This window comes from Pelmatolapia mariae, linkage group LG10_11 (assembly GCF_036321145.2).
Source record: "Pelmatolapia mariae isolate MD_Pm_ZW linkage group LG10_11, Pm_UMD_F_2, whole genome shotgun sequence".
NCBI lineage: Eukaryota > Metazoa > Chordata > Actinopteri > Cichliformes > Cichlidae > Pelmatolapia > Pelmatolapia mariae.
Window position 1 is genome coordinate 20256215 of NC_086236.1, and position 131286 is coordinate 20387500.

Consider the following 131286-nt stretch of genomic DNA (forward strand, 5'->3'; position numbering starts at 1 on the left):
CCCATACACACCCATTATAAACTCTGAAACGGCTGAAAAAACATCATGAAACTTAAACTGGAACTGAAGAAAAAGTATAATAGATATTGAAAAGATAAATACAAGTTGAATAGTTGAATGTCTTGGCTTCGTTTTAATGTTTGAATGGTGGCTCTATGTCAATGTATGTGGAAGTAGAGTTGAAAAATGAGGAAATTTAATGAAAATTTGAAGAGTCTCCCATTGAAATACATGGGAAATTTTTGATGAAAAAAGTTGAATAATTTAAAAAATATAAATGTTAAAAATGAAAAAAATAGAAGCACACCATTCCAAAAGAAGAGGAATCTAACGGTGTTTGAATGGTTTTTCTAAGTTGAACGGTTTTGAAGGAGATAGACGGCGAAAAACGTACGGAAAAGAAAATAATAATAAAGATTTGAAGAACAATACTGTGAATGCTTTTACAAGCATTCACACTAATTACATGAAAGCCTTGAGAGTTCAGGCTGTGTTGAAGAATAAAGGTGGTCATACCAAATATTGACATGTTAGAATTGCCTTATACTCTATATTTCTATTTATGTTTGCATATGTTTCAATAAATAACACTTATGTCTGTGTAGAGCCTCAGTTATTCTAGGCCGTGATAGCCTTAAGGTAAGACTAGCAAACTAGCACCTAACAAAGTATAAAGCAATGAGGTGTAACTCCAGACTTTAACAGTACTGTGTACTTGATTTTCATGGATAACAGCAAAGCAACAGTGTGAATTTATCAAAATACTCAGCGCACAACTTTGGTCTTTTAATAATTTATTCAAGACTTTGGACTGTTTAAACATAATCAGAACACATCAGTCTTTAATAGCAGAAACACAAATGACAATGTAGACATACTCTAACACACACTTACTAAGAAGAGGAGTCAGGACTTCACCTCAACTCTTAACACAAGGACAGAAAAACCAAAAAACAAAACAGCAGAATACATGAAAAACATCAACAAAACAAGTAAATATATACACAGGTTTGCCTCTCTACAGTCCATAGTAGAGAGCATTTGTGTGTAGATCTGCTCACTAGATGGGGACCAAAATCTTTTGAGTGCTGATTATGTCACCGAGCTTGTGTTTGATCTTCACAAAGAGACGCTTGAACTCCAAACCATCACCCTGGAAACACACACACAACACACACGACCGTCTTGATTTGATGAAAGTGCACTCATACACTGAGGACATTGTACTCTTAGACCTGTTCATTAGGTGACTCAGACCAGTGGGTTTCTCTGCTACAGTTTGTCTTTCAGTAAGCACGTTTTAAACAAACATGAGTGAAACCAACTGACCAAGAAGGATGACTGCATATTTTACATGAATATAGGCTACAATCTAAGCCCTATATGCCAACATCTGTTTACCTATGGGTATCATTAAAAACAGTATTGTTTTACAGACACACAATCCAGAAAATGAATAAAATGGATGAATATTAGAGGTAATATACACTAACAAGTTCCACTCAGTCCAACAATATAAGCAGCGTATCTAAGTGCTCTGATAATAATGATAATAATAATAATGATAATAATAAATACATTTTATTTAAAAGCACCTTTCAAAACACCCAAGGACACTGTACCGAGGCAAATAAGACAGGCATAAAAACAGGAAATAAACACAATAATAAAAGAAAGTTTAAGAGCATGGAGAAGTTATATAGAGTAGGCTATCTTGAACAGGTGGGTTTTGAGGGTGGACTTAAAAAGAGGGAATGAAGTGATGTTTCCGAGGTCAGAGGGTAGGGAATTCCAAAGTCGAGGGGCAGAGCGACTAAAAGCCCTGCTCCCTATTGTGATAAGATGAAAGGAAGGAACAGAAAGAAAAAGAGAAGAGGAGGATCTGAGGCACTGGGATGGGCTGGAGATCTGTACCAAATCAGAACGGTATGGTGGGGAGAGAGAATGAATAGCCTTAAATGTATAAAGGAGTATTTTAAAATTAATGCGAAGTTTAACCGGGAGTCAGTGAAGCTGCTTCAGGATAGGGGTGATGTGGTGGGTAGAGGGAGTCCTAGTAATAATACAGGCAGCAGAGTTCTGGACACGTTGAAGCTTATTGATGGATTTTTGCGTAAGGCCGAATAAGAGTGATTTGCCCTGCTTATCCATGTAGAAGTTTTCAAGTGAGTCTATTGGTTCAGCCAGTTTGAAAAATCCTCATTTATGATACAGACAGCTGAAACCAACTTTCCACCAGTCTGGGGAAAAGACTGAAAATGATCTTTATGTCTTCCATTGTCCAAGTTCAAAAGCACAAGTCACAATGTTTGTTGTAAAGTCATATGGAATAGAAAGCTTTCAAAAGGACTCCATGCAGTCCTGCAAAGCACAAACTACATCCTTACTGCAAGTGCCAAAGCCCCAAGAGCTACATCTCAGACACCACAGGACTCAGTTTGCATGCTAAACGTTAAACAATCATTTAGAAAAAGTTCTAGTTGAAAAAGACTGAACAAGTAGGGCTTGTTTGGAACGGCTGCCTTTTTTTTTTCTAAAAAAAGAACAGCTTAGGTTTACAAAGTTGCATCTAAATACACCACAAGACTTCTGGAAGAAATCTTTGGACAGATGAGACGAAGGTAAATATGTTTAACCATAATACACAGGACCACGTGTCAAGCATTGTGATGGCGGTGTCAAGATTCAGGCTTGTTTTGCAGCCACAGGACCTGGGCACCTTGCGGTCACTGAGTTTTCTGTGTATACCAAAGTATTCTAGAGACAGATCTGAGGCCAACTGGCCAACAGCTTAAGCTTGGCCAAAACTGGGTCATGCAACAGGACAACGATCCCAAGCACAGCAGCACATTTACAACAGAGGTTTTGCAATGCTCCACTCAAAGTCCAGACCTCAACGTGACCGAATTGCTGTGGTGGGACCTTAAGAGAACTGTGCATAAACAAACCTCAAAGTGAAGCAGTACTCTAAAGAAGAGTGGGCCAAAATTCCTCCACAATGATGTGAGACACTGATAAAGTCATGTAGCTACTGAATCTGAATTTCATTTTTCACAAGACTGCATGGACTGCAAGCTTTAGTGGTTAAGATTTCAGAACGTGCAGAAGGCAGGGGGTAAGTCGTGTTAGAAATAATATACAATTCATTTTTAAAATGGTAAAACCTACCTTAGACAGTCTGAAGTCCAGCAGCACTCTCTGATTCATATCCAACAAATGAATTTTAAAGATGAGCTTATTATTGCGTTTGTCAAGCGTGCTCACGGTCACCTAAAATGTGTGTTATAAAAAATAAAAGTGTGTTATGATGAGATGCAGCAGAGAAGGCTGTGTTATCAGAAAATGTAAAAATCTTGTATATTTGAGTGTAGATATACCTGTTTGGTGCTAGTGAGTTTGAAGCCAAGTGCCAGGCCTTCACAGATGTCTTTCAGGGCAGTTAAGGACTCATCAGCACTGACAGTAGTGAAGAAACGCGTCATTCTCCGCACTAACCTCTGCCACGGCGACTGTGCACAGAAAGAAGAAATGAGGACATATTAAATAACTCACAGCAATAATGCATCAGAGTTTTGTTGATATTCAGATGCCTTTAAATCAAAAGAAACTTTGGTAAAAGGTAAAAAAAAAGAAAAAGAAAAAAAGAATCATCTCTGTCTTCGTGTGCTTCATTGAAAATAAATACACATATGAACATTTATGTAGTGAAACTAATCCAGCACTGAGTATGTGAATTACCTGACTGGCTCCTGGTGTACCTAGTAACTGACTACCCAGTAACATGTGCTCAGGTTTGGTCGGCTGGGAGAAGCTGACTTGACCGTCATTTTGACTAATTAACAACATGGCTTCCCAGCCACCGGCTGCAAAGTCAGGCTGAGAGCTGGAAAACTGCATCCTGTCATCACTACAGAAAGAGAAAGACATTCTTGAGATTATCAGACACAAAAAGAAACTGAGCTAAAATGAGAAAAGCGCAAAGTTCTGACCTGTTGGCCCGAGATATGAGTGACCCATCAGATCGAAGACTGTTGTTCCCTCCTGAGTGCAGAGAACTTGTTGGCTGCTTCACTCCTACAGAGACAGACAGACAGACAAGTATGAGTACAGTGAACACTGAGGCTAAACTAAACCTGTTGCTGGGACTTACCTTCAGTAAACCAGCGGTCTTTCTGGATGTCTGTGATGGCGATGCGTGCATCTGGATTGGCCAGCAGCAATTTGGATAACAAACCTGAATTTAAAGAAAGTTACACATGAACCAAAGAACAACATGTAAAACATGCAGTAACCAAACTAACAATAGCTTGCGACTCACTAAGAGGCAGTGGCTGTATTTTTTTCCAAGGAGGTAAATATGTTTTCTTCTGAAGCCAGTCTGCGTACTCCTGACAACTCTCAGTTGGCTGGTCCCACGGCAACTCTAACAAGGAAGCAACAAAAAGGTTTCCTCACATTAACTGCATGGACTTCAATAATGCACAACCTCAGGGAAGTAGCGTTTGCATTTTTTCTAATGATGTAAGACATGCTGTCTGATCTTTCAGAACTATATACAATAAATAAACTGAATTTTTAAACAGACCTCAATCTAAAATAAGCTTGTAGTGTTGTTTTGTTTTACCATTACAGTGATGTGACTGTATTTCAAGATAACTAAATCACCTTGTGTCTATAATTTGGTTAAGTTTACAACCAATTCTTAAGCGTATAAACACAGATATCCATATCTATATGTGATATAGATATATCTATAAAACTGTAACTTGCCAGCGTCCATCGACCTGACTGATTTCCGCAGCGATGGGGCAAAAAATAAGCAGTGGATAACAGACATGTGATGACAAAGTTTCAAGACAACGTACACAGCTTTCACCTTAGAAATACTTATGTTAAATTTAGTCATTTTCCCCTTCACGTCCCTCCTGCTGGGTGTCACTGCTAAAGTAATGTGCCCTCTCACAGTGCAAAACTCAAGCATCTCAGTCTCTTCCATTGGTTCTAAAAGGCAACTTGAATTTTTTGGCTCAATGTTTGTCATGTTCAACAAAAAAAAAAAACCAAAAAACAAAACATGTTTTTAATACACTGTGTGTCCGCTCCATAGCAGCACTCTGGACTAAAAGTTTCACCCTACTGGGGTAAACAACTTTCCTAGTGAACAACTCCTTGTCAGAGAATGAGGGGGGGCTCTCCTGGCCATCGCACTTCTGACCTGGTGTGCTGCCTTCAGACTTTGACACAGAAAACTATTACAGTGGAAGCATCTAGTTAATCACTGGATTGTAGCCAACCTCAGTAGCAGTGCTGATTTGCAATGTGGAGGTTGGGGCAGTTAAACATAGAAGTTAATCTTTACACAAGTTTGACATTCATGGGGAAATCAGAGACGGGTCAGAGCTTTGATGGAACTTAAAAAAAAAAAAAGAAAGTCAAAAACTGTTGAACAGGCCAAACTTAAATCCAGTAAGCTTTTAGATTTTTATGGGCAGAGTGAAAGAACTTAAATGGCACCGTGTACAACAGTGAGAACCATGTGGACCTGTACGTACTCTCAACATCACCAGAAGGGCACAGTCAGGAAATCTGTCAAACGAAACGGATCAATGCTTTAATGTTTGTTTGTTTGTTTTTTTAAAATATATACACTAACTGTTTATACTTCTATTATAAAAATTCCAACCGCTATAACCAAAGAATTTCCCATATAAGAGATAAATAAAGTATTTCTTCTTTTATTTCTATTACCATGTGATCTCCTAGCTTGTTTGTACTTCACTGTTGACTTAAAGCAAGTTGATATTCAGGTAAACATGTCAGGCTCTAAAGATTGAAAACTGAATCTGATCGAAGACTGAGGATGGGCCTGTCCGACATCAGGCAGAAATATGACAGCAAGTTACAAGACAGTAAAAATGATGAAAAATCAGCTATGTAATTGAGTAAAATCAGTAATTCAATCAAATGCAAATTCACACAGCACAACAACCACCTGCAGCTTTGACACTGGCCCATGCTGACCTAACAGCTTTGTGATATCATCAACTTCTCGTTGCCAATGCTGTCATATGGTATTGGACTACAGATGTGTGTATGATCTTCTAATTTTGGATCTTACCACCAGCCAGCATGGCAGTGAGGACTATGCCACAAGCCCAGATATCTGCAGGCTGAGCTCTGTACTCTGTTTGGCTCAGAAGCTCCGGAGCCACGTAGGGAAGAGTCCCACACAATCGATTCAGAAGGCGCTCTCGGCCTTTAAAGCGAAACATGGTTGCCAGGCCAAAATCTGTCAGCTTCAGGTTATCTGAAGGTTAAAAAAATCAAAAAACAAATCAACCCCAGAGGGCGGTGGTTATAAGAAATAAAAGAGAATCCTAAAAAGAGAATCCTTTGATAAAGATTGCATTTCCTCACCTTTGTCATCCAGCAAAATGTTCTCTGGCTTTATGTCTCTATGTGTGATGCCAAAATCATGGAGGTACTCCTAGAAAAGGTCAAATAAAAAAAACTTAAAAAGAGAATAACAGCAGGAAAATATGCAGGAAGTCACATCAACACAAAGATGTTCTTCACTCACCACAGCCGCTATTAGCTGCTGGAAAAATCTATGAGCATCCTTTTCAGCCATCCCTACATCGGGCTCTAAAGACAGCGTAAAAGAAGAAAGAGAGTAAGCCTGAAATCAAATACTTGCAAAGAATGATTACTGGACTCCAGACGCATTTCAGCTAAGTTGAATTCATGTATTCATGCTAATCATATCTGAGTCAGGAAAGTTACAGTTGGAAGAATAAATCAACAAACAAAAGGTTTTCTATGACAGTTTCCTCGTCAAATGTGTGTTTGTGGCTCACCGATTCGGTCAAACAGCTCTCCCCCGGTGCAGTACTCCAGGAAGAGGTACACAGTCGGTCCTTCCTTCCGATGGCCAAAGAAGCGTACAATGTTGGTGTGTTTGAGCATCTATGAGTTAAGTGCACACACAAAGATCCTCAAAACAGTGCTCTCAGCTATCATTCTACTTAGCTAAGAGCTTAACGTTTTTAATTAATTCTACAAATCTAAAAAAATAAAAATAAAACCAACTTCAGTCTGTGTTAAATTGCTTACAATCGGTTTGTACCTGTAAACTAGAGCAACAAACTGGTCAGTCTCAGCCAGTTTATCTTTATGAATCTAACCAACATTAATAACAAATGCCAGTTCTTTATATTTTAGCCAGTATGAAGTAAGACTTCATACATGTTTGCTTTCAGTTTGCCTCTTCTGTGTCTGTTCAGCTGGTTTTTGGATCTTCTGTCATCATGTCACATCAATTTAGGTGATTCAAAACAAGCAGACACATCTGTACATCTGTATTCTTGTCTTTCAGCTTGCCTGGAATAGCATTAGGTTTAACCAACTTTTCCCAACAAATGACACCCTCGAGCTGAGGGCTACCAACGTCCCCAGATCAGCTGAGGCTAGAGTTGGTTTTCACAACAGTAACAGTTTTTATCTAATTCTCACAGTCTGGGACTTGCATGAACAGGCTGTTTTTTTTAACTGATGCAAGGAAAAGGGAAATGAGAGCATACAAAGCTGTGATTTAGTTAATTAACAATTTATTTCATACAGCTGTTTACTGTATTAATATATGGATTTAAGAACAGCTGGACTTGTTTTACAACACACCACTGGTGAGCCGCTGCTTTCATTCATACTAACTGTGAAGGTGATGGATGTACCTTGTGGATGCAGACCTCCTTCTTGACATTTTCAGCACACTCTTTTGCCTGCGAGGTATCGATGACCTTCACTGCTACTGCCTCTTCGGTCTGTCTGTTCACCAGCAACCTCACTCTGAGACCAAGAACACAAAGAGGAAAAACCGGTTAGATCATAAAGAGAAAAGAGAGCACGGAGGTGAAGAGAAGTGAGAGGAAGTCTGAATGGAAACAGGATGCACAAAGAGCTAAAGTCTTCCTAAAGTGTTTCTAGATATAATTTTCAAGTACTTTAAACTTTGTTAAACTTTTCAATAAAATCAGAAGGTCAAATGTCAAAGTTTGTCTGTTTTAGTTGTTTTTATTTTATTTATTTTTCCCCTTCTATATTTTACTGCATCACTGTTGTGCATTTTATTTATTTTAGTTGCATTTTAGATTGTTAAGTACTTTGTGCAGCATGCACTGTTGGAAATGTGCTATATAAGTAAACTTGACTTTGACCTCTAGAAAACAAGAAAACCAAAAAAACAAAGCTATTTAAGATCATTTTAAACCCACTAAAATAGTCAATCTAAAGTTAAAAGGTTCTTTTTGTGCAGTAGTTTTCTTCTATAACGAACTTTGAGCATCGGTATCTCTGGACACCTCATTTAATGGTGGCATAATGCCATAATTTAAGAATGATAGAAGCAGTCATTGCTACCCTGACTGTTTGATTTGTTTGTTTTGTCTAACAATTCCATGGCAAAAACCATGGGATTGTTATTGTAAAAATGGTTAAACTTTCAAGTCTCATAACACTACATCAAACATGTTTTAGCATATGTAAGGTCTCATTTTTACCTACATTTTGATACCTGGTTCATCTTCCTTTTTTTTCAAGGCTAACTGTGACTGTGATGGAGTCAGGTGTCTCCTGTGAGTGCTGTTTTTGGATTATCAGATGAACATTTCTAGTGCATATACATGCCTGTCATGATCCCATGAAACAAGGAAAGAAAAATCCTTGTGCGATGGCTGGAAAAGGACGGCTATTAAAGGCGATAAGCTAATGATAAACAATGATAAGGAAGCTTTCATACTCTCCGTAGGCTCCTTCTCCCAGAGTCTGAACAACGTCCCAGTCCTGGACAAAAGGCACCGCCATGCTAGAGACAGAAACACACGCACTCATCACTTTCGCTTTCTAATATTTACTTATGTATTCATTATTTTCATAACATGGGTCCTATTTCTTCTAACAAGTGTCTGTTAAGCATTTACCAGTTTACAAAACTGTTAACTTTGACAGCACTTTGACAGAGTGCTGTCAAATGTCATGATGCTCAAAAGAAAGAAAGAAAGAAAACTAAAATACGAAAACATGAGAAAATAACCTACCTGCTCAGCCTTTTCACACAGCAGCGACTGCCACATGTAGCTATCCTTAAAGCTCAGACGAACGTCTTCATCCTGCTGCACTGACTTCTGAAGATTTCTCACAAATTTGGCGCGTCGTTGTCTCATTGGCGATAACTTCCGCTTGGACGTCATTTCCGCCTTGTCTTCTTCTACGCCGCTCTGCTTCTTCTTCTTCTTCTTTGAGTTTAGCCGGTCAGACGCATATTGCTGCCACCTACTGCTCATTATTATCCAAGTCTTATTCGGATTAAACATGCCAGATTTACAATTCATTATTCAACATTATTTAAAGCCTGAATAATTGCCACAAAATTCTATTTTTTTAAATGGAGAGTTCATTGAACCAGCTGAAAAATTAGATACTCTGAAGTTATTTAGATATTTTTCCCTCTTATGCTAGTTGTAATTTGCATCGTATTTGCTACATCGCCCTGAACAGGAAATAGTTATACATGCATTTATTTCCTCACACTTGGACTATTGTAACTCTTTGTTTATGTGTCTAAGCAAAGGTTCTCTGGATCGTCTGCAGGTTGTGCAAAACGCTGCAGCTAGGTTGTTGACAAAAACCTCCAAGTATTCACATGTGACACCATTGCTATTTTAGCTACACTGGCTTCCTGTTGAATTTAGAGTACATTTTAAGATCCTGGTCTTGAAATTTAGAGCCTTGTATGGACTGGCACCACCCTACATCTCTGATCTGCTACAGCCCTATGTTCCTAGCAGGTCCCTGAGGTCATCTGATCAGGGCTTACTTGCTATAAAACAGACTAAGATGAGAACTAAGGGTGACAGAGCTTTTGCCACTGTGGCCCCGAGACTGTGGAACTGTCTCCCTCATACATTAAGAACTGTGGACTCGGTAGTTGTTTTTAAAAAACAACTCAAAACTCACCTTTTTAAAACTGTTTTTGGTTAAATTTTTGCCTGTTTTATATTGTCTGTTTTACCCTTTTATTATCTGTCATCTTATGTGCAGCACTTTGTGATTCTGTCTAGAAAGGTGCTATATAAATAAAATTGTATTTATTTATTATTTATTTACTAGGCGTGAAAGGGTTAAACATCCATCCATTCTCTTCCATTTATCCTTATTAGGGTCTCACGGGGTTGGAGCCTATGAAGTTAAACATGTGGCATGTTTTTTTTAAATTTTCTATTGTGAATAAGATATGGGTTTATGAGATATGCCAGTCATTGCATTCTGTCTTCAGCGCTTTGGACAGCTTCACAATTCTTTTTGAATTGGGTTTGTAATGAGCTGAAAAACATTTTAAATCTTTCTTTGAAATTACTGATGCAGGTGTTTCAGAGTAATAATTGCCACTTTGCTATTTTAAGAAGTGTAATAAAAGATAGAAAACAAACAATAACATAAGAAGCAAACAAAAATCCACCCACCCTCATTTAGAGTTGCCCTAACTCAGGTCAGCACCAACACAGAAAGAATGACACCAAACTCTACCACTACCCTGACATTAAAAATGATGTTCTAATATCTATTCCCTTCTACAGTATATTTACCAATATTTATACACTCACTTAATGTAATTATATGTTAATAATCTAATGTGACTCATTGTGCAGTGTAAAAAACTACATAAGAAATACAGATTATGACATTTACAATAACATGCTAGCTGCATGTGGAATCCACAAGATCCAATTTTAGTAACAAAAAATGCTACAATACATGTGGGTCAAAAATAAGGGAAATGGAATGCAGCTGTGAGTTTCATGCAAATGAATGTTCAAAAAGCCTTTCTTCCCATGTAAGAAAACATTTTCTAGTTAATGGATGTTACAAAGCTTTTATTTAAACCACTTTTAGGTGTCTGAAAGTGTGAAGCTTCAGCTGGAATCTCCTGCAGATACTGTCATTTCAGAAGGCCCTCACAGAACTAAGGCTTTTCAAATTGAGGGCACTAAAGGGAAAATAATAGTGCCACAGGGTTTATTCCCTGGAGGAACTGATGTGTCCAGTATTCACACTGTAAAACTGCCCAGTTAGTCTGTGTGGCATGTAAATTAAAAAGAAGACAAAAAAAAACACATTTTCAAAACATAATCTCTTAACTGTTTTTCAGAAAACAAACTCAAAGCCAGAGAGAGCTTGAGGCACGATGGAGTGTTTAATCAATTCTTGAATCAATGTGTCAACAAGCAACCCTGGTGCTTTTGGGAAATGATGAAGCGAATGTTTGTACTTTGTCTTGGTTTCACAATGACTTTGTTTTTCGTGTAACATGTGATAGCATGTGTACACATAACGGGAAATCCTGGATCCAAAAAAAAACTTAATTAAGGTCAGGACACACAACACAAACCATGCAACCTACATTTGTAGTTGATGCAGCTAACTATTTCATATATAAACAATTGAATAAATGAAAACAGTACATCAAAAAATCAAAAAATCTGAGACAAGAGCACTTTTGTTACCGTAGTGCTTCACCTTTTGTTTTAAGTGAAAGATAATTGCTTAATACAGCGGTTTAGCTGCTCAGCTGCTTTCTGTTTGTCACCTCACACTGCACCAACCAGGTGTTATAACACAACATAGTGTTACAACAACAACATCACATAGTTTGGCATCTTTTTCATAATATGAGCAAAGTCTTCCCTGAAAAAAAGATATCAAGAAAAAAGACTGCAAAATATTCCTAGTAAAGTGTCGAGTGTGTCTTTAATGGAGGACCAGCTGGAGATCCAGAGATTGGGGCCATTCGGGATCAGTTCTTGGCCTCGTGCCTTGTGTACTCTGAATTTGTCGGTTTTCCACGTAGTCTTTCAGAAAGTGATGACGTGATCTTCATCCTTATTGCTGAAAGATGCAGAGACTCTTTGTATAGCAAATCTTATTACTAATGAACCTAATCAGTTTGGAAAATGTTTTGCTACTGGTTTTATTTATTTATGTATTTAATTGAGATGCTGGCATCAGCACGTAATAAAAGTAAAGCGAAGTTTACAAATAATAACTACTGTAACTAGTGTCCCAGCTCACATTGTAAGTGATATATTAGATAAGAGATCTTTGCGTAATTCTAAATAAGTTATCAGTTGAGAAGGATTTATGTAAATGTAGAAATTGTTTGAGTGTTTTCTGTGATAAACATGTATTGATCCTCTTTTACGGGTCATAAAGTTAATAAGTACCAGGATGGTCTTTGTCCACTCCCAGTTTAAACATCACTCTCTATTCTGAAATAAATCAGCCACTTCTGCAATACACTCTCATTTTTAAACTGTCCCCCAGTTTAAGCTTCAAGATGGGATTTTCTATCCACTGGAGTTGGCTTGCAGCGCTTTCATGTGCACTTTGGATGGGTAAGATACGTTTATTTTAGATAAAAAGTTATATACAATTTTGAATTTCCAGTAATGTGTTTGTTGTTTATTTAGGTTTATGCATTGTATAAGGTTTAGTATTCATAACATAGATATAAAAACTGATCAATGTTCAAATATATTTATTTATTAACTAATATATAACTGAATATTTCACAAAGGTCCTTCTATCCATCAGGTTTTAGAGACTTCTATACAGACTTTCTGTCTGCTTATTTTTCTTGAGGTACAATAGTTTTATGTTCTTAAAACTATGTTACGTTCTTAATTTGAGGTAGTTATATTGCCAAAAATAAAATAAAATCATTACCAAGTAGCAACATCATCGAATGTGAACATTATAGTGAATTTTACAGATTTTTTTTTCAGTAAATGTAAGTCTGTTCTAAATTTTGTTCATCATCTATTTATGGAAATAAAGAAATAATGTTGTGTTAAATATAAAATATCAGACTTTTTGCATTATTACACGTTAAAACATAACAATTTAAATTCTTGTAATGCAAACAATACTTCGCAAAGGTAAGTAAAACAATGTATAAACCCTTTGTGATGATAAGATCACTAACCTGGTGATTTTAGTAAAAGAACGTTTATCCATTGCTTACTGTGTACTTTAAAAAAGTCAAATCTTGAATTTTACACTACTTTAGTAATTGTGTAATGGTACGTATGAAAGTGTATAATAAACTTAAATTGTAGCCTCTGAGAACTGTGGACATTTTTTTTCAGGAACTGGTGTTCGATGTGATTGCCCTGGGAGTAATTTGGAAATGCAAGGAGGGGAATTCACACTGAGTAACAACATGGAGAGAGGCAGCATCTTGGTATACCAATGTCCTGAGGGCTACTATCCATACCCAGCAATAACCCGCTTATGTCAGGCTAATGACTCCTGGAGACCACGACCCAAAAGATTTCCAGCTCAGAAATGCAGGCGTGAGTGGCAAAGATGTTTCTTCCTTGCCTCACACTGCCTGATAACAGCATAGTAACTGAGGGTCCTTTTGTTTTGTTTCACAGGGATTGAATGCCCAGACCCCAATGTGCTGGAGTACGGAAATGTCTCCCCCCCTCAGGAGAAGTACTATGTGGACAACGAGACCACGTATGAGTGCTACTCTGGATACACAATGCGAGGCTCAGCCACACGCGTGTGCTTAAACAATGGGAAGTGGAGCGGCTCCACTCCAATCTGCAGCCGTGACTGTGAGTCCCGAACAGCAATGATCAAAGCTTGATCATTGCTGTTCCAGCTTTCTAGATTTCTTGTATTTTAAAAAAATAAAATTACAGTGTATTTTTAGACAGACTGAAATTGACATGTTATACCTTTAGATTTGACAGCTGTTGTACATTAAGAGTTTACATTAAAACACACAGTATGATGAATGTAAGGTTTTTGTTGTAACCCCATGGCCGTCTTTTCTTGAGTAGATGCTTGCATTCAGGCCTTCCATTGTGTTTGTAGACTCCTTCTCTTCCTTTGTTTTCAGCTATTACAGAAACCCACATTTTAGGGTTTTTTAATGACCTTTGTGTTTTTTTTTTATTTCTTACCAAAGCTGGGGATCATTGTGCTAATCCCGGTATCCCACCTGGTGCCTCAAGAGTGGGGAATATTTTTGAAATTGATGACACGGTGAGATACACCTGCAATGGAAACCTGTTTTTGGTGGGCTCCAGCGAACGAGTCTGTCAGGAGAACGGCCAGTGGTCTGGCAGTGAGCCTGCATGCTACTGTAAGAATGACAGACACACATACTGTTTACACTCTGTGCCATAGAGTGGAGAGAGGAGGCCTTATTGGTGGGAAGCCAGTGAGAGATCCCGTCCTGTTGTGACTTAGTCACTGGTTAGGCACATAGGATCTGCAGATGTGTGCTGAGCATCTAAGAATCATGTGTCCAGTGACAATATGATCCCTCACCAGCTTCCCATCTATAAATGTTTCCTGAAACTCCTGAGAGTTGCCTTGTTATAAGGTCTTTCTTTAGTATAATTATTATATATCACATGCATATTCCTTGCAGATAAACACACCTTCGACACACCACTGGAGGTTTCAAAGGCATTTGGCAGTTCAATCAAAGAGAGCCTGACCATATTAGAGTCCACTGGTAAGTTACTGATCAACAAGTATATACTCTTACTGGACACCAAATTAGCTACATCTTGCTAGTACCATTCTGGAGCCCAGGTACAGGATATCTTGAAAAAAATTCAGCAGAGATTTTGGTCCATATTCACATGATAGCAAATCGCGCATTTGTTGGCTTCAGATGTGAATCATCGCCACATCCCAAATGTGCTCTGTTGGGTTGATAGATTTACTGACATCTTTGAGAAACCGATTTGAGATGATTTGGGCTTTGAGACGTGGTGGGTTTCCTGCTGGAAGCAGCCCTCAGAAGATGGGTACGCTGTGATTGCAAAGCAGCAGACATGGTAAACAACAATACTTAGGCGGTGGTATTAAAATGTGTTCTGTTTATCCCATAATTTGTCAAGAAAACCGTCCCACATCATTGGACAACCACCAGCAGCCTGAATTGCTCATGCTTTCATGTAGTTGTTTACCCATCATGAATGTCTTTACACTACAATCCGAATGTTGCAGCAGAAGTCAAGACTCATCGAACCAGGCAACATTTTTCAAATCTTCTGTTGTCCATTTTTTGTGAGCCTGTATGAATTGTAGTCTCGGACTCCTGCTCTTAGCTGACAGCAGTGACAGCCAGAGTGGTCTTCTGCTGGAGCGGCCCATCTGCTTCAAGGTTTGATGTGTCAGGCATTCAGAGATGCTCTCCTGCATACTTTTGTTGTAACCAGAGGTGGGAGATGTACTAAAGTAGAATTTCAGGTTTCTGTTCTTTACTCAAGTATTTATTTTTCCGGCAACTTCTTACTTTTACTTCCAGTGTCACAGATACTAGTGCAGGGGTGGGCAATCTCAGTCCACGAGGGCCAGTGTCCCTGCAGGTTTTAGATGTGTCCTTGAACCAACACAGCTGATTTAAATGGCTAAATTAGCTCCTCAACATGTCCTGAAGTTCTCCAGAGGCCTGGTAACGAACTAATCATGTGATTCAGGTGTGTTGACCCAAGGTGAGATCTAAAACCTGCAGGGACACTGGCCCTCGTGGACTGAGATTGCCCACCACTGTACTAGTGTCAGAGTCAGGTTACATCAAGAGTAGCAAAGCCGAATTTGATGCTGAGATTCATTGCCTGAATCCGGCCTTTATATCAACTTTATATTGGAAATCAGCCATGTTTGTGAAACATGTGCTTACATCTCAATGAACTCAGTTTTGTAAATCCACGAAGAGCAGTAAACCTCAGAGGAGAAGCAGCAAGTCAGCTGATCGCAGCTTGTACACCAAGAAAATCTACAACTCACAATAAAAATTATACTGAGGTTATTTTTTCCCCATGCTGAGTCAATACAACCAATCTTAGGGTTACCACACCCTGTACAAATTTTCCAGTTTAGGTGTGAAGGCAAAGTCACCCTCTAACACACAGGTAACAAAAAATAGAGCTTTTTTAAAAAAATTCTACTTTTTCTCTGCTCATGTTGTACAGATCAGATCAGATATATTCAAGCTTCAGTTTTTCACTTTTACTTGCGTAAAGAAGTTGATTCAGTACTTCAACCTTTACCAGAGTATTTTTAACACAAATATCTGTACTTCAACTTAAGTATAAAATATGCGTACTTATGCCACCTCTGGTTGTGACAAGTGGTTATTTGAGTTACTATTGGCTTCCTATCAGCTCAAAGAAGTCTGGCCATTCCTCTATGACCTCTGACCTCTGGATATGTAGTTTTTTCTATGTAAATCCTAGAAATGGTTGTGTTAGAAAATCCCAGCTGGTCAGCAGTTTCTGAACTACTCAGTCACCTTTTTTTCAGTCTGATGCTCGGTTTGAACTTCAGTGGGTCGTCTTGACCACATCTGCATTAGATTAGATTTTTGCTTTAATGAGTAGTTGAACAAGTGTATCTAATAAAGTGATAGTTGCGTTTTGCTGTTTAGGCATATTTAAATAATAATAAAACTACTTATGGCAATGACTGGAGGGTGTTGTGAGAGAATTAATCATAGCATAATAATGCATGCTTCTTTGTTGTTAATTCAGTCCAGTAGAATATGCAAAGATATGCAAACGTACAGTGTAACAGAGCTGCTATCTGTATAATAATTTAACAATGACAGTGTTTATTCAGACTTTTGTTTGTGATGTGTAAGCTGACAGTATCTTTTGTCATTCAGATGAAACACAGCAGGGGAGAAAAATCAGGATTTCAAAAAATGGCACACTTAACATTTACATTGGTGTGGATATTTCTGACAGCATCAAAGAGGATTATGTCAATAAATCCAGAGACGCTGTCGTGAAACTCATCGAAACGGTGAGAAACAAACAGCTTTTCTTTCAAAATAGAGAAAAAAAAGTCAAAAGTAGAGTTTTCCAAAATGATATGAAAGCATATTTTACTGGAAGCTTTTTGTTTTTTATGCTGCTACAAAACTCTCTTTGTGCTATAGCGTGCAGATTTTTCAAACACTCAGCAACATTGGGCTTGGACTAGAGTTATATTAGGATTGCTTTGCAAATTGAAGGCTCAGTTTGGAGGTCTAACGGTGTGCATGGGGTGAAGCTACAGGCTGCTGTTGAAGGATGCTGGCAATATATTCGCTGAGTCTTTGAACATTCGATCAGATATTTGATAAAATGACAGGCTGTAGTTTAATTATTCATGTATCACTGGTTTATTTCTGCCTTTAAATGTGGCACGTGGACCCACGGGGGTATGTGAGTGTGAAGCTTTTTACTCTGACACACTTTAAGGAGCACATCTTCCATGATGTACACATAACGTACACACTAAATCTCATCCAATCTGTCTGCCACCGCAACGGCCCATTAGAAGTAAATTTCATTATGTATTACAATTCATAACCGTGACTGATGCTTCTTGGCATGAGTGCTTTGGCTGGTTGTCAATGCTCAGCACAGGATACGCTAGCTGCTGATTTATGGACCAATTACTAAACAAAATAACAAACATAAGCAATCTGAAATGTAAGGAGGTGTTGCATTAAGTTTACACGTGTTCACAATGGCGTGACAGAAGTTCATATGAGATCATCAACCTTTTATGTAACCGATTTCCTTTATGTATCAATAGATTTCCTCCTTTACCGTGACGCCAAACTACGAAATCATATTTTTCTCCTCTGAACTCTATGAAGTTGTCAACATTCTTGACTTTTTGGACGGCAAGGCCGAACTATCAGATGTCAAAACTAAATTACAAGAATTTGCTGTTGGTGGTGAGTAAAGCGCTTATTGCTATTGTACTCTGTTAGTTTGTTTCTAACAATAAGTTATGTAATGTGCGTTTTGTGCTTCTTCCTGCTCAAAGACAGAAACACGGGAACAAATCTGAACCTTGTCTTTAAGAAATTCTTGGAGAAAATGTCTCTTATAGAGATTCAAGCTGGAAAGAATTTTAAGGAGCATCGTCATGCCCTCATCGTTTTTACAGATGGTATTTCCAGCCTCTTGATTAACCCTGCCGTCAACAATAAGAAATGCTCGTCTAACTTCATGTTATCACAATATGGGGTTTTTGGCTTTTATAATGTTCTCAAATGTTTCATCAATCACAGAACAAAAGACAAACGTTTTTATTCATTTCTAAAAAAAAATAGTTATCACATTGTTTTTAAAAGGTTTTGTCATTGTTTTTCACAACAGGGGCTTACAACATGGGTGGTTCACCAGGACCCACTGTAATGCAAATAAAAAACAAAGTGTATATGAACCAGGCAGATGGATCCAGAGACGACTATCTTGGTGAGTTTTCCATCCGATTTGTGCACGTTTCTATTTTTATACAGTGTCTCATCATTCAACCTTGATCCTTCTTTACAGTAACATTTTATTGATACACAACAGTTTCTTGTTCGATGCTCGCTTTAATGCATAACATGCTTATTAGGATTCTGTATATATTGTATATAAATATAAACATGTTATGCTTCATTCTGCTACAGACATTTATATCTTTGCCATTGGAGATGACATCTTTGATGATGACCTAATGCCCCTCACAGCAGGAACTGGAGGGAGCCATTATTTCAGAGTTAAGGACTTAGACAAACTACAAGAGACTTTTGATGAAATGATCGGTAAGTTGTGTTTGAAGTGAAGCATGAACGTCCGTCTGTTTGTAGTTCAGCTGTGTGTGTATTTGTGTGTTTGGATTCACTCCAGCATTCATCATCCAGCACTAATAAACACAAGGGAGACAAATGATCATAACTGGAGGCCTGCTTGGTTCTCTCGTTTCCTAAAGTACCTGAGATCAGAACGATTACTCTTTATCTAGCCTGACACCAGTGATGTAGCCGTGATAGAAATATGATCATGTATCCCACTGGACCTGTGTAATGCAGTTTAATGTAATGTAAAGGGTTTGAGATACTGAAATCCAAACTGAATGCAGCCTAATGTTCACTGTTCAACGCTGAGTCTTCACTGCTACTGCTACCAACTACTACTAACAACAGCAGTAATGATGATAATAATTTATAAAAACCAATTTAGAATTGAACAAAATTGCAAAGTGCTTCACAGAACAAATGAAAATGAAATTTTAAAAACTTCAATAAGAAAATAATGAAAAAAAACCTTGAAAAAAACACCACAAGTACCGCAATCTGGTGGCCCTCTGATAGAATTTAGGCTTAAAGCACTTCTGAATTGGCCCTTTGAAATTCATTTTTCCAATCTGGAGGCTACATCCATGTTGTATGCTGTTGGCAGCCTGTCTGTGCAGGAGGCCACAGTCCCTGTCTGCCTCACGTCCTCTATCGTTGTACCTTTACCAAAAAGATCAGCTGTTTCCTGCCTCAGTGATTACCGCCCCATCTCCCTGATTATTTTAAATGGTGAGCTAAGTGCCTCTTCTCTTCTGTGCTGAAAGTTGCTAAACAAAATTTCATTGTATGAACACATAACAGAAAAAAAGATTCTTCTTCTTCTGCTATCTATACGAACAACATTGGATTTTCTATTTTTAATTATCATCCACTTATTGTTTTCATGCAGATGAAGATGAAGTCAAGGGTCTCTGTGGACTTCACAAAGTGTATGAGTATGAGGATGAGGATGAGGATCCCAGCTATGAGCAAACGAGGAAAATGTATCCATGGATGGCATTTGTTTCTACTCTGGTGAAAGTTTCACTGTTTCATTTAAACCAGTAGAGCAATGTGACTGAATATATAAATCTCCATCTTTACATGTTTGCTAGTGAACCATCCAAAAACTCATTCATTTAATTAATTTATATATTTAGGTGCCCAGACATCAGAATACCATGTTCTCCCTACCAGATGTTTTACATAGTAAATTATTTATCTAAATATGAAGCGTGTCTTGCTTCACTGCATGCAGCAGTCTGAAGTATGTGTTTGTTTTTTTATTTCAAATTTAAGGCTGACGGTAACTCGAAGAATTGTATGGGCTCTCTGGTGACCCCTGAGTTTGTCTTGACTGCTGCTCACTGCGTGTATGGTTTTTTGCCTGAAAAAGTCTCTGTTCAAATTGGTGAAGAACAACACGCACGTAATTAAAACTTTATCTAAACATAGCATGATAGCCTGTTTTATAAATTTGCTATAGATAAATATGTCTAATCTTTTCGATTGATGACATTAACAATAATACAACTGGGGTTTTTTTTTTCAGTTAAAAAAGCAAAAACTTTATTTTATCACCCAAAGTACAATGTTACTGCCAAAACGGATAAAGGCATTAAGGAGTTTTATGATTATGATGTGGCTCTGATCCAACTGGAGAATTATGTTGACATATCCACTAAAGTGAGGTAAGGAAACAGGCTATGCAAATTATTCTGTTTGTACTGTACTGATTTATTGATAAAACAATTTTTAATGCCCTGTTTGAAATAATTAATTTTTTCAGGCCCATTTGCATACCTTGCACCGTGGAGACCAACGCTGCTCTACGTTTGGGGAACCAGAGCTGCCAGTCACAAGGTGTGATAACTTTAGCTCTATGCTGTATAGCACTATCATAGAGCTAGGTCTGTAAGAACAACAAAAGATATCGAATTTTATTTAGAGCTGGGTGATAAACAGACTAAACAGACTGTGAGGTATTGAGCTCAGAGCCATACTATCCTTATATATTTGCAGAATTAGTTTTGTCATTGTCTTGCTGAAATAAGCAAAACCCTAACAGGAAAGGTGGATAACTGGACTGCAAGTGGTTGCAGACCTGGTCTAGTCTTAGAAGTAACCATTGCAAAGGCAGTGGTTGCTTCTAAGATGCTTGCATATCTCTCTTCCTCGCAAGTTCACGGTTGTGCTGCAGTGTCCATCCACAGTTTTTCTTGTGTTTCCCCACAAGGAAAAAATTATGTATCCCCTGACCAGAGTTTACATGATTTGCTGGTTGTTGCTCCTTGTGTTCATTTTGGCCGCTAGCAAGATGCAGCAGACAAAGTGACCGAGTGTTTAGGGACTCACTTTGCAAATTTTCACTGACACACACAGATGTTTGCTACACATTTCCATTATTCTTTTTCCTCGTGCTGCTTCTTGTCTTGTTTTTTCCCCCCTCATTGCTTCTTATGTTTCTGGTGTGCATTGGCTCCCTGTCTCATGGTTCTTTGTTACTTTTTAGCTTTTCCCCTTGTTTCATCAGAAAGCTTTGTCTTTTGTTGGGTAGACACTATGAACAAGAATTTGTTAATAAGGGTGTGCTTTGTTTAAAAAAAAAAGGTAATAACTGAAAGAAAAAAAAGGTAGCATGGCATCACCAAAGCCTCTCCACTGCAAGGGCAATACAGGTTGCAGAGTTGCTCACCTGTATTCTGCTGTGTCTCTATTATCTACAGAGAGACTTCTGTTAAAGAATCACCTCGAAAGACTGAATTTCCTGACAAGGACAAAGCACGATCCAAAAAGAACTGTAGTAAAGCAGAAAGATGTCCATGCTAAGCTTGGTGATAATGTAAGTTTTACAATGGTGAGCTGTGTTGTGCATGTGTCGCTGTGTATGTAAGTATGGGTTCCTTATTCTTCTCTCCGATGTAGAGATACGAATGCATCAAAAATGCAGTAGGTGTAGAGGGCATAACGGCTGATACACTGAGAGACGCTGTGACGGATAACTTCATATGCACTGGAGGTCTACAACCATACAGAGATCATATTGCATGTACTGGTATGTTCCTAATTTTGATATCAAATTCTGTGCTCCAACACAGTGACAGTGGTGCAGATGAGTGACTTTGTTTTCTGTTTTTTTGTATCTCTGTGTGTTTCTATTTATTGGTACAGGTGACTCTGGAGGTGCTGTGTATAAAAACTTTGAACATCGCACAATACAGGTAGGCTGCAATATACACTGCACTCAAAGGGTTCTGCTGCAGAGCCATTACAAACAGAAAAAACACCCATTTTAAATTTGGCTGACATTCCGTGCCAAAGTCCTATTCTGAACAGACAGACATCCAAACAGCAATTTTAGCAAGAAGAGCAGGTAGTGAGCAAAGATTTCCTTGGTGTGGTGGTGTGAGTGGTTGCACATTCTGGGAGACAAATTTGCAGTACACAACCCCATGAATGTCGGGGAGCAAGCAGAAATAGTAAAGTGATAAGTCTTGTACGACTGCTCCATAAGGCAATCTTGAAAGGGAGGGGAAATCTGTGAAATCTAAATCAGGTCCTTTGTTTTGTACATCACAAGTAAGTATCATCTTGGGGAATAAATCCACTAAGAAAATAAGTTCTTGTTGAACGTTTCAAATAACCAATTTTTATTTTTATTTTTATTTTTTTGACAGATCGCATTGGTCAGTTGGGGAAGCCAGCAAGTGTGCACGGGCGGTGGTGTTGAAGACTCAAAGTCAGATTCCAGAGACTTTCACATTAATCTCTTCAAAGTTGTTGATTTCCTCAAGGAAGTACTTGGAAAACAAAACATGGACTATGCACCACTTAAGTTTTTGGAAAATTAAACACGTTGACATGCTGCAATTCGTTTTGGGATTTCTCTAATACGATGTGTACTCTGTTTAAAACAATGCCTTGGTTTATTTTTCTAATTGAAGCACATATGATTGAACCAACTAAATCATTCATGTATTCTTTTTGTCACACTGTAAACTCACTGTGAAAACAGACTTCCACAAGGTTTGTTTTCACTTTCATTATTCAGAATTTTCTGAAATAAAACCAATAAATGAGGTTTGAGCCGTGCTTTGCTATGTTTTGAACAGAAGCTCATTCAAGATCAGTTCGATAAGGGTAAAAGATATGACCGTATGCAGAAAAGAAATGAACATTTTATTGGACACACATAGTTGCCAAAACAAACTAACAAACAGACTTCAGCTTCTGTAAACGTTACAGACCCAGGTCACAGTTCATGAACAGGTGCCTGTGTACAAAAGGGTCGATAAGAGAATCTTGACTAATGCAGCAGATGGGCATTGCAGTATGGATACCAGGGGAGGGGCTGGGATAAATGAGGAATGGGAGCTGCTGTCTAATGTCACTGTGTATAGATAGTTTTTATATGGACGCTTCCTGCAGTAGAAGGTAACTCCATTGAAAAGTGAAGAAATGGGTTTTTTTATGGTTTCATTTCTAATTTCAAACACTTAAGTTCTTGCATTATTAGTGATTGGCTTGATCTTTATATTGACAGACATATCTGCAAAAACATTTTTGCACCTCCAAATCTCAACATTTCCCCAAAACTCTAACATTATGTGTGATACAGATCACAGGGCCCTCTGTACAAATTAGCATGATAATAAAATTATTTCTGACAAGCCTTTAAATCTCGGCTGAACTGTAACGCTCTGTCTATAAAGCCACAATAATAAGAAGGATAGCGTATACATGGTGATGCTGCTTGGTAATAAAATAACAGAGAGCTCTTTTTTTAATAAGCAGGATGCTTTTTGTTTCTTTGTAGATATGGACAGAGATCTATCACACGGCTAGCCAACACAGTTTGGTTAATAGTAGCGCTTTCCTTCCCTCAAACCCATTTCCAAAACTAGATTAACAAAATGAATGACTAAAAGAATTACTTCAGCTATTAAAAAGGTTTCATCAAAACTCTTTTATGGACACTCAGCTCTGCTGATAGAGCCGTCCGGCTCCCCTCAGGTCAGTGACTCAGGGCCCATTTCCAGCTCTCTGTGCGGGCGTACGCAATGCGGACACTTGGTGTGGGCAGCGTGCCAACCTCTGATAATCCAAATTGAATTTAGTGGAAAGTTGAGTTCTTTTGTAGCATGTAATTAAGTTTTTTCTTTCTCTTTCCTGCTTAAAGACTGGAATTAACTGAGTTTGACAGTCGTTGTATTTTTACAGCCCGCAAACAAACAAGCTCATTACATTACGAATGATTTGTTGTGGTCAGAGCCAGTTTATGGCTTCAAATCATGTTATTTTAACTACGTGGCTTTGTCTCAGTGAAATGTGAGTTTAGCAGTTCTCTCTGCTAATGCATATTGGTTTCAACATCACAGAACAGAGGTACATTTTCAACATTAATGCTAGGCTTCTTTATGAGGGGGAGTGTCTGCACATGTGTGGTGGTGCTTTGGGTTGGTGATGCACTGGCTTCCCATGGGAATATTCATCTGGTTTCCCTTTAACTAAATGGTAGAGAGGGTGGAGGCAGAGAAAGAGGGAATATGTGAGAGGAAGATTGAGCAAGAGAGCCTTAATTTAATGAAACCCTCTTCTGGTCTCAGATGCTATAAACAAGAAGGAAATTTAAACCAAGGCCCATTCCTTATTGAATCCCTCTTGAGGACCCTATAACCCCTCTGTCTTCTCTTTTATCGTTCAGAGCATCAGGGTAATGCAAACGTCTCGTACTCCTCCTTCAGTTTAAACAAAGCTGAGCCCCTGACTGAAATCAGTCTACACCTAAACTGATTAGCTGTGTTTAGATAGTGCAGCATGCACGAGGACAGTATTTTCAGAGCGGCCTCGCTGCCCCCGCCCTGGCTCCTTATTCAAAGCTAGCACACACAATATATTCCTGATGAAGCATCCTGCTGTTTAAACTCTGGCTGATCTGTCTCTCTGCAAGCCTTAAATCAACCTTATGGGCCATTTCAGAAATTACTACCATTAAGAACTGCATACATACACTTTTCCTCCATTTGTGCTCTGAAAAGCGGGTCACGTGCACATGCATCCTTGGCTTCAGCTCATCCTGCTGACTGAATATAAAACTGCAGCGGTAAAAATGCGTCTCAGTAATTTGACATGCTAATGCCTCTGCAATTGAGCTTGTCTACAAAGTTGTTGTTTTTTCTACCAGTCTTATTATCTGCAGGTTTCCCGTCTGTAACTGGAAACAACAAATAGCTAGTAGGTCTCTAGCCATGTAGCAATTCACCTACTAGCACCTTTAACATTCTTGGGCTAGAAACCACAACCTGTATTCAAAAGATGGACATAATCACTGTAACATCAGTTGGACTACTTGAAACTAATCTGAAGTTTAAGATTATGAACTTGTTGAGGGTTTTTTTTCAAAGCAAAGTTATTCCACTTTGAAAAGGGAGGAGTGTTAAGATATGAGCTAATATCCAAAGTACACCAAGGAAAATATGCATGCATAGTGTTGTAGATCTACATAACAGTGTGTAAGGAGAGCTGGCACTGAAAGAAGCTACAATCCCTTAGTTCTTTAGTGTGTAAAATATATATAAGTGTTCAAAATGAGTGCTGCGCTGAGTATTTGACATGGGGGACCCTCAGTTAATTACACAAACGTTCTTAACCACTAAAGAGTGCAAGAACAATTCATATAACGCAGCAGTTTATAACCGACACTATCTTTAGCAGGGAAATCATCGCAACACACAACGATTTATTATACAAAAATATTTTTAACACTAAAATGTTTAGAAAGCTGCACCTCTGCAGCATGCTACTTATAATCAGGCAGCATAAAGCCTGTTAATCACTAAATTCAAGAACATTAAAGACAGATGGAGGAGGAAGAAAAGATATCACAGACCCACCAAACGTTTTATGTCTTAAAAATGGTGAAGATGACACACACAAAAATGACCAAAACAATAGATCAAATTATTAAGTCAAAATTTTGAAATCATAACCCAGATTCTTTTACTTACACATGGCAAAAAATGTTGTTTTTAGTCGCAATGAAGGGAAAAGCTTCCATAATAGCAGACAGGCAAAGGTCTTTGACTCCCGTAGTGCTTTTTCTGATTAAACAGAGTCGCTGCCCAGTCAGAGCTTGATTGTAATAGACACCTACAGCCCCTTGTTGGCTTCTGTCTCTCACTTTGGCTGCAGATAACGGCAGTGGTGGTTACAGGATGCTAGTTTTCACACTGGACTGCATGTTGCATGTTACTTTAAAGGAGTTAAAGTGTTAACTACTTAAAGACATTAAATGGTCTTAATTATCATGAAAGATGCACTCCTTCATAATTACAGGGGTTATTTTGGGGGTGGGGTTGACTTGGCTTACCATGCCTCATTAAATCTTGAAAACAGTCATGAGGTTGTTGATATTCCCTGAGCTGTACACTTCAGTCTCACCAGTACACAGACAAGACCTGATAAAGGAGATATTAAATAATAAAGGCCTAAATGTCTTGTAGGGCTTGCCTCCTGGTTGTACGTGTCTGCTGTGTTTGGCTCTGTCTTGCTTTGTAACGAGAAACAATCCGCAAGAATGCTGCGAAGTGGACTTGAGAGAATATCTTAAAATATCCCTGATTGAGTTAGAGGGGATCATTTTCATGTAACACTTTTGTAATGATAATATCCGAAGCTTAAGTAATAAAGGAAGGAGTGAAATCTGCCTCTTGTCAGCATTTACGATGAGAAGCACTTGCATGATTAGATGTCTTGCGATCGATGCAGCCTCTTCTCCCAATCATTAAGACTGCTCTTAACAGATTACAGCCCCCTCCCAAACATGTAGCCCTTCCTCCTCTTCTCCCTGCTCCTCCTCCTGTCTCACACGCTCCCCGTTTTCAACAGAAAGAACTGGAGCCGAGACTCTCTCGTACTTCTTAAGCTTTATTTTTTTAATTTTAGCCTCTTTTTATAGCATTTTCTTACACCTAAAGCTGAAGCTCACCTCTTTTGGTATAGGTGGCCGTCATCTGCTTTCACGTGAACACTTCTGATGACCTGGCACATGAATGGACCACAGAATGAAAAAGACTAAACTGTAATACAAGATTTTGTGGTTAAAGAAAAGATAACAAAAATGGACCTGCGGACAATCCTTTATCACCTGCTGCTTTTCTGCTTTGATCCATCTACAGCCACAAGCCTCATAACAGGTAAGATGCACTCACACACAAAAATGCTGCAAAGATACAACTGCTTGATTTAAGTGTGGATCTATTTTTGCTTCCTCATGTGCTGAATATCTGATTGTGTGCTGAACTTTTGGCTCCTGAAGCAGATATATTTGAAGCCAGAGGTAAGCACTGTACTTCTACTGAAACTGAAACACTCTATAAAGATGTATAACTAAGTGTATTTTTGTAGTTTTCCCATATTTACTATTAGGAAGTAATTTATTTGTTAGTGTAATACAGACTATTTAGTAAATGAAAATGTGAAGCCAATTCAGTTTATATCCAGCATGAACAATGGTGTGTGTGTGTGTGTGTGTGTGTGTGTGTGTGTGTGTGTGTGTGTGTGTGTGTGTGTGTGTGTGTGTGTGTGTGTGTGTGTGTGTGTGTTATAGGCCAGCGCGTGTGCAAGGCAGGAAAAGGGAAGCCATGCTACAAGCTGGCCTACTTCTCCGAGCTCCGCCGTAAGCTGAACTTCATGGAGGCAGAACGCGCCTGCAGACGGGATGGGGGGCAGCTCCTGAGCGTGGAGTCTGAGTCCGAGCAGAAGATCATAGAGCAGCTCATCACAGAACTCCGCCCAACTGATGGAGACTTCTGGATAGGTCTCCGCCGAAACCATGGAGGCGAGGATAGCAACTTGGACTGCTCTTCCCAGTATTACTGGCTGGATGGTAGCAAGTCCACATTTAGGTGGGAACAGAGAGTCAGTGAGTGAAAAGTGAATTTTAAAGCAGTGATGTAAAAAAAAAAAAAAAAAACCTGCCCCTGGATCATTTCCACCAGATGAGAAAACATAGACTGTATAAACAGTGTTGGGGAGTAACGGAATACATGTACCGCCGTTACGTATTTAGAATACAAAATATGAGTAACTGTATTCCGTTACAGTTACCGTTTAAAAAGGTGGTATTCAGAATACAGTTACTTTAGTGAAATAAATGGATTACACGACGGTACTTTCCTGTTTCATATTCTCGCGGGTCAGGACTGTTTGGGTTTGTTTGACAGCTATGGTCTGTTGTTCCAGGCGGCAGCGTTACGGTTGCCATGGTTACAGGGTGACGCTCTCTCGCTGCGTGTTTCCTGGGTGAGAGAGCGCTTTTTTGTTGTTGTTGTTGTTGTTGTTGTTGTTGTGCTAAGCTAAAAGGCAGAATGCTACAGGCATAGCCCTAAAGAATGTAGCCTCATGGGCAGTGTAGTCCGTGCTGCAGCGAAAATGGACTGCCATACACGTTATGTGTCTGTGAGCAAGGGAGGGAGAGAAAGGAAAAGTCCGAGCTGTCACGGAGCAAAAACGGGAGCTGGAAGCATGTAAATATAATAATAACCACTGCAGCCAAGAAGAGTGCCTGACGAGCCCAGTTGTAAGTAAGCTATTAAGACTCGACTGTACACTGTGTTCGTGTTTTCCTCCGGAAAAAATAAGTTCCGTTGGAGCAGTCTTTCAACGTCTCTCTTTGTCTCTGGCAAGCAAAGTTGACCCAGACAACAAAGTAAAGCTAGTTTTCCGCTACCAGCCCGACACGGAACCCACCGTATTAGCCAGAGGTCCATTTACTACGGTTCGGAGCCGCAGACCTTCAGTAACAGTAATAAATCACAGCAATAGTACATTCACGTAGTTGTAAACAACATAATAATATATTAAGTAATCCAAAGTATTCAGAATACGTTACTCTCATTGAGTAACGTAACGGAATACGTTACAGAATACATTTTGGGGCATGTATTCAGTATTCTGTAATGGAATACATTTTAAAAGTAACCTTCCCAACACTGTGTATAAAAGATGGATGTAGCTTGTAGAAATTTTAGCTGAATTCTTTTTAACGGCCTGTAGGGGTTGAACCATCTTATTGTGAAAATACTTGCATAGAAATCTATGAGAAAAACAGCCTCTAGCTTTGTGTCCTCAGAAAATACTTTATGCATGACTAAATCGGCAGTTTTAGGTAGTGTTAAATAAAACATGAAGTTACGACAAACATGAAGCTATGTTCGTTGTTTGCGTAGTTAGAAAATAAGTGTGTGCACCTCCCCTGCATATTTGAATTTAAATGACCAAAAATTGTGGTGGTGCAAACACTCATGGCTTCTTAACACGACTTCACTAATCAGCTGATTGAGTGGCTGCGTCCATCTCTTTATAGAGTCTGTGTGAGAAGACAGGTTTTTCTCATTTGTCTGATCTCCTCAAAGACTTAAAATGTGTTAGTGTCAATGCTACCTTTTATTATTAACAATCAGCAGCGGGCCAGCAGAGCTGAACGAGGTCGAAGGGACACTAGTTACCTCTCACGTTACTTTACAATACCCTGAAAAGTCATTATAGATTTTTTTTTCTCCAGTGATGCCAAATATGTTGCCTACCTCGGCTTTAAAGCAGCTTTGAGACAGTGGTTGCTTTGTGTGCGTCTGTATAGGAACTGGCACTGGGATGAGCCATCGTGTGGTTATGAGGTGTGCGTAGTAATGTATCACCAACCGTCCGCTCCTCCTGGTATAGGGGGGCTCTACATGTTCCAGTGGAACGACGACAATTGTGAAACCAAGAACAACTTCATCTGCAAATACACTGCAGGTATTACTCAGAGGTCATTTAATTTTTGTTTGACTTGAAATTGTTGTTACTGCTGAATTCATTTTTGTTTCTCCTCAGAGGAGCCACTGGAACCTTCTCCTTCACCTAACTCCACTCAAACAGGTAAAAAAAAAAAAAAAAGATATTAGCTTTTAGGCTGATGTTGACATTTTGAATGTTTAGAGACTGATAGCTTTCATTACAGATGTCTTCCCTTCACCCGTGGTGCCGTGGAATCCAAATGATCACAACCACAACCAAACAGGTCACTATGATAAACATTTCAATCATTTGTGAAAAAATTGGACAAATTTAGACCTACACAACAATTACTAAATCTGTCTCTTTGTTGTCTGTCTTTTATTTAGTTCTGAATTTGGTTTACATCATCATTCCCACCATTCCCCTCATACTGCTGCTGCTGACAGTGACAGGCGTCTGCTGCTTCAAGCTGATTGTCCGACGGTGAGGATCCAAAATAAAGGCAAATACTAAATGCAAGAATACTAAAGACAGCAATGCCACACGGTTATGGTGACATACACACACAGTGGGCATGAATCTCATGGTAACTGGGAGCAAAAGTTGGAATTTATTTGGGATTTTCTCTAAATCCACACAGGGCCAGAATTATTCATACATCCCCACTAGTATTTGACCTTTCCAAAGTTCCAACCTCAACCATATTGAAAATTCATGGAGCTGGTCCATGCCAGGAAACTGAGCAATTTAAATTAACTTTACCAATTCTAAAAGGAAGAGTGGTCAAATATCCAGCCAGAGGAATACCAGAAGCTTGTTGAAGTCTACCAAAAGCATCTGGTTGCAGTGTAACTTGCTAAGGGAAATTTAACCATTTGAGGAGATTAATGTTTCCCAATTCAGTTTTCAGTATATTTGAAATCATTGGTCTGTTGGGACACCCAACTGTTTCAGTTCATGGCAGGTTTGATCCTTCAAGCTTTCTGGGTTCTTCCTAAAAATCCTAAACAAATTTACTCTCATCTGGGTTAAAAAAATCTGAGTTTCTAATGGACCTTGGCAAAGTGATGGCACATCAGAATAATTTCTATTTGTGTATTCTTGTTTGAACTGATGATCTTGAAATCTGCTCCAAGCAACCTTCCCAACATCCTTCTCAGATATTCACTGAGTTCCTAGGACATTCTTATTGTTCTAAGTATTGGTCAATCCACTGAGTGCTGTTAAATAAATCCTTTATATGCTGGAAACTACCAGTTTTAATCAGTTCTGATCATTAACAAAATGGTAAATGGTCTGTATTTGTATAGCACTTTACTAGTCCCTAAGGACCCCAAAGCGCTTTACACATTCAGTCATCCACCCATTCACACACACATTCACACACTGGTGATGGCAAGCTACATTGTAGCCACAGACACCCTGGGGCGCACTGACAGAGGCGAGGCCTTGTCAAGTTAAAAGACACTGTAGTGCTTCAGCAACTTCAGCACAACTTATTAAAAGATTTAAATGAGTGTATGTATATATTTGAGCCTGTGTGGATTAGAGAAAATCCTAAATAAATTTAAACTTGTGCACCCAATTATTGTTCTTTAACGTTATTAAAGATTTATGCTGTACAATCATATTTACTCTGGAAAAAAACAGTTTAAAGAAATCATTAAAAGCTCAAAATTACTGTGATATTCATGCCCATGATGACTGCATCTAAACGTCTAACCACAATTGCATTACTACTTTCCCTATTTCTACCTCTAATGGTAAAAAAAAAAAAGAGGTTTTCCTCTTTATAGCATTATTTGAGCTCTTCTTCCAATTACATGCTCACTTTTCTTCCCTATCAGTAGCACTTAGTCCGCTATAGATTGACAAATCCGAAATGGTTTAAAAATGTAATGTTTTTTTAATTAAAATGTCTGAGAGATTTCTAAACACAGCTGAGATCTGCAGTTTTTCATAGACATGACTCATACTGAAGTACACTGAGGAGGAGTATTTTCAATGTTGATTAATACACAATATTAATTTATGGCAGAATTCACGATGATGTATGTGGGGTCTGCTCATAACACACAGTAACAATCCATAATTGTGGATATATATTTATATATTTATAGATAGATAGATAGATAGATAGATAGATAGATAGATAGATAGATAGATAGATAGATAGATAGATAGATAGAGTCATGTTGTTTTCTGTATGCGTGAATGTTTTAAGGTGTCTTGTTTGGTGTCTTCTCTCTCTGTGTGACAGGAGGAGGAAACAGCAGAAATCCGAAGTATGTCAAACAGACCCAGGACTGTGCTCAAGCCCAACTTCAACTGATGTCTACAACGTCATTCGTTCCCAGAAGGATGACGACCTCGTGTCAGCTCGCCCGCAGACCAAGAACACCTCCTTTTTATGCTCCTCCCCTGACACACCAACTGGTGACTACGATAATCTTGGGGGCCGGGACACAGAGAGCGGCTTTGTGACACTTGCAAGCACAGAGAGCTGTTTCCTAAACTTTGACCTCAACGACCTCAGCCTCGGGCGCCGTGGCACTCGTGACTTCTGCGACACCAGCTTGGGCCGCTCAGGGAAAAGGGACCTGAATGGCAGCAGTTTGGGTCGCACGGGTCACAGAGAGTTCTACGACAAGAGTCTGGGTCGTCGTACAACAAAGAGCGAGCATTTCGGCAGCAGCCTATACAGGGACCACGGACTGTATGATGGCAGCACCACAGCAGGGAGTGACCTCTATGATCCCAAACTAAGACCTGGAGGTCACACACGAAAAGCTGACCTGTATCAGACATACATCACCAATGGAAAGGAAGACACTTACCGAACCAGCCTCGGAACCTACGGAAACCGAAAGTCCTACAACGCAAATGTGGATTGCTACAGAAATGGGCTGAATTTGGACGGTGGAAGAAGATACTTCAACGAGCATGAATGGATCAACAGGGAAAACTACTGATCGCCTCAAAATCTCCTTTATTATGTGTACAGCACTGAATGAGTGAATGATACTGAGAGAGTGGCTAAAGACTGTGCATGGTTTTAAATGTTTCTAGCCTGTTATCTGTTTAAAGGACTGAAAATCAGGTTGAAAAAATATATAATTTATATTTTATTGCTGGCCCAATAATTCAGCCTGTAGCCTGCTGGTAGACTAGTCTGTGTAGGAATTAGTTTTTGGTAAATGAACACAATTTTGTCTACGAATACTAAAGTAATCGGGTGGTGCAAATAAGCTATATTTGTTTATGCAGACAGTTTGATGTGCTCCCGTTTCGTGATGTCTCAGCCTCTTCCTCTACAGTGATGCTTACTGAAAGAACGCAAATCAACCAAAAGATTCGGGTTACTCAGAATCATTCAGACCTACTGTAATGAATTTCTTTTGAAGACAAGGTCATAGGATTATTTGTGACTTTATTACATGGAGGTAGGGGCAGAAATACATCAAAGCAACAATAACAAAAGGGGAGTCTGTTACTTGCATCTCCACAATTTTACGCATTGATTTCTGTTTAGTTTACCCTGAAGGGGCTGCCTTAAACGATGTCCATTCAATCTGTGCCGTTCTGTGCTTTAAAACTTCCAAAGGCGGAACGAAAAGTTTTGTAGGTTTGGGGTTAGAAGAAATAAAAATGCATGGAATAACAAAGACAATGTCTCAGGTTAAAGTTTCGTCCTATTTAAAAATGATCCAAAGTGATAATATTACACGAGATCAGTTCCAAACCACCATTTACCCTTGACACAAAGGTCACCTACATGGTAAAGCCTCCAGATTTAATCATTTTTCTGGACCTCACTAAAATATCCCCAAATATTTCAATATATGCATGCATAGGAAGTTTTTGGAAAGAGCCATAAATCAGTTTACATTACAGAAATGACCCAGTAAAGAAGCACCTACTGTAAGCTAAACTCACCTTTTCTTGTGTACACTGCATCATTACCAAAATGTAGACGTTTACAGTTGACTCTGAGGATTATGAGCATCTTTGTCTATAAAAGCATGTGTGTTTTCATGTGTGTGTAGCAGCCTGTTTTGCATGGTCGTGTCATGCTGTGCTTGCTTGGTAAGATAACTGAGGTCTTGGACTGTTATGTTTGCTGTGCTTGAAAACTGTTAAGTACACCCAAGTATACCTGAGAGATGCGGGCTACCTCAAATAGATTAAACACAATAAACCAGTACTGCTCGTGGAAGCACTAGGTGGTTGTATTTATCTCCTGTGTGGTTTTATATTGCCTTAAATTGTGTCAAGACCTTAATTTTACACACTTATTCCAGTATTTATCAAAGGCATTCTTAAAAAAGTGGAACGGTGGCTGCTACAATTTAGCTTGAGTGCCTGCAGCCTAACCAAACATTACAGCATGCTATTACAGTGTAATATAAACCAAAGCATCATCATTATTACTATTAATTCAGAATGTATTATGTCTTGATATCTCTCCTGTAAGTGAAAGTGGTTTGTATGTTTGCTACATAAGGAATATTCCAATAAAATGAGATGAAAAGCCAACCTGTCAAAGAGTGACTTTACTGTCCCAATAAAAACAACATCAGATTTATATTCACAGTCAATCATGATTTTATTAAGTTAAATTACTTAAGCATCCTTGGTTTTATTTATCTTCCACACTCATACCCGACAGAGCACACAACAGGACACTGTTCAAGCCCAGCGGCGAGAGGATTCCTGCGTTTCACTGGTCTGAGAAATTCCTCCAGTCAGGCCACATTTTCAAGTTTCGAATACGGGCTGAATTAATGCAAATATCTTGTGGTGTGCATCCCCTTAAAGACATCCGGCTCAACACAGGCATACAAAATAAGATCAAACGTCCAGCTGATACCCTGCCAAGCATTTTCTCTCACTCTCACATGCACTCTCTCACACACAAGCTCAAAAGCAGACTGATGTCTTTTCCACACGTGCGCTGATATTTTTCTCAACTTTTTCTAATACGTTTCTGCCTTTCATCCACACGCAAACACTGTTTGGTCACCAAAAAGTGGTCCAGGGTGGTGATATTCAGAGAGTCTGTGTAGTGTTGATGACAAGTGGACAGGGGGGTTGATGTCTTTAAAGGGTCTGATAGCTTCAAAGGTTTCGTGAGACAACATGCACACTGACACACAAATACCAGCTGTTTTGAGAAGAGGTGATTGACGTCTTTTGTTGGGATTTTGTACAACTGTACAGGTTTGGGTGTAAAAGGTCAGCCGTGGCTCCGCTTACGAGGCTGCTTTTGCCGCCGCGGTTTTAAGATGGCGTAGCGCCTAAAGGTGGTGTGGTGGTCAGATATGAATGGGATGTAGAACGCTCTGAAGAGAGGAGATGACCTGAGAGAAAAATGCCTTACATGTAAACAATCTGCTTCACACTGTAGATCTCCTTAATGTTTACATTTTCTCAGGATGTTTCCTTTTCTTTTCAACTGCAATATGTTATGCTTTTTCCTTAATTTACAGATTTTAATTTTACTGTTTTTTCCATTTATTTGTAAAATATTTACTTGTAAAACTACCTTGATGCTTGAAGAAAAGGCTTATAAGCGATGATAGTCCACTCCTCTTTGCTGGCTGTGTAACGTGGCTCAAGCGGCGTCTCTTCATCTGTGTCTAGGTCCACTAAGTAGTGGCACTGTTTTAAATCAACCTGCACAGAGAAGACAAATACATTTTTAATTTATTTGCTCTTAACTACAGTATTAGTTAGCAAACATGCCTGTGTCTAAGGAACTTACATATCTGCTTGGCTCCTCCAGGTTCTGATCGTTCATATTAGCTGGGATGATCTGTGTGGCCAGAGGACCAGAGGCGTACGGCTGAGGCAGCTGCCCCTTAAACTCAGACTGAATGAAGTGCAGTTGCCAGCTGGAGATTAAAAGAGAGACTTTTAGCTTAGTAAAAACATAAAAATGAGAAATCACCCTTACAGACTTTATCAGACACTGAAAACCTGTCCAGGTTTTCTGGACACTGACTTGTGTGGGAGAAGAAAACTGCTCGGGAACCGATACCACTCTTTGCCAACACATACGCTGACAGGCCTGCTTTCAGGGACTGAGTGAAGAGTCGGATCCTTGGCAATGCGGTGAAATTCTGGGTACAGGTCCAGAGGGGCATGGTAGCCTGTAAACAGACCAAAATATCATGAGCCTTCGCTCAATGCTGATGCTGGTGCTTAGGAAAATGGGACACAAACCTCTGAAGAGGGCGACAGAACGAGACAGCGACAGCACAGCGAAGACCACCACTGTGCTTAAAGCCAACCAGTTCGAAGAGACGGTGTAGTGTTCCAGTCGGTATCGCTGGAACAGGAAGTGGTAGCATTTCTGTGGGGAATAAAATACATTTAATTTATGTGCACATTTGTGACCAAATGGGCCTAAAAATGCTGAAATCAACTAACGCAGCAGGCTGTTTTGCTTTGAAAGCCAAAATTAGACAATGGCAAACTACACCTGTAATGAGGAGAGGGCAACTGCCCCGCTGAGGCAGATGAGAGGGTAAATAGGAAAGAGAAAACGCTCTTCTTTATGAGGTCTAGTGAAGAAAACCAACATCCACAGATACATGGGAGACAGAGTCAGCCAGTACGGGCGGCCCAGGTTCTGCACTGAAGAAAACACACGTGTGTACAACGATGTGAAATCACAAAAGGTAAACAAAAGGAGCACAGTGACTTAGAAGAGTGCTAACCGGTGGCATTTTGTAAAAGTTAAAGAGTTAATGTGAGACAGTAGATGAAGGTAACTACCTGGACTAAATCACGAACAAATGTATATAGGTGAGTGAATCATTACAAGTGTAATTCGAACACACACGCACACAAGCCAAAATCAACATATTTTGTGCATACGCAGGAAAACACACCATTGAACCTGTGTAACAGTGTCTCCATGAGAGCAGTGAGTGGCAGGGAAAACAGTGCCAGAGCAAACACCAGGTTGAAGTTCAGGACGCCGTTTACAAAGTAAAAATGCCACGGCTCCGTACCTGGAAATTAAACAACAGAAAGCAAGTGAAGTTACCCTGTGCCCAACAAAAACTGCAGTGATAAACCGTTAAATCTTAATGTTTGCTTGATATTGTCATTGACGTATTATCAGTCCAACAGTTACTGTAGTAAATTAGGCAATTCATAAAAGGCATATCCAACATTGTATATCCTAAATATCTCATACTTTATATAAATATCACATGTAGATGTATTGAGGTATTAAATGTGACAAAATAGGTCATTTACCATATAGATCAGGCCCATGTGGTGTAAAGACATTGTACAGGAGAATATTGAGTGGCGCTATGACCAGTTTGCCATAAAAGAAAGAGTCCACCGCCACCAGAGGTACCTGAGAAACACAAAATGAGAAGGAAAGTGAACTGACGCAGGTCACATAAACATTAAGCTCCTGCATAAAAATATTCTATAATTCACAAAAGAACTAGAGATACAGATGGACAAAAGTGTTAAGCCACACCTCTTAAATCTTTGAATTCAGGTGTTTTTCATCCCATTGCCACAAACTAAAAGAAAATCACCAACCTAACTATGCAGTCTGCTTTAAAAAATATCTGTCAAACAGTGGATCATTCTGAAGAGCTCTCTGATTTTGAGCGTAGTGCTGTAATAGGATGCCATCATTTCAATAGATGAATTCGTCAAATTCCTTCCCTACTAGATATTCCACAATCATCTGTAAGAGGTGTTCCTGCAAAGTGGAAGAATTTAGGAACCACAGTAACTTAGCCACGAAGTGATAGAGGACATAAAGTTACACAGTTAGGTTAGTGAGCGCTGAGGTGCACAGTGTGTCATCAAAATCCTCCTGACTCAATAACCTCCACTGGAATAAACATCAGCATAAAAACTGTGCACTGAGAGCGTCATGACATGGGTTTCTATGGCCGAGCAGCACCTGTAGGTGTAGGTGGCCCAGTATTTTTTAGTATAGTTTATATATGTTGTGACAATATGACACATGACAGCAAAATGCATTATTATATTCCTGCTCCTGTGGTACGCCCACAGAGATTTTGTGGGGAACGCTCTACCTGTGACAGAAAAGAAACCCATTATTCTAGTAGTTTTATATTCTTACCAGCAGCAGAAGCAAAGCAATGAATGACCAGGTGATGAAACTCTTCCACTGCCTCTTCAACACAAGCAAGTCGAAAGCAATTGGAAGCCTAAAGAGAGAGAAGAAACGTCAATGACACAGTAGCTGATCCGGCTCACATTCATACCAGTTCATATGTTATTGTAATGTGTGAAATACAGCAGAAAGTCAAAAAAGTGATACATTTTTCTTGTCAATGGTTGGCTGTATTGCACAAACTAATAAGAATTAAACTCCACTGAAAATTCAAGCAAGCCTGTAAACATTCATATCGAAAGTAAAAAAGATAAGATAAGATAACCTTTATTAGTCCCACACGTGGGAAATTTGTTTTGTCACAGCAGGAAGTGGACAGTGCAAAAGTTATATAGCAAAAATTAGAATACAATAAGAATAAAATACTGTACACAACTGTACAGAATAGAATAGAATAAAATAAAATACTATATACAGTAGAATAAAATAGAATAAAATATACAATAGGATAAAAATAGAATACAAATTCTATATACAACTGAGTAAAAATACAACTTTGTCAGAAAAGAGTATTGCACTTAGTCTTATTGCACATGTGTGGGTTTGTGTGTGTTTGATCAGTTGAAGTTAAAAAAAATCATGTAAAGGTGTTTGTGTTTTTTCAAAAAAAGCTGTTTTACAATTAACACATAGTTAAAATCCTGCTATGCCAGTATTTACAGTCATACCCGATTAATGCAGAGAATGGCCATCCAACAATGGCACCGGCAGCCACGCCGATGACGGCTAACGGTGTCGAGTCTTGGAACCAACCCGTCATGGCAACCAGTGTTGTGTACATACAGAAAGACGAAGGTAGGAAAGCTGAAGAGAAAGAACAAAACGTAATCAGAAAAAGACAAAGCACAAACACAAAAATGTCTCTACAACCCCTACAGCGTTAATGGGAGCACAGGAGAAATAAATCATAAATATGAAATGTTCCTTAGAGGCAAACACTGCACACTGTTCGTGTGGCAGTTCTGCTCTTCTTGATCAGTGATCTGCCAAAAGGCCAGAAAAGCAAGGCTTTGTAATGAGTTGCTTGCTGTAAAAACCAACAGATGTTAGGATGGAGGCAACTGATAGGCCCCAGATATTTAAGTATGTAAATAAACACGACCAACCTGCAGAGGAGCAGAACATTCCTGTGCTCAGGACGAGGAATGCCAACATCAGACGACCCACATGCAAACCAAACTTCTTACAAACTGCTCTGTGGCACACACACACACACACACACACACACACACACACACACACACACACACACACAGAAAATAAAAACGCTTAACTTTAGTAACATATCTTAATCAGAAAAAACCCCTGCAGGAAAATTGCTTTGTAACAGATGATTCTAGACATCTACAAAATTATCCCAAAATGTGAACACCAAAGTGCTAAAATGCCTTGCATTTAAGAGGAGGGTAAACTCACTTGTAGAAATAGAGCTCACAGACACAGCAGGAGAATGCTAAGACACATCGCACAAAGTAGAACACCAACACCTGCAACACAGTCATAACACAAGCCTGAAACTACTGCACATGTCCCACTATAACGTTACACACACCTGTGTGTGCACGCATGTGTGAATTCATGTATTTTAAACTTTAGATGCCCCGTGGAGGAAAATTGAACTTTTTAGTCTATCCAGATTTTAGTTTAAAGCTTCTTTTAATAGAAGTAGTATGCCCTGCAGGTAAATACAGTTTTCAATTTTAAAAAGAAAAAGTATACTGATGGTGAGCTTGTCAGATTTTACATAGAATGCATTCATTGGATTCATTAGGATCAGCATAGAATTTCAGAATCGGTGCATCCCTATTATAAAATACAGGAACATCAACACATGGCAAAATCCGACCTTGCGATACTTACCTTGTTTGTCTGTAGAACATGGGCGTGCAAGCAAGCAGGAAGTGCATGTAACCATAAGTAAGCATAGGACCTGATGGCATACAGTGGAGAGTATTCCCATGTTTGCATTCCTGTGCCGTAGAGCAAGTAGTGCATCTGTCAGAACACAGTAAAAAAGACAAACATAATCCACTGGAACAAGAGAGGGATGCTACAAAATGATTCTGAAGCAGCCATTAGAAAAACTGTCACACAACACACTATGGCACTTTCAAATGCCCCACAGCAGAGATCAGTACTCACAGGCTCCCAGTAGTTAAACGTCTCATCGCAGTCGGAGATGTTGCTGAGCAAAGCTGCACAGAAGCGTGCAGAGAGCAGGCATTTAAATGCAGTCGAACCTTCTGGAGCCCATACCTGACCCCCGCGACTTATTGACCTATTACAAAACAAAAGATTAACATGAACATTCATTCAATGCATATGTATATACTTATGCTAATATAAATCAGAACGTTCCCTTTACACAAATAAAAAGATAAATAAATAGTCTACATCTTAAATAATATAAATATTTATGTGAGCACTGAGTGGGCGTTTTATCACATACCGGTTTAACTGCTTTGCTACACTCATGCGCCTGCTTTTAATAAAATACCAATTAAGCCTCATCATTTCAGAGCTGGGAAAATAATACACAGTCTGCAGTCTGTCAATCGGTTGTGTATTTCCAGCTCACAGTTCTGTTCACTTTTACAAAACACTTAAATATTTTCTCCAAATTTATTCCAGTTTCATATTTACTTTAGGAAATACTCTTTAAACAGTTTCTCTCTTTTCCAAACCAACATTATTAGTACTATTGTGAATAACAACTTCAAATGTTTTTATTGTTTCTTTATTTTTCTCCAGTTTCTTTTCACCTTTTATGTTTCTTATCCTGCCTCTGGATTGTGTGTTTTAAAAGTATTTGATAAATTATTTAAACCAATGGTTTTTTTGTGAGTTATTAACAACAAAAAGAGAGCCAGTGTGATATTTATTTTAGTATAAGAAATATCAGCATCAACAAACTTTTTTCACACAAAAATTTATGTAGTTCCATATTTCTCTGTATTTTTGTTTTTTTTACAATGGCTAATCAAATATTGGTGAGTTAAACAGCAGAGAGGGCTGCTTTTCTGTTAATGACATTAATAACGGGTCCACTGAGGGGCAACAATGAGACTTGCCTATAACAGGAATGGTGGAGGCCGCTGACATTTTCCTTAGTCATGTTTTCTGACTGTTTTTTCACTAGTTTTGCATTTAGCCAGGGTCAGTGTCACTACTGGTATCATGAGGCAATACCTGGGCCCTACAGAGGTTGCACAGGTAGTCCAACTGCTCCAGGATAGCACATCAATATGTGGCATTGCCAGGAGGCTTTTTGTGTTTCCCAGGACAGTCTCAAGAGCATGGGAAAGATTCCAGGAGACAGGCAGCTACTCTAGGATAACTGAACAGGGCTGCACAAGGTCCTTAACCCATGAGCATTACCGGTATCTGCTCCTTTGTGCAAGGAGGAACAGGATGAGCACTGCCAGAACTACAAAATAACCTCCAGCATCCCACAGGTGTGAATATCTCTGACCAAAAAATCTAAAACAGACTTCACGAGGGTGGCCTGAGAACCCAACGTCCTCTGAAGGATGAAGGAATTGATATCAATGACTGGCTTTGTTTTAGCCTGACCAAAATGGGACATTATGTTTTGGTCATCCAACTCCACCAGGTTGCACCTTAGACAGCTCAGTGATGCCCTGGTCCAGCTCTGCAAGGACATCCCCCAGGACACCATCCCACATCTTATTTGCACCACGTAGGACCATACAAACTACTAAGTGGCATTTTGAGTTGCTGCAATGGAATTTCAGCAGCAGCAACTAGCCTGTCTCATCATTTTATCACTTCGGGGTGTCTTCCATCAAACAATGTGGTATCATTTCATTCCTAACACATTATCCAGTCCATCTGAGCATAGATATCCAGCTAGATTTTTTCCCATTGCGATTTGATGTTTTTTTTTCTAAGTGTTAGTTAATTTTTTTCTGAGCAGTGTATACATATGATTCTGGTCTGAGCAGATATTCTCATTTCTGTCAATTATGATCACTCCCAGTTAAAATGTTATCATTTTCAACTCTGCCACCTCCAGATCTGACTCCAAACCACACATCACATATAAAATATATAAATAATGTGCACTTTCTATCGGTTAAGAAATACTTATATCTTTATTGTCTAACAGTTATAATAACTTCCCGTGTGAAGAGAACTGTGTGGATGGTCACACTAATACAAACGTGTGATTTGCGTTCATAGTGTTGCTTATGTGTTGCAGTGTTTCCTTTGCACCCATCATCAGATTAGTCAGATTATAGTCGGCTCAGCTGCAGCTCAGCCCTGACCCTCACGTTACGTCTTTTATGACACGTCACCTTACAAACTGTCACTTTCCCCCCAGCAACCTATCAACAACACCACCCAATCGTCTCAAACGAGCGTTTGTGTCGGTCCAGAGCACGAGTTTACCCACGCCACAACTGGCACCACAGCCAGTTACCACATATCTGACACTAACAGAATGAATGGAGCTGACCACTGCGATTTACTGCTCCGCTAAAACATAAACAACGCAACAACTTAGTTAGTACGGTGGACACACAGCTAAACAGCCACTGTGGTTCATATTAATGTAAATACACATTGGTGTAGTTTGTTCGATGGTCATTACCAGGCGTTGTTATGGTGTCGTTACAGTCAAAACTTACTAAGGTATCAAAGTAGCTAGCTTAGCTAGCTTCCCCTGCTCAGGCTGTCAGTCACACCTCCTTATGCAGCTTGTGTCTCCTCTGGATTCATACTCACTCTTGCCGAGTCTCTGTGATTTTGCTGTCATCGGTGACTTTCTCCTCTTTGGGTGCCCGAGTTTCAGCGGGGACGTTCACGTTGTTTGCATCTTGTCTGCTGCCTCGCCTGGTTCGCTGTCGAAGCGCCTTGGCCGCCATGTTTACCGACGGTACTGCTCCCGAGTCGCGATTCGTTCATTTTCGGCTGTGTCCGGTTATTGACAGCTCTAATCATACAGTTCAGTTAAGCGCTTAAGTTACAAGTACTCTCTACTGCGATTCAGTAAAGTTTCATTTCGCTTTAGATTACTTTTATTTATTTAAACGTATTTGTTATTAAAAAATAAATAAATAAAAACGTTTAAATAAAATAAGGAAATGTGTGTGCGGGGGAAGGTCAAAGAAGTTCAGATAAACGCGAACAGCACTCTGTAAAGGCAATTTTCACTCTCAATAAAAACATGCATCAGTGCTTACTGAAAATTAGACCTGAGATAAATTTTTAGTTCCAGTTTTAGGTCAGTTCACGGACTAAACTTTCAATGAAACCAGGAGGAATTACGAAAATTACATTTTGACCTCTGAATTTTTTTGCAAAAATCACCAAACTGGGCTTTGTTTCAACTATTAAAAACATTTGTTAATTTTCAGATCTTATGATATTGTCTCTATTTAATCTTTTCTCCGCAACTCTTCCCTTGGATTTGATCTGTGTTGCTGCAAAGTAAAGTTACATTTTTTTTAAAGCATCTTAAAAAATCTCACAAGTAATAATTTTCATCACATTTTCCTTGCTGAAAGTACCGTGACTCATAGAACCTGCTCTAGTGAAATGTATATAACCTTTGCATTTGCTGCCCCACATTGTCAAAAAAGTCAATAAGTGAGTGAGTGAGTGAGTAAATAAGCGGAGGCATCCACAGAGAGACTTGTAGCAAAGTGATGAGCAGGTCAGCTGATCCAGCAACCTAGAAATTTATCTTGAGGCAAGTGTACAATATATTATCCTTATATGGATTATAAAGTTTGAAAGTATTAAGTCACCCTTCATTTATTTATATTTTCCAAGAATTAAGAAATAGGTTCAGTGATATATTGAAAAGTGTGTAAATATATATGGAAATACAGCATATAAGACAAAAACACAGGGTGCTTTAATATTTGGTGTGACCACCTTTATTTTTTAACATAGCCTGAACACTTTTAGGTAAACTGTCTTGTCATGTCATGTCTTCAAAACATCAAAAATTTTGAGGCATTGGGGAGACCAATCAGTGAATGATAGTGTTACATAGTGAGTTTTTCTATCGAGCCATGGTTTCACTGCATTAGCAGTGTTTTTGTTATCATTGACATGCTAAGAAATAAAGCTGTTGGCAATCAGAAACTTTCCAGAAAGCATTGCATGGTGGATCAGAATCTGATGGTACTTTTTCTGTGTTTATTATTTCTCCAGTTTTAACAACACCACTAGGTGAAACGCAGCCCTAACGATGAGAGAGACTCTTGTACATCTCTCCGGACCTCCTCCGTACATATGATTAAAATTTGAGTTAAAACATTTTTTTAATTTGCATTCATCACTCCATAACATCAACATCATGTTTCAACTAAAGGAATGGGAACAAATTATATGCTTTCATAAAAGGCTGCTAGTAACAAAGTGCCTAAAGGTACAATTTAAAACAGTTTTTTGTTAGGTTGTCTATTATGTGTAGATACAACACTTATTAGGTTTCTTTTTTATGTTTGAATGAAGTCAGAAAGAAAACAAGACTATTTTAAAACTGCAAGAAAGTCTGACTCCCTGGACACAAAATATAAAGAAATTATGGGTGGCTGAAGACTTTTGCAGAGTACTGTGGTAAGCGTTTATTCTTTTGTGACACAGTTAATTAAAGGGATTATTTTATTTTAATTTTTTTTTTTTTTTTACATCTTTACAACATTCCCTGTAATTAACAAAAAATTATACAGCTCAGTTATTGCTATTGTGACCACTAACTAATCTCAGTCTGTTCTTATTGAGAATTGTTTACTTTATGTCAGTGTCACGATGTTGCCATGTGGTGCACCATATGTGCCTTTTACTCTTTTACAGTAACTCCAGAGGCCAAAAATTTACATTAAATAACAGATTTATTGTTTCCTTGAAGCACAAACATATACACAGAATTACAATCACAATGTAGACACAATAGAGCAAACAACACCTCAACAAATGTAAACACTGTTTAGCTGCAGATTACACATTTATCATTTTCTATGCAGATATAAACAGATAATGCCTCTTAAAGGTAAGAGTGTAAATCGCCGTTCTTCTCTGAGTTTCAAGTGATGGCTACCTGATGGTGACTTGTAATCGAGAGGAAAGTAGAGTCTCCAAGTGTTTGTGAAACTGGAGTGCTCGTGTGTGTGACAGAGCATGTGTGTGTGAGTGGTAGATGAGTCTGTAGCAGTAACTGGTCTGGCTCAGATCAGGATGTGAGAACCTGTCAATGAGTTTAACTTGCTCCACAGTCCCACAACTAGCCTCTCGGACCACCGCGTGGAAATTCTTCTCCTCCCACGTAGGCCCAGTCCAGAAGCTGATGTCGAAGGTGAAAGGTTCGGGATACAGGCAAAAAGGATGAAACGGAGTCCCGGGCGATGGGTGGGATGAAAATTGTTTTAAGAAACGTGGGTCATGTGACCAAAGCAGCCTCCAGTCAGGGAGCGAGAACAGGAGCACGGCAAGTAGGTCCAAATTTAGGGATGCAGTGATGCGGACATGATTGTTGTTGTCACTTACATCGCTTGCAAACACCTTACCAACCAAACCCACTGGCTGCGCTTTCAGACGCAGACCTCCCTGTTCTGTTACTATGGAGACGCCAAAAGGAGCAAGTAGCGTTTCCAGCTTTTCTCCGAGCAATTTACCCGGCTCACTTTCTGAAGGAAAAACACCTTGGATGAGAAGCTCGTGAAAGGCAGGCATAGCCCAGAGGCCGATGGGTACATTTCTGAAAACCACACCACTAATTCCATATAACAAGCTGGTAACACCATTACAGCTCCCACAGGCCTCATCCTTCTCATTTCCTTCACTTTCATCACTCCCCTCACAGTCACCATGACCATCGACGTTAATTATCGCCTCTTTTTTAGCTAGAAGCTCTTCCATCTGAGGAAGCAATGATGGACGTAGCATGTGCATACCACTTTCCCCTTCAGGATCAATGTCAAGAGAGCATGCTGACCTGAAGCTCTCAACTCCTTTGATTCTCACCCTATCTCCTTTATCTGAGGTAAGACATGTGGGCAGCAGAGTTTCTGTGGGTCTCGGATCATTTTCTTTGTCTGCAGAGGTGAGGTCTTTTTGAAGCAGGTGGATCCAGTAGCATTGTGCGCTATCGATGCCACAGCAGTGTGTCTGCAGCTGTTTTGCTGTGAGGAGGAAGGGGATGTTCTCTGTCATCATGGAGACCGGCCATTTCTTCGCCAGACCTTCGAGAAGAAAATCTTGCACCAACTTGACAGGGTGGACAGAATCTGAGCAGAGAAATCTCCTGATGAAAGAGGTTGTAATTATATTTATGTGATTTATGTGTGTGTTGGTGGTGCAAACACCCGGGTAGCCACTGTGTTACTGTACCTGAATATGTAATCACTGAGCTCTGCTGGTATTTCGTACTGGACTTTCTCTCCTTCAACGACCTCCTCCACCTTCAGCAAATGAGCAGGGGTGTAGGGGATGCTGCGAGTAAACATGTGGACCAAAGCTTTCTCCACATGGAAGCCTTTATCCTGGCTCCTGTCCAGCAGCAATATCATCATTAGTGCCAGGCATGCAAACATACAAGGAAAACACACAAAGAGATACAGCTGGGTTGCTTCTATACATAGACTCACCTTTACTCCTTACCTGTATCCAGTGCACTTGTAGCTCTGGTGCTTATCACTTTCAAAAGGGTGTATGGCACTCAGAATTAGATCTGCCTCCGCTGCCATGGCAACCGCCTGCCAGCTGTTGTGCCACTCTCGTTTCGGCTGGTCCGCTGGTGTCCCTCCTTGTCCGTTGCACAAGGAGACGTGAACCTCCCCACCTTCAGCCAACACTTGAACGCAACTGGAAGAACAACAAATTCACATTTTAAAATGTCAATACATGTATGACACGTACATAAATGATTATTTTCTAATAACCAAAGCAGCAAATATATTATTCAGTTACCCTGCCATAACACAGCTCGATTTCTCATGATAGCGGGTTTGTTATTTAGTGATCACAAGAAAAAAAAGTTGATTTCCTCTTTATTTTTTAGAGATCAAAAGAAACAAGTAAGCAAGGAAAAACTTTAATAAAGTGCTAGACACCAAGCGACCTCACAGGCGGGCATGCTTCAGTGGTGCTAGTGAGACTCCCGAAGGAACCAGATAAGAAAACCGGATAGCAGATAATCAGATTTTAATATTGGCATTGGGGGAAAAGCAGTTTTCTCAATAAATCTGCCTTTTTTTCCAAGGTAGCAAGATAAATTAACCTGTCACCACAGGCTTTATTATTTTATGTTTTCTGCAGAATTATACTAAATAAATAAAAAGAATTTCAAGCACAACCATTCACTGTCCGATATAAACGGTTCCAATTTATAATTTAAAAACATGTTGCAGTAGGCACAAGAAACAAGGTTCAATGATGATATCATTTTGAGATCACAGTGCCAAGCCAGAAAAAAAACAAAACATTTAATGAAGTGCGAGACTCCCAGTCTCCTGACAGGCCAGTGCACCTCCTGCTGAGACTCCTGCAGAAATCAGAAAACCAGAAAGAAAAATTGACCTTTTGATAGTGACAGTGGGGGTAAAAAGCTATTTTCTCAATAAATCTGCTGTTTTCCCCAAGGTAACAAGGCCTTACCACAGAAAAACAAGCTTTATTATTTCAGGTTCTCTCTGTTTATTGTGCCATTAAAAGTGTTTACATTTTTATTTAAATCAGCAACTATTCGATCAAATAACAGCTAGAAAGGTCTGAGCATCCTGTAGAAGCTTTCATAACCTGGTCATTAATTGCCTAAAACACCTTAATCTTGCTTCTTGTGCCTACTTAAGTGATGATATCAATTATATTGAGGCAATAAATTGTAATTATTCCAGTACATGTCACATAAAAAGGGATATAAACTGTTATAAAAACAAACTGAAAAACACATACAACCTTTTAAGCCCCAATAATGATGAGCTTGAGGCATCAACAGCCTCTTTTAGGCTTCTTACATAGATAGAAATGAATGCAAGTGATGTATGTGTGGATGTTGTGATCATAGCATTAAGCAGTCATACCTGAGGAAGAAGTTTCTGAGAAGTTCTCTGTTCTTTTTAACCCCACTCTTTCGCCCACAGTGAGGGAAGTTGAACACCACACGGTCAAACAGATGGCCCTGCAGAGAGGCGCATTCCCCCAGCTTTGTGCAATCCACCTCAAACAGCACAGTCCCTCCTGAAAGAACAAACAGTGTTAAAGATAGTATGCAAAAAAAAAGAAAAAGAAAGAATGAAGAAGAAGGGGGGGGGGGGGGGGGGGGGGGCACACAACTCCATAAAACTCAAAATAGCAGCAGTTATTACAGCTGGTAAAAAGCCGTACCAGAGTCCTTGATGGTCTGGATGTTGTCAGCTGCGCCTTCGTGCCGCAGTGCCTCCTCCTGATGCTGCAGGCAAGTGGCCGTTACGGTGGTCTCTGATCCGGAGTACAACTGACAGGCAGAGGCGGAAAAGGAGAAGTTCCCTTCTCCCACCATTAATACTGCCCGCGAAGGAGACATATCCAGGGTAAAGCGCAAACAAAGCTGCTCCCCAAAAACTCAGCTCCGTGAAAACTTGTCCCCAAAATCTGTCCCTGAAAGGGATGAGCCGCGTGTGCGGGTGACAGCAGCCACCTTCAGTCTTCTTCACGGGTCAATATTGTGGTTGTGGAACCATGTTTAAGCTTTTTCTTTGTTTTTGTTGCCTGAGACAGGCTCGAGCGAGCGAGACGCTGTTAGTACCGCTGCTGTTGGAGAATAAAAGCTGATGACCTTCTCCAACTCGAGCTCCGCAGTACGTGAAACCGAGCTCACCTGTAGCAGCTTGCGTTAGAAGCGGCGTCGCAGATAAAATAGTCCGACTAGAAACAAAAGACTCCCCTCCCGGGGCCTCAAAACATCAAAATAATACAATAATAATAATTGGCTGAACGGGAGCCAATAGTCAATAGCTGCAATTTTAAAAATGTGGCCACAAAAGTGTCAGTTTTATACAATAAGGTGTAAAAGTGTGCAGTTTTCAAATCCGCAGGGTTCCCGCCGTGGTTTCAGAGGGACGCATTTGTGGGGTGGCACACGAGGCAGCTATTTGCAGCATCAGTGAAGCTCAGCATCAGCTGGCTTCGCATCTCAAGTTGGTGTTTGTAAAGAAATTAAGGGAAAATCCGCCTGACAGTTTTCCTGATGTGCGGTTCTCAATTCCGCTCGGGATTTTAAGGTCTTTCGATCAAATCGGAAGTAGGTAGTACAACAGTTAGCACACATACATGTCTGTTTTTACCGATGCTAAGGTCATACTAGCCGACGGATCTGCGGCACCTGCTCATATAAACCTCAGAACACTATGCATTACGTGCAGAGCCATGCAGACCTGGTTTTAAAATCCTTGGAAACCAATATGATGAGACATAACAATACAAAGCTCTCATACATTTAAAATGTAGGTTTGTGCTGTTAATTTTGATGCAATTTGTAATTCTGATATTGAGGTTTTCAAAAAAACAAAAACAAAAACCAAAAAACCAAAGCTGACTAAATAAAAATAATAAACATCAATTTTTTTTCCCCATAAATGCACTTAAGAAGAGGTTAGTCCTCTTCGCCTGTTCTATCCTTGGACAACAGAGTTTTTCTTTTTTAGCAGGTATGAGAAATAAATCTTGTCTTTGTCTCTTTGTGTCTTATAGGGAGTGTTGCACCCACATGGGCAGCGTTCTGGCTTTGTCTTCCAGTCCGGGCCATCAGAACTGGCCTTTCTCCACAGACCCACCTCCTTCCCGCTGGGACGCACACCCTGCTCACTGGGATAGTCCACCGCGCTGGGAGAGGAGGGATGGCCGCCTTCCCAACCCAGGCAGCTTTCACTCGTTGCACAGGAGCTGCAAAGGTATCACTGGTTAACATAGGAGAAGTGAGGAGTGCTCACCATGCTTAAAGTGAGACAAAAAAGACGCTGCAGTTGCAACTGTTTTGCTGTAAGGTTAAATGTCAATTTCAGTTTTACTTCTATTGCATGTCTAAAGCAGCAAGGTTGACCCAAGTTATTTTAAAGTTATTTAAAAAAAAACAAGATAAAACCATAGATAAAACTCCATGTTTCCTTGTATAATGTGTGTTCTAGCTACTCGTAATCCTTTGAGGCTAAATAAAGCAGTCCTCATGTTTCTAAATTCTGTTACTAGCTGTGAACAGCTACAGAAATACAAATTCTATTATCTAAATGTTTCTTGACATGATTGTTTTTTTTCCTCTTCAGACGTGTTTCCTCAACAGATTGAGGGTGTTAAGATGATACTGAATAAAACCCTGAGCAGCTTCTTTAAGGTGATTTTTTTCCATTCACTTTAATTTAGATGCAAATAGTTTGTAGCATTTAAAGGTGATAATTATTAACCAAGGAATGCTTTCAGGTCAGCCATACGCTCCACCTCAGCGCTGTAAGTCCGTCGTATTATCGATTTCACGTGGAGCACCTGCAGAGTGACGACTATAGCAAAGACAAGGTCAGGCGTGAGTCATCACAAAGCTATCTTCATAAAAAAAAAATTTAATGGTAACAGCGAGGGAGCTGCTGCCTTTTTGTGTTCACAACTCGCATTCTGTTCCTTTGTCAAATCTCAGGATGCTCCAGCGTTGATCGGGGAGATGGACTCCTCAGGTAGTCTGAACGCCCACGCTCTGCTGCATCTCACTGAGCGCGTGCGAGCCAGAACAGTGTTTCAGGTGTGATCATAACATCTGACGTCTGTAAACATGGCATTCATTCATTCATTCAGTTCCCTCCTACAGCTATTACAAATCTTGACACCTTTGACATCTTTCTTCAGAATACTTGTCTTTACTTTCTCTGTTTGTAATGTATAATCCTCCATGAAAGGATACCTGTTCTGTTTTCTGTTATAAACTTTATCTGTAGAGTAACATTTTTTGAACTGCTCAATGTGTTTTAGACCCAGCAGTCCCAGTTTGTAACGTGGCAATTCGAAACTGAGTACAGAGGGAACGATTTTACCGCTGCTGTGACGGTGGCCAACCCAGACATCCTCAGAGAGTCAGGTGAGAAATGGCAGGTGGAAAAATGAGCAGAGGATTAACCATCAGGGTCTGATGTATGGAAAGTTGGAGACAGTGCTCTACACTGGAGTGATAGTTCCCCTCTTTCTAATGTGGACCTGGCAGAGGGTGTGTTTCAGCTTCAGGGGGATCATAGCCCTCACCCTACCTGCAAAGGTCCTTGCCAGGGTCCCAGAGAGCTAATTTATATACAAAGAGTCAGTCAGAGCTTTTCTATAATTACCAGCACTAATTAATGTCTGAAAAATGAGAACACCTGTTGAGGGAGGGCAGTTTAGATGATTGAGAGGAGGTTGAAGAAGAAGGAATATGCCTTCTACAAGGGTGAACTGGTTTGTTAGAAACTGCTGTGAGCTGTATGAGGTCCTGAGGACTGAGACTCAGGTGGAACGCAGGATTTATCCATAAGAAAGCTGCATCATTACAAACTATTCCACTTTACAAGCATCAGATCTGTGTGGAACAGCTGACCTGTACAATGTGTAGAAGAAACAACAAACAGATCTCAATCTTTTTTTAATAAAGATATTGTTGCTGTGCTCTTTCTTCTTACTTTTCTGCAGAGTATAGGAGCTTATTAAAGTCAATATTACACATGATTTTCACATCAGTAGCTGAATTTGGATGGACATTTCAGTATATACTGTAGGACTCAGATAGAGAGACGTTTTTAGAAAAGAAGAAACTACATAACTACAACTTTCACAAATTTTACAACCAAATAACAATTTTTCTACCCTGCAGCCATAAAAGACTGACAGGCTATTGTCGTCATAGCTTTACTAGGAGGCTGAGGGGTAGCACTGGCAGGTATTTTTTAGAGTTAAATTCACAGATAAACTGTGTGCAGCAAACCTTAGTAAATCACATTTGTTTGATTTGTTTAAATATTTTCCCAGCATTTTGTGTTGTAAATTCTATAATACATTTGCCATAAGATCAGCGACCAAGTTACCTGCTGTCTCCCCACCTTTCAGCTACAAAACCGACACTGTGGCTACTTTCATTAAAGCCTGACAGTAGTTTCTTAAGCCTAAAAGAGGACTTTGTTGTAATGCAGTGTTAGGAAATCTGGTCCATGGACACAGTTATTTGAGCCCTTACTTTCATTAAATATGTATTTAGATTTCCTTCCAGAGCCCGCTGGGAGTCACAATACAACATCCATGCTGCCATTAGAGATACTTTTTAAAGTGAGCCGATGGATTTGCAGTGTTCAACATTTTTCGTCAAAATATGCAAAATGGTCCACAATGAACGCGAGTGCATTCATACAGCTCTGCAGTGCCAGAGATCACTTTCATGTAGTGTGTTTTTCTTCTTCTCTCAGATGTAATATTATCTGACAAAATGCTACTGTTAATATGTCTTGATGCATGCTCAATCATCCAGGTAAGGAAACCCAAAAAGTTGATTCGGTTCATCTGGATGTAGCGTTTGAAAATGTAGTTGAAAATACCCACCAATAATAGGACTCAAGATCAGCAGTGTCTTAGATTAATGTCTGAATTTTTCAGTATATAATACTGACTTTAATAATATTGTAGCATTACATGGTGTACAGGAAAAAATAAATAAACAATGGCAATTGACATTGTTATACTCTAACTTCAATACATAGACGGGTTAGCTGTAACACAATCAAGTTTACATGGTGGAATATTTGAATCCTGCACTCCGCCTGAGCTGTCAGATACGTTTGTAACTCTGACGGTAACTCTGTGAAAAGCAGAAGAATTCAAATTCACCAGAGAATAAATAAGGGAGAGACATGGCATCAAAGTTAGATAGAGCACAGTCCCACAGGTTAAGAATGAAAACGGGAAAGAGAAAATGCATCGCAGGAGGCGAGAGCTAAAGGAACTGATGAACATGGTCAGACAGATGACTTTATGTTCCTAAATTCAGTCTGACATTTTATCACTTTTGCTCAGTTATACTTTATTAATGTAAACTTACTGCACCTGCTGTGTGCATGCACACAGATGTGTGCATGACCAGTCTGCTCCATTACTTAAGCAAAAAACACTCCACCTCTGGTCACAGGCTGCCCCAGTTCCTGTACATCTGTAGTGAGAGCTTAGTCTGGATTGCTGGCAATATGCGAGACTCATTCCCAGTGGGTGTCTGCCAAGACCGACTGTTACTGATTCTTTTTATAATTTTTATGGACAGAATTTCTATGAGCAGCCATGAGGTGGAAGGTTGAGGGTTGGCAGGTCTCAGAGGTTTATCTCTGCTTTGCAGATCATGTCATAGATTTCAGGCGGTGGCCTCCAGCTTGCCCTTGGGCAGTTTGCAGCTGAGTGTGAAGCGGTTGGATGAGAATTAGCTCCTATATGTCTGAGGCCATGGTTCTCAGCCAGAAAACAGAGGTGTGCCCACTTTGAGTTGGGAATGAGTCGTTGCCTCAAGTGGAGGGGTTTAAGTATCTCGGCATCCCCTTCACGAGTGAGAGGAGAGTGGAGTGACAAATTGATAAACAACTTGGCGTGGAGGCTGCAGTGATGTGAACGCTACACCAGTGTGTTGTGGAAAAAGAGAGACATGAGCATGAAAGTGAAGCTGTCATAGGTGACTAAAGAAAGAGTGGAGCAGTGGAAGTGCTTCCTCCAAACAGCTTCTCGAGTCACCCTGAGAAGCTTAGTCATTCAGGAAGGTAGTTTCTCCTCCACATTAAAAAGAGCCAGTTAGGGTGGTTCAGGCATCTAAAAAGGATGCCTCCAGGGCACCTCCTAGGTGAGATGTTGCAGACATGTCCTATTGGAAAGAGGCCCCAGGGCAGAGCCAGGACATGCTGGAGTCCCAGCTTGCTTGGGAACACTTAGTGTCTCCACATAAGAGGTGGGGGAAGTGGTGTGGAAAAGCAGGTCTGGGCATCTCTACTTAGAAAGCTGCACATGGACCTGAAAGAGTGGCAGGAAATAGATGGATGGGTGGATGTTGGCTTTTCTTTGTTATCCCGCAACATGAGAAGAAAATAATTTAACACTTTTTCTGGTTTTTTTCACCGACGTGCCCCCTGATGATTTTTCTGTTATCTTGCTGTGTGTTTTTCCTGGACAGTTATCCTGGTGGCGCATTTCCTGCAGAGCGTGTCTTCTGGGCTGGTGTTAGGAGGAGAGCTGGTCTACCATCGGGGACGGGCAGAAGAAGGAGGCATCCTTACTCTGGCTGGACAGTACTCAAGTGAGATGTTGTTTTTACTCATGAATCTGCCTCACATATCATATTTTAACAGAGCTGGTATCATCTCTCCTTTGTTGAGCTTTGATTTAGCCACAGTGGGGGTGGTGGGTGGGTGTTCTGTCTCTTCATGCAGGACCAAACTGGGTGGCAACATTGAATGCTGGCAAAGGAGGTGCCCATGCAAGCTACTATCACAGAGCCAACAAACAGGTACAGCCAGTGCCACCCATAAGCGTAAACACCACTTACTTTAGTGGCATATCATTAATGTATGTTTGTGCTTTGCAGATACAAGTAGGGGTGGAGTTTGAAGCCAGTACCAGGACACAGGAGACCACAACATCCTTTGGGTATCAGATGGAGCTCCCAGAAGCTAATATGGTCTTTCGAGGTAAATTTCCTGATATAATTTTGAGTCATGCACGATGTTAACTATTATGAAAGCACAATGCATGAGTCTTTTGTTTCTTTGTGTGTATCCAGGTATGATAAACAGCCGGTGCATAATAGGAGGTGTGTTGGAGAAGCGCCTGACTCCTCTCCCAGCCACACTAATTATGGGTGCCTTTGTAAATCATAAAGGTGATAAACTGCAAGTGGGTCTAGGCATCAACGTGGGTTAATCATCAGCTAACCCCCGCTGGAATTACACTCCGCTGCCTGGATATCCGTCCAGAGGCACGTTTCAGAGGCTTCATTAACAACGTGACCTTCTGAGACTTTTTCAGCCTCACCAAAACACTTCCTGTTTCTTTAAGTCACCTACCTCTCTAAGTGGAGGCGATGTTTGTCTGACTGAGTGACAACAAGAGGATTGCACTGAGAGGAGTGGATGAGCACCTCAAGGGGCTCCACGTACAGTATGTGACTACACAGATGTTTCAGTCTCCCTAAACCCAAACTGTGCATCCACTCCTGGACACTGAACCAAAAGGATAAAAGGCATACAGTACTGTAAAGTTAAAATAAAGATTTTATATTATGGGTAGTCCTAAACAAATCTAATGTAAGTACACTGTATTAAAGAACAATAGTCTTTTTAATGTTTTTGCCCATCAGCTACAATTTTAATAGACTATTTACACAAGATGCTTACAAAAGATGTGTTTGCCCATCTAACAGGCAGTGATTGGTTTACATCAGCGCCAGTATCAATTAAAAACAAAGCTCATCAACTCACCTGCCAAAACATTAAATTTTAGCTTGAATGTACAATCATTTGGTGCTCTCTAACCACGACACAAACAGAGAAAGCATAAAACTGAAAAAGTTCAGCGCTTACTCATAAAAAGACAGTCTGTGTGGGCTAATCTGCACACAAGCAAATGCTTAGAGGATCATTCCAAATGGCAGCAAATGCTGAATCTGAGTATGAGTAAATGGGTCGGCTCACGTTAAAACGTCAGTAAGAACCTTAAAAAATATGCATGAGTAGGTGAATGTTTGTTTGATTGGGTACAGATCTTTTTTTTTTTTTTTGTGCTGGCATATTATAGTGTGCAATCCACACAGAGAAAGGTGCTGCTTCATACTGTATATAGTAATTTAAGGTTTTGAGGGTTGAGAAAGAGGCTATGCACTAAGTCTGCTGATTGAGGACTGCGCTGTATGTATACTGTATAGATGAAGGCATTTGATAACACTGACTGTATGCAACCTGCACTACTTGTACTGCGTTCAACCATTTACAGTCCTCTTCAACTGGGAAATGTTGCATATATATGATTTATTCATTATATAAAGTCAGCATGGTGAGAAATGGAAGGGATGGCTATCTTTTTGAACTTAATTTATTAAAGATGTTATTTCTGTCATTGTTTCTTTTGACTGTATGTCATGCATTTCAACAGACAGTAAGTCTGAACCTAAACTCAGCACCAAGGTACCTTTTTACGTCCTGTTGCTTATTCATAGCTCAGCAAGACACAAACACGAAAGCCAGATAATTTTCACTTAAATCATTAGAGCTGAAGATTGCAGATTCATTGAGAATTTGCTTAAACTGAACATTTTCCACTCTCGGATCAACATGCAAATATTCCTTCCCATTAACTTCCATTAAGTTGTGATGATTTTTCCTGATATACTGTTTTAGTGGTGGATGTCCCTTTTAAACAAGGCCAAAGTTTCAAATACCGAATTCTGCACAAAGATAGATGGAAGCCCAGACCTCAGACTGCAATAAGACGCTACATTTTGGAAAAAAAAAATTTCTGTGTTTGATTTGGATGATGGCTATGAGAGTGAATACCTTTTAATATGCTTACTGAAGGCACACAGCTCATGCTAACAGCACAGAAATCCCACTTTCTGTTTGTCAGGGGCAGCTAGTCATAAGAAAGTGGGTTCAAAGTAGATGGTGTGTTGTGAGATTGCACTGAGGTCTAATGTGTGTGAGATTAAGAAAAAAAAAGGATTGTTTTTGAACTTTGAATAATGTGTAACATAGTAAAGGATAAGACCTGAAAATGATAGGTCCTTTTTAATCTCTTATTCCTTCGTATTTGCATGCTGCCTCTAAAATTCTTGTAAACTTTTGTCTTTAACCTCCTAAGACCTGAACTCTTCCACGGCATGCATTTTTAATTTCTCTTTGATATTTGGGCTGATTGGGACCCGATGAATGTAAAAACAAAGAATTACCAGATTTTCTTTTTACCTGATTTTTGTTTCTAAGAAAAATGAGAGCCACAGATGAGGATAGTCGTTTAATATTTTGATAGAACAGTAGCAGTATAATGTCCTCGTAAGTGGATATCAGGCCCTTGTAGAGCAAAATTTAGTATTTTGGTCTAAATAACTCAAAATGTAATGTCCACATATGTGGACGCCAGGTCCTAGGAGGTTAAAAAACTAGAAATGACTTAAATAATGCAAGAACAGATTATAACATATCCAACACTCAGTTGAGACTTTTTTTAATATAAAGTATGAAATTAATAATACATTGTATATACATATATACAAATATAGGTCTGTAAACAAGTCACTTGTTGCTAATATGGCATTAGTGTCCATTATCTGGCCACAAAAGACAGAGTGGCAAAGATAAATGCGGATACTGTTCATTTAAACCTGGGAGTCTTCTTGCTGTTATATATCTTTGAAAAAAGAGAGGAATCCTTTCGATCCTTCTCCCTTTATTCTCAAAGACTTGCTTCTTTGGAGTCCTGTAGCACCTTTTTCTTGCTGGCTCTCTTTCTTCCTCTCCTCCTCCCTTTGCTGAACCTGTTGATTTATCACCACCCGCATGTCCTCCTGCAGCAAGAGCAAAGGTTCAGATTACAAAAGTATAATAATTTTTTAAAGTCCATTTTTCCAAAAGAGACTATCTAGTTTTGTATCCAGGTACACAAACCTGCCAGGCCTCCAGCTCTTGAGACAGCGCCACCTTCTGCTTGATGGTGTTGAGAAGCTGCTGAGTTAGTGATTCTTTCTCTTGACACACCGTGATCAGTTCACTTTCTAAGGACCTAAATGGAAATTTAAAAAACAGATTTATCCACAGGTTTAAATAAAATTGAGAGAAAGTAAACTAAACTAGTCAGCGGTTTAGCATAGCATTACCTGTAGCTTGGCTTTCCTGAACTGCGGCCGCACAGCTGAATTTCCTCCCTCAGAGACTCGAGTTCTTCTCTCTGACCTTCAAGCTGCAAAGAGTGTAAATACATCAGTCACACTGATTATAACATTGCATATTAGAGCATGATTGGCCTCCAAAATAAATGTGATATTATAAAGTCGTGCACAGATAAAAGCTGAGCAGAGGGAAACATTGATAATCTGCACACAGGCTACATAATATTGCACAGTTAGCCTCAAATCTTCAAATAACACATGTTGATTAAATTAATCCAAACTTAAACATACTGATTCTATAGCACATTATTAAAAAATGTAATTCCGTGACTTCAATTGGAGCTTCCTATATTGTCTGTTTTTGCTAGACAAATCAGCAAATATGTCTTTTTCTATTCCTGCAGCAGTAAGCACAGTATATACAGCATACAGTTTCACTGACCTCTTCTTTAAGTGCCTGTATTTCTTCATCTCTCGCTTGCAGCACTGTGGAGTGAGCTAGAAGAGCCTCTTTAGCCTGTAACAGGAGAGATATACACCACATCACAAAAAGTCAGAGGGGTCCAACACTTAACTAGGCATTTGTGCTTTTAATGCAAATTTGTCCTGCAAATATGTTGCTTTTTTGGCAGACTTGTGCACTATGGGGCGAGATTAATGTATTAGCAAGGTAAATTTGAAAAAGTGAGATTTTTCAGTGTGTAAAATGACTCTTTTTACCTGGCTAGATCACCACAGTCACTTATGCTGAATACATAACCTGATCTGTACCAATTTATGTCAGCGTTTTCTCAAAAACATTTGGATGCTCACAACAGACGGCTGAAAAACTAATATGTACTAAGATGAAACAGCTAGGGGAACATTTTGCAACTAATTGGGTTAACTGGTAAAAGACTGGGTTTAAAAGAGAATGTTTAAGAGAGACAAAGGTTCTCAGGAGCAAACATGGGCAGCGGTCACTAATCTTAAAAAAAACTGTGCCTACAAATTGTGGAACAACTTCATAATAATGTTTGTCAATGTAAAACAGTGAAGACATCATCAGCTACAGTACATAACAAAAAGGTTCAGTGAATCTGGAGAAATCTCTGTGCTCAAGAGACAAAAATCAATATCGGATGGATCATGTAAACATACACGAGTACAAGGATTATCCAGACAAGCTTTGGTACACAGGATCGGTACACACTGACTGTGGAGTTACTTGGTGTGTGTGTTTCTGTGGGCACCTGTGACTGCTGAATTTCACTCAGCAGAGACAAAGGTTCTGCTTGTGTCCTGTCCAGGATGCTGTCTTCATCCAGGTTCAGAGCTTTTTGCTGTAGAGAGCGATTCAAGGTGCGCAACTCAAACACCACTCCCTGCTCCTGCTCTATCTACACACCAAGCACATGCACACACACAGATCGAGAACGTGTTAGTGACCTCTGCTAGTGATGAGCAATGCCTCCTGCAACAGATATTACTGCCTCAAGTTTCATCGGTCAACACCACAGCTGATCCTAAATATGCCTCCGATTTAATGCTCACCTCTGCTTCTTTCTCTTTGAGTTTCATCTGCATTTCTGACAGTCTGTCTCTCAAGCGCTCTCGCTCCATGCGAAGTCTTTGGTTGTCTTCCCCTGAAGCTTTTAGTTGTGTCTCCATGTGTGACAGCCGCTCTTGCAAAACTCTGTTCTGTATGAGAAGGATCAAAAAGGATAAACTAGCAATATAAAAGCTGTTTTAGCATTGTCAGCCCAGATGTCACCCCAAAGCCTACTTCCTGCACACCTCAAGGTTGTTAAGAGGTTTATAAAATCAGCATCCTGATTGTTGTTTTACGCCTCAACTGAACATTTTAAGAATTTTCCACTATTTCTCGTTACAGAGTTATTTTGTAACCAGATTTTCATGCTTCATGATGACACAAACTATTGTGACTGAAGACTTGTCAGACCTCCATGACTTTAAGAATTTTACTTATTTTTGCTGGTATTTAGTCTCAAGCCAGACTCAAGTTATCCGAACATGAGATTTGATTTTAGCTTATGCTATATGAAAATTGACTCCCAAAAGATGTGGTTTGTGGACTTTTCATTGAGAACTTAAGACTTGCTTCTAAAAAACAGGTCTTGTACTTTCATGTGGTGCTACTGCTGCTCTTTGTGCTTTTTGGGTGTGCTGTTCATAATAAAACCAAAACTTTTGTGTATGCAATGTTTTACTTATGGGTATACCTCTGCTTGTATGTTCTCTAACTGTGTAAAGCTGATGTTTCGGCTAAAAGATGATTCTTCCATTTCGTCTCTGATGGTACGCAGTTCAATCCTCAAGGAATGCTCCAGTGTCACAGCCTAGATGTGTGAGAAATAGGAAGGTGAGAAAGGTGTGAATAATAAAAGTAGGACTATCTAAACCCGTTAGTCTGCATTTTCCTGTGACGCAACATACGTGCAGAGATTCACTGATCCATTAAAACAAACCTCTGCCAGCTGCTCAACCAGTCTCTGGTTATGGTTGGCTAACTGAGTCATCTGCTCGCTTTCATCTTTTCGCCGGTCACGCCCTTGACTCTGATGTTTCTCCACCTCAGCCCGCAGAGCTGTTAAATCAGCAGTTAGCTCCGCCTCCCTCTGTCCAAATGCCAGTTCATTCATCTCCAGCTTCCTCTGAAGAACGTGCTTCTCCTGCTGTAAAGCCTGTATTAAACACCATATGAATCAGCTTCAATAACCAGACTTTCCCGATACCATGAATGATGGCTCCACTCCTGGACATGGCAGTGTGACAGCAAGCCAGCATGCTCAATAGGAAGACTCAGAAAATAAAAAAGCTACATGTAATCAAAAACATTCAAAGAACATTTAACATTGTATTTCATGAAAAATACTTTTCTGTTTATTTCTCTGTGCTTGTCGATTCTGTACTCGGAGCAGATTTATTAATTAAAAAATTAAAACCTGTAAAAACAGTATAACTAACACATGAACCTGATATATGGTGAAGATCTACTTAAATGGCTTCTGCTAAAGTTAAATGTACTTAACTCACATTAAGTTGGAGCGCATGTAGGTTAAGTGACGCATACTTATCAGGAATCGGAAGCACCGTGTCATGTCCCATACATTGCACTGTAGTGCAAAATACTGCAAATCTGATACCAAGTAAATAAAAGGCCAGTATTGTTGATACTGATAATGATACTTTAATTTTGAACACATTTTAATGACCACTTAAATCATTGTGATTTTTACTTTGCACAATTATTTGTCGACACAATAAAACACACCTTTCAGCTTTGCATGTATTTTAAAAACTTTTTAGAGCCCTGGGATGTAAATTTGCCTGTCTCTAAAGCACTTTGGGTCAGCTTCTGTAGTTTGAATGTGCTATAGGCTATAAATAAAACAGACACTACAGTCAACACAAAAAGGTCCAGCCATTTTTCATAGTGCATGTTTGGGGTATATTTTCCAAAAATATGTTTAACCCAATTGAGAAGGCTACGTACTGAACTTAGAGGATAGAAACAAAATATTGATCTTATCACTCTAGTATCAGTCCTATACCAGTAGCGGCATTGGTATCGATACTAGCGATATTTAAATTGATTGGCTCACCTCTAATGCAGTTGCAGAAACACTATTTGGAATAACAATGGATTAAGAAATCATGACATGATGGCTGCCATGTAATCATGGATCATTATCATAGCCAGCATAAAAGATTATTATGGCTGTATAACATATGATTACATATGGTAACTGGGGAACATAGCTGATGTCACATGCTTTGACCATTTTTAATGATTAGACTGCATACTAGAACTAGAATGATATAATTTGCTTTGTAATGCCACATTTAATGTTAAATTTATTGTTATCTCTGTAGAGAAAAAAAAACAAATGGTTTAAATACTTTATATATAGATAAAATCTATCTATATATCTATTTCTGATAGCATTTTCACACTGTGTAACTTGAGTTATTTTGTAAAGCAGTAGTCAGTAATGGTATGTCTGCTAGTCCCTTAGTGATCTATGGCAGCTTCATGACACAAAGTTAGCATTAGCTTCCTAACAGCTAACCAGACATAATCTCACAACACTAAAGTGATTAGCCAGCTAAAGGCATTGTATAAGTTTCAGTCTGCGGTTATACATTGTTGGAGCTCTTTCTCCTCCAGTGGGGGTGGTTATCACGGTTGCATTGTCTCCTTGCAATCTGACAAATCTTCTGCCCACTGGTGGAATGACTGTGCACTGCAGGCCACATCCAAAAGTTTTGCCTTCATGCAGCGATTTGCTTGTAATTTTAGCTAATCTTACTTCCCATTTCATTTTGTGTAAAAATGTATTTATCAAATATGACCTTTTGGGAGATTAAGGGACAACAGTAGCTTTAATCTTACCTCCAGCTCCCTTTCCCTCTGCTCCAGAGAGGCTGCCAGCTCCTCATTCTTCTCCAGTAAAGCCCGTCCCAGCTCAGCAGCTAGAATCAGGTCAGTCTCTATGCCTCCTCCACTGTCAGTGCTTCCAGGGGAGGATGTGGATGAGGGGAGACCAAAGGAGAGAGAGACCGAGGAGGAGGGAGAGAGAGGAAAGAACGAGTCCTCCAGGCTGGGTGAGGGAAGACTGTTTTTGCTGAACATAGCTGACAGTTGAAGGATCAGTTAAAAAGTACTATCCCAGGTCCTGCAGTTGTGATTCAGTCTCCCACTGGTGGAAGAGAATGGATAGAGAGTCAGGACTTTCTGTTTCCTGATGGTTTAGTTTACAGGTGTTTGGGTTCCACTTTTGTTATCCAGAGTATTCCTTGTGCTTCAGTGTGTGGTCCCAGTGTTTATATCGTTCACTTCTTCTTCTCTTCTGGTCTTTACCGGGACATCTTTGGGCAAGAAAAGACATTTAATAACACAGAAAACCTTGTGTTAATATCACACTAGCTGCTTTCTGGTAATTTAATCCAGCATGGCCTAAAAGGAGATCTTTTGTCTGACAGGTGCTTTTGTAGCTCTGACCGAAACACCAACCTGCACTATTATCATTGTCTCCTCCCTAAATTCCAGAGGCACTGTGAACTGCTACTTCTTGTGATCACTACAATGTGTTGAGTATTTCAAGTAGACTCTTAAGTAATACATTTAGGTCAAATTATCAATAAACAATCAGCATAGGCTTAGTCTTTTAAAAAAATCTTTTTGTTTGATAATTCACTGCTATCATGAATAATTCCCAGATTATTTTTATTTAAATTTAGACCGTATAAGCTAAATTTCAGTCACAGTGTAGCAGTGTCAGTATCTGGAGTCTCCCCAGCCTCACCTATCAAGTCTGTCTTTCAGCCTGACGTCACTATTTGCTTCTCACCTGTTATTACCTATTGGTATCATGAATCTGTGTTGACATGCTCTTTAAAGTCCTTTAAAATACAAGTAATAAACTCAGTCCTACTTTATTGCCACTACGACAGTTGACAGAATCCGTGTTAACCTATTTTCCACCAGACTTTGAAAAATGAAAAGTTAGGTCTTACCTGACAGCTCTCTGCCACCGCAGGCTAACAGGTACAGTCTTCCTGTTTGGGAGTGTTTGCGCAAGAGAAGCTCAGCTGGTTTCCTTGGTAGTGGAAACATTCATTATGTAAATAAAGCACATGGCTCCACCTACTGAGTTCCAAAGGTGAAGCGAGGGAAAAAGCAAGAGGAATGCACTGAGAGAAAGAACAGGGAATACTGGAAAAGTGGGGGTAAAATTAATAGCTGCTGATTGGATATCAGGCAGTTAAACAAGGAAGTGATTAATTCTGAGGAATTCACTGCTATTTGACTGACTGTGTGTGTGTGTGTGTGTGTTGGGGTGGGGTGGGGTGGGGTGGGGGTGGGGGGGCATTGCGTGAGAGATGGAAAAGTCTAGGACACAAGCAGGGGTCTGTCTACTCCCCACCCCCTTTGCCCCATCCTGTTTACCTGCTTGAAGAATTTCAAAGGAGCTCTGTGTGTGCTCATTTATGAGGAAGGGTTGGAGGAAGAAGAAAAAGGGGACTGCTTCTGCTGCACCTTCATTTTAAGAGTGGCCAAACAGACTTACAAGAAGACTGAAAACCAGGACCTTCCTAGCTGAGAAAAAAGGCTTTTCCATCAGTAGGTGCATTGACGTAAAGACATGGCTTTCGAACTGTGGTTTGCTCTTTCCCTGTGCCTTGTGTTGGGAACCTCTGAAGCTGGAAAGCAAATGCCTAAACTCTCTGACAAGAAACTCTGCGCTGACTCTGAGTGCAGCTGTAAGTATCAACTGTTTATTTTGCTTCTGAAAAAAAGTTCAGATTCATATCACATTATAGCTCATGACATTTGTCTCTGCACAGACCCTATCTTGATAGCTCGTGCACTGCAGGACTACTACCCCGGAGACTGCAGGTTCATCCCCATCAGGCAGGGGCAGCTTGTCTATGTTTATGCAATGCTTAAAGACAGAGGGAATCTCTTCTGGGCTGGCAGCGTGAGTAAAAGTGACATAATTATGTGGCTATAAATGGCCTGGGCACGGCTCTAACCATAAAACTGTGAAAACGTCACAGGCTTGGGCTTCCATGTGCAGCAAAACATTTAAAAGTTTTGAATGTTATCTAACAAATGTTATCTTCGTCATCTTTTCCCAGGTACAAGACTCCTATTATGGACAACAGGAAGCTCGCATTGGCCACTTCCCCAGCAGTGTAGTGGAGGAGACACATGCTCTCATGCCAGCCACAACTGAAGTCAAAACTACTGTAGGTGAACACACACACATGCGCATATGAATTATTTAGTGCTTTCTCCTGATTCAGTGTATCTTCTTTTTTCCAGAAATGGGACTTCTACTGTTACTGATAATACACTTCCCAAGAAACTTAACTTGATATGATGCACACTGCTGACAGCTTATTTTTATGCATCTAATAACATGAGCGCCAATAGAAGTATGCATAAACTCTCCACAGCAATGAATGCATGTATTATTATGATAACGTATTATTATAATTTCATGACTTCTCCATTGATCGTCTTGCTGTCTTTCAATGTTCTCATCAGCAGTGTTTCTGCAGCCCTGCTTTGTTGACAGATGAACGATGTACATTGTCTGTAATGCTCCTGTTTATCTGAGGTTTTGCAGATAATAATAAAAGTTGTCCATCGTGCACTTATAAACAGTGTTGGGTAAGTTACTTTAAATTAGTAACTTAGTTACATTACTAGTTACTTCTCTAAAAAAGTAACTCAGTTACTTCAAGTTACTCGTTACTTTCAAAGTAACTAGTTACTAGGGAAAGTAACTTTGATTTTACTCAGAATTCTCTTGTTAATGTGTTGCTTCCGTAACTGGATACCCAGCAGGATTGCCAGTCTTCTGGCTTGCTTACTTGCCACAAGTGCACTGTGCCACCTACCAATAGAAAGGAAAAAATAATGTGCACATTTCCACGAGAGAAATCCCACGCCTGGACCGTCGTTGACCGCCGCCATGATTCTAGCCTGCTTTTTACATCCAACACAAAAACTGCAGTCGTGGTGCTTTTGATTGTACTCAGAACTTGGAAATTCTGCCTTCTGAATAGGAAGATGTAGGTAACACCAGACTGCAGATGAGCTGCATACAGAGCTGGACTGGGACAAAAAAATAGTCCCGGGCATTTTGACTAGAGACCGGCCCACCATTATAGGAAAAATCATAAAGCCTTTGAATGAAAACAAACACTGTTGTGACAGTGATGTACACTGTTCTGATGGTATATATGTATCAATCTACACCTTTATACAGTATACCTAATAAAGTGGCAACAGAAGACTCAGATCAGGCAACATTTTCCTTCTATCTTCCCTTCTTTTACTATTGTCCAATTTTTTCAAGCCCATGTGAATTGTAATTGACAGGTGAAGGACCTAGTATGGTTTTTTGCTGCTGTAGTTCATCTGCTTCTGATTCCTACTCTGAAACTTCAGCAGATCATCTGGACCATGACCATGAGTTCTTGCCATTTGATTGGCTGATCAATATTGATGTTAATGAGCTACTGAACACCTTATTAAGTGGTCAGTGAGTGTATGTTGTTATTTGAAGTCCATTTGAGAACAGCAACACAACAGACAGAAGAAAACCTTGACAATGATTCAAAAACACACACAACCGACCTGTGAACTTGAATCTCCATATTTATTCTACTTGCTGTTGTCAGTGTTAATATTCCAATAGGCCTAACAAATATAATAGAGTTGTAATTCTTGCATCTACAAGTATAAATGCGCTCACGTACATTTACAATCATACTATCCTTAGCAGCTCAGAGGTCATGTTCCCCAGTGAAAAAGGGGCCCTGTCTGTTTCTCTCCTTTGTTCACAACTTTGCTTCTTGCTCATTTGCTCTCATTCTCTCAACACGTCTGGTCCCGATGCCTTTGGTGGCTTTTTCTTCTTCTTCTGTTTATCTATTTAGTTATTTTTTTTACTAAAAACAAACGGGCTGTCTGTGCCTCCAGAAAACCTTCTCCTCACACATGCAGAAACCAATGTTCTTCCCACAGAATGAACACAGCACATTTTCCATCTTACTAATACCCGCTCACTCTGCTCTGTATGCTGAAAATACATCTTTTGTTATTGTGTTATCACTTTTAGTGGATAGTACTGATTAGTATTAGTATTTCTCTGCAGAACCAGTAAATGCTGCAAGCTTGTCTGGGTTCAGTTACTAACTAGCACATTTGCCACTGAAGTGAAAGGTTGCTAGAGACATTGTGTTTCTCTAAATGCCTGATGGTGGTTATGAATTTGTCTTTGGAAATACTGTTACATGTGCGACTGTATTTTGCGTAGAAGCCTAATCTGTTTGTTTATGATAGGGAAATTAACTCTTGGGAGCTCAATATCCTGGAACTCACCATGATGTGTCTATAAAAGCTGTACTGTCAAAAACAGACTCTGTTACACGAGCTCCACAGTTTTGCTGAGACAACACAATAATAGTGAGTTAGGGATTAGGAACTGGTTTATTAGACAGCAGTTTTAGACATCTAGAACTGTATGACTACTCTATATGTGTACGGCACTGCCAACATAACAGACAATATAAAGGGTTAATAGTAAAGCAGCATCTGGTGCGTCAGGCTCTGCTCTACATTTTCTGTTTCTGTGTTCCATCTTCACAGGAAATAGGAATATTGCGCTCCGGCCCAGGAGATGACCGAGGTGCTGTGATTGTCAGTACACCATCACACGACAGACTGGAGGTGACCTCGGCACCTGTCACACCAGAAGGAAGCCTGTACTTCCTCAGAAACTCTCTTGACACATAGCCGTGGTCATCCTGAAACAGAATTAGTGAGTGCATCAGAACAGTGTGGCTAAATTGATTTGTTGGTGCTATATTTGCTCCTCTGACCTGTCTGTCTTCATGTTTGCCGTGTATTGTGACAAAATCATCACTAACGCTGACAGACAGCTCATCAGGGGAGAAATGCTTCACATCCACATAAATGACATAGCGATCCTTTTCCAAGCGCATCTAAATACAGACAGTAGAGCAGTGAGTCAGCCTGGGATAAAAACCCATAAAAACCTTGTTTAATGAAGGACTTGCACCTGAAAATTACACAAACACTTGTGATATCAGTGGAGGTTTTGACTCTGATGATCATTAATCCAAACCTCACAAATGAAAGGCCATAAAACACTGACATTTGTGCGTAACTCCTATGATGAAATGTAATAATCTTAATTACACAGATGAACTGTACTCTACCTCACTGTGTCCATTGTCGGGCCAGTTGAACCAGCGCATAAACAAAGGGCGTATCCAGGGGAAGGACCAGGAGAATGGCCACATCATTGGCCAGTCAGTGAGAGGTTCTGCCATGGAGAGGTCAGGAAATCGATGTGGGAACGCCCGGCGGTACCAGGGATACTGGATGGGGATATCCATGGTGAGATTCCAAGAGGGTTGTAATAAATGACGAGGCAGGCTGACTAGGTCTGATTTGGTTTGAGATGGGTGCTGCTGTGCTCTCCTGCACTGAATTTATAGGTCTTTCCCTCCCATCCAAGCCAGACTTTGCCTCTGTTCACCACCTCTGCACCCCCTCCCCTCCGTGACCTCCCATGCACACTTGCATATGGACTCTGCCAACAGCCTGATCTTTCTGGAACAATGATGTCAACTGTTTATCCCTCCATCACTCCCATTGTTTTATCTGTCTGACTGAGACTGGTTCTCTCCCTCGCCGTTACCCCCTATCTGTCCCTGTTCTCTCGGTCATGAGGTGACACTGGCTAGGAATACTGCTGACATCCTCCATGCTCATTCCCCAGGAAATGCTCCTGTCTGGTGTGTGTGTGTGTGTCTGTGTGTGTGTTTTTGTGAGGGTTTGTTTGAGGAATAGCTGCCAGAGCATTAGCCTGCTGTGCGCTGAGTGCCAGGAGCTTTAGGTTTGTGTGTGGAGTGGATGTGTGACTGAATGGGAACTGATGAGTTTGTAAGGGCCAGCATTAGATGACACTGTGCGTATCATTTTGCTATGAGCTCAGATGTAAAATATGAAGTCCTTTGCGATGGTTGTGCCAATAAATTTCTTTCATCCTCCCAGTCATGTTAGTACTGAAGGCTATATGCATTAAATTATATCTGCAAGCATAGAGGTTCATCGGAAGCTTTTAAACCATCACACCATGAATTTTAGTTTTAGTGCTTTGCAGACCAAGCCCAGGCACTGTGCCAGACTACCTGAGCCAAAGACCAGTCCAATCAAAGCTGGAGTTTTTATCTATCATTAAATTGTGAGCTGCTTAATTGCCCAATATAAATGTTAGGTTTATGGACAGGTCGAAATGAATTCAGGTAAGAAAGCAATAAAGTCACTCCAAGGTACTAAAGCATGAGCATGGCAGGTAGCAGTAAAAGCCCTGACTGTAGTGAATTAAAGTATTTGTATTTTATTGATTATAAATGAAAGCTTTCTAAGTGTAAGACATTATATGTTTAATTAGTCTTTGTTGAACTGTTACCTTTTTTAAAACTGTCCAAAAGCTCAGCAGAAATATGTGCTGAATAAGTTTTTCTTTTTTTGCCCTTAAGGCCTTACAGGAAGGTTCTCCAAAACGTCGTTAACGTTGTTGAATTAGTGTTTTATCGCAAGCCATAAGTTTTCCCTAAACACGGGAAACTAGTTTTCATTCTTAAACCCAACAAAAGAAAAGAAAAGAAACAAAGAAAAAGAAAGGAAATACGGTATCCACAAAGTCGGCCCTACTAGCGTCTCTTGTTACCATGGTGATGTGTCTTGCCCCGGTCTCTTTTGTTGGTGTAGTTGGAAATAACCAACATAAATGTGCTAGCCGGTCAGAATCGTCTTTGTGGACGCAGAAATGGATTTACCAGCGTCGTATTATGGGGAACTTGATCAAAGAAACCCAGTACTTTCAGCTTTTAAGCGAGAGATTAACTCGTTTATAACGCTGATGAAACAAGTGGCCTCGTCGAACAACCAGGACAACAGCACTTATGCTAAAGGGTGAGATGCTAAAAAGCCAAGTCAGCGCTAGCTTATAAAGCTCATATTGACTTATTATAGGAAACATTAGCTTATTAAATCAACGTAGGGTTATTTAAATATATTTTTTATAGCTAGTTGCGTGCAGTTTTTATTACCGTCATTGTTCCACTAAAAAGTATTTAGCTAATAATAAATGATACACTGTGTAGCTTATAATTAGTATGGTGTTTATGATTTGACCATAATATATAGAAATCTTTGATAAGGTCCAGTTACTATTCTCAAACACTTGGCTTGTACTTAAGAAAAGTCTTGAGTGCACCATTTACATTTTTTGCTTTGCTATAACTGCAACACAAATCTGCTGTATAAAGCAGGATTGCAGTGGCCTTTAAAAATAACTTCAATATCATACTGCAAACTATACTTTTTAGCAGACCCTGACAGTTGCTGCAAGCCAGCATCATAAAAAAGACCAGAACAACCGAGTCGTTAGCGTACATCACAGCATAATTAAAGACTTTCTCCTATCATGCATCCACTGAATGTCCTTGTTTAACCTTTTAAAAAGATCATGTAGAAAATGAAAATAACAATGTTCAGTTTTGTCAGTATCCCATATAACAGATTTGAACATATTTTATATTACATAGATCTTGAACCAGTTAGAGATCTCTTGGTGTTGATGTTTGCTTATTTATGTTATTTATTTCAAAGCTATGCTTTTCTGAATTCACTTTCAAAGGATTAAAATCCTGGTGGAGATATGGAAAAAGTTCAAACATCGACTGCCTTTGAAACTGTACCAGGAGCACATGTTGCAGATTGCAGATTTTCTCTTTGGAATAAAGGTATTTGACAAATCCCCCAAATTAGAATACCTACTAATATTTGGTTACCACAGACTTTTTCTTTGATTAAATATTAATTCAGTCTGTGCGACACAGTTTTATCAGTCACTATTGTCAGTCTTGGTTGCTGTGAATTCTTTGTTTTACTACTTGACTTATCGGTTTTAATCTCAGTATTTGCAATCTTGGTTTTGCTGCAGTAAAACTATAAGAAGCCTTTGGATATGTTGTCTTCTGCACATTAATTACATGTTAACACATTCACAGTGTTATTTTTCTTCCCTCTGCTTCTTCAAGCTGTACCAGCTGGCTCTAAGGCAGGGCTACAGTCTCCACCTGTCACAGTTCAGCTCAGTGAAAATAACTGACATCACAAATGTGGATCAGTTTATGGCCTGCTTCTTCCCCGAAGGGCTTGATACAGACCAAAATACCTTTGCCATGAAGGTACACATCACTGTGTAACTGTGTGTGTCCGGTGTATCTCTGTTTAATATGTTGTGTAATAACTGTTTCCAGGATTTGCTTTGTTGTTTTATGCTACAAAGAAAGTTTACTACATTTACATTTTATTAAAAATGAGACATTTTTATTAAAAATCTGCTATTATTCTGTATGTATTCATGTGTCTGTGCCTGTGTGTCTGTCCTCTATGTGTGTGTGTGTTTATGTCTGTGTGTGTATAGGTACGTGCCATGCAGGGCTGTGCCCTGTGTATATTTGAGCTGGAGAGACAGCACAGTTTCCTCAGCCAGAAGGGGCTCTGTAAACTGCTGCGTGTGCTGAACTTCATGAGGACCATGATGCAGGCATTTCAACAACATGAGCACCTCTACTGGCAGATATATAATGGTATATTAGAAGAACTTGTATATTTCAGTGTGATATTTCTGTCTAGGAGTAATCTTGGTAGAACAAATTGAGCTCTCAAAATTTGAAGATAAAAATGAAAATGAACTGTTCATAAACTGTTTATCTACTATTGTATTAAGTATTGTGAGGTGTATCTGCCCTCCTAATGTATTTCTATCTCTTGTCATCCAGGTTCATTACACATTTACAATGTCTGCCGTTATTTGATGACTATGCAGTGCAGCGCACAGGTACTGTTCACTTCTGCCACTTTTCACTTCTGCTACTCATTCCTAAAGCAGGGATGTCAAACATAAGGCTCACAGGCCAAAATCAGCCTGTCAAGGTCTCCGATCTGGCCCACTGGGTTGCTTTGAAAAATGTGAAGAAAGGCATAAATTTGGGGTTTTTAACTGTGATTTGTATGTTTTACAACTTTTCCTAATGATAAAGACCTCGTCTATTGCCATTCATACTACATCAAAGTAAGCAGTAGATAAGCAAACAAGTTCCAAGTTTTTTTACTCAATCAAAGTGGGCTGTATCTGTCCCACGATGTGAAATGAGTTTGACACCCCTGCCCTAAAGGAAAAGAAAAACATGAAGGATGGTGAGAAAATCATGTGTGACAGAGACTGAATATCTAACTGAATGCTGGAATATGGCTTTGGACTGATCGTGAGTGACAATATTTTAGTTTTAATTGATTGAGCCAACTAAATCTGTGTAATATTGTTATATAATGAATGCAGTGTATAATAAAATTGTGTAGTTGTCTTTTTAATCCTTTGTGATACTCACAGCCTCCGTTTGTCATCCTATTCAGGCACTGGAGTACCTCCTGTGGGCAAGCATCAGTTTGGAGTTGTCCATCCCTCTGATGACAGCTAAGTATCTGCCAGTGATTGTCACACTCTACTGTGCCGTCTGCCAGTGTTACTATGACAACCATGCTGAGGTGCAGGCGGAGGTGAAATACGTCAGCGTCAGACACCTACAAATACACAATTTGATCCTTCACAGGCTGATCTAATCAGTAATAAATGCTAATTGTAACTTGGTGTTGATCTTTATGTAATTTTCTTAGCCTGCCTGCTGTTAATCAGCACAAGGCACTAAATTATTCCTCATGCTTGACTGTACAAAAAGAAAGTCTTGCTGGTATGGTTAACCCATGAGTATATTTGCTAATTACATTTGTTTGTGTATTTTATTTTGAAATGCAACCATCATATTGTTGCAATAAAAGTTAATTGGAGTCTGAATCCCCATTTTGGGCTGTGTTTGTGTGTCCTCAAATGCTCTCAGGAATTTGCCCGGAGAGCCCTTGGAAAAATCAATGAATTAGCAAAACTCGGGGAGCACAGTGAAGTTCCTGCCACCAGAGAGACTCAGAGAGCTTACAAAGATGCCTCCATCAAGGCAAGAAACTTGGCCTTGAGATACATCAGCACACTATATTGTTGTGATAAAATGCTGTTGTTTCTCAGTGTGTTAGATACAGCAGTTTCCATACTTACATGCTCACAACTGAATATAGTCACTTTTGAAGAAGCTTACTTACCTTGTCAGTGTTTTACAGCATCGATGTGCTCTTCTTTGGTTAACATATGAAAGGTGATTGAGAGCGTTCTGTTTTTCAGCTTGGTGCCATGATTTTCAAGCGAGCAGCATTTGAGACCCGAAAGAGACCCAAAACCCTGTACAAGAGCAAAATCAAAAGCACCCTGAAGGACATACCTAATGTAATGGGATCTGCTTTACTGCCATATCATCATATTTAATGTTAATTCTTACTTTTAAATGCAGTGTAATTTAGGGGCTCTTGTTAGTTGTTTAACGCTGTATACTCTCTGTTATCACCTTTAAATCTTCCATCACTCTATGCATTGCCTTTGTTGGATTTCTATAATAAAAATAATTAAATAACCCCGTGCCATATATTTTAATTGTTTGAACCCTAGATTTCTGTTTTAGTTCTGAATTTGATTTTTGTTTTTTGTAACCTGTTTGCTTCTAAGGAAATCTAATGTTGTGAGTCGGTGTTGTAACTAAAATCACATGCCTATGTGTGTGTACTGTAGGTGCCATGGCCTCGTACCCCAACAGAGCGCCTGCTAACAGGCTTGTTTGAGTGCAGCGCAGCACAGTTCCTGGGCATTTTGGAAGCACTCTGGGACAGCAATACGCGACCACTTCAAATGAGAATGCCTGAAGATCTGGAGCTACAAGAGGTCTACCTGGAACTCCTGTCTGCTGGAATTAGTTTGTTATCTGGTTAGTGAAACAAATACACAATAAAAAAAACATTTAATAATTTCAGTAAGTGGACAGTTAGGTGAGGGATTCTGAGTGGGTAATGTACATGTATGGCCATGTCTGTCAAGGTGTCACTGGTGAGCAGAGGTATGACGACCACCCGTGCCTGTCTCCTCTTGTACTGACACCGAATTCGACTCTGATAGATTTAACCATTTCAGGTGAGTCATTTTGGTCCTTTATTACAATGAGCATGTGTGTTTGTTTTGTGCATTGCTTTAAAAGTCAGTATGAGATAAGGAGATATGTTGTGTTGCTAGGAGAAAACAAAATACCCATCATGTCTGCAGTGAGGTTCATCAAACTGCTGTTTCAGTACAAGCAGCTGGATGCATTTACTGAACTCAGCACAGAGATGCTGCAGGTTTTGACTGTAAGTAGCACACAAGCAAAAATGCATTCATATTAATGAGAAAAGTGGAATACATCAGGTTTCACTTGCATTTCAAGATTGATGATTCGGTTTGGGGCATCCACTGTTTGAATGATCATCAGGGAAGTTTTTATTTAATTTGGCTTTCTCTAATCACAGAGTTTGGATGGCCAATCATTCAGGAGGGAAAAGCAGGAGCTTGCTTTGCTTCACAGTTTCAACATTTTGCTGTCCACCCAGAGGAGCCCTCCTAAAGAAGACATCACAAGCAAAGGTAGCAATAGTAAATCTGCCACATACAGACTTATTACATTTTTCAGGCTCCAAACTTTTATTTTGAAAAATAAACTTTATTAATAAAGGATTCATTAAATAGCTTTCTGCCTCTCTGTCCTTGAATTTTAAATTTTTGTTTGTGTTTTTAAGCTGCTACAGAGTTTATCAGTATATTATTTTTTTACCGCATGTAATACATCCAATTTTTATCAAAATTAGCCAGCAGATTAGTATATCTGGAATCTTAATTTTTCAAATCAGTTACCCAGCAGCATGCTAGCACAAAGTCTGAGTAATGTTCAATCAATATTTTGAGAATAGAGCTGGTAAAGGTTTAGATATTTCACTGAAAGCAAGTAGGTATTATGTAACTTCTGTCCAGGGATCACCACTTACCTAAATCAAATAGAGTACATATGAGAAATGTCAACTGCAGAAAATGTCTGGATCTATTTTTTCGTGATGTTTTTAGATCAAATAATGTACTAAACATTGATTAATTGTTAGTATGGTGGTCAGTGGTGAGCCTTGGTTCCTCAGATTATTCAAAACTAATCTCAGCAATCACAATATAAAGTGGTCATGTTCTTTTATGTTTCCACAGACCAACATAAGGCTTCACTTTCTATGAGTGATAAACTGATGGATCTGGTAGAAACCCTTCACAAGTCCGTCTGTGATTCTACTCCTGTAAGTTTCTATGCCACGTACTATTTGCAGGTGTTTGTGTTGAGGATAAAGGATTAGAGTTCAGGCTAAAGTTAGAATTCAGAGGAGGAGATTTATAAGCATTTAAGCTGTGTGTGTTTGTGTTTGTGTAGGAGGTGCAGCCAGATGCAGACCTGATTTTGGATATTGTGTTGTTCCTGTGGGGTAAGATGAAAGCGGTGATACAGAGAGATCCTCTGCAAAATCATGACAAGGTGTGTGTTCAAAAAAACATTCCCTGCGGCTGTTTCCGACTTTATTGCTGTTAAATATAAAACTTTGCATATTACATTCATGAATTTTCATTGTTCTGTTCATTTGTCTTTTTTGCTGTTTGTAAATATATTTTTGCAGTGGTTGTGGTGTCTTTATGTGTTGTATGAGGTGGCCCTCGCCTGTGACCTGGCAGCTGTTGACTGTATCATGATAGCAGAGATGAGCCACACATTGGGCATGCTGCTTGAGAATGCAGCTGAATATTTTCTTGAAACTTCAACGTCAGGTGCGAGGTTATTTTCTGCCACTTGCCCTGTTACGGTCTGCTGGAGATTTAAAGTTATTGTTGTTTGTACTATATCTATTTGATCTTGCACCGTCACAAACACACGCATATGCACACATGCACTACAGACACAAACCAAAGCTTTGATAATATTTTTATTCTCATGTCTTATCTCCAGCAGTTTGCGAAAGAGACTGTGATGATGCAAAGCCAAACTCTTTCTCTGTTCTTGAGGTATGTAAATAGACTGGTTGGGCATACCATCAAAATGTGAACAAATGACATCATACTGCATGGTGCTATTGGGCAGTGTCCTGTCTCTTGTTTACTGAAAGTATGAAGTGAACTTTGTATGTGTGTTTGTGTTTGCAGAGTTCAAGCACAGAGCTGCTTCAGAAAGTGTGTGAGGTGGTAAAGAGGGGTCTCGAAGCTTTGGCAAGGGGTGTGGCTACACTGGCCCCCCAGGACTGCTCAGCTTTCACTGACTTTGCGTTCATGCAGGTACACAGTCATCTTGTCCCACAATCATTTCTAGCATGTTGGTAAATATTCTTTCTCACATTTACTGAGTTTATTTACTAAATCTTGTATGGGCATGCAGTTTTTTGTTTTGTTTTTTTAAATTGCATGTGTTCTTCTTCTGATAGAAATTTAGTCCCCTCCAGTCATCGGCTTTTTCCACAACCTCTCCAAAATCATCAAAACACAGAAATGAAGACGATGAAATAAATCTGAAAAAAGGAGAGGTGGAAACTCAGACAGAATCTGACTTTAATGGCTGTCGACAAACTGAAGCCACATGCACGTATCTTCTGATCAAAGATCTCCACCTAGAGTTGGACATTATCCTCCACAGGGCTTCCCTCAAGTTGCTGCAGCTAAATGCAGGTCAGAGTTGTTCTTGTGGTTTTACTCACCAGTGATTTTGGACAAGTAGTTCAAGCTCTGCACTGACTGAAATGGCAAAATATTGCTACTTCACACTTGCACATTTATAAACAGAAGTTAAAATCTGGCAACAGTAAATCATAGTTAGAGGGAATTAAATAAATATGCTTACTAACAAGTTGTATGTCTGAATATAATATAAATTGTCAGTAAACTGTCTTTGTTTAGTTGTAGAGACTGAACTGTTGGACCGGATCAAAAAAAACAAGGTGTCCAAAGCTCTGTTCCTGATCCAGAAAGCTTTGCTGGTGTACAACAACATGGAACAAAGTGACATCAGTGAAACCAAAAGTCTGCTGGAGGTTAAACAAGCAGAATACTCTCACAACATTTGGTTGATTATAACCACATTTTGACTTACTGGTGTTTAATATTAGTTTTAAGGACATGTGAAAATTATACTGCTGTGCACTGTTGATAGGATGCTGCTACCCTCATAGAGAAAGCAGGTATGGAGGAGCGAAAAGTGTACATGTCCTCAACTCCTAATACTACATCTGAAGATAAAGGCAAAGTAATCAAGGAGGACGGACAGAGCCCTCCACCTCCTCCTGTCCTACTCTCACGCAACGACTACTCCATGAGCTTTGCCCCAGCACCTTATAACTTAGAGGGACAAGTGAGATTTACATTTAATTAGGGCATCATTTTACTAATCTTAATAACCTAACAGTGAGCAAATAATCCACACATGTTCAACACTTTTTGAAATCTTTCTTCTTTTGTTTCCTTTGAGGTGTGCTGGTACCAGCTTTGTGGTCGGGTCGCTGAGGGCATAAACCGGAAAGTCCGGCTTGGAGACTGCAGCCTGCCAGGAACTGGAAATATGGTGCAGTTTATTTCTTCACAGAAGGAGAATATCAAGTGTAGTGAAACTCATTTTTGTCATTATCACTTACCTCTGTGTATATGATTTTGTTTCAAGGTACCTGCTGTATCTGGTGAGTGTGTGCTGAGGGTGGAGGGTCTGGAGCCCAATCAGAAGTATGTGTTTGCTGTTGCAGCATACAGCAGTCAGGGAGAGCTACTGGGCAGCACTATAGGGGGGACAACATTACCACTGTTGGCATCCATGCCTGTACCGCTGCTCTCTGCTTGGGCTCATTTGGCTAAGGTACAATTTCAAGCTTCTCTACACCTGTACCAAGTAGACAGAGAAAGGTTTGGACTATGTTTTTAGCCTTGTTGACTTTTTCCTCAGGTGGCTTTTCAAACAGAGCAGTATGCTGTAGCAAAAAGAGCCTGCAGAGAACTTTGGAGCCACTGCACCTACCCTGACAGTGAGTCCAACAGCAAAGAGGATAGACTATCCACCACAGGGTGAGGAGGGAAACACACAACACACAGTACAAGTCAAGGAATTTTCTTTTTTGTTTGTATTTACTTACCTCCTACTCTGTCTTCATTTATCATGCTAAAGACTACGCAAAGAAACCCTGCAGTACTCCTCTCTTCACTTGTGTCAGCTGTTTCTCACGTCCATCTTCATAGAGACAGAGATCAACATTCAGCAGGGATCACTCTATTGTGACTCATTCAGTGACAATGGACCATTTATCTGGGAAAAAGTAAATACCTGAGTCTTGTTGAGCACTGTGCAGTGACACTAACTTATACACTTATTTTGCATTTTCTAAATGGAATACCAATCCAGTGATTTTTTTTTTTGTATTGATCAGAGATACATATGTGCTCATGTTTGTACACAGGAAGCCAGACTGGCAGAATGCGAGCGAATGCTGGTGGCCATGGACTTGGCGATGTATTTGAATGATGCGGCTGCTGCTTTGCAGGCTGCAGTTAGCTGCTACGGGCTCCTGGCACCTATAATGTTCCATCAGATTACTTGTGACTCTGTGGTGCAAGTATGCAACCACCACGTCCATAAAAGTATTAACAGTATAGCATAGTAAGAACTATAAATGAATAATCATGCCTCTGTTTGTGTTCTGGTGTTCAGGTACTAAAAAAATGCTTGATGGTTTTGGAGGAGAATTCAGGTCTTCTAAAACAAAAATGGACTGGAAACACCTCAGAATCTTTTATCCACATGATAGCCTGCATCACCTACTACCTGGCAAAGGTGTGTGTGTGTGTGTGTGCGTGCGTGCAAATATTGTTCATGTTAATGTGTGTACAAATAGATAACCTTTTCTAATTGTATGCACAGGTTTTAAAGTTTTTTACATAAAAGTTTTGATTAATTCTTCCACTCATTGTTTGCATGTATATATTTGCACTGCATATTGGTTGACAGCGCTCCGTTGGATTTACCACTACATAAAATCTTTGTGTATAGTTTGAGACCATGCTACAATGCCAATCCATTTGTGTATTTATTATTTTGTGGTGACTTTTACTTACATTTACAGTGACTCACATGGAATTTAAAATAAGAATAAAATCAAAACTTTGTGCAAACTAACTGGGAACTCTTCTGTTCTTCCTGACAGACGTTGCGTGTGCTCAGGAAACACGAGATGGCCAAAGCACTGATGGACTGTGGCTGCAGGCTACTTCAGGATGTCTATCATGCCCAGCTGCAGATTAGGAGACTCACCAATCAATCTGAGGGTGTAAGAGCTGTTTTCTGGATGCTGTTGTGATATATATTATGTATATACTTAAGTAAAGTACGACTTCTAGCATTTTTGTGTATTTCCATGTGTATAGCGTAAAACGGCAGATCAAGCCACAGTCAAGAGTGAGATGAAAATAAGTCGTCAGCTGAAGGCACTGGAAAGAAAGAACAAGAAAATAACAGTTTCAGAAGGAACACACACCCCAGTGCCCGGTAATAAACACATGTACTCACACTGGTCCTGTTAGTGGTGTGCAAAAGTCTCAAACCATTCCTTATTTCTTTGTATTTTGCTACGTAAATGGGAAATTGTTGCAGTAATTTATTGAAATGTGGAAACATACACTGAAATACAGTAAATAAAAAAACAGAAAAAGCAAACAAAAATAATGAACATCTTTATTCTTCAACACAGCCTAAACTCTCTTGAGGATGCTTTCTTGTGATTTGCAAGTAGTCAGGAATTCAGGAATGGTTCTCCAAGCTTCTTGAAGGACATTCAAAGCTCTTCTTTGGATGTTATCTGCCTTTTGTTCTGTTCCCTGTCAACATGATCCTACACTGATTCAGTAATGTTGAGGAAAAGCCAATCCATTAGTGATATTGTGTTTTTCTATTCAGCCTTTACTGCATTGACGATGTGTTTGGGATCGTTGCTATCCTGAAAAATGATGCTTTCCAGATGATAAGCATCTGGAAAAGATACAATTTAAAATTATTTGCCAAGTCTTAAGTGGCTTAATAAAAGCATTTTCTGAAAATGGTCATGTACAAGCACTACACTGAAAATGAGTGACAAAATAGCCAATGTCCAAAACCCTTCAGAAAGCCTCGGGTGTTGTTCAACAACACTTAAAAAATTACAAGGTTGACTCTTTGAAAACAAAGCAGGAAGAAATGAGGGATGGCACAAGATTTTTGCACAGTAATGCTTATAGAAGAAAGTTTGCATTTTTGTTATTAATCCTGTAATTGTTGGACTGATTTCTGTGTATTTTTTGTATTTTTTCATATATTTTTCCAGAGACTTCTCAGACACTAACCGTCTCAGAAGATCCAAACTTATTGTACGAGCTGATCTCCAGTGGCACATTAAAGGATGCCTACATGCATGGTAAGCTGTATAGTCTTTCATATTTTTTTATGACGTAATTATTAGTATTGCTAATTTGTAGGTTTGTTCCTGTGTGTGTCCTTGATAGTAATGAAACTCCGACGCAAGGTGTATTTTACTGAGTTTGCTGCACTGCTACTCCAAAGAACCATGAAAGAAGGCCACATAGACCTTGTGTTGGAATGGGGGCAGAGCGTGTTTCAGTTTCTTTCCAGGTGTGCTTTTAATATAAAGCTCTTCAATATATTTTTAAAAGCTAAAGACACCTAAAGATATCAGAAAGATATGAATGTCTGTTTCATTAAGTAAAGTTCGTGAATAGTTTTCTCTTTGGCAGCCGTGACGAGGCAATGGTACTGTCCGCTAAATGTTTGGAGGGGCACGGTCAGATTAGAAAAAGAAGTGGAAACCAGAATGCAAAAGGAAACGAAACCTCCCAGGTGATGATACAACATGTGCACACATGCATGTAGTTAATAAGGGCAGGAAATATCTGAGTTACACTGACAAAAATGTACATTACATCTCTGAATCTTTGGCTCACCAGGCTCAGTTTTAGTGCCAAAATAATGCTGCGACTTGAGAGAAAACTTTGTTTTTACTTTGTTGCTGCAATATCAACTAAAAGCAATAACATGTGCTGCCTTTTAAACAGAACAAGAACGCTTCTTCACATGATGATACAAGAAAGAAAGCAAAGCATAAATTGGCACAGAATATGCCTTTGAAAATGAGGACTCACAGGTAGAGTATCTGTGTTTTTGTTTTTCTGTTTTCAGGAGGTTTCTTGATCATTTCTGTAAGTCCATATATAATAAATGTGTTCCTGTTTGTAGGGAAGTGCTGGCTATGGAGAACTTGCTTGCTATGATTTCATCTGTGATGCAGCGGCAAAAGAAGAGGCTACAGCTGAGGCACACTTGCGCTGTGGAGAGGGTGTGGAGATCACACCTGAACTACTGCATGGCTCAGGCCCATTTAGCAGTGTTTTACCAGCGTCTGGCCCAACAACACAGAGGAGACCTGGAGCAGAGGTTCACACACACAGAGATGCCAGATATTATCCTTTACTTTTTCAGTTTTTTTTCTCTTTGTAATAAAATACTCACACTGAACATGAACACTAAGACACAAAATTTTTCTGATTGATGCTAAGCAGCTTTGCCTTGTTTTTGGGTGGCAATGTATTTACTTTTACGTGTATTATCTGAGCTGAGATACTGTAGTAAATCACATGGTTGACTAATTATAGAATGTCCTGTACTGTTTGTTCTTTGCACAGATACAGCCAGTTTCATCCTTTGTGTTTTTCTCTGGCTTACTCTGGTGTCCTGGTATGGAGGAACAACTCGCAGCAACATGAGTTGGAGTCTTCAAATGAAGCTGTCTTACATGAAGACTCATCTGATCACAAGGACTATGTGATGACAGCTCACAAAGATAGAGGAAGAAAGGAAGGTGAGAAGAAAAAGGCACACGGAAAATAATGTGAAGAGAAAAGCTAGCATCTGGTCTGTCTGTCATCATTTGTCTTAATCTTTTGTAGCAGTTGATGTCTCTATCGCAGAGGACAGATGTAACGAGGGAGAGGGCTCTCCTCATTCTGTGGAACAGCAGATGGAGGCACAGAGGTGCACTGGTGCCACACTTCTGGAGTCAATTAACAAAGTTGCTGTGCATCTCCGGAGAGCTATGGTACCATTGATACATATGTGGATGTAAACTTATATATGACTTTACAGTGACTCATCTGCGTCCAACTCTAACCCCAGCATCCTCCTGTGTTATACCAACCCTCCGCATGTCCTCCTTCACTACATACGTGAACATTCTCTGTGGTCTTCCTTTTTTCCTCCTTCTTCAACAGCCTTTGTCCAATATACCCACTCCCCCTATTCTGCACAACTTACAGTGCAACCTGAGTTGTCCCTCTGATGTACTCATATCTAATACTGTTCATTCTTTTCCAGGTGTTGGCTCATCGTGGCAACCACTGGACCACTCTGCAGTGTGTGTGTCAGGCACTGTGGGACCAAAGCTGCAGAATCACTGTCCTTGTACAGAGAGCTGCTCAGCTTGAAACTCCATGTACGATTACAGCAGAACAGGTACACAGTATCTTCACCCCACTGCTGGTGCTGGCTACTGACTTCATCATGGACATGCTGCAAAAACTAGGGGTGAGCTTCACATATTGCTATTTGTACTAATAGCTGCTTTCTAAAAACTTGCACATATATTTATTCCAAGGAAAGTATAAAGACAAAACCACAGCTTACATGTCACTATGTGTACTTTTACATTTTCATCTGCATTTCTGCCCCTGCTAGCTCTGGAGTTTGTATGGCAGTGACTTGACTGAAGATGAGCTAGAGTCCAGTCTCCACTTCTCAGTCCCACTTGATGACAGCACCCAGGTGGATCTGCGTTGGGTCCGCACGTTGGTGTTGCACACTCTTGAGCGGCTCCATGACAGTGGAAAGTGGGAAAGCCTGGCCCACTTTGCTTTACTTTTCAACTCATACACACGGTGAATAAGACGTACTAGAAATCTTCTTCTTTTGGCTGCTTCTGTTAGTGGCCGCCACAGTGGATCATCTGCCTCCATCTAAACCTATCCCATGGATCCTAATCTGTCACATCAACCCTCTGCATATCCTCCTCTGAAGTCTTCTATAAGACTTACTACAAATAGAAACATTTGTTAGGGAGAAGTAAATCAAATGCTCTTTTGAGATCTTGGCATCGCAGGAGATTTGGGTGAGGTCGTTGTACTTTGCATGAAACATAAATTCACCATAAGAAGCCAGGAAAACTCAAAATCATGTAATATAGAGAAACTTGATGAATACTGTGTTTTTTCACAATCTATGTTCCTGACAATGTTTTGTGTGTTTGTTTCCATCTATGTAATGATACCAGGGATCGGTATACTGTTATCGTAACTCCTCTGCTTGTCCACGCCCAGAGGATGTTACTTGAAAGAATAAACTCTTTTGGAGGCCCTTCAGTCCCACAGCCACACCATGTCAACACGCAGAAGGCCACTGGAAAAGAGGTAGCACAGACCCATATACAGAAACGCACACACAAAGCATAGCAAAAAAAATAAAAAGTGCTCGTGTGCATGGGTGAATGAGGCAAGTCGTGTAAAGCGCTTTGAGTTCTCAGATAAAGTAGAAAAGTGCCAGTCTATTTACCATTTACACTCCCATTTACTGTAACTGTGGCTCACTTAGCTACCACCCGAGATACCACCTTTAAATCAACCTCAGACTCCTCCTGTCCATGTGTCAAGGTATTCTTGGAGAAACCAAAGTTGCCCCTGATGCATTTATCAGAGTGTGAGTGTGTGTGAATATTAGAAATAAATGCTTAGGTATATCTAAAAGCACCTTATGAATGTGTGTGTGAATGAGAATTTTAGTAGGACGCTCTTTGAGTAGAAAGGGGCTATATAAGTACCGGTTGTCATTTGTTGGTTAAAATCAAAGTGTAAGAAGTAAAACTAAGGCAGTACAAATGGTTTTATACAGAAATATTGTGGAATATTTGAAAAACTTAAATTATTTCAGTTAAATATCTCATAACTTACAGCACCACGGAATCTATGTTTGTTCTAGTTGCAGTCCTTAGTTAATTAATCTCTTGTGTCTACAATCTTGCATTGTCTGTATTGTGCAGTAAATGAGTGTATATTATGCTTTTCAGGTGACCAATAAAAGTTATGCAGGCTGCCAGCTTCTCAGTGGCCGGATCCATCACGCTGCACAGAAACGGCACCTTCACAAAAAAGCAGCACTAACAAACCCGATTCCTCGAGAAGCGGTTGATCTTACAGGTTTACACAGCCAAACAGCTCATCTAAAATAATGTTAACACTGGTTTGTGTGCAGTAAATAGTGATGACTAAATACCAGAGTAAGAACTAAATGTTAGACAATAACTTATCAATTGCAGCAGTGCAGGTGTCATATTTTCATGTACATGTTGTATTTTTAAGGTGCAGAGATACAGCACTCCATGTCCCTCGTTTGTGTCCCACTGGATGTAGAGGACACGCTGAGCTGTTATCATCAAGCTCTTGAGAAAAAACCATATTGTCTTCAGATGTTCCAGCACAGTCGCTCACTGCTTGTGCTGCTTCTGGCAAACACACAACCCTGTAAGTTCATCACTGTTTGAATAACACATACACATGTCACACACAGTATTTTAAATTAATACTTTTTGCACTGCTTGTGTCCCTCGTGAGGCTTTATGATACCGACGCAGCATTGTCGGAGCCGAGGTCTCAGCCATTCAGCGAGCTTTGTGAATTTCAGTCCCGTTGTTATGCCCACTCCAAACATTCAACCATGTGACCTGACAGAGGAGGACTACAGTACTCCAGATGCTATCTATGGCTTCCCTATCAGCCGTGACCACTTGCAGACTATCATTTCTGCATACTCCACTTCTATAAGTAAGAGAACAAAAAATGTTTAGAAACTGTCGAGACTTTTATTGCACATTTTACATAAATAAGGCAAATATCAACAAATGCAGACGAAGTGACCTTACAGCAACATAGGATGAAGACATATGAGCACATATTTCAGTGGGTCAGATGGTTTACTGTCCTTATAATTATCATTCACCTTTTCCTCAGAATACCTGAAGGCTAACAGCCGTGACTTCCTCAGAGTTCTGGCTCTGCATGAACTGGGAAACCTACAGTTCTACAGTGGAAACACACGGTTAGCAAACTGTTGTACACGAGTGTGTTGGAACAAGTCTTCAGCCTTGTATTTAAATGCATTTACTTGTATTTAAATGCATTTTCAACCTTTTATCAAAAGCAAAACTCAGATTGGCATAATTTATGATTTATTATGGTAAGAATTTTATTCCTGGTGTTTTTTATTTCCAGAGCTGCTCACTCATGCTGGAGTAAAGCCATAGATTGTGCCTTGCAGAGCTCAGGTTTTTTGGAGAAATGGGATGGCGCGTCGCTTGGGAATGGCTCCCTGCAAGAAATTCTAAGGCAGGCTGGAATGTGGGGATGTCTGCAGGCGGCTGTGGTCACTGCTAAGATAGCACAGTAGGTTTCACTGAGTTTTATCATTGACTTGATGTGTTTTTTCATGTGTTTTCCAAGCATACACCTTTAGGTTTCGCCAACTCCTGCTGCATGTTTTTTGGTTCTGCAGGTTTATCTTAACTTCTGATATCAACCAGCGGACAAAGTACTGTCTCCTGTCTGCTTACCTGTTTAAGGTAAAACACATGGTATATACTATATACTGTTGCGTATTTTAATGTGTAGGTATGCATGTGTATGCATTCATTCTGACATGCCAAGGGCAAAGCATGTAATAGACACCCAGTTCACTTTGCCTCTCCAAAGGGTGAAATGGACACGCATGCAGAAGCTGCATTACCAACAGGGGGAGATAATACATTTAAGCCAAGACATCAGTAGTGAGCAAAAATTGTATAAAGTGCATTCTAGAGTCCTTAATCGCCAGAAACGATTAAGCTAGGTGCCTAATATGTATTTACATGTAAATATGTTAATAATGTCTATTTAAATTATTTCCCCTGATTGTTTTAATGTTGTCTTGAAATAAAATATCTCCCTCTGCTGTTATTACAACTTACTGCAACTTCTGCACATGTGTACAAGAACCAACAGACTTAAAAACTCCTTTGTCCCACACGCCATCAGACTGTTTAACTCCTCTCTGTAGGGGAGAGGGAGGGGAAACAGGAGGACAAAGGAGGGGGGAACAACTAAGCTGTAGTGCCTCTTCACTGTGCAATACTTTTTGTTAATAGTCAACGGTGCAATAGACTTCAATACTTGAAATGTGCAATTCACTTGTATTCTTATTCCTATTTATTCTATTTATCCCCTTTGTATATTTTATTTATATATGTCTCTGCATTTATATATGTGTATATATATAATATTCTGCTCACGCTCTGTAACTTCTGTCGGTGCTGTGCTTTTGGAAACCGAATTTCCCAGAGGAATCCACCCGAGGGATTAATAAAGTTTTATCTTACATTTCATGCTTTGGAGAGACAAAGCATGAAGTGGATACAGTGTACTGGAGTGTCTATTACACATTTTTGCTTCCTTCTTTAGAGTTTGCTGTGTTGCTCCATGGCTCAACCCCAGGCAGACCTCCAGTACGCCTCCTACAGCATCGGAGATGAGTTGCTCCCTGGAGTTGACCTTTTCTCCGAACCCCACAGGCTTCACCTCGGCACCACTGTGTCAAGCCTGAACTTCATTTCCCACTGGCTTTTAACCACTGGCTACTGCATCATGGTACACACACACAAACACTGCCCGCTATTCATCAGTGCTTATGATAAATGACTGGCTTTGTGTTAAGTTGTGTTTGTAATTTCAGCTGCTTCCTACACTAGCCCTCTATCTACATTTTGTGGGGACTGTGTGCAGAGACGTACAGCACACTGTTAAAGGCAAAATATTGAAGGTCAGAATTTGTTGTTTTTCCTGTGTTTGTATTCAAGTGTTTTGCTCTCATGATGGATTTTCTAATCTGCCTGCTTGTTTTCTACAGATACGTGCCCTTACTGAACTGTGTCTGTTCACTGAAGCTGTGAAGGACGCAGTTCAGCTCACACGTGGAACAGGTGTCCTTCTGCCTCATGGACAATACATTGCCAGTGCCTGTGTCCAAGTAAGAGCATTTTGTTTTTAGAAGCTGAAAGAGAATTTTCAGTGTCTTTCCACATTTTCATTTTTTTCATTTTCAGTACACTTGTGTCCTTTGTTGTCCTGGTACTGGGAAAGGTTTTTTTTTAATGCAGTGAACTTATGGAATCATCCATATGGAATTCTTAAAATAGTTATAGTAATGATTACATTGGCTTTTTTTTGTGTATATGCAATATTTCACTGTTGTTGAGATTATTTCAGTTACACTTCTGGCCTTGTGCAGTTTTGTCCTTGTCCTTGAAATGTCATGTGCAGTACCCTCTCAGGAAGCCTGTCATATCTGATCTGTTTTAAACTGTGAGCTGGTCCGTCCTGTGAGCACTGCAAACTTCTGGTTATCACGTGGTAAAAAACTGATTTGAAACACTGTAAAATGCTGTTTTTCTATATGTCATAGCACAGTGATTAGCACTGTTGCCTCACAGCAAAAATGTCCTGAGTTTGACTCCACCACCAGGTCGCAGCCTTTCTGTGTAGAGTTTGCATGCTCTCCCCACAACCCTGATACGAGAATTGATGGATATATGTCATAATTTCACATATTTTTTTGCTTTCTTTTGTGCAGCCTACAAAGACATTCTGTAGCAACAAGTCTCTTCTGGACAATGCAGAGGTATTCTCCACATTACTGTAAAGTCACACTTCAGAGTCCCTGTCATTTTGGCCTTCCAGGCAAATTTGAAAACATAAGTTAACCAGATATATGCACATGAAGTCACCGAAGGAAATTCACAAACATATATACACACGTACTGTACTAACCTCTTTTTTGTCTTTGTGCTGCTCTTTCAGCTGCATACAACTTCTTTTAAATAGATGCTCTCTAAAGTGATCTACGTCATTGGATTCTTATGAATGTAATCTGTGTGCTTGTGGTGCTTGTGTTAAGGCTTTGGAGGAACTTGTGAACTGTGACTTTACTCCAGAAGTCTGCACCCTGTATGGACCAACACTGTGCCTCAGATTTAACCTTGCTCGTGTCCAACTAGTTCTGGCACTTACTAATGCTATTGCAGGCTTTCCTGTGCCAGGTCTGTAATAAGAATAATTCTCTTTCTTTTGTTTTCTTTCTGTTTGAGGTGATTTAAACAAAAAAGATTAGAGGTAAAATTGACTCTAAACTCACATTTAATATATGCGTTCACATGAAAAAAATTACATAATTGTATACATAGTGCTGACTGTTAGCAAAAAAATTGCAATCCAAATAGTTAAAGATGATTTGTCCATTTTTTATGGGAGTAATAAATTTGCATACACTCACATTAAAATATACTGTTCTGTATTTGTGCCCTAAATGTTCAAGTTCTCTTTAAATGCAACTGCGGTGATAGAAAAAGCTGAGCGGATGAGGCAGTTTTGATGCTTTACAATTGTGAAATTTCAAAAGTGTGGATGTCTTGCAGATTCTGTGGAGGGAGAAGTTTGTATCAGTGTAACAAGTTGTTCAGTGGACCCAAAAGATGATGAGCAGGACAGTCCAGACACTGATGATTGCTGTCCAAAGACAGGAGAACAGAAAGTTCTCAATCTTGATGCTAAGAATCTAACCCCAGAAAGGATAAAGGTAAGACTCTTGGGGATTTAAGTTTTCTTTATTTCACACAGTAAATAAAGGACTCAAGGTTGATCTGCAGAATGTGAACGGTGCCAAAACACACAATAATTCCTCATATTTTTTCCTGAATTCCTCTCCTCGTTTTGTAGTCCTTTAGGTAACATTTACGCAGACTCTTCAATAAGACTTTCTAAAACCTCACTGAAATGTATGAAAACAATCTGACCAAATTTCCTCAGCCTCATTAAAATAATTATCCATTCACAAGTACAGGGTAGGATGAGGTGAGGCACACCCTTAAGAAATATGGAGTCAATTCTCGGCCATTTGTCATCTCTTCTGTTACAGTTCCTTTTGCTGGAACGAGCCTCCTCGTGGTTAAACACCATTTCAGAGCAGCTTGAATCTCATTCCTTGTGCAAAATGGAAACCCTGGAACTGACGATAGAATCCAATCTTCTAAAGGGCAACCTCTACATGCAACAAGGACATACGGCACTTTGGTACGATGACTTTATGCATGTCTACTGTGTACATGTGTATATCTTACCTATCTTAACCATTTTAATGTCCCCCCCTTCAGCTTTGACACGGCAGTTTCATCTTTGAAGCTGCTCCAAACATCACCTGTGACTGTGAGAGGATCCGGGGCTGTAAGTGATTGGGCAAAATATTTATATAAAGCATTAACAGAATCGAGTAGGTTGATCCTTGAATGCTTGGTTACAGCAACTGTTACATTACAACCAGAATTTAATTTTAATTCTATAAGTTATCATAATAAGACAGCAGAAATGATTTGTTGTATACATGATCTTTCTTAAGGATGATAAAGATTTTGGTGAGTCAGACGCCCAGAATGGAGACTGTCCCAGAGTAGTTGAGGCCAGTGAGAGGATTGGAGTTTATCTGTGGTTACATTGCCGCTTGGCTCTGGTCCACAGCCTGGTTGCCCACAACCCTCGCACCATTGAGCTTTTACCAGGTCTGGTCACGTGTTTGCCGTCTTTTTTATTCCAAGTGGTGGATTGTACCACAACTTATTACAAACATTATTACTATTACAGTCACTAAAAAAAGATCACAAACTCTTTCTCTTTCTCATTTTTCACATTATAATTTTATTATTATTATTAATATTCCTAATATTTTTAATATTATTATACTTTTTGTTAATTTACAATGTACGTGGCACCATCTTTTCAAGGTAAGAACATTAATGAGGAAGCAGCCTGGGTGTTACAGGAGGGTCTTGATGAATGTGCACTGTGGGGAGACCTTGACATTCAAGCCCTGCTGTTGGTTGAGGGTGCCAGACTGGAAGCCCGGAGAGGCAAGACTGACAACAGCATGACAATGCTGCAGGTACCATTGCACACAAAGACAAACACATTTTTTTCATTCTTTTTTGCAACAAAAGTAACGTGTTGAAAAAAGCATTAACAGAGCAAGAGACCAGAGCATGCGGTGTACATGTCTGATGTGTTGAATTCCAAGGCCATGCAGCCCTTGATTTAATCTAGATTTATACATGATCTTTGAATAATTCGGATCAGTTTATGCGTGATCTAAATTTGAAGAATTCCCTCAAGACGTTCCAGAGATTCTTGTGTTCAGCAGAATGGGACAGAGGTCAGTTAGAGACCCCATTCTCTGGTCTGCTGACTTAGCTTCCTGAGACAGTGGCTGTTAGTCACTGTTTATAAATGCAGGTAAATATAAAAAAGCTAAGAAAAAAAACTAAATGAGATTAGATTTAGGTAAATGCAGTCACTCTTTTGGTCTCAAACTAGAAATAGAACGTGGACACTCTTGAGTTGGTGGCTCACATGATCAAAAATCTTGTTGTTTTTTTGACTTCATTAAAACTAATGAAGTCTGCACATTTGAAAGTGTGATTTTTGACGTAATGTATTGAGCCTGTATTTGTGATATAATTATCAACATGGCTGCACTGAACGTGCAGTGAATTAAAGTAATCACAGTCTCGGCGTTCGCCGTTTGTCCCTGTGTGTAGAAAGCAGTGAGCCTGCTGTCAGGACGGACACGCTTGCCACAGAAGTCTGTCATTACGCTGGCTCAGGCCACTTTGCTGCTCAGTGACTTAAGAGGGGCACAGAGTATCACACCTCTACAGCTGATGCAGAAACTGCTGAAGAAGCAGGCAAGTGAAGACACAAACACTAACACACACATATGTGTACATCATATTATCGCTGTATATTCTGAAAGCAGACAAACATAACATCATAACATTAACATTTGTCTTTTTTCCCCCTCTTCTTTCAGCTGTGTGATTTTGGTGAAAGTGTGGAATTAGTTGATGGAAAAATGTGTTTCTTTCCTCCCGGACCAAGCAACATCTACCTCCCATACTTCAACATACTAAACCAGACCAGTTTGCAAATTGGTAAATTAGAAACATTCTGTTTATCATGCAGCACAAAGTACAACTTGGCCTTATGAATGTCATGAGTTTTTAAAGTATATATTTACAGACCAGCCGACTGATAGGCAGACAGCAGCCCTGGTATTTAGAGCTATGCTGCAACAAACAAAAAAATAAAATAAAAAAATTCATAGTTTGAAATTTAAAATTAATTTTCTCTCAAAATGGATTTCATGCAGAAGGTGTGGATCGTGAACCCCAGCTAGGATTTTACACTATACTCACTGAGGACATAGATGATGTTCTGTTTCCAAAATCTTCACCATTAATTGATCTGTTCACTGTTTTTTAATTCAGGGATTTATTATTCAGACTTATTCAAACATATTCCATTGTTTAATGGCTTTACCGGGAGCCCTAGGTGATCTTTTTAAATTACTATTACTAAGATATTTCATTTACTGTCATTAGAAGGTTAGGAAGATCACTACTAATATTTAGTTAGTATCACTACCAACTAATAGTAATATTAAAAGTTTAAATTACTACATTTTGGGTCATTTTTCTGTGAATAAATGTCTAAAAATTTCATTATTCTGTCTTCTGCATCTCTTTCTGCAGGCAACATCCTGGGTCAAAGTAAAGTGGAGACACAAGTTTCTGCAAGCCAGTCATCACAGTCCACTTCAAGGCAGACTTTGCACCACTCTCTCCAGAATGAGAGCGACTCAAGCAATTTCATCTCCAAGCAATCCGACCACCTCCAATCCTAAATGACTTAAATGCATCTTTTGTGCATATTTAACGATGGAGATGGATGCTGAAGGCTTTTATTTTCCTGGAGACCAAGAGTCCTGTGGACAAGTTTGTGTAGCAACACATTATTTTATCAGCTTAGTACATAAGAGCCAAAATACTGCTTATAGTTTCACATTTCTGGATATTTTAAGTCACTTTTAGTTAACGTCTAGAATAAAATGAAGTGGTATGCATTAATTTAGCGCCTTTTAATCTGAGGTACTGAAAGTTCTATAAAGCATTGAAATGCAAATGTTCATTTATCAAGTCACACACACCAAAAAGATCAGCCGTGGGTTTGGTGTCTTGTCCAATGACACTTCTATACATGAAAGTGCAGAGGCTTGAACCACCAACCCTGCAAGCTACCCCACAGCTACCAAACTACACGGTGCTACCAGAGCTCTGTGTAGTTTTTGTTGTTCTTCTTGTATGTTTATCTGCATCAGTAAATGGGTGAAATAAAATAAACACAAAAGAAAAGAGTAGTTTCAAACTGACGTATGAAATATGGGAGCCAGACAACTCTGAAAAGATGTGAACCTGTGAACATTTGTCTTATTAAAATACAATGTTCCCCTGGGAAACCTTGGGTCCTCCCCTTGCTGGATTTTGACACTAAAGCCATCTTAAATACTGCACTCCCCTAATAACGACAGCCTTTCCTGGTAGGACAACACCTCAGGGAACCTGACCCAAACGTGTCAACCGACAGGGCTAAAGGATCTTTGGCAGATAATGAAAGAAATCCTGAGAGGTGCCTTGATTGGTTTTGGCAGCTCCAGTTTTAAGATCAGTTATAAGGCCTAAACAGTTCTGAAGGTGTCTAAAAACAAAACTTAAATCATAGTCTTTTAAAATGCACTGAAAGCTACTAAGTTGAGGTGACTGGGTTGATCTGTGTATTGACAATATGAGTATCAACACTGCTACTGGTATCAGATCGATACTAGTGCAGTAGAATTGATATTTTGTTTCAGTCCTCTAAATTCAGTATGTAACCCACTGAATTGGGTTGAATAAAATATTTTTTTCCTAAATGAAAAAAATATTTGTTGTGGAGGTAAACACACACGACACGAGAGCTCTCGATTCTCACACCTGGTTTATTCTTCATCACAACACAACTGACTACTTTACGCTCCAATACACAGCAACACACTTTCTGTATACTGGGTGTGAGTGGAGCCCTCCAGTGGTCCACCACAATGTCAAACATGCACTTTGAAAACTGTTCCTTTTTGTCATACCTAATTTATTCATAGCCTATATCAAGTTTAAACAACAGATGTTGAACCAAAGTGAATTAGATCCAGGCACATTCACATTCTAGGTCTCTTTCAAATATATTAATGCTGAAAGGTGTGTTTTGTTGTATGAAGTAATTAGCGAGGAAAGTAAAAATGACAGTGACTTAGTGGTCATTAAAATGTGTTCAGAATTTTCTAATGAATGATTTATCACATAAATCATGACTCTACACTACAAAAGCTGCCTTTATAAGTTAAAAGTATCGATATTGGTATTGGCGATACTTGGTCTCAGATCAACACAAAAAGCTACAGTTTTGCACACCATTAGTACTTGATCTGAACGCTTCATGACTTCCGGAAGTCATGTGCATTTTTTATTGTGAAACGTTCAACCGGATGTTCCGAGTGTCTAATCTCGCTTCACACCGGTCTGCATGCCAGAGTAACGGTAGTCGTTTCCTCAGATCCCCCAATTGTCTGGGTTTGTTGACGTTTGCAGAAGTGCAGCAGTAGTTAGTAACGGGGCTCTGCCCCATGTTTAGACCAGTCGTGTGACAGTCAGCGAAGCTAGCCAGCTAGCTGGCTGGCTTAAATGGGTTTTCGTGTGAGAAGATGATCGCTTCACTCTCGAGAGGAAGTTTGATGGATGAGGTTCTTCACGGAGGCTTCAACGAGGTAACTTTACTCGGCGTTACTACTGCTAATGTTTATTACGTTGTGTTTGTTGTAAATTGTAAAGCTATTAAATTTCTTAAACGTCAGCCAGTAGGACACTGAAGTTAACCTTAGATACAAAAACACACACCCTTTATTGTAGTTTGTGCAGCTCAGGTAATGTTGACACCGTTTTTGCTAATTTCATCTGACGGTTGTAAATGAAATAATTGGACAAATAACTGACGTAAGATGTAGTTTTATGCCTGACTTGGATGGCTACAATAACGTTTAACGTAACGGTTGACAGGAAGTGAGACTCGACTGCTACCAAACATCGCAATTAAACATCACAATTAGCGTGAAATGAGCATTTCTGGTTTGTGGAGATGGGTAGGTTCTTTGTGGCGTATCCCGGACAACGGGGTGTCACGTGACTGACCGATACCGGTAAGGATGTGGTAAACCCACGGAGTGTACGAGTGAACCGTGTGAAGTACAATGGGGGAGTATGGTGAACTCTGCACCTCTACTCTGAACGTGAGGGTAGATGACTGACTTCACGGAGTAAAAGTAAAATCCATTGGGACAATAGGCGGACCCTGCCCCCTCTCCTCCTGACCCAGTGGCGTAAACAAAGGCACCCGTGTGTTATGCCATTGTCGCAGGCTTCTTTGGCAGCCAGTCTAATGTGTGTGTTTGTGGTTTGTCGGATTTGTGCATCTGATTGATGGATTGCAGCAGCAGCAGCTGGCAGCATATGTTTCCTGGGTGAACTCTCAGCTGAAGAGGAAACCAGGCTTAAAGCTCATCACAGACCTCAGGCATGATCTGCAGGATGGGGTTGTGCTCACACAGCTAATCGAGATAGTTGGTAAATACAATCCTGCACACTGACACACAAAGAAATGGATGACATCATGAAAGAACAATAGAGGGAAAAAACAAAATAAACCACCAATAAGATGTTGTTTAATTTAGGGTTGAACACAGTCTGTGCTCAACACCTGTTTGTCTTTTTTAACACTTGTTCTTTACATGGCCGTTAATGATGTTTCGTATTCTCTTTGGGAGCTGGGGAGGTGCTGGAAGGAGTGTATGCTGCTCCACAAAACAAAGAGGAGAGCAGGAAGAATGTGGAGGAAGTCTTGCGCTTCATTTCCTCCAGGCACATACGCATGCCTCACATATCCGCAAGAGGTAAACTTACAGAAAAATATGTATTTCCGCTCTTTTTTTCTTTTCTTTATTTCAAGAGTATATGTTTCTAAACTTTCTGTGGCTCATTATTCACTGTTGTAGCCAGGAAGTGTTATTAAAATTAGAACTTAAAATCCATAAAACACTTGTATCAAATATATGTATTTATCTATAAGTGTAAACAGTGTCTAAAAGTGCAGGGAAACTCTTAACATGTGCTTCTTTTCTTTTTGCAGACATTGTCGATGGTAATCTGAAATCCGTAATGAGGGTAATTCTGGCATTGGCGGCCCATTTCAAACCCACAGCCAATCACAGGAATGCTTCTGGGAGCGGGAGGAGGTTGACGAGAGGCCATGCCAGTCACAACCCTCTCTCCACTGTTGCTCTAGCTCAGGGTGCCGCTGCTACTCTGGCATCAGCTCGACACGATGCCTCGCTGCCCACACATACCGCACGCCTCCACAGGTATGCTGGCCACATGTTGTAAATATAATCATGGGTGTCATGGGTGTAAACTCTTATCCCCATAGATTTCTGTTTAGAATCATGCAGAGGCTGCTTTCCTGTCATTTGCTTTGATGTAGTTCGGACAAATGTAAAGTTTTTGTTGTAAAATTCCTCTGTCCACTTATTTTAATTTGCACCTGAAAGTGGTTACTCTTTTCATACAAGTCAATCAAATGGGCCTACAGATCTAACAGACTAAAGTTAGCCGGCATTGTAGAAAACACCTCAGCATCTGCAGAGGGCACTGTGAGATGAATCCTGACCTGCTGCCGAGTGAGTTTAACTGTGGATTCAGTTGACAGCGTCACTATGAGCACACAGTTATTAGTTCAGAGGACTTTCACTCACTTTTATAAAACCAACACCATGGAAGTGTCACATGCTTAACTAGTAATTTTTAACCCCACAAAGCCAGTTTTTTAATGATCATACAGTTGTATGATTGAGTTGTTAAATAATTAATGCACTTCCAGATGTGCAGTGCCTGGAAGCTGTGTTCCAGAAATAATTAAAGATATTTATCGTGAAACCATTTAGCAGCTCTACGTTTTTTAGATTTGAGTGCATTAGAAATCAATTGTGTGTCTTTGTGGAAACTAGCAAATGCATATTTGTTTGAAAGAGTTGTATTTCAGCACATATGGCTTAATCATTGATGTGTATTTGATAAAAGTAAAGCTGCCAATCATATTTTTTTGTATTTGCACAAGACTTCTTATATCTTGAAGCTCAAAAAGCTCATTGGTACAAACAGGGCTGTAGCATACAGTCAGCTATGTTATTATTGTTTGCCTGTTTATGAAGTCTGTTGATTTATTTGTGCATTATTCTTGTCTTAGTTTGTCAGAACTGCAAGAAATTATTCATATTCTAATTAAGTAACTAAGAATCTGGTATTTGAGCTCCTATTCTTTATCTGTGGAGGAAGCAAATAATTAAAGCTGGCTAAAGCTTCCTTTTAGTCACATTTCAGCTGAACCTGTGCTCTCTATGGCAGAGTAAGTAGTACAGCTGTATCATAAGCCCTAAAAGGGCTGATTCTTAGCTTTAAATGGCACCAGAGATGGTCAGATGCGGAGTGACAGAGCAATAGCTCTGTGGTCTTTGCTGTCCTCTGGTGGACAAACACCGATCGTCACGTTTCCATCCTCACAAACGCTATAAAATAAAGAATGTCTCTGTGTGCAAGTTGAAAAGCTATTCGGTTGTCTTTCAGTGGCTGTGGATTGGATGGGGAGAAGAGTGTGTGTGTCCGTGCACTGGTTGAACAGTATGAAAGAGGAGCCCCAGATGAACAGGATAACCCTCAGCATAGCAGGTAATTTTGCACAAGCCTGTGTTTGTCATTGCTGTTATAGTCATGCAGGGAAATAAATTTAGTGTGAATTTAAAATGGTCTGAGGTAGCTGCACCGACTGAACATGGCTATAACTTTTGGATTAATAAGGCAAGCCTGTTTTCTGTACTTGTTTGATGTTCCGATGCTCAGGTCTGAAATTATATTACTAGAAAGCTGTCATATTGCCATGTTTACATAACTCGATGCATATAAAGAGACTTGGCTTTGCTGGATGAAAGTCATCAAGAGGTTTATTTACCTCCACTATACAAGGTAACAGAGCTTTATTTCTAATTCATTTTATTTGTAGAAATATAGTTTGTTATATTATCAGGATGAAACCTCTTACAATAAAATGTTAGAATTATACTATGAGTACTTTGGAGTGGTTCAGATCAAACCCTAGAGATCACATAAGATTCCTTCTTTCTTTCCACAATTTTTTCCTTTAACAATATGCTCAGAAATACTCAGTCCACCTATCTGTGCATATATAACATTATAGTATTATAGCTGATATCTAGAATCTTTAATACTATAAACATCAAACTTCAATGAAAGCCCACTCAGAAATGTTTACACAGACACTTCCTGTTTTTAATATTATCAGACATGTGCACCCAGACTAGGCCTAAATTGTTTGTGTCAACAATGCCCCTGACCTTTATCAGAGACCCCGCTTCTGTCTATTAGTTTTATTTGACAGAGAGATGTAATTAAATGTTGATTTTTTTTTAAAGTATTTTTACATTAGAGAGGGCCTTTTAGCTGCTAACTTATTTAGGGTTGTTACAGTGATGGATCCACAATTTGATTTTACGCTGAATGCTCTTTCACCCTTTTATTCAGACTTGGGATCACCACTAGGAGTAGACTAGCTTGTGAGCCTCTGAGGCTGGGTGTGTGGATTTTCAAGGGATCAGTAACTTGAAAGTAACATTTGAAGATCAACAAATCTTTCCAATAAAAGGCTGACAACAAACTATTAGCTATATAGCCATGCACTTCAGGCTTGACTTAAAACACACTATTTTTCCAAGTTTTCTCTCCTAAATTTGCCACTTTTATCTGTAAAAGTATCTGAATGTTAGTGTTACATGCAGCTCTGTTTATGTAAATTTGATATCTGTCATTTTTAAAACTTATTTTTCAGCAGTTTAAAAACAGAAAACCACATTTTTGTGGTGTGTGTGTTTTACTTTGCAGAAACTGCCTGACAGAGCATATGACTTTGGTCTTAGCGCTGCAAGTTTTGTTCTCTTTCTGTGTGTGTGTGTGTGTGTGTGTGTGTGTGTGTGTGTGTGTGTGTGTGTGTGTGTGTGTGTGTGTGTGTGAGTGAGAGAGAGAGAGAGAGAGAAAGAGAGAGTGTTTTAGTACATCTGAGCAAACCACAGGCAGATGACAGGGAAAAAAAATCAACCTTTGTCTTCTCAAATCACATGTCCATTTTGAAGTTATGTGATCATATTTTTAGTTACAGTTATTTTTAGAGTGAGGGATGAATTAATTGATTATTTGTAGTCCAGTGGGGGTTTGTCTTCTCAGAGAGACACTGATTCATCAGAGATATAAATAAAACCCGATGCTGCTATCCTTCCCATATGTTGCTCATTTGAGAGATACTAAGCTGCTGCGCTGATTGCCATGGTAACCCTTGGCTAGCTAGAGGCTGGGGAGCGGATGTTTCAGCATGAGGAGATTCACAAATTGCCATTAGTTTGTCTTAGCTGTAGATGCTAGACTCTTACAGACAAAGTCAACTACTTGGAGTTGTTAAGTACCAGCTGAAGCGGCCATAGCTCGCTATGGGGGGTGCGCAGATAAAATGGTAAGGCAAGACACTGATGCTGTGTGGGTTTGTGGTGATTCCTGAGGTTTGTGTGAGGTTATGCGTGTTTTAGCATAACTGAAAGTTTGGTTAGTTCAAGTGTAAAAAGTGAGTGTAGTATGGTTATTCTCACGGGTTGATTTTGATCCCTACATGCTTTGCTTACGACATGCTTACAGTGCTTTGTGCATGATAACTGTCACTTTTGTCTCGTGGTTGTTGTGTGTTTTTTCTCATGGTGCTAAAAATGCAAATACGTGTTATGAAGGACATGCAGTCAGAACCTGAAACAAAGACATGTGAGTCAGCATTAAATGGAGTGTCATACATGGTGTAAAGTAATATTACTTGTGGTGTGGACAGTAAACTAGGAAAGGTTACGACTGACCTTCTGAAGGTAAAGCAGTTTTTCCAAGCTAGGAAGAAGACCCTGAGGTGAAATACAGAGACTGGAGATTTCCAAGATATATATATATATTTTTTCTGGAGAGGAGGCTGTTGGTCTCTGCTATCCTAAAGAAAAGTGTAGCTTCTCTGTAGGCGTGCAAAATAGAGCTGACAGAGAGTTAAACGAATGAAAAGTATTTTAAATCTTTATGTAGGTGCACACATCTACATACATCATCTGCATGCAAGATGATTAATGAATGTTTTGTCCTTTATGAGCCTCAGCTCTGTTAGTCCGCTGTCATCACCAAGAGCTCCACCGAGCAGCCACTCAGACAGGCAGGAGCAAGACCAGGAGCAACAGCAAAGCAGTGGTGAGACACAACTCGTCACTTCAGGTTCATTTCTAAATTTCTCCAAATTTCCCACTGACATCAGTGACACTGTGTTATTTGTTTGTACACGTGTGCGCATGTAGCCGAGTCATCTCAAGTTGCAGTGGAGATGGCATGGGGGGACTCTCTCAATGATACTTTGGAGAAAGAGGTGCAGGAGACACGAAAAATGGTGTCTGCATTACAGGTGTGTTCATCATAAACCTCCATGTTTGATCACTGATGTGCTTCTTCGCATATTGTGAAGCACTGCTTGTATTTTGCTCATGTTTTAGTACATATAGTAAAAGAAGGCTTCAGGTGATTTTTGAGATTTCTTTTTAAAAGAACTGTGTGGGGGTCATGGTTCAGTTCCCTGCACTGGGCCAGAACACACTACCCTAAACAACATAAACATGCAAGGTCCTGTTTATGTTGTTTACCTACTGACTTTTACTTGATGCAGGATTGTAATGCAATTCTTAGTAGCTTTTATTTTAGTTCTTAACATAGACCGTGCACACAGCTGCACTGCCTCATAAGGCAACCTGCCAGCTAATGTAACACCGTGCAAACTGCTGTCACATGTGTGTGCCTTTGAAGGCTCTGCTGCTGCGTGGTTCGCTGCCCGAGGACGAGCAGGATGCGTCTTTGACTTTGGAACAAGGGAACACATCTGAACAGCAGCTGGTAATAATGGTTTCTTTTTCTTAGTTTTTCCACTCACATTTGTTGCCTTTATTTCATCCCTGCTGTCTGCTCTCTGTCTTGCTGTCTCTCTTTCTCTGTCATTCCTGTGTCATTTTCGTCTTCAACCCTTTGTGTTCACTACAGATCACGTTACTGTTTCATAGCTGTGGTTTTTGTGTGTGCGCATGTCTCAGAGGGTGACACGGGTATCAATTTCACTGTTTTCTCACTCCATTGCAGTTCTCACACACATTCCCTCTTTCTCCTTTTTTCCAGGTAGTCATTCGCAGTCGTTTAGATCAGAGTATGGAGGAAGCTCAAGAGCTGAAGGTACAGTTACTTTTTACAAGGTTTTTTTAATGTCCTTGTTTTCTCCTCTTGTTTTTGTTGGGAAACATGACACCCAGAATGGATTTGTGGCGTACACATTGCGATTAATTATTAACATTATTAATGTTGTGTTTGCTGCTTCAGAGGGAACTGTTGTGCTGTAAGCAGGAAGTGAGGAACCTGCAGGGAGTCAAGGTGGGACAAATCTAGACCCAGTTAATAATCTTAGTTTTTAGTGGAAACTAATTCTAGTTTTATTGAAAAAGTGCTGACTTTCTGTTGGGTTGTTGTTGTGCAGGACGCCCAGCAGCAGAGACTCTGCACTCAGGAGGCGCTGATTCTGCAGATGAAGCAAGAGCTGCTCAGAGCCAGCATGACGAAGGATGAACTCAACAGCAAAAATGTACAATACAATACAATTCTATTCTTTTGGTTGTTTTTTATTACATAAAGTCAGAGTCCTGTTTACAAGAAAGTTGGGCACTTTGCATTATAGATGTGTAATCCACAGTCCCTCACCCATGGAAATGTGTTGCAGGCAGAGCTACAGTGGAAGCTGGAGGAATGCAACAGGCTGTGGGCTGAATGCAAGGTGAGCTACTCTAGTTTATTATTTGAGTCTCACTTTAGCATTTATCATTACAACACATTTGTGCAATAAGGTTTGACTAAATGTAGAACCACATATTTCCTCTTTGGTTGGTTGGGCGTGAGCAGAAGGAGGTCGCTCAGAAGGACAGACTTCTACAGCAACTCAAACACAAGCTCGAAGAAAGCCAGGACATGCAGGTGTGAAGCTCTCTCTCTCTCTTTCGACAAGATGTCTTGATTAATGGAGAAGTATTAATCAGTCTTTTTAACCACATGTCAATTAAACCACTGCCCTGAAACATAGCTTTAGATACAAAGTCCTCTGAAGTAGATCTATAAACTCATCCTTATAAGTAACTTAAATTTCCTCCTGAAGTTTCTTTAACTTAAAATAAGATAACAAGACTTTCTGTCTAGCATTCACAATGATGAACGAATCTTGGGTTTCAGACCAAGTATACCAAGGCATGCAGACCGGAGCAGTCAGAGAACCAACGACCTTTAGATATTCCTTGGAGAGTCAGCGCTTGTTTGCATGTATAGCTCTAGAATTGCTGCAGTTATCCGAGTAATGGATGAGCAATCAAAGGAACCATAACTGATTTAAAGAAACATTTGCAGCTTCACTGTACCAGCGGTGCGTATATGGTGCACCTTTGAGACAAAGAAAAGCAGCAGTTAAATGGTGAGTGGTGAGTTTGGAGTTATCGGACAAGAGGGCTGCCTACTGTTGGTGTGTTTCTGAGCCAGGTGCTGAGCCGTGGTGAGGAAATCAGATGTGTCTGTATCTTCATAGAGATTGCCAGGCAGGAGGGCTTGGCAATCTCTATGAAGATTTTTGGTTACATTTTTATATGTTTTGGAGATGCATGCAAAGATCACAAATCACAATCACAAATGTTTGTCCTTCAAAGGAGTTGGCAGTGATGTGTGACTACCTTGGACTGACCTGCTTGTGGTTTAAACAGTACATACATATTTGTACTCTTCATATCATTTGTATTCTTATAACATCAAACATCACAATTTAATCTGTAAGATTCATCAAGATGATACTACTTGATTTTTAATATATTGAAGCAAACGATCATGTTGAATGAAATTAAAGATGGTGTTTGCAGAAAAGTTTCTCTCAGTTTATCACACTGTCGCATATCTAGGTTGTGAAACTGATTCTCCTGGAGATTAGTTGTTAAACCCAGTGTCAACAGGCTTGAGGTTAGCCAAGAGGGTGCTCTTAGGCATTGTGGTCATGCTTGTTGAATATTGAGCTGATCTATGCAAGTTGGAAACAGAAGTGTTGAAGACTACAGCTTTACCCTCTTGCTGTGACTGAGTTTACTCCTGATAAGAATTACTGTGATGTCCCTTCTTCTGGCTTCCTGGGGTCATAAAATGCTTACACATTCTTAGTTTAAAGACCATGTATTAAGAAGTCTTTGTGGTTATCACAGTTTATTCAGGGCTCTGTCAATGATTGCCTGCAAGCACTACATCACATTGACTACATTAATTCGTGATTTGGCAGAATGAACTACAAAGAGAGTTGGAACATAAAAATGGCATGGTGCAGGAGCTGATGAGCAGAGATCCACAACAGGTAGTATTTTTCTACATCGATCCTTTCAGCAGGATGATTTTATGTTCTGTCTGCCTCAAACATAAGTTCAGAGTTGCATTAAACAGCTGATTATTCCTCCTTTTTTCAGATTCCCACCAGTGCAGAAAATAATGGCTGTTCTTACCCTGGAAATCCTGCTCCTTCTTTGTCTGGCGTAAATATTATTTTTTCTGTCAATAAGACTTCTCAGTATTTTGACTGATTGCTTAACATTTGAACATTTGCTGAGATAATGTGATAAGATCGTTTGAGCATTGATCACTGCTGATCAAATGATTACCCAGAAGGCACTATGTTTCAAAATAGAGTTTGATATAACAAAATGTCGAATATATGCAGAAATAGCAGTGTAAACAAGCATGAGGCTGTTTTTCATTTTAAATTTGGGGGTTTAGCTTGGTTTGTTTGTTTGTGCTTTTGGGTCTCTATAATGTCATAAACCTGCAATCTTTCTAATGGCCAACAGGAGGCATGGTTAGAAAAGACGTTTGATTGTGTAGAAGTCTGAGAACACAGACCCCTCTGATCTATAACCTCAGGAAACACTTTCCCAATGAGTTTATGACGTCAATCATTAGTTTCACGCCTTATTGAATATAACATGATCATTTTTCATAACCCCGTATTCTAAATTTTAGACCAGTAAGTTCTATGAAATGCTGAGATAATGTGATAAGATCGTTTGAGCATTGATCACTGCTGATCAAATGATTACCCAGAAGGCACTATGTTTCAAAATAGAGTTTCTGTGATATAACAAACATCAAATATATGCAGAAATAGCAGTGTAAACAAGCATGAGGCTGTTTTTCATTTTAAATTTGGGGTTTAGCTCGGTTTGTTTGTTTGTGCTCTGTTAGCAGGCAGAAGAAGTTCAGCTGCTCAGAGATGCACTTCGGAGTTTGAGGAACAACTTCAGAGACCACGACCCGCAGCACCATACACTGGACACCCTGGAGCAGGGCATTGTATCACTCATTGACAGGCTGCATGTTCTGCACACGCAGAGGGTATAAATACCATGCATTCACAGAACACCTGATAAATTAGTCTTATGAGTTTAGTTAGTACCTGTGCCTTGTGGGTTAAAAGCCCAAACTGTGTGGTGTCACATGAGTCGATTGGTGAGTCTGCTGTAACTAAAAGTAGCTGCTGACTTGTTAAACTATCAGCTGATGATCACTTTAAAATCTGATTTTTACCCTGAATTTTTATTGAAGATTCAAAGAGGTTTTTTGTTTTGGTAATTTTATCCAGGGAAGAGGGAAATCTCCGAGATGCAAAGCCCAACACGGAGATTTGGACTCGTTGTCTTCCGCAAGTAAGAGCCTTTAGTGTGTCCTAGCTTCACAGCCATACACTGTAATCACTTTACTGATTGTGTTCTTGTTGTTTTGTTATAGAGAATTGTCAGTCCCACAGTGGTTCATCTTCCTCCACAAAAATCCTTTATTTTACTGGAAAATCCCCAACGCCTTCAATGATCACTATACCGAAGAGGTTTGTGTGTATATAGGCGAGTGTGATAATCTTACACAGTAACAATTGAAAGAATATACTAACTGTACTGCTAGCTACACTGACTGAAGCGCTTCACACCTTAGACTGTATTTAAAAGATGGCTGTTTTGGGTCTCTATAGTGTCATAAACCTGCAATCTTTCTAATGGCCAACAGGAGGCATGGTTAGAAAAGAAGTTTGATTGTGTAGAAGTCTGAGAACACAGACCCCTCCTTTGATCTATGACCTCAGGAAACACTTTCCCAATGAGTTTATGACTTCAATCATTAGTTTCACACCTTATTGAATATAACATGATCATTTTGGAAATTATGGACTCTGTTGACCTCCGTTTCCTTGTCAGACCCACCTTTTACGTGCCACATCATATTGACAACAAACAAAATGCTTCTCAAAATGCTTAACAAAATGTGGCTGTTTCCATCTTCTGTATACAGTCTATGCCTGAGACTTATTAATTCTATTCGGCGTACTCTTAGGTTGGTTGATCTGATTTTGTGAAATCAGCCTGTGGTAGGCAATGGTAAAGAGACAACGTATCCAATCACCTGCTATTTCCAATTCCCATATGCTTCAGTGTAGTAAACTGTGTCAGGTCAGGCCAAGAAATTCGAAAATTATAATTAGTGTGACACAGTTTCTTTGCACGTGTTGTCCAGGCTGGGTGAGGTGACTCTCAAGGATGTTAAGGCAGCTGTTGATCGAGAGGGAAACTACAGGTACCACTTTAAAGCCCTGGACCCAGAGTTTGGCACTGTGAAAGAAGAGGTGAGAAAAAGCAGCACAAGTGTAAAATCAAATCTGGTGCACACTGCTGAGAGTTTGTTATTATTACCTAATATGCTAAATAATCCTACAAGTTCTCTTCAAGTTAATTATTCTTTACTCTTGCCTGCAGGTATTCCTGGATGAAGCAATTGTTCCAGGTTGGGAAGGAAAAATAGTGGCCTGGGTAGAAGAGGACTGTGGCGAGGAAAGGTAATGGCATGATACATCTGTCTCTGTTTGTTCTCCTAAATCTCAGTGTTGGGGAGCTAATTATGTTTTCTGTCTCAGGCCGCTGTAGGTTCAAACTGAGAGGCTCTCGACACTTTTTACTGTGATCCCAGAGGCACATTAAGGCAGCAAAGGCACAAGTGGACTGGACCTTCTATCAAAATACTGTAGGAGCACGAGGTTTGGGTTCATTGTAACTGATGTCCATAATAGTGTAAAAGTCAGTGCCTTACACGGTAAAGCTATTTATGGACTCAGAAATAACGTTTTAAAGGACCTGTCGAAAACCACAGTAGTGTTGTTGTTTCACCACAACTACAGAACATTTACTGTAGTCACTGTTTAGTTTTTTATTACTTGTTCATCAGTGTTGCCTTCAAAGAGACACCACCAGATTACATGTTACAAATTTATGTTTTCTGTTATGTCTTCAGGTACGTTACAGTTTTCATTAATATAAGCTGTTACCTTCAGATAAAGAAATAGGATTTGGGGGAGGGGGGGTGTTGTACATGTTTTGCGCTCTGATTTGTCTAAACTGTGGTCGACAAAATATAGAGAGACAAGACACGACTGTATTTCTGTGTTTCGTGTTAGTTACATATGATGGCATGGTGGTCAAAAGGACTCATTTGTGAACTAATTCAAGAGGATAGTTGAATGTGGCTTTGTAGCCAATCGGCGTGCCTTGTAAGCATGCTCAGATTGAACTTCTGTTAGTAAAAACGAATTTTGTGTAAATTTGTGTCTTCACTATGCCTTTAAATATATTAATTTTATGCCTGCTGTTTGTTTAAAGAGATTATGAACCGAGGATGTCCCTCCTCTGGTCGAAATATGCTCTGGATGTGAATTTTACATCAGAACGTTCACAGGATCCTTGTTCTGTAACATTTAGCCATCTTTCTATTTACTGTGTGCGGGTGTATGTGTGTGTGTACACACACAGATGCGTGTGTTTGGGAAGTTAAACTGGTTGTCACACATGTCATTGTTTTTCCCTGCCCTTGTCTTGCCATTTGGGATAAACTCCTACAGAATCCAGCAGAATCCATGCAGATGTCTGTTTATTAACTCCTGCTTGAATACCACGACTGGCTGTACTGTAGAATGTAGAATATACTGGTGAGAGGATTATTGAACACCTGAGCTGTTTGCTAAAAGTTATTTTTTAAGTGAATACTGTCTGTTAACAGCTTTTATTGTACGTTAGGTATTTTTGAAATAAAACCTGAGACTGTTTTATAAAAAATGTGTTGTTCCCGTTTTTATATTGCACATGCAATACATTTCCATGAATATCAATGTCTTTATTATTGATTTCACCTAAGATGAAGTGGGATTGCAATGGGTTCACTCATTCCAACTGATACAGAACATATTAGGTTAATCTCTTTCATGATTGGTCAAGTTCTGATTATTTTCTTCATTTTTTGGGTGAATAAATGTCAAGGCGTTGCAAGTTGTCTGCCTGTTTGTCGGAGCCTAAGGTGATTTTAATTAGTGAAGTAAATCAGAGAATGATGGTCTCAAATGCATTTTCAGTTCATTTAATAGTTTGATCATAAATTATAATTGCAAGTCTGGACTCAACCCTAAACACTGGAAAATGAGGACTAAAATAAAAAGCATAAAACCAGAGCTTAGAGGTTAAAAACTTAAAATCAGTGTCCATTTAATGTGCTTTGTGCAGAGTTACCCTCATTGTGTTGACTACTATCATACAGAATTGGATGGATTGAAAGATTTGCTAATTCTTGAAAAGAGCAGAATTCTTGAAACAGAGTTAATTGAACAGGTTCATATAAACAGAAAAACAACATCTTGACACAAAGAAAAGCAAAACAACCCCGGGGTGAAAAGCCTTAAACACATGTAGGTCAAAAGTCAACAAAGACGAAAACTCTCGGGGCATATCAGGGCTCTTATTTATTTGTGAGGAGTCACCAACTCCTCCTTCTTTTGTTTTGTAGCTTTGTATACTTTGCATTTAAATTTATTAAATTCCCATCTTTTATTTCCCTGACTGAGTCCAAATTTTTTTCATAAAACACAGTTAGCTAGTAGATGAGACTTACTTTGATCAGTATGTAATTTTACACCATTTTGCATCCTTCATTATAGTCGACACTCGTGTCACATCACTTTCTGGACACTCCTGCTGGACTCTATCATCCATTGTCTTTATAGTTATTTGACAGGTCTGTGACGTGTTAGATATGAAATGATGATTATTTCACTTATAATAGGACTATCCCCTCCCACTTGGCAGTTCTTGACTTCTCAACCCAGTTGCACTGCCAAGAATAGACTCTAAATCTCACTTCTCACTTCTACCACTTCAATCAGTCTGTGCTATAAAAACAGCCGATACAGCACAAAAAAATGACCAGGTGCATCTTCATATCAGCCATATTCTACCAACCATAAGGCATAATTTCCACCAGGTTCCTCTATGTTGGTAACTGGTTCCCACGTTTCATGTTTGTTCTCTTAAGTGCTCTGCTTACGCTGTTAGCTTGTGCTCTAGTTGCTCCCGGATACTTCATGGCGCATGATTAAGGCTCACCTCTGGGATTCTGTTTTCATACCTGCTCTCTGGGAATTCCTTGGCGCCTCACCTGCATGCCCTCCTGCCCACTCATCACCTCGGACCCAACTGAACTCAGGTCAGCCATCTCACATTCACGAATCCTCCTGGACTCACGCCATCTCTATCACTCCTCCTGCAAGTAAGCTAGGAAAAACTGTCATACTCACCTTCTCTTAAACTCACCCTTGGCTCCCGTTCTAACTCCATTCTCCTCTCTCCCAAGTGTGACCATTACATACCAGCCATGCTCCAGTTACCTTCACTGTCCCGTTTCTCTGGTTGCTCATAGCTACGTCACCACGCCATGTTTACCAAACCACTGTATTTTGTCACTGCTAATTGTTACCCCTGTGTTAATTAAAAAACATTGTTAAAATGCTCCTTTCGCCTCCGCTCTGGGTTACTGCACTTGGGTTTAGTTCAAGTTACTGGCCTCTGGCCCCTTTAGACATGCTCGTACGTCATTGTCATGAGACACTCTCACAAAAAAAAACATGGTTTAATAAAGCAGCATTCTTATGGGAAAGTATCAGTAGTCTAATTACTTTTTTGCAATAGTAATCCCTTGTTGCTTGAAAAAAGTAATTGGATTACAGTAACACGTTACTTTACGTTACGCGTTACGTTTTTGCTATTTGTGAATAATAATGGTTCATACTCAGTTGTTTCACAATGCGCATCATTCCACAGTGTCAGAAAAACAATTTCACACTTTAATGTTCATCCTCTTCACTATCCTCTCCTCTTCATCTGAGTCTCCACCCTTTTGTTCATTTCAAATCGTACTTATAGTCTAAATTTCCATATTCAAAATATAACAATAATAATACAAAACTTCACAAAAATATCAGACAGATATTTATATATCTCTGGGTTTGTTTCTTGTAAAACAAGATTTATTTTGTAAGAGCTCAGCGGAGATACTTTTATTCGGCAGCCATCTTGGAATTTTGAAAATTATTTCAAAAATTATTAATTGGCACAAAATAATTAAAAAAAACTTTAAGACACAATAAATGTTCTTGTCTGTCTTCAAGTCATTTTCAATAAACAAATTCAATAAATCAAATCACATTCAGAGTTATTCTTGTATTTTCTTACATTACCACTGTTACAAGTGGCTATCCAGCCAATAGCATAAAGTGCAGTATGTTAGCTACTAATAATATCTTTGTATTGTTTTTGTCTGGACCGATATTCACAGGCTTGCTCCTGTTTGTTCTTGTGGAAAAATCATTTAAGCACCGAAACGAAACAGATTTCCTGAAATTTACTGAAAGAAAGTTCAAACCTTTGCCAACCTATTGCTCTGTCCTCTTTAGTCCTTTCTTGTGTGTTGAAAATAAGGGCTTTAATATTCTTTGTTGTCTGGGTCTGCTTTCTGGGTCCAACTTGAGGCTTGGTTACGATACATACAGTATGTCAAGTGTGGCAAAGGAAGTGTTTGTACTCCTGGTGCTTCATGAAAACTGACACGACAGAACATTTATCCTCTGTGGGATAAACACTGGGATTTCCAGGAGGTTTGGATGTACATTTAGAATGGAGTAAAATAAAATGATCAATTATCAAGATACACAGAATAAATACAGAGAAGAAATATAAAAACAACAGTAAGCAGTGTGAAGCCACTTATGAAAGTGTAATATATCTTATTGCAAAAAAGTGTGTGGGGTACTGAGTCTATAGTGAGCAGAAACTTACTGTAATGTCACAAGTGGGAGGAGAGTTCAGTTCAGTGATAGCTGCTGGATAGAAGCTGAACAGTTTTTATCACCCTGTGGAGAGTTTCTCTGTCTGCTGCTGAGCAGTTCCCAAACCAGACTGTTATACAGTACGTCAGGATGCTTTATATTGAGCAGAGGTAGAAAGACTCTAATAGATTTGAAGACAGGTGGGCCTTCTTTAGTATTCTGAGGAAATAAAGTCTCTGTTGTGCCTTTTTAATAATAGGAGCACCGTTCGTTGTTCATTTAAGGACCTCCCAGAAATATAAAGCAAGCACCCTCTCTATGTCAACCCCTGATTCCAGTGGCCTGAGTGCCCCTCTCTGTCGCCTGAAATCAATGATTTCTCTCTCTTTTTTTTAATGTTCAGGGAAAGGTTATTATAACAGCACCAATTAATTATTTTGTGGACATCAGATGTCTGACATCAGCAGAGATGGGAAGTAATGAAGGACAAAGCTTAAAAACATTCAATATTTGCGATATTTTTTTCTGTTTATAATTAACACTTTGTGAGTTTTTATGTCAAATAATAGCTGATGAGCTTTATCTCCATATTCTACCAGTTGGTGGTGGTAATGCATCATCATTTGAATGTACTAATAACAGAGTTACATTAACTGATGATACTTAGTTTAAACAATCATTCACCACACATTTATTTAACTCAGCTTGTTAACTAAGCATCACTCCATTACCAACTGAACTAAACTGTATATTCTGAGTAAAATTAACTTTTTTATTTCTTAAAAATAAAAATATATCTTTCAATCAATAGAGGCTGGTGGTGTACCAGGGGCAGGGAGGTGACTTCTGAACTGGGTTTTCCTCTTCTCTGCTTCATCTGTGGGGGAGGGAAAAGAAACAGAAACCCCCAAGACAACAGTAACTGATTTCAAGTTTAGCTGTCCTGGCAGGTGAACCGAAATTGTAATGTTGGTGAAATGGATTCAGTTTTGTTTACTGATATTTTGCAGTATTGAAGTCTGTGTGATAAGGGTCTGAAGATCGGCCTCCCTCCATTCGTTAACCTCTAGCTCCCTTGTTAAAGAGAGAATGTGTAGTTTTAAGCCTCCTATTATTTCAGCAGACACTTTTCTGCTCACATAGTTCATATTTGTGAGTTACCTTATCAAACAAGGCGCACATCAGCCTGGGATGAGAGGCTGGAGCTCGAAACAGGCTTAACTCTTCCTTCGGTTGATGTGTGTAGACATGACAGCAAGATTTCAGAAAAACTCATGGAATTTTTTAAAAATACTTTCAAATATTGTAGATCATACTAGACACTCAATGAAACACATGGAGGTTGTATTTCATTCTACCAAAGTCCTCTTTTATTTGAAGAAAACTCATTGCAGATTCATGCTAATAACTTTGTATCAGAGAGACACAGTGAACCTTGGTTAGAGATGGAAGGGGCAATGAAAATAGTCTCGCTGTAAATCGATCGCTAATTATTGCTGGAAATCTTTAATCTTTAGGACAAATTTTATATTAAGCTCAGTGGCAGCAACGACTGGAAGCGCAGGATTCTAAAACACTGCAGGTCGTACAAGTCCACTCAGAGACAACTCCTCCTGGTCATTCTCCACGTGTGTGCTCAGCCGGCTGCTGCCTTCTGTCGAGCTTATGCATTTGATCATGTGTAAAAATATGGAAACAGGACCTTTGGTTTGTTTGGTGCTACTGTTACATGTGACAGTTGCGACACCCTAGTTTTGCATATGACAGTAGTGATGTGTCGGTCGCGAACGAAACGGCTCTTAGAGCCGACTCTAACGACGTGAGTCGGCTCCTTATTGGGAGCCGTGGTTGTTGTTTTTTTTTCTTTCTCTCACCCTCTCTCTCGCACTTTTTTCCCGCTTCACTCCGCACGCGAGCCTTGTGCTTTGCGCTGGGAAGAGGGCGGAGGGGATGATCTGATATCCTCGTGTTGGTGTTGTTCCCAGGTCATCATGAAAATGTTGTTTCAGGATCAACATTGCAAGTGACCAATCAGAATGTCGTGACGTTATTCTTTTGCGCGCCAAGCCATTCTTGCATTTATGAAATTCCAATGTTGCAAGGACAATATCAATTCTGCTTACCGTTTATTAAAAGGTTAGGGTTAGGGTTAGGATTAGGGTCAGGGTACGTTGATCGGCGGACAGAGGCGGTTTCTCACAGCTTAAGTACAGTTTTTTGTTTTACGGTGTTTTTTCCCGAAGTCGCAAAAGTATGACGTCACAACATTCTGATTGGTCACTTGCAATGTTGATCCTGGAACAACATTTTCATGATGATCTGGGAACAACACCAACACGAGGAAATCAGATCGAGCAGGGGGGAGGGGCGGTAGTTACACTCGCAGTAGCACAGGAACAGAGCGGGAGGGAAAGAGAGAAAGAGAGCCAGGGACAACAACATCACATTACAAAGGTATAGTGATCATCCACAACTATTTTCAGTTGTGGATGATAAAGGATTCAGAAAGTTTATTCATGCAGGCCCATATGACAGAGAATGTGCATCTTCTTTTTGTTTTCATATTTTTTCATATTTATATTTAATTGTGTTGTGGTTTGCAGTGTTTTGTGTTGTTTCACTTTAAATTTGTTTAAAAGGAAAAAGCTGAAAATTTCAATAATTAAAAGTTGAAATGTAAATAGTTGGTTTTTGGATTATATGATTTATTTATTATATTTTATGTGGAATGAATAAATAAAAGTATATTTACGGTGGCCCCTAGAGACAAAGCACGTACAAACTCCAAAACATGTTCAAACTCCGAAGCACATACAAACTCCAAAACACATAAAAACTCCATAGCACGTACAAACTCCAAAACACTTAAAAACTCTGAAGCACGTACAAATAGGGTTGCCAACCGTCCCTTAAAAAACGGAATTGTCCCGTATTTAGAAACAAAAGTACATGTCCCGTATTGAGCTAATAAGGGACGCACTTTGTCCCGTAATACAGTGAGAATCAAAAGTAGTCTATAAATGTTAATGGAATTAACGCTTTGTTTGAAAACATAATTCCCAGCCGTCTAAGGAGCTTGGAAAGAAAAGCGTCTGGACTTCTTAAAGTCCAGACGCGGGACGCGGGTGTGGGACCTAGGTCCCACACCCGCTTTCACACCTTGGCTCATGTGATTAGAGGATCACCAGGGGGTCCTTTGTCCCTCTTTGGGGGGATACTCCCACTGGGTTTAAATCTGGGACTCTCGGCCATTTGACGTTAGAACTGAAGAAGCTTCTCGGATGAGAGGTGAAACGTCTTCAAGCAACTTTAAGAAGTCCAGACGCTTTTCTTTCCAAGCTCCTTAGACTACGATGACCTGGATGACTGAGAACCTTCACAGACATAATTCCCAGCCCCTCTCCTGCTTTGTGACCAATGAGCTGACAGCACACGTATGACAATTCGAGTATGACAATTCAGATTACCGCTTATCTCATTGGTCGAGGAAAGGTCCCTTACGGAGAAAATACCGGAAGACAACAGATGACCACAACAAGAAGCATGGCCAACAGGGAAACAAACGCCGACACTGCGGTGCAAGTCTCGGACGACAGTACACCTAAAGCTGGGCATACACTGTGCGATTTTTTTCAGTCACGCTATTCAGCTCCTGCTCAAACTGCACGATTTACTCGCAGGGGTTATAAGTTCGTAGGTCACGATGCAGGATCTCACACTATACCGCCCGATGCTCTGGTGCGACCTGAGTGCTCACACTGTGCCTCCATAAAATGAAGGTTATAACAGAAAATCTGTCACTCACTCTCCCTCTCTGTCTTTCACTCACACAGACACACACACCACCACCATCAACTTTGCTAAATTGCTAATGAAAAACATTGATCAGGCAGCTGTGATTGAGCAGCAATGTAAATCCAACTATTTTCACGGTTGTTGTGGTCATGATAATTTTGTGATGCCACATCGAAAAGGGTGAGCTTTCCAAAGTTCTACAAGTTGTGCCTCCATCGCTTGTGTCCAGATCACACGCTGCACAGCCGTGCTGCTCCGTCTTTTTCACCGGCGTTTACGTGTTTGCGCGTGAGCAGTGTGAGCAGCTGCGGTGACACCTTCACGATCGATTGATGATCGGGAGCTGGTCTTGAGGTGTTAATCGCTTCTCGTTACCCCACGTATACTACACGATGCACGATGAAAGCCAAAATCGGGCCGATCACCAAATCGGTCGCACGACTCAAAAATCGGCTCAAAATGGGCCAAAAATCACACGGTGTAAGCCCAGCAATGTTTGTTCCCCTCAGAGAAAAAAAAAAGGCTGCAAAAGTACAGGGAGGAATGGGAATAGGAAAACACCTGGCTGGAAAAGTGCACGATAACACCTATAAAGCGCACTGGACTGTGTGCCGGTGTTGTGCCAAAAAGTGATTGTCTGCCAAAAACTGATTTCCGGTATTTGCCAAAAACTGATTGCTCGTATTTAAACTGCTATAAGTAACTTGTTGGGCTATAATATGTGAAACATATGTCAAATGCATCCCTCATGGATGACATAAAGTCATATTGAGCCACAAACAACATTCGTGTAACAAGGTAGAAGCCACAATCAGTTTTTGGCAGTGACTTTTATATAACCTTTATTTATGCAGTTAAAAAAAATCTCATTAACATTAAAAATGTCTTTTGTAAGAGTAAGTTGGCCAAAAGAACAGCAGAAATGGCAGCAAATATTACAATAGTTCTGTCAAAATATTTTAAGTGGGGATAAAGGACCGGATTGGTTATAATGTAAGTACAATAACACAGAGTTGTAAAGATACTTGAAAAAACAGATAATTTCTTAATTCTATATATAACCCCTTTGTAAACGCTGTTCACCGAAGTCTATTTACCAACATACATAAAGATATTACACATAAAAAATACACGGAAACATTGGAAATCAGTTTTTGGCAGGCAATCACTTTTTGGCACAACACCGGCACACTTTTTCCATAGGCATGCTTCTAATAGTGGGCACATGAAGAACATGAGGGGCGTGAAAGCTCGGGGAACCCTTAACCAATTTTTTGTCCACCAGCCCACGGCAGAAGCAGATATGGTATGTAAACATTGGTTGGTTTTTTTAAACCCTCTGGTTAAGGTTAATATGGGCATGTGCAGTGAATATCAGCGCTTTGTGGCCAGAAGTGTGATAATATAATTTATTTTGTGTAATAAACAACTGCAAGGATAGATGATTACAACAAATAGATGACTAATACATAAAAGTAATACATAGATGAATAATGATGATGAGTTATGATGCGTAATCATGGGAACAAGTGGGTTTACAAACAGGAGCAGCTGATTAGCATTAGAAAAGCTGAAATAATACCTCAACTGAAGCCAATTGTACTAAATGCACTATATGTACACTGTTACAAGAATGTTTCTCGTTCTATTGTTTTCTATTAATTTATATAATTTTAAATTAAGCAGGACAGAGTTCTCTTAAAGAAAGATTTACTTATATTCTCAAAAGTTAAGCATGACAGGCTTCTGTTTAAGAAAGAGACCTGTTTTATTGTGTTAATGTTGTCATTTTGAGCTAAAAATAAATGGCTAAATGATCATTTGTTTCCCATATGGTCATATCACAAAGAATATTCATCTACTTAAATCAAATTCAAGTCAAATGGTTAAAAAAAATAATTTCACACACACAAAAAAAAAGAGCTACAAAATTCACCACACTGGGAAGGGTGAAGACTACTGGGTTGCCCGGCCCTGGCCACGAGGTGTCCCTTTTTTATTTTTCAGGGAGTTGGCAACCCTACGTACAAACTCTATAGCACGTACAAACTCCGAAGCACGTACAAACCCAGAAGCACGTACAAACTCCAAAACACGTAAACACTCCAAAACACATAAAAACTCTGAAGCACATACAAACTCCAAAACATGTAAAAACCCTTATCTCAGCTCTCTTCCTTGGGATGAACAAGTAGAACTAGAGGGGAAGCGCTTGGAAGAATTGCAAAATGAAAATCTCTTGAACAGAGACAAGATTGTGTTCCTGGTGCAAGAAAATGAGAAAATGAAAGCTGAATTGGAAAAACTGTCCTACCAGCTTCAAGGAAATGGAAGGTATTATTGTGGAGAAACAACAGGATCTCCAAGACAAAAAGAACCAGGAGCTCCGAGCAAAGCTTGATGAAGCTCTGGGAAAAAAAGAAGAAATCCTCCATGAGAAAGAACAACTGGAGATTAACCACAGAGACATACAGTGCAAACTCCATGATATGGAGATAAAATACATGGCGCTAGAAGCAAAGCATAATGAAACACTGCACACAAATGAAGAATTTCTTCAAGGGAGAAGGCAACAGGACTCCAAGCTTCAGAACATGGAAAAACACAATCAAGGCTTGCAAGTAAAGCTTGATGAAGCTCTGGAAAAAAACAAAGAAATCCTCCAAGAGACACAACAACTTGAACAAATCCAGAGAGACATGCAGTGCAAGCTCCAAGGGATGGAGGAAAAATACAAAGTGCTGCAGGGAAAGCTTAATAAGACACTGCCAAAAAATCAACAGTTGCTTCAAGAGCGAAAGCAGCATGACATGAAACAAAAAGAAATGGATTGCAAGGTTGAAGAGATTGAGGAAAGCAGCATGACATGAAACAAAGCACTCCAAATAACGCTTGATGAAACACTGCAGAAAAATCAAGAGTTTCTTTAAGAGATCGAACAACTGGGCATGAAGCAGAAAGCAATGGATTCCAAGCTTCAGAACGTGGAGAAACACAATCAAGGCTTGCAAGTACAGTAGAACCCCGACTTACGAATACCCCATTCAACGAAAAATTCAAGTTACAAAGGCACTTAACGGCAATATTTCTGCCCTGTAATGGCAAAATGCCCGCGTAATGAAATCCGCTGGCTCTGATTGGCTGAGCCCAGAATGCCTACAATGCCCACAATGCCTTCCGAATCATGTGACAACCCCCTTGGCTTTCGTACTTGCGCTTCGCCGTTCCACTTGAACGACGTATTGTTGTTGCAGCTAGTAATTAGCCTATTGTTCACTCAAAATACGCGATGGGTGCTTCAACTTACGAAAATTTTCGACTTACGAAAGACCCTCAGGAACAGAAAGAAGAAAAACTTCTTCTCCAGATGAAAAATTTAAAACTGCAAGAATTTTATAATGAAATGAAATTCAAAACAACCGAACTGGAAGGAGAAAAGAAAAAATTGGAGAGTGGGATCTCTGCAATGCTGAGAAAAAACACAGAACTGGAAGAACTTTCTAACAACTTGAAGTGCAAAAACACTGAAATGCAGGCGCAAAACCAACAACTAGAGAAAACACATGAAGACCTGCAGTGCACGCTTCAGGAAATCCAGAGGAGAAGTCAGCAGGTAGAAGACATGAGCAAGAAAGTACAACAGAGAAATACAAACATGCAGAAGGCACAGCTAATACCGGAGGAAACGTCTAAAGAACTGAAAGACAAGCTTGAAGAAAAACAAGCTAAATTAGAAAAAGTGGAGAAAAGATGTGAGCAACTTGAGAAGCAAAATGCACAAGCAAACGGTGAGTTGAAAACCCTCATCCTTGAGAAAAAAGTGCTCATGGAACTGTGCCTGAAACAGAAGAAGAAGAAACGCTTCTGCTTGTTCTGGTGGAGGGACACTGGTGCTCCTCACCTGATGTAACCTCGTCTTCCTCCACCTCTGTTCCATCTTAATTATCACATCTCTTCTCCCCTCTTCCTCCCCTCTCTCAATATCCCTCCCAACACCTCGCCCCTCCCATCTTCATCCTTTTTCTTTTTTCAGCCTCAGCCCCCAACCAGTCCCGGCAGTTGACTGACCCCTCCTGAGCCTGGTTCTGCCGGAGGTTTCTGCCTGTTTAAAGGCAGTTTTTCCTCCCCACTGTCGCCTTAGTGCTTGCTCAGAGGGGATTGTTGGGGTTTTCTCTCCTCTATCCCTTTCCTCTTTTCTATCCCTTTTCACCCTTCTACCTTTCCTTTACCCTCTTCTTTACAAGCCCACCTGATTTTTCAATAAACCAATTGGCCATATTATACATGTGTCAAATCAATGTCTTCATTCAACAATCTTAAGTAGAAAAAAATAAGAAATGGGTAATAGCTGCATGCATATTTGTGTGTGCGCGCATAATATGCATACTTTACCTGTTGGATCTAATTCCCAGAAGGAATTAGATAAAACGAGAAAACAAAACAAAAAAATGTTTCTCTCTCTTCATAGGTTAGATTTTAAATCCTGATTTGTATCAGCTACCAGTTAACCTATATTAGTTGCTTTCAGATTAATCTAAGTTTCTTTTAGTTGTTGTTGTTGTAACTCTCCCAATAACACTTCAATGAGTTACCAATACAACTCCAACAGAATGAACTTGATTGCTGAAGATGAAATCGACTGTTCACAATCCACTGTTACAAGAAAATCGTTTGAATTCACAATCCAGTGTGTAATCAGTTCATGGCTGAAGTCCTCTGCACGCTGCAGTAAGAGAAAATATTGTCAAGGCGTGTTATGTGGTAGGTGGAGAGCAGAACCAAAATGCAGGAACCCTCAGAGAAAAGTCAACTGAAAGTGCAGCTTTATTAGCTAGAGCCAGCAATCTTAAGATAAACATAAGATGAGCACACAACATGGAAGAGTACAAAGATTAAATAAACCAGAGATGGGGACTTTCATTACTTCTATGAAATATACTTTTGCACGCTAAAGAACAGAAAATGAATCTCAGTCTTTATCCTTTTAACTGTTGCTTCTGAGAAGGAATCCATACCTGGGAATTTATACTCTTTATCAAATTGGGCCAAAAAAGCTGACTGTTTTATTTAGTGCCTCGTGAACTAATGCCTTTCTTCCAACCATGTCTAACAAAAAAACATGAATTTAAATAAAATATCCATAAAGTAAAGTAGAAAGGATTGCTTTTGTATAATAAAACAGTAAGAATAGGGGTAAATTTTGATTTTGATATATTGGTATGTCACAGAGTCATTTATTATATTAGCAATAAGTAATATTGCACTGAAGTTTATGTTATTGAGTAATAAGGGGCCAGAAACTTGGAATAATAATGTGGAAACATTACTTTAATAACTTGGTTTTCCATATTATTACGGTCTTGTTTCCACCTTATTACACAACTATTATGGCATTATTATCAAGTTGTAATAGAAAGGATTACCAAAGTGTGAAGAATTATCATTGAAATCATTTTTTAAATGTGTTTTCGTGAAGTTTGTCTAAGTTTCTAAGACATCTTTGAGTTTCAGGAGAGGAAAAAAGTGGTAAACATTTAAATGCATAAAACAAAACATATAGTTGTCCCAGAAATTGAGCTCAGCATCACACATACTGTTTCATCTTGCAAAGAAACCCTGTAATGTTTGCCAATCTTCCCTTGGCTTGTCCATTTGAATAGTGCATGGAATGACATTTATAATATGCCCTTTACTCTGCTCACCTCATTATAGGTAACCCATATGGAAAAGAAATAGTAAAAACTTATATGATTTACTCATGAAAGCCACTTTCATGAGTAAATCATATAAGGCTTACATGATTTACTCATGAAAGTGGCCACTTTCTCATTACTTTCATATATTGTTTTAGTAAGTATCCAAAACATACAAGTTTCATTTATGTAATTTTTCAAGGGATCTTATATCTGTTTTCACTCTTGTATGCTTTTCATACAAGTTTCACACAAGACAGATACAAACTTTTCCAGATGGGTAAGGCAAGCTGTGAGGAAATTGCTTTGGATTATGAAAAACAGAGCCACAGGAATTCAGCTGAAAAGTCCAAACCTTTGGCAGTTCTCTCAGGAGAATATACACATACAGTGCATTATTTACAGGTTAGACAGGTGGCACAGTAGAGTATAAATAATCCCAAAAAGTGTCAACAAGATTTGCTTTTATGCTTTGTTTTCTTTCTTTTTTTTTTAAATATACCTTCATATGACACTGGATCCCTTTCTGTGCAGCCTATGCTAATACTAGCTCAGCCATGGATGAGCTGCACAAGGCAATAAGGAGTCAGCAGAACTCCTGTCCCAATGCAGCGTACATCATAGTTGGGGACTTTAACCATGTTGACTCAAGGTCAGTATTCACCAAGTTTGAACATTATAGCAAAAAACATTATACAGACCAACCCCTCTCGGACTAATGGTGTCAAAGGCCCCTCCCATCAGGAGGAAACACACTCGACCCACTCCAGTTCGCATACAGCGCTAACACATCAACTGAAGATGCCATTGTTACAACGCTCCACACCACCGTCTCCCGCCTGGAACAACAGGGGTGTTACGCCAGGCTGCTCTTTGATGACTTTAGTTCTGCTTTTAATGCAACAGACGAGGTGGCCGAGTGGTTAAGGCGATGGACTGCTAATCCATTGTGCTCTGCACGCGTGGGTTCGAATCCCATCCTCGTCGCAGTCAATGTTTTTAGGGCAGGGATAGCTCTGTAGGTAGAGTGGTCGCCCCATGATCGCAAGGTTGGGGGTTTGAATCCACTAAACGGCTACCCTGAGGTACCCCTGAGCAAGGTACCGTCCCTACACACTGCTCCCCGGGCGCCTGCTTAGTGGCTGTCCACTGCTTCACTGAGTGAATGGGTCAAATGCAGAGAAAACAAGTAATTTCCCCACAGGGATCAATAAAGTATACATTATTATTATATTCCCTGACAGACTAATATAAAATCTGTTGGATATCGGACTTCCTTTTACCACCTGCTGCTAGATCAGAGGGGAAGACTGAAGAGTGCTGGAGGGCTGTGGAAAAAATAAAAGCTTTCATAACAAAGGTTCATTTTCACATACACACATATATCAAACATCTGTTAAAAACGCTTCTACTTTCACTCAAGGGGCATGGTCAAACATTTTTTGGGGTCCAATTCTCTTTTTGCTTTATATATTCCCCCTTGTCCTAAATTATTAGGCGCTACAATAATATCTCCTATCATCTCTGTGCTGATGACATTCAGTTATACTGTTCTTTTAAAGTCTCTGAGTTTTATAAATTGTCTAGTTTAAGTAATTGCTTGACAGAAATCAAGCAATGGTTAAACGACAACTTCCTCCAGCTAGACTCTGATTAAACAAACTTTAATTATTGCTCCCAACCATATGATTTCAGAAATTAGGCAACATATCAGCTTCATAGACCCTTGTGTTAAGCCTTAGAAACCTCCGTGTCATATTTGACAGCTCGATGTCACTTGAGCAACATTTCAAATGGCTGGTCCAGAACTGTTTTTATCATCTAAGGATATTTCAAAACTCAGAATGGTGTCAAAAGCATGAATAATCATCTCAAGATGATTATTCATGCTTTTATTTCTTCCCGTTTGGATTATTGCCATGGTCTACTTGTTTTAACAAATCAGCTTTAAATCGTTTTCAGACTGTACAGAATACTGCAGCAAGACTCTTAACAGGCACCAACAATAGATCTCATATCACCCCAGTTGCCTGTAAGTTTTAGGTTTCATTTTCAAATTTTACTTCTAACCTTTAGGGCCCTACATGGTCAAGCTCCACAGTATATATATCTGACCCGCTGAAACTGCATTCATCTTTCCAAGCTCTAAGGTCATCAGGTCAACGACTGCTGATTCCCCCACGCACTCGATGGAAAACTCGTGGTGATCGTTCCTTTCAGGCAGTGGCACCACAGTTGTGGAATTCTCTTTCGCTGTTTTTACACTGTACTGACTCCACTGATTCTTTTAAAAAGCAGCTGAAGATATTTTTATATAGACAAGCATTCAAATAATTTGTTGTTTTTATGTTGTATTTTATTGTTTTACATTGTCCAGCATATTGACTGTTACCTTCAATGCCACTTTCTGACCAACAGATGGCACTCTTACAAATACCAAATCAGATTTGGTATCTGTAGTCAGACAGTGCTTGTGTCATTAGTGTCACTTTAACATTACAAAGTGTAAAAACAAGTAAAAGATATTTACAATAAGCAGACCTCAGTGCCGGAAAGTTAAAACACTGAAAAGCAGGCCAACTTTGTTTCATCCTCTGAATGCTTCATGACACTCTTAGACAGTTTTTATCCTTCAAGGCTGATTTGACTAAGTTATGATGTGTACATGGTTTTATTTATTTACTTACTTTGCTTAAATTCACCAACTCATCACATTTACTTCAACTTACTTTGCTCCAGCCAGCTGTGTTTTTGTAATCATGCGGGCATCGGACCTTTGGAACCTTTGTGAATTGGACAAAATCCAAAATAAATTCAAACTTGTGCACCCAGTTCTTTTTTTAAGTCATTAAAGATGCCATGATGGGTATATGTAAACTTCTCACTGTGATACATTCATAAACTCAAGATTCACAGGCTGGCTGAACCCAGGCAAACTTCCCAGTAAAAGAATCTACTGCCATCATGTGGTCATTCATGTGATTACAGCACAATTACATTTATCGCTAAAAACAGTTTGAACAGTTCTTATTATAATTTTTTCTTTGCTTTACTTTGTTTCTTTAGCATTGTACTTATATTGACAGTGGTGGTGTTTTTTGTTTTGTTTTTTGTTTGTTTGTTTTTGTTTTGGGGGTATTCAGCAACTGAATTTTGAGCCGCTGCGATTTACGACACCAACGACAAAGCTACGACAGCACAAGCAAGAAAGCCGTAAATCGTTGTGTTTGGGGCTGGAGGAGGTCATTAGAAAGTGAGGAGTTAAATAGGGGTTGGCTGTCAGGGAGAAGAGACCTTCGGTGTAGGTGTAGTTCTCATGCTGGTGTAACCCATACATATTATTCACCAGCTCTGTGTAGTATCCCAACCGCTGCGAAATGCTCCGTCTGATCCTGCGGCTCAGGCCGTCCTCCGGGCTCCGGTGTCCCCGTGCCCTCCCGGCCGGGCCTGCTGCGCTCAGCTCCCGCTCTGCTCCCGGAACCAGCTGTCTGAGACGGCTTCATTATGGAGCGGGGTCCCGAGCCGCCTCTCTGGACTCCGGCTTCAGCTACAGAGCGACTCTTCTGCGGTCTCCCCAGCTAGCAGGTGGATGTCAGTGCAAGCGCTTCTACAGCCTGCCGCCACACCAGAAGGTAACGCTACTGGAGCCGGTGTCAGGTTGCTATAGCACCCATGTTCACCGCGTTAGCTAGCTTGACCTCCCTGCCTGTTACAGAGATCTGTTAAAAACGCTTTATTAGCTGGAAATCCGGCTCTTCCCCGTGTGAGGTTAGCAGGAACTGTTGAACGATTAGTTTCTCCACTGTTCACTGGTCACTGAACTAAAAGCAGACACTGTTGTGACTGTTTGTGCTGCTGTTCTCCTGAATGACACCAATCCGTCAAACCTGACTTGTGTGCCCCAAACACGGAGGCCATGGGAAATACTGGGGCTATAAAAACGTAACACATGCCTGATGGTGCTGAGCGATACTGCGAAATTTGGTATCGATCCCGATACCAAGTAAATACAGGGTTTCGTATTGCCAATCCCGATACTTGTAACCTATAAAGACAGCTTAAGTAGGGAACAGCAGTATGTTATTGTTTATGAGGTGATTCATCATAAATTTGCAAATTGTGAACAACTTTTAATGACCACTAACTGACTGAGCTTTACCTTCCATAATAGCTATATTTTGTTTCCACAACAAAGTACAGCTTTCAGCTTGTCATGTATTTTGAAACAGTTTTTTTTTAGACTTTGAATATAAATGTACCTTTCTCTAAAGCACTGTTATTTAAATGTGCTATAGCTTTCAAATAACAAGGATGTGACAGTCACCACGAAAAGGTTCAGGCACTTTTCATAGCAAATGTTTGAGGTATATTTTGCTTTCTCCAAAAATAATTTATCTAACACAGTTCAGAGGGCTGTACGCGGAACTTAGACATTAGAAGTAAAGTATAGGTTGTATCACGATCTGATACCAATATCAGTGTTTGTTTCAGTACGATCGATATTTGCCTCTGTCTGAGACATTTTAACACAGTACACTGTGTGCACAGCGCACTCATTGTAAAGTGTAAAAAAGACTAGATTCATACTTTGACTTCAATACACTTGTGGAAAGTGACAATTAGAGCAGGTGATTTGTGTTCTCCTCTGCTGCATTAGACAGAGGACTTGGAGGGAGCTGATGGTTAATTGGTTGTGGAACAACTTCAGGAACTCCTGAAAACATGAAACAATTATAACCTGGGAAGTCTGACAGGCTCGTCCTCCAATTTAAGTGACCTGCTGGTTTATACCTCTTCGTCAGTCGGGAGTGCTGGGTGTAGAAATTACATGCTGTCCCCTAAATCATGAAACTGGCAGCTTCACTTTCCCCTTACAGTCCAGAGGTGTGCTCGTTAGGTTAATTGAGCATAGGTGCAGATTTGAGGCTGTGAGCCTGAATGAAACCCTCCATTTTTGACTCTAAAGTGGAAGGCTTCTCAGTAGTCCTTCCACCTTTGTGTTACTCCACCAATAGCATGTCATTCATCTTTGCTGTTATATAAAAAAACTCAATAAAAATTCAGCTGTGGTGAAGTGGATGTAGGTCATTTTATTGAGCAATGAATGAGGTGATGATGATGTAGCAACAGCAGTTACAACACCTGACTTTTGGCACTTTTTTGACTGGCCTATTGAAAAGTTCCCAGTGAGGATACTCTAAAAGGATAATACAGATAATTTTTTTTTAAGTTTTAGGTTAAACTTTGATTTTATTCATTTGCTTGTTCTTCAGGTGGAGCTTCCTGCACTGTCGCCCACCATGCAGACAGGAACGATCGCTCGCTGGGAGAAGAAGGAGGGGGAGAAAATCAGCGAGGGTGACCTCATAGCTGAGGTTAGGAGCCGTGTGTGCTCACGCTGCCGCAAAACATGATCGCGGTGTACATTTCTAATGTTGCCTCTGCCTTTGTAGGTAGAGACGGACAAGGCCACTGTGGGATTTGAGATGCTGGAGGAATGCTATCTGGCAAAGATCCTGGTTCCTGAAGGAACCAGAGATGTCAACGTTGGAGCCGTGATTTGCATCACAGTTGACAAGTTAGTATGTTTGGACAGTCCAGATTCAGAGCTGAGGCCTGTTAGTTCACTGGTGGTTGTTCTTTTATAGTAATGGGATGAATTAATAGTTGAAAAACATTAAATGGGGAGCACTCTGTTTTGATAGTGGCAAAATGCTGCTTTTATTTATTTTTTTGCAGTCCTTTAAGTGCATCATTGATCCTTGAGCTTTAACAAACATGATAAAAAGACTTGAATCTTCAGAAAAAATCCTTAAAATAAACTTTAATGCTGCTTGGTTTACGTCTACATTTGTTATGAAATGTAATGTAATGAAATGTGCTATATCAATAAAACTGCCAGGTGCCACAATTAAATATGGGAGGTTAAAAGCTGACAGGGTGCCATATGGCTCGATGCAGTTGTGTCAGTTTCTACTCATTATTTGTGGATATATTTTCCTCTGCAGCCCTGATTTGGTCTCAGCCTTTAAGGATGTAACACTAGATTCGATCAAAGCAGCCGGTGCCACTCCTTCACCTGCTGCCTCTGCTCCGCCCCCTCCACCCGCTGCTGCTGCGGCAGCTCCACCTGCAGCCCCTGGAAGCTCTTATCCTGCACACTTGAAGGTAAGTGAGCTCTCACATAAACGAGTCCGGTCAGAAAGCCGTAGATTTGTAATGTAGACAGCATCTGTTTACGATGCTGTGTTTTGTGCGCGTAGTCCTGGTTTGATCAGGGTTGTCCAGGATCACTGTGTATTAGGGCAGAGAAGCAGGTACCACTATGGACTCTTCTGATCATGCGTCAGATTTTACTACTTTACTACAGAGTGTGGCATTAAACAGTTTCCATGGATGTGTAGTTTCCATGTATCTGTTATATTGCCAAAAGTTGATTCTGTTCATCTGGACGTAGTGTTTTGTGGGAGAAACGTTTCGCTACTCATCCAAGTGACTTCTTCAGTCTCTGCTGACTGCAGGTTTCCCCAAATCTTATAAACAGAACATTTGCATAATGACTGAAACCAGCCCAGTGAATGAACAATGGGCTGGGAGGTCAGTTCCTTAATCTTAATTATGCAGATTCTCATGACTATTGATCAACAACCACTGACCAAAACCCACTGATCAATGGCCATGAGTACCATTCACAGAGAGTTGGGGAATGGCTGCAATCACAGCATTATAAGATGGTGAAAGATGTACCCTTAGGCCCCCTCCTTGATTCAGAGATGGTCTTTCCCTTTTCACATAAATGGCCTCCTTGACTCCATGCTCATCCTCATCATTGAAAGAGTGTCCACTGGCCTGTAGGTGTAAATAGACTACAGAGTCCTGGCCTGACGAGGTAGCTCTTCTGTGTTGTGCCATCCGCTTCGCCAGAGGTTGTTTGGTTTCCCTGATGTATAAATCCTGGCAATCCTCCTGGCACTTAACAGCGTACACTATGTTACTCTGTTTTTGTCGGGGGACCCGATCCTTGGGGTGGACCAATTTTTGGCGCAGCGTGTTTTGGGGTTTAAAAGCCACAGAGACCCGGTGTTTAGAAAAAATGTGTCTCAACTGTTCCGATACTCCCAGCTTTGACAAAAACCCAGCTGGGATAACCACATTTACTCAGGGCCTTCTTGATGTGCTGTTCTTCTGCTTCCCTGGCTGCTGTGTCTGTGGGGATGGTGTTCGCTCTGTGTTGTAGCATCCTGAAGACACCCAATTTATGCTCCAGTGGATGATGGGAGTCAGACCTTAAATACTGATCCGTATGCGTAGGTTTGCGGTACACATCAGCTTTTAGATGTCCCTCATTACTGATGGAAATCTCACAGTCTAAGAAGGCTAACTTGCCATTTTTAGACTGCCCTATCTGTTATATTTTTAACTTTCTCTATTTGAAGGACTTTTTTCTTTCTCTTTATTTAAAAAAACAAAACAAAAATAATGTCACACCACTTCATCATTTAATCAGAGAGAGGTTAAAGGCTTTAATTTGCTGGAGGCTGTGCCACAAAATTGTCCCTGCCCTTACTTCAGCTGTGAATGTCCCTGTAACATCATTCGGTCCCTTCAGGGGTCATCTTGAAGAAATTTTCTCTAGACCTTTAACAGTGTTTGTTGTAACTTGACTAGATGCTGAAGAGGTTGTGAGTCTTTTTCAGGTCTAGTATTGTTCACATTTGTGGGAATTTGTGTGTTACAGATCGCACTTCCTGCTCTTTCTCCAACCATGACGATGGGAACAGTGCAGCGCTGGGAGAAGAAGGTCGGAGAGAAGCTGAGCGAAGGAGATCTCTTAGCTGAGATCGAAACTGACAAGGCGACCATTGGTAAATCCAAACTGATTTGAACACATCGGTCCTAAAGCGTGTCCACTTTCAGCACTACAGAGGAAAAAAATTTATATGATCTCACTTTTAATATAGCCTTTAATACTGACAGTCACCCCGGTCCTTCTGTGTGTTTGCACACAGGCTTTGAGGTGCAAGAGGAGGGGTATTTGGCTAAAATCCTGGTGGCGGAGGGAACCCGTGATGTTCCTCTGGGCACGCCGCTCTGCATCATTGTAGAGAAAGAAAGCGACATTGCCGCTTTCAAGGATTACGTTGAAACTGGGGTGGTTGAGGTTTCCACACCACCTCCACCTCCAGCACCGGTGAGACTCACAGAAAACCTGTACTTTCAAATAAGAAGTCATTTGGCTTTTGTACGGTTTTAAGATGTCTTAAGAACAGTTTGTTTATGTTGTAGGTCGCAGCTCCAGCTGCTGCATCACCCAGTCCTGCTCCACCAGCAGCAGCTGTTGCCCCTGCAGCACCCAGGAAGGGTCGTGTGTTCGTCAGCCCGCTTGCCAAGAAACTCGCTGCCGAGAAAGGAATTAACCTGGCTCAAGTCAGCGGTACGTAGCTGGACCTATGTGATGGACGAAGAGCGTTTGCTGAAGTAGTATGCAGCTTTTACATTTTAATTTTTTCATTTTAAATACTCTTTTGTTCAGGCTCTGGCCCTGATGGACGCATCACCAGGAAGGATATTGAGAACTTTGTTCCACCAAAAGCTGCACCTGTAAGGGAAACCCATACTGTTGAGTCACATTAGTGCGCATCAGTCCAGTTAAATCATGTGTAACCATTCTTATTGTTTAATGGTCCTTTTCTTAATACTGATGTAATACTGACAGTCTGATCAATAAGTCCCTGTCAGTCATGCCCATTTTTCTTTTAAATGATACATTTAGCTGTTGCGGGACAGTGATTTATCTGTTTTGGCAAATAGTCACAATTATTAATTAATTTCCTGCCGTAATACTCTGTACCTCCGTTTCTGTTGTATGTAATGCAAATTAAATCTCTACCTCTGCAGGCTGCTCCAGCTGCTCCTGCATTTGCACCAGCCCCTGCTGCACCAACTGGCACCTTCACAGACATCCCTATCAGCAACATCCGCAAGGTGAGCACCACCACACACCTGCCTCTTGATGGTCCATTACATTCTGTGATGACTTCCGCTGCTAGCAGTCGGTGCATTAGCGGCTCCTTCTGTGCGGGGTGCTGTGCTGGTGTATTGAGAGCTTAGAGGCAAATGTCCCGAGGAGATTTCAGTGTAGCTCTGTTATCTCTGACCTGTGCTAACACATTTTGCCCCACAGGCGGGCACTCCATTTATCAAAACAGACCCAGCCAGCACACCTCATTCCTCTTGGTGATGAATAATGGATCAAAGCTAAAGTGCATATATTTGTCTCTCCTGCAGGTCATTGCTCAGAGGTTGATGCAGTCCAAACAAACCATCCCCCACTATTATTTGTCTGTAGATGTCAACATGGACCAAGTGCTTGAGCTTAGAAAAGAACTCAACGCTGTGAGTTGGTGCTTTCTAATAGAGGTGTAACTGAGTGAATACTTTGTTTGTATCACTGCACTAAAACCTCATTTCCAGCATCTCATAAACGGTTTCACCCTGTTCTCTCTGCAGGAGGTGAAAGCCCAGAATATCAAACTTAGTGTGAATGATTTCATCATCAAAGCTAGTGCTCTGGCCTGCCTCAAGGTTCCTGAATGCAACTCTTCCTGGATGGACACAGTCATTCGTCAGTGAGTAAAAACTCATTAAGAGCCACATGGAGTTTAGTTCCTATAAGCAGCAAACAGAAAACGCGTTCTCCTGACTGTGGAAATATCCATCTTGCTTTGTATTCCCAGCCATTGTCTCTTTGGATCTTATCTTTAAATGAGTGCATGCATCACAGTGTGTTTACATGCAGTTGGGGAACATTACGCCAGTAAGTCATTTAAATGATAAAACCTTGTTACTGAAGGCAGAAACCATCACAGCCGAAAGCAACTAGTGCAGACTGGTGGTTCTCTCACAGCAGCCGGAACGTGTACAACCGCAAGATAGATGCAGAGAAATGAAGTTAACTTGATAGGGAAATTTAAAATTTAGATTTTTAATTTCAAGATAAATTAACTTTGTTATTTTGTTTTAATTATTGCGCTTGATTGAAACATTTCAGAGTTGGGCAGCATGATTTTAATAATCAAAGACAAAGTCTCGTTAGCACTGGTGAGGTGTCAGTTTATTTGCAGCAGAGGTGAGAGTAGCAACATGAAATTACATGATTTCTAACGTTGCTCATAGCTGAAATTATTTCCATTTTCTGTGCTGTTTAAGTGTACATGAAGTCACTTACACAGTAATCAGTTTCCTACACTGCATGAGACTGCTTTTTTATTTTAGTTGTTAAGATGAAGTGTGCAGTATTGATCTAGAATAATAGTGGCCCTATAGTGCACTCGTTTACACATTCGCCCAACAAGCAAAACATCCCGGTAGGAGACGCAGATCTTTGGGTTTGTGTCAGTAATGGCATCTGGTATAAAAATGTGCCAAATCAAAACATGCTGAGCTACTCGCTGTGGCCACCTTTTGTGAATAACAGAGTGCCTGAAAGCAGCTTGTTGACTTAGAATAATAATGCAATATCTCCCTCAAGTGCAAAGTGCAATAGTTAAAATGCCTTTATTAGGCCTCCCATTATATCGGTGTGTTCCACTGCCTACTTGTGTCATTTATCCGGGGCCGGGTCGCGGGGGGCAGCAGCCTAAGCAGAGAAGCCCAGACCTCCCTCTCCCCAGCCACCTCCTCTAGCTTATCCAGGGGAACACCAAGGCGTTCCCAGGCCAGCCGAGAGATATAATCTCTCCAGCGTGTCCTGGGTCTGCCCCGCGGCCTCCTCCCAGTGGGACATGCCCGGAACACCTCGCCCAGGAGGTGCCCAGGAGGCATCCTTGTCAGATGCCCGAACCACCTCAGCTGGCTCCTTTCGATGTGGAGGAGCAGCGGCTCTACTCTGAGCCCCTCCCGGATGGCCGAACTTCTCACCCTATCTCTAAGGGAGAGGCCGGCCACCCTTCGGAGGAAGCTCATTTCCGCCGCTTGTATCCGCGATCTCGTTCTTTCGGTCACTACCCACAGCTCGTGGCCATAGGTGAGGGTAGGGGCGTAGATCGACCGGTAAATTGAGAGCTTCGCTTTTACACTCAGCTCCCTCTTCACCACGACGGACCGGTGTAGCGTCCGCATCACTGCGGCCGCAGCACCAATCCGTCTGTCGATCTCCGGCTCCCTTCTCCCATCACTCCCAAACAAGACCCCGAGATACTATTTACCTCTCTGTTTATGGTAGTATAAAACACATTGTTATACTTTTATTCTAATAAGAGTGTGTGTCTGTCTGTAAATATAAAGTTCACCAGTGCTTCCAGTTGTGTTGTATGCTTGTGCTTAAATGAGTTATCTTAATAATGTGATATTTCTCAGGTTGGCAGTTTCAGTTTTACCTGCAGAGAGCGCTCGGAATACGTCTTTCGGTTTCGAAAGGGTCACCTTGAAGAGAGAACTGTGCCGGCATCTGTAATGACTTTATGTTTTCCAGGAATCACGTGGTGGATGTGAGCGTGGCCGTGAGCACAACCAGTGGCCTCATCACACCCATAGTGTTTAACGCCCACATCAAAGGACTGACCTCCATCAGCTCAGATGTGACGGCTCTCGCTGGCAAAGCAAGAGACGGCAAACTGCAGCCTCACGAGTTCCAGGTAAGGCTTTTTAATATTCTGAGTGAGTGATAATTATATTTTTTTTTTATTTATTTATTTATTTTTTGTCTTTCTTCACAAACCTAAATTGTCCTCTTTATTTTCCCAACCAGGGAGGTACATTCACGATCTCTAACTTAGGCATGTTTGGCATCAAGAACTTCTCGGCGATAATCAACCCTCCTCAGGCTTGCATCCTCGCTGTCGGTGGCTCAGAGAAACGCCTCATGCCTGCTGACAACGAAAAAGGGTCTGTGCACTGACGACAGTAATGTAACAGAATGGCATGGTATCATTTTAAAGTCCCGTCTAATGCAGCGGGTCCTTGCAGGTTTGACGTAGCCAACGTGATGTCGGTGACGCTGAGCTGTGACCACCGGGTGGTGGACGGCGCGGTCGGTGCACAGTGGCTCACAGAATTCCGCAAGTTCCTGGAGAAACCCGTCACCATGCTGTTGTGACGAGACTGTACTGCCATCAAACTGCAGCAACAGGCAGAGGCTTCTCACTGAAGCGATCCGATTGGTCTAAACTGGTCTGGATCCTCCCGTGATTGGCTGGCCCTGGCACCAGGTCACTCCCTGTTACCCAGAAGGGGAAGAGGCAGGACTCACTCCGCTTACTTGTCTGTCTCGCTTTCTTTCCTATCGATCTGTCTCCCCTCTTGCGCTTTCTCACCTATACTCTATTTATTGTGGCCCCCATCTCACACGAGACCAGAATTAGGAGCAACTTACCCTAGAAGAGCAACTGGCTGTGCGTCACTAAAAAGGGAAGTGTTACATGTCAAACCAGAGAGCAAATCTATCCCGTAAACCCCTATTTCTGCCAACTTCCATACGGGAATCTGTGAATGTTAGAAAATAGGAAATGCTATTTGTGGATAAAAGATTTAAGATGTTTGTCTGCTTGTTTGGGATCTAAATGTGGAGGTTCACACAGATCTACACACGTGTCCCTGTTATGATCCCAGACACTCAAAATACAAGATGTTTTCTGTAGGGAGGGTGAAGCTAGGGTTATGTATATTCACTGTGGATGAAAAGAGTTGTATGTGTATATTTGTATATGGTGGTGAGATGTTTGGTAGAAATAATCAAGCTCTTGGAGACCTCACCATAGAACTTATTAACTGTATAGCTGAGAATGAAAAAGGCCACCCTTACAGGAAATATCGAACGGTTTTGCCAATTCTCTCTTCAGTGGGGATGTTTTGTTTTCTAGTCTCAAACATTCTGTATTTCACAGCTGGAACGCACAAAAGTGGTGCTGGATGCTATTTGTAATTTGAATAAACTGGGTGAAGACAACCTTGTGCCATAAGCTCCTTTGTTTTGTGTTGTTGTTGGTAGACTTGATGTAAGATTGTATTCACACACGGTGATCTGCACAAATCGAAGTGCAAGTGACGTACCTTGCTTGGGCATTGGTCAGATTGCAAACTATACCTGAACCTGGAGCCTCAATGACCACTCCCTTCATGCATTGCGGCTCAAAATCGCTGTGAGTCTGCAAGACAAGTGACAGGGCTGTGTCGCAAACCTGAGTCAGAAAAGTCATGAACCG

General features: G+C 40.0%; 12 protein-coding genes and 1 non-coding gene across 16 annotated transcripts; 8 read left to right on the top strand and 5 right to left on the bottom strand.

Annotated features, from left to right (window-relative positions):
• Window positions 1-840: 840 nt before the first annotated feature.
• Window positions 841-9217, bottom strand: chek1 (checkpoint kinase 1). Its single transcript, XM_063487079.1, has 14 exons — window positions 9093-9217; window positions 8795-8860; window positions 7731-7845; window positions 6858-6966; window positions 6581-6645; window positions 6418-6487; window positions 6119-6307; window positions 4319-4423; window positions 4151-4234; window positions 3990-4074; window positions 3739-3907; window positions 3378-3509; window positions 3169-3270; window positions 841-1153 (listed from the first exon to the last, which is right to left on the bottom strand). Exons 2-14 carry the CDS (start codon window positions 8857-8859, stop codon window positions 1061-1063), a joined length of 1383 nt encoding a protein of 460 aa, XP_063343149.1. The 5' UTR covers window position 8860; window positions 9093-9217; the 3' UTR covers window positions 841-1060.
• A 3171-nt stretch (window positions 9218-12388) lies between these two features.
• LOC134636730 (complement factor B-like) lies at window positions 12389-22536 on the top strand. The gene is made up of 18 exons (XM_063486851.1): window positions 12389-12446; window positions 13200-13406; window positions 13491-13676; window positions 14033-14209; window positions 14501-14587; window positions 16748-16887; window positions 17668-17812; window positions 17905-18030; window positions 18240-18338; window positions 18539-18673; window positions 19596-19720; window positions 19985-20114; window positions 20238-20376; window positions 20475-20548; window positions 21412-21527; window positions 21611-21740; window positions 21857-21906; window positions 22363-22536. Exons 1-18 carry the CDS (start codon window positions 12389-12391, stop codon window positions 22534-22536), a joined length of 2298 nt encoding a protein of 765 aa, XP_063342921.1.
• A 4261-nt stretch (window positions 22537-26797) lies between these two features.
• layna (layilin a) lies at window positions 26798-32436 on the top strand. Its single transcript, XM_063487810.1, has 8 exons — window positions 26798-26880; window positions 27003-27023; window positions 27294-27591; window positions 29325-29482; window positions 29561-29605; window positions 29688-29747; window positions 29851-29947; window positions 31725-32436. The coding sequence occupies exons 1-8, from the start codon at window positions 26805-26807 to the stop codon at window positions 32434-32436; spliced, it is 1467 nt and encodes a 488-aa protein (XP_063343880.1). The 5' UTR covers window positions 26798-26804.
• A 1596-nt stretch (window positions 32437-34032) lies between these two features.
• On the bottom strand, window positions 34033-42563 carry alg9 (ALG9 alpha-1,2-mannosyltransferase). The gene is made up of 15 exons (XM_063487661.1): window positions 42393-42563; window positions 39786-39921; window positions 39504-39638; window positions 39060-39130; window positions 38750-38838; window positions 38312-38447; window positions 37590-37677; window positions 36734-36839; window positions 36361-36483; window positions 35949-36103; window positions 35690-35819; window positions 35469-35616; window positions 35229-35358; window positions 35010-35140; window positions 34033-34824 (listed from the first exon to the last, which is right to left on the bottom strand). The coding sequence occupies exons 1-15, from the start codon at window positions 42530-42532 to the stop codon at window positions 34701-34703; spliced, it is 1842 nt and encodes a 613-aa protein (XP_063343731.1). The 5' UTR covers window positions 42533-42563; the 3' UTR covers window positions 34033-34700.
• Window positions 42564-44382: 1819 nt separating this feature from the next.
• On the bottom strand, window positions 44383-48493 carry fdxacb1 (ferredoxin-fold anticodon binding domain containing 1). The gene is made up of 5 exons (XM_063486176.1): window positions 48003-48493; window positions 47699-47855; window positions 46278-46481; window positions 46008-46166; window positions 44383-45921 (listed from the first exon to the last, which is right to left on the bottom strand). The coding sequence occupies exons 1-5, from the start codon at window positions 48178-48180 to the stop codon at window positions 44715-44717; spliced, it is 1905 nt and encodes a 634-aa protein (XP_063342246.1). The 5' UTR covers window positions 48181-48493; the 3' UTR covers window positions 44383-44714.
• Window positions 48494-48740: 247 nt separating this feature from the next.
• On the top strand, window positions 48741-55702 carry si:dkey-71l1.1 (uncharacterized protein LOC569883 homolog). The gene is made up of 10 exons (XM_063486162.1): window positions 48741-48897; window positions 49347-49546; window positions 49916-49983; window positions 50070-50162; window positions 50281-50382; window positions 50610-50715; window positions 53800-53922; window positions 54056-54132; window positions 54211-54313; window positions 54406-55702. Exons 2-10 carry the CDS (start codon window positions 49363-49365, stop codon window positions 54543-54545), a joined length of 996 nt encoding a protein of 331 aa, XP_063342232.1. The 5' UTR covers window positions 48741-48897; window positions 49347-49362; the 3' UTR covers window positions 54546-55702.
• A 1199-nt stretch (window positions 55703-56901) lies between these two features.
• bicdl2 (BICD family like cargo adaptor 2) lies at window positions 56902-63184 on the bottom strand. The gene is made up of 10 exons (XM_063487346.1): window positions 63022-63184; window positions 61898-62373; window positions 59970-60185; window positions 59724-59840; window positions 59035-59181; window positions 58734-58880; window positions 57944-58018; window positions 57490-57572; window positions 57281-57395; window positions 56902-57180 (listed from the first exon to the last, which is right to left on the bottom strand). The coding sequence occupies exons 2-10, from the start codon at window positions 62135-62137 to the stop codon at window positions 57016-57018; spliced, it is 1305 nt and encodes a 434-aa protein (XP_063343416.1). The 5' UTR covers window positions 62138-62373; window positions 63022-63184; the 3' UTR covers window positions 56902-57015.
• Window positions 63185-63403: 219 nt separating this feature from the next.
• On the top strand, window positions 63404-64549 carry mia (MIA SH3 domain containing). Its single transcript, XM_063487861.1, has 4 exons — window positions 63404-63768; window positions 63853-63986; window positions 64147-64257; window positions 64334-64549. The coding sequence occupies exons 1-4, from the start codon at window positions 63651-63653 to the stop codon at window positions 64355-64357; spliced, it is 387 nt and encodes a 128-aa protein (XP_063343931.1). The 5' UTR covers window positions 63404-63650; the 3' UTR covers window positions 64358-64549.
• A 1110-nt stretch (window positions 64550-65659) lies between these two features.
• LOC134636527 (alpha-crystallin A chain-like) lies at window positions 65660-67582 on the bottom strand. Its single transcript, XM_063486543.1, has 3 exons — window positions 67264-67582; window positions 66904-67026; window positions 65660-66828 (listed from the first exon to the last, which is right to left on the bottom strand). Exons 1-3 carry the CDS (start codon window positions 67441-67443, stop codon window positions 66637-66639), a joined length of 495 nt encoding a protein of 164 aa, XP_063342613.1. The 5' UTR covers window positions 67444-67582; the 3' UTR covers window positions 65660-66636.
• A 1300-nt stretch (window positions 67583-68882) lies between these two features.
• On the top strand, window positions 68883-91093 carry LOC134635334 (cilia- and flagella-associated protein 54-like). The gene is made up of 57 exons (XM_063484727.1): window positions 68883-69028; window positions 69756-69861; window positions 70159-70308; window positions 70548-70713; window positions 70906-70964; window positions 71540-71683; window positions 72022-72135; window positions 72357-72458; window positions 72798-72990; window positions 73101-73193; window positions 73293-73405; window positions 73565-73679; window positions 74286-74371; window positions 74503-74631; window positions 74735-74891; window positions 75073-75125; window positions 75264-75392; window positions 75539-75779; window positions 76008-76141; window positions 76261-76458; window positions 76576-76668; window positions 76765-76953; window positions 77041-77159; window positions 77260-77407; window positions 77549-77704; window positions 77800-77922; window positions 78293-78415; window positions 78567-78633; window positions 79445-79534; window positions 79623-79749; window positions 79872-79974; window positions 80190-80278; window positions 80371-80568; window positions 80817-80992; window positions 81081-81229; window positions 81505-81714; window positions 81865-82064; window positions 82457-82592; window positions 83246-83375; window positions 83538-83699; window positions 83790-83999; window positions 84186-84273; window positions 84447-84617; window positions 84727-84793; window positions 85668-85853; window positions 85939-86025; window positions 86113-86232; window positions 86836-86883; window positions 87160-87301; window positions 87677-87837; window positions 88177-88331; window positions 88412-88481; window positions 88654-88813; window positions 89036-89193; window positions 89846-89992; window positions 90118-90238; window positions 90839-91093. The coding sequence occupies exons 1-57, from the start codon at window positions 68883-68885 to the stop codon at window positions 90988-90990; spliced, it is 7659 nt and encodes a 2552-aa protein (XP_063340797.1). The 3' UTR covers window positions 90991-91093.
• Window positions 91094-92693: 1600 nt separating this feature from the next.
• LOC134637662 (dixin-like) lies at window positions 92694-105539 on the top strand. 4 transcript variants are annotated; one of them, XM_063488145.1, is made up of 21 exons: window positions 92694-92943; window positions 93664-93796; window positions 93997-94122; window positions 94359-94590; window positions 95849-95950; window positions 98466-98560; window positions 98665-98768; window positions 99164-99250; window positions 99527-99580; window positions 99725-99775; window positions 99879-99983; window positions 100119-100172; window positions 100298-100369; window positions 101700-101771; window positions 101881-101946; window positions 102653-102802; window positions 103050-103113; window positions 103196-103292; window positions 103973-104081; window positions 104212-104291; window positions 104370-105539. In XM_063488145.1, exons 1-21 carry the CDS (start codon window positions 92881-92883, stop codon window positions 104377-104379), a joined length of 1926 nt encoding a protein of 641 aa, XP_063344215.1. In that variant the 5' UTR covers window positions 92694-92880; the 3' UTR covers window positions 104380-105539. The 4 variants fall into 4 exon arrangements, with proteins under 4 accessions (XP_063344215.1, XP_063344216.1, XP_063344217.1 ...); XM_063488146.1 differs by having other exon boundaries at window positions 102656-102802; XM_063488147.1 differs by having other exon boundaries at window positions 98472-98560.
• Window positions 105540-118989: 13450 nt separating this feature from the next.
• trnas-gcu (transfer RNA serine (anticodon GCU)) lies at window positions 118990-119071 on the top strand. The gene has a single exon. It is a non-coding gene; the product is annotated as a tRNA-Ser (tRNA).
• Window positions 119072-121285: 2214 nt separating this feature from the next.
• Window positions 121286-131034, top strand: dlat (dihydrolipoamide S-acetyltransferase (E2 component of pyruvate dehydrogenase complex)). Its single transcript, XM_063486367.1, has 14 exons — window positions 121286-121716; window positions 123358-123459; window positions 123538-123662; window positions 124093-124252; window positions 125823-125949; window positions 126094-126275; window positions 126371-126518; window positions 126618-126685; window positions 126983-127069; window positions 127373-127480; window positions 127595-127713; window positions 129558-129720; window positions 129834-129970; window positions 130052-131034. Exons 1-14 carry the CDS (start codon window positions 121462-121464, stop codon window positions 130179-130181), a joined length of 1911 nt encoding a protein of 636 aa, XP_063342437.1. The 5' UTR covers window positions 121286-121461; the 3' UTR covers window positions 130182-131034.
• The last annotated feature ends 252 nt before the right edge of the window (window positions 131035-131286 follow it).

Coding starts and splice junctions, on each gene's coding strand:
- chek1 (XM_063487079.1), bottom strand. CDS start 8,859: ATGGCGGTGCCTTTTGTCCAGGACTGGGACGTTGTTCAGACTCTGGGA. Junction 3,271..3,377: donor AACTCACTAGCACCAAACAG/GTATATCTACAC, acceptor CACACATTTTAG/GTGACCGTGAGCACGCTTGA. Junction 1,154..3,168: donor TGGACTTCAGACTGTCTAAG/GTAGGTTTTACC, acceptor GTGTGTTTCCAG/GGTGATGGTTTGGAGTTCAA.
- LOC134636730 (XM_063486851.1), top strand. CDS start 12,389: ATGGGATTTTCTATCCACTGGAGTTGGCTTGCAGCGCTTTCATGTGCA. Junction 14,588..16,747: donor GACCATATTAGAGTCCACTG/GTAAGTTACTGA, acceptor TTTGTCATTCAG/ATGAAACACAGCAGGGGAGA. Junction 20,115..20,237: donor TGGTGAAGAACAACACGCAC/GTAATTAAAACT, acceptor TTTTTTTTTCAG/TTAAAAAAGCAAAAACTTTA.
- layna (XM_063487810.1), top strand. CDS start 26,805: ATGGACCTGCGGACAATCCTTTATCACCTGCTGCTTTTCTGCTTTGAT. Junction 27,592..29,324: donor GGTAGCAAGTCCACATTTAG/GTGGGAACAGAG, acceptor GCGTCTGTATAG/GAACTGGCACTGGGATGAGC. Junction 29,483..29,560: donor CATCTGCAAATACACTGCAG/GTATTACTCAGA, acceptor GTTTCTCCTCAG/AGGAGCCACTGGAACCTTCT.
- alg9 (XM_063487661.1), bottom strand. CDS start 42,532: ATGGCGGCCAAGGCGCTTCGACAGCGAACCAGGCGAGGCAGCAGACAA. Junction 38,448..38,749: donor AATGTTCTGCTCCTCTGCAG/GTTGGTCGTGTT, acceptor CTTTCTCTTCAG/CTTTCCTACCTTCGTCTTTC. Junction 36,484..36,733: donor ACATGGGCCTGATCTATATG/GTAAATGACCTA, acceptor TTTAATTTCCAG/GTACGGAGCCGTGGCATTTT.
- fdxacb1 (XM_063486176.1), bottom strand. CDS start 48,180: ATGTCTCCTTCGCGGGCAGTATTAATGGTGGGAGAAGGGAACTTCTCC. Junction 47,856..48,002: donor CCAGACCATCAAGGACTCTG/GTACGGCTTTTT, acceptor TTGTTCTTTCAG/GAGGGACTGTGCTGTTTGAG. Junction 46,167..46,277: donor TACAAGTGCACTGGATACAG/GTAAGGAGTAAA, acceptor GCTGCTGGACAG/GAGCCAGGATAAAGGCTTCC.
- si:dkey-71l1.1 (XM_063486162.1), top strand. CDS start 49,363: ATGGGCAGCGTTCTGGCTTTGTCTTCCAGTCCGGGCCATCAGAACTGG. Junction 49,547..49,915: donor GTTGCACAGGAGCTGCAAAG/GTATCACTGGTT, acceptor TTTCCTCTTCAG/ACGTGTTTCCTCAACAGATT. Junction 50,383..50,609: donor GAGCCAGAACAGTGTTTCAG/GTGTGATCATAA, acceptor AATGTGTTTTAG/ACCCAGCAGTCCCAGTTTGT.
- bicdl2 (XM_063487346.1), bottom strand. CDS start 62,137: ATGTTCAGCAAAAACAGTCTTCCCTCACCCAGCCTGGAGGACTCGTTC. Junction 58,881..59,034: donor TCAAAGAGAAAGAAGCAGAG/GTGAGCATTAAA, acceptor CTTGGTGTGTAG/ATAGAGCAGGAGCAGGGAGT. Junction 57,181..57,280: donor AAGAGCTGGAGGCCTGGCAG/GTTTGTGTACCT, acceptor CTCTTGCTGCAG/GAGGACATGCGGGTGGTGAT.
- mia (XM_063487861.1), top strand. CDS start 63,651: ATGGCTTTCGAACTGTGGTTTGCTCTTTCCCTGTGCCTTGTGTTGGGA. Junction 63,769..63,852: donor CGCTGACTCTGAGTGCAGCT/GTAAGTATCAAC, acceptor GTCTCTGCACAG/ACCCTATCTTGATAGCTCGT. Junction 64,258..64,333: donor CAACTGAAGTCAAAACTACT/GTAGGTGAACAC, acceptor TCTTTTTTCCAG/AAATGGGACTTCTACTGTTA.
- LOC134636527 (XM_063486543.1), bottom strand. CDS start 67,443: ATGGATATCCCCATCCAGTATCCCTGGTACCGCCGGGCGTTCCCACAT. Junction 67,027..67,263: donor CCGACAATGGACACAGTGAG/GTAGAGTACAGT, acceptor GTCTGTATTTAG/ATGCGCTTGGAAAAGGATCG. Junction 66,829..66,903: donor GCAAACATGAAGACAGACAG/GTCAGAGGAGCA, acceptor ATTCTGTTTCAG/GATGACCACGGCTATGTGTC.
- LOC134635334 (XM_063484727.1), top strand. CDS start 68,883: ATGGATTTACCAGCGTCGTATTATGGGGAACTTGATCAAAGAAACCCA. Junction 74,632..74,734: donor TTCAAAAAAACATTCCCTGC/GGCTGTTTCCGA, acceptor TTTGTAAATATA/TTTTTGCAGTGGTTGTGGTG. Junction 83,700..83,789: donor TCTGGCAAACACACAACCCT/GTAAGTTCATCA, acceptor GTCCCTCGTGAG/GCTTTATGATACCGACGCAG.
- LOC134637662 (XM_063488145.1), top strand. CDS start 92,881: ATGATCGCTTCACTCTCGAGAGGAAGTTTGATGGATGAGGTTCTTCAC. Junction 100,173..100,297: donor GGCTGTGGGCTGAATGCAAG/GTGAGCTACTCT, acceptor GGGCGTGAGCAG/AAGGAGGTCGCTCAGAAGGA. Junction 104,082..104,211: donor TTGGCACTGTGAAAGAAGAG/GTGAGAAAAAGC, acceptor TCTTGCCTGCAG/GTATTCCTGGATGAAGCAAT.
- dlat (XM_063486367.1), top strand. CDS start 121,462: ATGCTCCGTCTGATCCTGCGGCTCAGGCCGTCCTCCGGGCTCCGGTGT. Junction 121,717..123,357: donor GCCTGCCGCCACACCAGAAG/GTAACGCTACTG, acceptor CTTGTTCTTCAG/GTGGAGCTTCCTGCACTGTC. Junction 129,721..129,833: donor TGCAGCCTCACGAGTTCCAG/GTAAGGCTTTTT, acceptor TTTCCCAACCAG/GGAGGTACATTCACGATCTC.